The sequence below is a fragment of the Cydia strobilella genome, chromosome Z, assembly GCF_947568885.1.
Source record: "Cydia strobilella chromosome Z, ilCydStro3.1, whole genome shotgun sequence".
NCBI lineage: Eukaryota > Metazoa > Arthropoda > Insecta > Lepidoptera > Tortricidae > Cydia > Cydia strobilella.
Window position 1 is genome coordinate 51738069 of NC_086068.1, and position 144179 is coordinate 51882247.

A 144179-nucleotide genomic window follows, 5' to 3' on the forward strand; every position below is an offset into this window, starting at 1 on the left:
GAGTTGCTTAACTTCAAACTCGGATAAATCCATTCAACCCTCTTAGGAAATATCTACCCTATTACCTTTTCCTAATGCCAAAATCGCAAAATCTGACGGTTGGATTTATCCGCGTGTGAAGTTAAACGACTCGCTTACTTCTGACTGACATTTGCCTCTATAGCGCGACCGTTGCGCGTTCGCATTATGACTAGTCACACGTCAAAGATATTGAGATATTGTACCTATTCAGTTTTCGCCTTTTTTTATGCCGGGGGGACTAACGCGTTAATTATCTCATTAATTGGACGTTTTTCATACGGCCACACTGAAATTATAATCAACAACGTTTCCCGGCATTTTCCGTTAGTGTGGCCCCGGCATTAAGGTACAAAAGTTATCGGTTTGTATATGAGTCGCTTAACTTCAAACTCGGGTAATAACAGTCAGATTTTGCGATTTTAGTATTAAGAAAAGGTAATAGGGTAGATATTTCCTAAGAGGGTCGATTGGATTTACCCGAGTTTGAAGTTAAGCGACACATATAGTACACAGATGTGTAAAAACAGATGATTATAGATTTGCAAAGAGCATAAATCTATAAATATGTAGTTAGACTGATTTAAAAGGTCCGAATGTTAAACACTAACCATAATTCTATTACTATGAATTGAGTACCTATATTAAAATGGATTACTTAAGTTCTTCATCAGAAAATTACTCTACATATTTCGCTCCAAATTGATTATATATGTCAGAATTGTCAGTTTCACGGGAGTTGGGAGTTGTGTCTTTAGCCAGTCGGAAGCTATGTAGCTACTTACTATACAGAGAATTAAGGGTATTATTAGAATTTTAATTAACAATAATGTAAATATTTTCATCTCGATGCGAATTGCCCTCATTTTTTTTTTTCGAATGATGAACGATTTAATCCACATTGAATTATCATAAATTACGAATTAAATTATAACCCGTAATAACAATCAATGATATCCTGAGCCACGCTTAGCACAACTTGGTCTTAGAGGTTACTCGTACATCGGCTCTGAACTGCAGAAACATTACTTAAGGGGCCCACTGACTATCAGTCCGCCGGACGATATCGGCCTGTCAGTTAGAACAAAAATTTGACAGTTCCGAACAACTGACAGGCCGATATCGTCCGGCGGACTGATAGTCAGTGGGCCCCTTTAGAGCCGATGTACGACGAGTAGGTAACCTAAGACTAAGTTTTGCTAAGCGTGGTTCAGCACATCATTGATTGTTATTACGGGTTATAATTTCATTCGTAATTTATGCCCATTCGATGTCGATTAACTCGTTCACCATCCGAAAATGAGGGCAATTTACATTATTGTTAATTAACTTTTTACTCTCTGTATTCCTAAATTGTGATCTAGAAAAGTAAGCTGTAAGTGTCAATTATCGGTCACAGAACGTAGAAACGAGCACAAGTTAAAATACTTACTTAGTAATGTATTTATATGCTGTATGGTACCTATCTACTATTGCAACCTACTATTAGTTACAGTCAGCATACAATTTAGCGGATCAGACAGACTACGCGTCAAAATTATCAACCATTCTCATATTATACAGTAAAGAGTGTAAAATATTTGCCACCCTGAAAAGTTTCAGTGGCAAATACTTTTGGCGCGTTATTTCATTCGCTAATATTAATGACGACTGTACTACCTATACTAGGTACCTAGTTGTTGATGCGTGACGATAGTATTGTTTAAGCCTTGTTAAGGTTTCATAGTGGTTGTCTCCACAGGGTTATTTCTCTTGCGGATCTTAGGAGGAGGGCTATCTTCTAGGAGTGTACAGAAAAATGTCAAATCTGTCAAAAATGTATCAACAATAGGTGTCCAGACACAACGTGTTCACACAGCCGATGATTCGACAGCGACACTAATTATCGTGTCACAATAAATGTCCCAATTAGAGACACTAGTGCGCACACATAGATACTCAGTGTGAGTGTGAGTGTATACACTGAGAGTACGTATAGTGCCGTAGTCTAAACTTACCTTTAAACGCGTCACGTAACTAACTAGCCTAGCCAGAGTACATCTGCCGGTGTTGAATTGAATAATCCTACGAATATTATAAATGTGAAAGTGCGTATGTTTGTTTGTTTGTTTGCTGTTGTTGCTCAATCACATAAGCACCTCATAATGAACTTGATTGGAATTTTACACACAGATAACTAATTAGTGATAAGGGTATGGGGTATACAGTTGTGTGCAATATAATAGCAGTCAATAAGAAAATGAAATTTAGGGGAAAATTATAACTTAAGATATTGGATCTTTTTTTATAATTGATGGTCCGATGGTCCCGGGTTCGAATCCCGGTAAGGGCATTCATTTGTGTGATGACACAGATATTTGTTTCCGAGTCATGGTTGTTTTCTATGTATTTAAGTGTTTGTATATTATATATATACATCGTTGTCTGAGTACCCACAACACAAGCCTTCTTGAGCTTACCGTGGGGCTCAGTCAATTTGTGTAAAAATGTCCTATAATATTTTTTTATTTATTATTATTAATTTTATAATTGTAAATTATTATCTTGCCTATTATTTCGAATTAAAGCTTTACATCTAAACCCATGTCATCCAGAAAAAAACTTTTCTATGAGATGATCTTCGTCTCAGTGTACTATCATTCGGACCAATTCGGACTTTGTTGATTTTTGACTGACTACTTGTTTTGTCATGAACGACACTATCATTTAGAGCCTCAAGCGAACAAACACAACCAAGTGTTTGGTCAAAAACCAACAACAAAGTCCGAATGATGGACTAGTAGTACGTATACTGCTACGAAGATCGTCTTAGGCCAAGCGCGCACTACGATTTTAATTTTTGAGACACGATTTTAGAATCGCGCTGTAATACATTTTTTTGTCGTATATGCGCGCACTGACATATAAACACATACCTTGCATTTTTGCGACAAAATTATCGCACGACAAAAAATCGTAGTGCTTGCCTGGCCTTAGAGAAAAGTTTATTTTTTTCTGTAGGACATGGGCAAAGAGTATATAGGTATAACCACTACGTTTTAAGAGACGAGACCTTCTTACTGGCCAATGCAAGGGCCGGACACTCTTTGATAGAGAAAGATAGTCTTATTGCGATTCCTATAAGAGGAAAGAGAAAATAGTGTCATGCTTTGTCCTTATCACCGACCGGGTGGCATCGTATAGGTAGGAGGCGATGGCGAAATACCGAAATTTATAAGAGTGAAAGAGAAAAAATCGTATGCTGCTCAAATTTTATATAAATATTCTCTCTTACCCCCGGTCGCTCGGTGGCGCGTCTATAACTACTTGTATATACTACGTCTATGGGCAATACGGAACCCTAAAAAAGATGCAATATAATTGATCTAAAGTTATCGTTTTCCCCTAATTTTCATTTTCATTGACTGCTATTATATTGCACACGACTGTATGTATTTCTTATTGGTTAAAACTAAGTATGAAGGTGTGGGAACGGTAGTAGTACAGTCGCCATCAGATATATTGGAGCTGCCGAGGTGTTCAAAATATATGAGCACGCACTCTAACGCTTTGACAATAGAGGCGTGTTCAGATATTTGTGAGCAGTGAGCATCTTGGCCGCCTCGATATATCTGATGGCGACTGTACCTACTATAGTTCAAATCAAATTACGTAACGCGGGCCAGAATAAATATATCTATATCGGCAAAGTATAGTTTGTCAAAGGACTGTCTCATTTCAAAGAGAGAATCATACTATATTTGTCTTACACTAGTACTAGCACCCAAAAGAAAAGGATGAGTGTAGTTTTTTTTTGTTCTTATTTACTGCATGACAATTTGGTTTGACGAACTATATTTCTGACTACGGAAATTACACGACACAACATATACCATGAAGGAATTAGACAAAGACAACTGTTTTGTAAGGAAATCATCGTTTTTAGGGTTCCGTAGTTAACTAGGAACCCTAAAATCGCATTTTCACACTAATTTGACCGATGGCAAACGTAGCGCTATCTGCTGGAAAACGAGTGTACATCTGAGCCTATCTCTTTCTTTATAACTCGCAGCATAAGCGTTAGTTAGTTCAACGTGGCACGAGATGTCTCTTATAGCACGTTTAACACGGGCAATGGGGTTGGCAACTGTCAATGGTTTGCATAGATGGCGCTATCATAGCTTGCCCCTTTTTCTATGAGATTTGGCTTAAAGAGCTCGCATCCAGGGCATACAATTCCAAAAAAAAAATTGTCAATTTTAGAGACCCTACACACGAGGGCATTTTCAACGCGCGTTAAAAAGCGCTTGAATCTGCCCGCACGCTAAATTCGATTTAAAGACCAAGGGTTAAAGTTGAAAATCCAACAACGCTTGATAAAAAGCGCTACCGCCATCGTGTGAATAAATACACATGTTTCCATTTGCCATTTAAACGCTTTTTTAACGCGCGTTGAAGAAGCGCTCGTGAGTATGAGGTCTTAGGCCCCATTCGCACGAGAGCTTGACGCACCCATAAGTAACAGCGAGAATGAGATATCGCTTTCTCGCTCTTACTTATGGTTGAGTACCACACGCAACTTTTTTTAAGCTCTCGTGCGAATGAGGCCTTAGGGATTGACAGGGGCGCTGGCGCCATCTGCTAAATACTTCGACCGGCCAATCCCATTCTAGGCTACAATTCGACGATGACGCCACGACGAGACCAAGCAATGAGGGCTAACGCGTATGAATTCGCCGCTAGGGGCGCTAGTGTAGATGGTGGTCTTTTCCATAGTTCGAAATGTCAAATGTCACTTGTCACTTCAATGACTGACAGCTGTTCTTTAGTCTTTTGGACCACCATCAACAGAGGCGCCAACTGGTGAGCAAAAAAAAACCGATAGCCCTCATTTACTGCGATACTAAGCTGTTTCACCACGGTGACAATGGTCACCTGACAGTGATAGGTTATAGGTTTTCGCGGGCTTGGTTTCTGGCAACTCGACGTCATATATTGCGCCTATTTTGCGTGATGGGTTGCTGGCACTACTCTTGCCAACCCAACCCTTCCAAGAAGCCTAGCAGACCCTTGATGTTGCCGACGACTTCTGGGAGAGACCCCGGCGAACAGAGGTATTGTGCCCGGTATTTTGCCACCCCTGCACATACGAGGATGACGTGGCGGCTGTCTCTTCTGCCTCCATGCATGCCCTGCAAAGGGGGCTATCTGTAACACGCATGGTTAGTAAGTGCTTGTTTAGTGGGGCGTGGCCAGTTATGGCTCCAGTTAGTAGCCGGAGCTGTGGCCTCTTAAGCAGTCGCAGCCTCCGACCTGACAGTGATGTTTCGTAGTACATTGCTGGTCCAACAAGTAAATATTGACACTAGGTACAATCGTCATCCGCAGGGCTCGAACAATTCATGCGGATGGCGTAAAAATTACGTAATTTTGCACCCTGTGTGTGATGTTTGTATACATATATTGTATTGTTCATCTGAATGACAATGTCAGTTAAAGACCATATGTACTCGGCTCATTACAAGTGACGATATCGTTTAATTAAAGAGGTTGATGAATGATAAGTGGTAATCCTCCTCGGTACGGAGTGAAACATGTCGAGCGTTTTTCGACTTAAATACGTGAGTGACCCGTTATTAATATATTTAATACAAGACTCCATTCTTTGAAATTTTAAGTCTTTTCAACTTCCAAAAAGGAAAAAATAAAGCTCGATTTCTTACATTTCTTAAGACAGATTGTTTCTTGCACACAATTTTCTTGTTTTCCACACTTCAAGACGGATTCTCGGTGATCGTGACGTCACGATTACTTGCCGTTTTGTTCGGGAGGTTTCGTGAGTACGATTGTCAGATTGACTATCATTTCAGCCGTTCATGATGATTAGACCAAGACATTATTCTTCTTTATGCAATACATTTGTTTGTCATACTGAGCTGCATGAATTGACAGCCACAAAAGGATCGGGTTAAGGTACAAATTAAATGCATAGTTGTAATGTCCTCATATAACTTTATATTTTTATATATAAAAATCAAATGCGCTCGTTCATTCCTCTTCTCACTATAAATACCTGAAACTATCAGCTCCTTGCATACAGCAAATATTTAGAAAATAGCATTGCCTAATTACGATATTTAGCTAGCATTATCACTATGCAGAATTGAATTATCATTAGCTTTATAATACATCGTGACATATTGAATACACAATACAATAATCGTAAACTGTACGGGTCTATGAGATAAAAGATTCAGTATAGAATATATATTTTACACATAAACATTATTCATTTATCTATTTTTGCTATAATTTCATATACTTAATGGCTGAACCACATAAAAGCAAGAAATAACCACTAGGTATTATAATAAGTACGAAAGAACCTTAATTCATAAAAGCTGGCACAATAAAGAGCTAGATGAGTTACACAATCATTAACATTAACATTACACTATTACTGCCATACGGCACACATGAAAATATGTATGTCATATAAACAACGCTATACATAATAAATAAAACCATGGAATGTTATTATGATTTCCTCTTTTTGTTCATATATGGCATACGCCATAACAACAATCGGAATAGAAAGGACACGATACAAAAATAATGCTAAAATTCTCCATTACGATAAATTATAGCAAAAATACTTGTTTACTATATAGGCCAGAAAACAATGAAAGTGGATACGCTACTGGCAGCGAGCCTTGTGGCGCCACCCGCGACGTCCGCGCTCCTGGACCTTCCGTGTCGCCTTACATTATATCTGGAATCGGAACATACATTCATTTTAGGTACATGTATTGAAAAAAAAGACAACAGTTTCACCAGTCTAGCAATCTATACAGTTATAAATCTTTTTTCATCTTAGACATTGGTCTAATGACTCGAAGCTCTCGCCAGCGTTAGGCAGATGTACCCACTTCCACTTTCCCGCTTTACCCCATTGCTGGTCTCTAAATGTCTGAAACCTTGAACTTGAGGACTGTATAGAGTACTGAGGCTATGGCAAATATAAATACATAATTGGTTTACGGTTAGTCGCAAAATCTGACTGAAGGGGGTTAGTGGGATAGCAAGAGACCCGTATCCGATCGTGTGAGAACCAAAAAAAACGGACCAGTGCGAGTCGGACTCGCCCAGCGAGGGTTCCGTACTTTTTTGTATAAGTTGTTACATCGGCAAAAGGTTACCGGCTATCACGGTTCATGAGATACAACGGAACCCTAAAAATACTGTACTTAAACATTGCACAGGAGAAAATGTAAAGTGTTGAGAGAGACTATGTAGAAAAATAAAAAATAAATCTTGAATGTAGTTTCATTGTAAGAGGGTTAGGGGTGGTGCATACGGATCAACCCTCGTATGTGTTGTGTGTGTAAAAATCAGTCAGTGACAGCAACAAGTTATGCCATTGTTCATAAACGTTTGACAAATTTAATCAGCCGTTAACACTCGTTAGTTTCATCTCAACATTTGTATTTTTTTTAGAAAACGATAATATTCAGTAAACGACAGTTGTTTGCTTGATTTTATGAATAAGAGGGTAAATTTTTGAACATTTTGTGCAGGATAGCACTTGGCACTTGCACCAACCTCATTCGGTGTCCACGGCGGGCTAGTGCGCCGCGTCGGCGTAGAGCGTGGTGGCGATATAGGTGGTGGGCACGAAGCCCTCCTCGCGCGTGAGCTGGCGCCGCACGCGCGTCCAGCCATCGCCCGCGTCCGTCTCTAGCACCAGCAGCCGCTCGCCGCATTCCATGCGCATCGTCGACCCCGTGCCGTTTGCTGCACCAAATTAATATTATTGTTATTTCATTTGAAATTAAATGCCTGTACAGGATGTAGCAAAACTAGTGGGGATCCCTTTAAGGTCATATTTGGTATCGTGTTCTGGTTAGGAAAAAGTAGAAGAATTTTTTTTTTGCTATTAAAAGTTCCAAGTTATAAGCCTAGTCACATTATTGAGATCGTATTCTGGTTAAAGAAATGAGAGTGCTAAGGTCCACACCTGTCTGTTTGTGGGTCTGTCGTAGTTAATAGCTATTAGACGACTTCAGTGACTTCCATCGTCCATAATCAAAGTCAAAAATGTATACGAACTTACCTTCAAACGGATAGAGTGCCTTGCAGTACCCCAGCGGCTGTAGGTCCGGTTCGTAGTAGTAGTCGAAGTCGGACTCGTGGTCGTTGTCATGGTCGCCGTTCGCCTCGGCGTGCGCGGCGGCCAGCTCGCCGCCCAGCCCCGACTCGGGCGAGCCGCCGGCCGCGCGGCCGCCCGCGCCGCACACCGACCCGCCGCCCGCGCCGGCGCCCGTGCCCGTGCCCGTGCCCGTCGACACCGACGATTCGGACGCGGACCGCGACAGGGAACCGCTGTTTGAACCGATACTGGAAATTACATTCCTCCTTTAAATTGATTGCTTTTCTACTCTCAACCACACTATTTAATTCCAAAATATCTAGTTCTAGATTGACATTAGACATTATCACAAAGCTTACAGCGATCCATGTTATAAAGATTTGTTTGGCATTCATATGAGAGTAAGTTCACAAAACAAAGGTCCCAAACTTTGAACTAAAAGTACAAATATTTTGGATTACTCCTCCAAACTAGCATAGATTGTATCAAAGCAATTTCAGTACCATTTAGTACCTTGTCACGGTGACAATCAATCGACAATCGAGGTCCCAAGCAACTTTTATATTGATTGTCACTGTGACATGGTACGAAATGGTACTGAAATTAAATTCTTTAACTATACATACAAATTGATACAACAATATAGAGCTCCAAAATATCTGCCTGGTCGATCAATTATATCTTGTTGTTTTTATTTCCCGTCACCCAGAAAAAAAATAACATAGTAACAACTACAAGTTAATTTAAATACTACAGGACCCGTATTTTAAGGAACCCAGGAGAAAACAATCATGACAACGAGGGTCAAAAAAGTTAATTCACCCAAGCTCAGCCATATATTTTATTAATATATACCTTCGTATGGTAATATTCGATCCTATTGGTTACCTGACTATAATCTACTTCGCTTCAGCATTTAATAATAGTTTATGGTAAATCGCCACTTATAACTCGTACATTCGCGTCAGTACAGTAAAGTAAAGTAAAGCAAAGCAAAATCGCTAAATAAATATAATGCTCGCTTAGCCACATAATTTATATCAATAACAAAATAACACCTCGCCAAGCGCTTCGACCGATTGGTCGCCGGAAGCAAAGTATAAACAGCAAACCATACATAACTTTAGCAGAAGAAACTATCATTTTGCAACCTCGCAGAGCGTAGCTTCATTAATAACACACATATTGCCTAACATCAGATCGACAGAGACATTTTAAATAAATATGCCCGTTTTCTTTAGTAACAAAGAACAAAAAATATTGTCTGGGCAGCCACATCAAAAACAAATAATTCGTAATCGTCATATTGGTTGTTTGCTAAATGTCAAATGACCTAACTAGTTAGACGATAGGTTTTTTGTCCGATAACAAATTTAGACAATATTAAATTGGAAACATGATTTTTTGTTAATTCCAGACATTTTTGATAACGCCAGACGCCAAAAGTACCGGTCAAAAATTTTATTCGTCTAAATTTAAACTACAATAATTTTTGCCTTTCAGGAAATTAATGATTAATAAGTTAATAACCAATTGTGAAATAACATACCTCTTTGTACTTTACATAACCAAGTGGCAAGTCAATGATAAGTCTCGCAATGATAAGATTTCACATTGATTAGTGTTTTTATTGCACGTTATACTTATGTTACCTACTAAACGCAAGTATCAAATGTATGAACTCGCACTAAACACTAATTAATGTGTAAACAAGTCGTAAAGGCACGATGCGCTTTCGTTAGAGCCTGTTTATGCATTGATTAGAAAGGCAGAATGTGCTAAATGTGCTGATAAAATATATGTGAGTAGTATTTATTACCTGGTGGGATGCTGGGGCGCGGGCGCGGGCGCGGCGCCGTTGGTCCGCGCGGCGGGGTTGAGCGGCGCGGCGCACACCTGGCTGTTGGCCTCCGCCAGCAGCTCCTCGAACTTGCGCAGCTGCGCGCGCAGCTTCTTCAGCTTGTCGCAGCACTCGTTCAGTTGCCCTGTCGATTACTCTCGTCACAATGTGTGGGACAGACAATAGCTTAGACACGGTGACGACACGCACTGTGCGCATTCACAACGCATGAGAGGCATGTATGTGACGAACGAGACAGTTGAGTACACTAGGTGCAGATAACTTGATACGTTTGGTTATCTAAAGTAAATCAAAAATCTAATTAAGGTTACGCTAGTCCGTTAAATAAGAACGGTAAAACCCCCTACGCTATATGCCAACAAAATCCAATTTATGCAAAAAAAATGCCTTTATACATCATTTTGGAAATAAGCTGATACACTTCAAACTGCTGGATCGATTTTTATCAATCATAGCTAAGAACTACCGCAAGAAATCTCGCTTTCACGTAAAAACCGCATCGAAATCGGCCCATCCGTTAGAGAGTTATGATGCCACAGACAGACATTGGCGTCAATCATACCTCTTTTTGCGTTGGGGGTACAAAAATGAACAAGCTGCATTACTTCAAGGTCATATATTGATTATATTAAATAATAAATGTAAAAAAAAACAGGCCAAGTGCGAGTCGTGAGAATTTCAACTGTCTAGCTATCACGGATCATGAGATACAGCCTGGTGACAGACGGACAGCGGAGTCTAAGTAATAGGGTCCCGTTTTTACCCATTGGGTACGGAACCCTAAAAATTAAACTTTAGGTATTCACAACACATTTTATTCATTTTTCAACATATTGTTCCTTAAAAGCGTATTTTTCCCTAACCACAGGAAATGAAGCTATGATTAAGGAATAAACAGCAGTAAAACATAAATAGTTTGAAAATCACCAGCAACCAACACATGTCACTAAGGTTGCTAATCCAGCTGTGCAATTTCTTGGTCCAATGTGCATTGCGTCTCACTCTTTCACTAAGCAAAATGTAAGACGTAAATACACATTGGACAAAGACATTGTACAGGCGGAATACCACTCTAGTGGCCGGTTGCATTAAACCGTCTGTCACTGTTAAAGCGTTCGCTAAATTTTATTGTACATGGGAATTTTCATAGTTATCTGCTGAGTGATGTTGATCAGTCTGTCAAGTGTGGTTGGTGCAACTGGCCCCAAGTCTACGTCATTGTGATGATGACCTGATGACGTTACATGATTTGGTGTTACCTGAACCACTAAACTCCTACCCTTCCTTAGTCATCTAATATTATGCAATTAATTATATATCATATCAGGTAAAGGTCAAATAAGTATAACGATAGCAATGACAAATTTATAGCGGAAAAACCATTAAGTAAAAGAAATCATAGTTAGTGATTATTGTGTTAGTTGCACTTCGTACTAACGAATCAATTTTCTCGTGAAGTGTTGGTTTAGCCTCATCTAAACTGCAAACATCTAATAATCTAATGTTTCATATCATTTAAACTTCGGGTACAAGAAAGATACATTAGCGCCTAACCCCCTTATTCATAAAACTTTACGGGCCTGATTTAGTTAAATTATGTTATATCCCTTTTTTACACATACATAAGTCAAAATTACAGATAAAAGACAAACGATTCATAGCTAATTCAGACCAGTAACGCGTTTATGAATAACGCCATAAATCTCTAAGTATATAACTTAGGTATATGGCATAGAGACGTTGCGATTTTGATCTCACCTTCCACGGTCATTGGATCTCCTAGCGTGGGATTCGTTTCGTAAACTCCTTTCATCTTCATCAGTCCCTCCATGGCGGCTTGTTCCTGCCCCACCTGTTATAAACATATACATACTAATATAAGATTTACGCACAAATATATGTATGTTGATTGAAATCAATCTTGATCAGGCTATGAATGTCAAAATCGGTGCTACTGTACTTTTATAGAAAGAAAAAAACAAATTTGATCTAGGTATTATATGTGGTAATGGTAAACGATACCTGCTGTTGTGATTAAGTTTGGTTTTAGGGTAACATAGTGATCGATCAAATGTTCGATCAACGTTTTTAAGGACAGAAAACTACGAAAACTATCAATTATCTGTATGTTCCTAGTCAGGGAATTCATTAATTACGTGAGGTGTCCAGGAACGGAACTATCACCAAATATCACGTTGTTGTCTCGGACAAATATTTCCGGATTTTTTTTCTGGTCATAATATCCTCAAAAACATCTCACGAAATTTATTGACGCCCCCTAAGGAATATCTCAAAACACTTACTAAACAATCGACATAACTTTCTGACTAGGCTGGTAAAAATGATAAACTATCTAATGATAGGCCTTTTAAAACATAGACATTGACCCCCATTTTTGTAGAAAAATCACCACAGCTGCCTTAAAATAAGATTGAGGAGTCATTCATTTTAATCGGCCCGATATAAGTAGGTTACCATATTTACTCGAATAAATAAAACACTTGCCTGTTTGTTGAGTTCGTGAACCTTTGCTTGCAGTTTCTTTTTCTTCTGATTCGGTGGCAAGTCTGAGTAGTCCTCCTTCCCATCCGTAGACATATTGTTCTGCAAAAGTTCCAACACACCGTGAACACATTATAACGAGAAAAACACACCACACGATCTTCGCACACAACACTACCTACTAATGTCCAAATACAATATTCACTTTTAAATATACAATTTACTAACTTTAAAACCATCGTTATTTAAAAAAAATAAACTTGCTCACGTTTCAAATTCATATCACTCCAAAGTCGCTCATAAAATTAATTATATTATTACAATAGATGTACCATAAAATGGCCCTACTTTGCATCTTCCTTCCTCATCGTCTATAATAATGCAGTAAAAACAAACATATTATTTCTACTTTATCTTTATGGTTAATCATTGTATGCATCCATTGCTACCAAAAGTGTATTGCTACCAAAAAAGTGAATGCTTTCTGCGATTCTCGACCGATTTCTTACATTCAGTAATTCAAATTAAATTATACGGAGCGTGAGTGCGGGTAAGTAGTTCTCTTTTACGGTACGTGTAACTGAACTACGATACACAAACAAGAAAAAACGACTTTTTATGTACATAAATTTTATACATATATACTATAAAACTGACAGCCCTGTGCCGAAAATACTGAAAGCCGTGCAAGCATGAAAGTTAGACAAGCGAGACGAAGGCAACCTTAGGGCCCCTTGTTTATGACAAACGTGTACTCGTTCTTTCTGATCGGCATTTACGACTATCATATCCGAATGGCGAATCTCATCTCATGTGAGAATTTGGCTTGGTATAGCTATAACTTTATTGCGTATTACCTATAGTGTAACTATTTACTTCAAGTCTTGACTTTAGTACTTACACACAGTGTTTACATTATAACATATACATATTTCTTTTACAATTGTTACAGTTATGATATGACTCATTACATTATCCTGTGTGTAATGAAATCGTGAATCACTCTAGATATAAATATCGTGCCGTAGTATAGAACAATTTTATATACCCATCTCAATCACTTAATCATGCACTTTACTGTTAATAAAGGTTTATTGACACTTAGATAAGTGACCAGTTGACCAGTAGCAGCAAGCCATACTCGTAACACCGCGACAAGTGGCATGTTGTCATAAACAGTGAGGGGCCGAGTGGAGTGAGTCACGCTGCACTGACCTTGAACGAATTGCACGCTTCGACAATCTTCTGTGGCCAAAGCGTTACGGCGCGGAGTCGCGGGGAAGGCAAACAAACAACATTAAACAAAAACATGAAAGACCAGGACAACACCGCTCGACAGCCACGCGAGTGACACAAGCCACAGGCAACGGATGTCATCCTGTCGCAAAGGGTGTGATCGAAAAAAGCGATATGTCCAACAGTGATTATGATTCAGATAAGTAAATATTCAACGAAAATGAAACTCAAGTTTTATAGCAAAATAGGTTGTGTTAAATAAAATATTAAGTGGTTTTTATCATGCTTCTCTTACGTCCACAACCATCGGTGGCCAACTTACATTTTCCGTTCGTGACAAGCCACCGGCCGCAGACAGCCAATTAATATCAATCGGTTGTTATGTGAACCCATGTTAGGTGGGGATCGAGGGAGTAACAGACAAAAATAATTAGTACCTCCAAATTATAATAAATATATCATAAATAATAAAGGTGTAAGCTGGCATATAGTGATCAAGAGACCGAACAACACAAACACTTTATTCATTATTGCCAGTACAATAACACGGATTACATAACTAGATTAACTACACACCAGCTGTATTACCATAACCAAATAATAAAAATATAACGATATTCGATAATGTACGTCCAATTACGTAAATAGTACACATAACATACTTCATGCCTTTGCTCCTACTTGTATAAAATATATATCACATACAAGATCAAGCTCTATGTAGGATAATAATAAGCATAGGTCCGTTAACCATATATGAAAAGCATACCAAATTTCTATAATAAATCGAAAAAATAATAATCTGACTACAGAAAAATATCTACGGTACCTTAGTCCTAGAGACGCTTATGTCTATAACTTTAGCATTTAATTTCTTCCCAATTCCCAATTATGCTTAAATGATAGACGAAAACCCAAAATACTAAAGTTAGCATCCAGTCAAACTTATGGAGCGACAACATTAGTCGTACATGCTGATAGTTTGACTTTTTATTTCAATGTTTGCTAAATAAGTCGGCCACGGAACGACTTTTACTATGGGCCTAACCCAAAAACTGATTAAAGCGTGTTGGTTAATTCACACCGATACGTTTTCTATGGAACAGAGTTGTTATTGGAAAGGTTTGTATGATCCCTGTATTAACCAGATCGTAGAATCCGACTCCCATTGTACTACTCTTTCGGATCGATATAATTTTACAATAATAGATGTCGTGATGTACATAGTGGCGGGCTGCGCCTCACCTTGTTCGAGCTGAATATGGAGAGCAGGCCCCCACGCTTCTTTATCCGGTTGCCGGAGACGGTGCCCCGCACGGTGAGCTGCGCGTGGTGGTTGTGCGCCGCCGCCGCGTCCGTCGTGTCCGCGCCCGCGCGCTGCTCCTCGAACGGGAAGTCCTCAGGCGGCACGAAGCCCGACTTGTATCTGTCTATTACTAGTTGTGTGTCCTGCGAAACCATTATCAAATACATTACGAAATGAATCTTAACATAACCGCTTAAGTGAAAAATTCAAACACTTGCAAATCTTATCCGTGATCTGATAGTCAAGTTAAGATAAATCCGTTTCCACCTACGCGCTGCCGTTAGTAAATTGCAAAAACAGAGTTCCTTGAAGTTGTTTCTCCAACTGGTTAGAATAATTAGTAGGTCAGGCAACAAATGCTCAGAAAATGCTTGGAACACAATTTTTGACTTCGTTACTTTGGACTAGATAGGAGGTGAACATATCTAGTTTCCGGCCGGTTTGAAGGTCCCATTTTATTCACCTCCTAACAGTCCAAACAAAGTTACGGAATTCAAGCATTTCCCTCTATACCTTATTGTTGCTTGGCCTATAGTATGCTTAGCAAATATATTTTTTTTAGTTTCTGCCTTAAAGGCATGCATCTAATGTTTTTTTGAAAAAGACGGCAAATTTAAAAAATGTAGGCGCGAAGGGATATCGTCCCATAGAAAATTTGAATTTCGCGCCTTTTTATACTGACTAGATTTGCTTGACTAACTATAAATACTACGTTACCTCTTTTTCATTAATACTATTGGCGGCGTGTTCCATCCCATCTAAGCACTGCTTTATGATAGGAAACACTTTTCTTTCGACCTCAACAGAACTCAACATAAAATTCTTTATGTGTTTTATTCGTTTCTCGTCCAGGTCCTGAAAAATTTACAACGTCGTTAATATATAATAGTAGATTGTTAACTAAGGGTGGAAAGTGAACCATATCACCCGAGATGCCAATAGTTCGAGGGTGAGATGGTTACATTTATCAGAGTTAAACACACTACTTTTCAATTCGACTATGAGGAAAGTCAAACACAAGAAATGTAGGTTTATTATAGGCTTTTGACGGTTAAGAGAATTAGGGACTGGAATTGGCGCCATTTATAGTCCAACAAGAAATTGTAGAAAATTATTGAGGGCGCCACTTCCTACGTTACTGTCACATTTTTGACGTAAAATGCTTAAACATGGCAACAATTTAGTATGGAGTTTTTTTTTAGTTCTATTTTATTTAATATCTACTATTTTATATCGCACTATACAACCGACAATCCGATCTTAAATTGGGATGTATCTGAAACGGCCTTAATGTATACGCGCCTTAAAAAAACTGAATGAATGAATGTAATTATAAAATTTTAAACATTCATCGTCATTTATATTGATTTTAACATATTTTTTAATACAGTTACTCAAACTTCTTACTTTACGTAGCTGTTTAGCGTGCGGAAACATGGATTTCGCGAACTAGTGCTTTTTACTTTTCCATTTTTTTTACATTTATACTTGTTCCAATACATGACTACTTATTGTTGAGTGGTAATATTAGTTAGTTTCCTTATACGTCGTAATCAACATAAAAACCTGCTGTTAATGTAGGAATACGAAAATATATACATATTTCATATTTTATTACTTACCTTTTCATTTTTAATAAGTTGTCTGAATGGAACGGAACGCCTGTCAAAGAAGAGGTGTTTTTTCTTACTGCAAGCATGTTTTAAGTTTCCAATGGCAACATTCGATATTGCTTTTATAAATATACGATACACATATAATCGTAAATAACGATACTTAGGTAATAATAGTACAATATTTTATATTTAAAATTGTTTCTGTCTTATAGAACATGCATTTGAAAAAAAAAACTTTCATTGAAGTGGGTTTAATAAAAATAACAAAATCCATTCTAGTCGAATAAAAGCTAACCAAAAACACCTCTTCATAATGTCAATGATGTAACAGAATTGATAATATAAAGGTTTCGAATTCCTTAATTGTTGATTTCTTAATTTTTCGCAACTGTATAAAAAAAACGTCGTTCGATACACGTGCGGAAATATTCTTCACTCGTCCCGAGTCCCGATATAATGACATACTTTCCGCACTAGCATCGAAATATACTATTGTACTTAAGTTGTTTTAAAGTACCTATATATTTCTATAGTAAAGTAGTGGTTTACTGAAATAGAAGGGATTTTTCAGTTGTAAAGTGTTTCGATGTGACCTAGTTGGCATAGTGCCGGAGCGCATAAAGCAGCTCTCGAAAGCGGCATTTCCCGAATTATTTTAAAGTTCACGTGACTCGTGAACACGGTATCAGTGAAAGTTGTTATATATCGATAAGTCAAAAACACACCCATGTTTACTTCCGCACCGAGTACTGGTTTTATAAATCCTCGAGTCACGGTTGGACGATTGAGGCTTGGTAGCGAAACGCAAGCCGACTTGTTTTTCCGTAAGTTCATTACAGTAATACCACTTGGAACATAATCACTTTGAGGAAATCAATCCAATTATCGTATTTCTATAGGCTCTTACGACGGGTACATGGTTTAGTCGTATATGCAAAAAAAAAATCTATTTTATAAAGAAATTATACTATATACAACTTTACTCAGTGATTATTCTACTAACAAGAACATAGCTCTTAGGTAGTGATGATAATTCGAACGACTTATCAAGTTATCACTTGAATATGAAAACGGATTATATCGCGTCCATTGAATTTATAATACATACCGACGTTTCGAACCCTTTACAGCGTTCGTGGTCAACGGGTGACTGAGGAAAAGCTACAAAGTGCAAAATACCCACATACAAAAATAATGAACCATCATAAACTATAAACTTTAAGGCTGGTTGTACAGTCAGCTGCAGAGAAAAGTGACCCCCCTGCATACAAGTTTGTATGCAAAGGTGCTAAGTGAATAGTATTGCTGACTGTACATGCAAGATCGGTTCATAAGGCTAGTTATACAATACAAACATTTTCAAGTAAAGATATAACATATACATTATATATACGCGATAAAGCTACGTCGGCTCCAACCCTACACCTCAGACCCGAGAAGATTTAAATTGTAGGAGGGTATCCCAATATGGGACCGGCAACAAACTCGGCGGGACGCATCTTTTCAAAACATATAGGTATTATACTCAGAATGTCCAACATCATCCTACAAAAACGAACGAATAAATTCAATATACGCGATATAATCCGTTTTCATAGTCTTATTTCATGAGTAACTATCGCGGTAACCGGAGACAATAAGTTATTACTTATCAACTATTTCGGATTAGTTATTTACCACGAAACACATACTTGTTTCGGCCAATCTATGAATTATTATTTAAACATCAAACTTCTATACTTCTATGAAATTATGTTATGACGTTTAAATAACACTTGCACTGTCTGGGCTGTCTAAATCGCTGCCAACTTAGCTTGGTGTCTAACTCTAATAACACTTGCACTGTCTGGGCTGTCTAAATCGCTGCCAACTTAGCTTGGTGTCTAACTCTAATAACACTTGCACTGTCTGGGCTGTCTAAATCGCTGCCAACTTAGCTTGGTGTCTAACTCTAATAACACTTGCACTGTCTGGGCTGTCTAAATCGCTGCCAACTTAGATTGGTGTCAAACTCTAATTTAGTTTGTTTTTGGCTTTAATAAAAGTTCTTCATTTAATGGAGAACATTTGGTTTAACAAATAAGTCGAATGGTACAGTTAAATTTTCTTAGACACAAAACCGTTCAAACGTAAAGTTTAGGAGCCTTCACATTAGGCTGAAAGCGACCAATAATGTTCGAAACAGAGCATTCACTCTACGTACACTCGATAGTACGCCGAAGAGCTTAGTCTAATTTTATAGTAGAGGTATAGGTACGAGTATGTTGCTGACCAAATGCAATGTGCCCTAAAGCCCTAGGAAGACATCACGAGCTGTATTGACTTGTGATCTCACCTGTAACTGTTTGAAGACATGAGGTAGCCGCTGCTCGTAGTGTTGCCGCTGGGCCTCATTAGTCTTGCGGAGCTGGTCGGCATACTCGTGCTTCGCATCTTCGCACGCTTGACTTCTGAGTTTCATGTTTGCTTTTTGTTTCTCGACTTCAGCCCGACTACGGAATTAAAAAGAAACAATTATTGTTTGCAAGGCTGCGAAGATTTCACACTAGCTGCTGAAGTATTTTCTGAAACATGTACTGAAATATTGTTGTTATGTTCCTTCGAAATAGCCCGTTTCGGGCGCAGTAGCTCGAGAGGACTGTAATGGGATTTTCATACAAAATTGAACGAGCACACTTGGAGAATGGCTGGCCTAGAGCCATTCTCAGTGTGCTCCGCAAAGCCCCTGAGGGGGCTCCGGGAGAATACGTGTAATAATAAAATAAAACAGCTCTTCTATAGGTATGTCTGGTCCACAGTGACGAACGGATTTTTTTAAATTGGGGCTTCGTCAAATATTTCGCTTTCCAAAAGGGTTCCCTCACCAAAAGAGCTTGAGAACCGCTGATCTAGGCCTAGTCTGCACGGCAACCGTCTTTTGTTTCAAATCACAAAGTCATTAGTTTAGTTTTTTTTTTCTAATAGCGGGATGGTTAGACTAAAACATCCACGGTAAGGGCCATTATAGACGAGCTGAAATTAGATCTCTCTATTATTAGATTATTACATTGCTAACTAAATAAATTCAGAGTTATGAATATTGTCCTTATACAGGATGGAAAAAAATTATGGGCCCTGGAGGGAAAGTGGCTAAAAACCTTAAGTTAGCTAATTTTACTTAAAGGAAACATTCTTTAATTAAAAAAAAAAACATTTTTTTTTTTTTCAATTTTTCTTGTTAAAAATATTCTTGAGTACTAAATATTCGAGACAAGCTAATTTAAAAAATCTTTGAATGCAGTTTTGTTTCTTTTTGAAATTAAAAGAATGTTTCCTTTAAGTAAAATGAGCTAACGTTTTGAGGCACTTTCCCTCCAGGGCCCATTAATTTTTTCCACACTGTATATAACCAGAGACCATTGACAATATTCATCCTCTGAATTCATTGAGTAACCATAGAAATTTAGCTAAAATTTATTTCCATTTAATCTTATAATTTGCTTGTGTGTGATAGCCCTAAAAGCGTGATATCCACAGCACAGACAAAATACGTCCGTGCAAAAAAAATAAAACATTTTGGTGGGATAATTGATTTTTAATTGTATAATTCGATTTCACTGTTTTGTTGTGGTTTTATTATATTGCATGTTTCAGAAAAGCACTATACATGCTTATTTTCGTGAAAAGGACTTGCCAGCCTATACCTATTCGGCTGGCAAGCCCTTCTTTCGCGCCCTGCGCAGTAATGTATTTAATATTAAATGGTTAGACTGATTTACATAAACCACTCCTTGTCAACTGTCCGCGTTTAGCAGGAGTGCGCCGCGACAGTATCTTGTCCGTGAGGTATACTACCCGTCTCTTTCATATGAATACAGTTAGAAAAAGACGGATAACTTATCTTGCGCGTGAGATACTGTCGCGGCGTACGCAATGGTAACGTAATGTTTCTGTGCAGTTTGCAGACACTGAATTTAGAAATATGCAATTGAGTAAAATTAACTGCAAGGCGAAAATTAAATTAATACATTTTTGGTACACCCTTTTATCGCTAACTCTACTTTTTTTTTTCACAGGCAACTAATACTCATCGAGACAATTCTAAAAATCCCAAACACAATTAGGTTTAGTTGTTTTATCACAGAGTTCCTATGGCCACCTCCAGTCTCTATCATCAGATCAGCTTGATGGTATCATAATATTGCATTGTCATCCGACTTATGTATGTATGCAAATTTTTAGTTCAGCTTCATCGGAAGTCGGGAAGTGGGTCAAATCTTACTTGCAAGATTTGACCCTTACAAACATACATACATACACTGTAAGTTAATAAAAAACTAAATAAGTAAGCAAAAGTTCAAATGTGACAATCAATAAGTCAATTTAATCTCAAATACATTTTTGAAGACTTTAAAATACTTAGTTGTAAACCTTAGGTTAAGCTTAAGGTGCTTAGTATAGTACCTACGTTTTATATCCTAACCGTGACTGGCTAAGTAAAAATACTTAATCCACTGCCAAAACATCCCTAACATTAAAACATTAAACAACTTTCTTTAACTTCAAACCCATATTACTTTAGTGACAATCTAATTGTATTGGTACGAACGATAATGAACAAGGAAAAGGTTTGAAGCATGTGTATAAAAAGTTCCAAAGTCAAACTACTGGGAAATTAGCGATAACAGCTAGGTATACCTTCTATACAAAGGTGTTCCAAAACTACCGATGACCCGTTTAAGGTCATTCATTATTAGTATATATGTATCGTATTCTTAGTGGGAAAAGGTAGGCTAAGCTACAATAACATTCGTGGTCATAATCATATAACTGTACTATGGTCATAATCATATAACTGTACTATTCTTTTAAATCGGTAAAATAACTGATACCTAATGGCAGCGATCACGTCATTCACGTAACTTTAATTTTAGTGTATTGTTTCGTCACCGTCTAGAATATGGGTGTGGACGTAACAATTGAAACAACTATTAATTAAATATAAATATAATGTTTGATTCGAATGGGCAAACAATAAAAAATACTAGCCTATACACCAATCGCCAATATCACTTGACAATTAAAACTATCGCTCAACATTAACCTGTTCCAGTACAAAGAGTTAAGACTGTTTCCTGGTATAAAAACAAGTCGGATTAAGGAAATTATAAAAAACCGAATGCGGTTAAGCTTGTCAAGCAATTTTAAATTCCCTATGTCACTGCCGCAACTGAGACTAATCTAATGACACCTCATAGCTACATTGCAATCCATCAAACGGTGTAGGCTGGAAGTCGTGCCAAAAATTATACTTGAATATTTACATACATACTCCTGCGAAGTTGGCTTGGCACACACAACCAACCTTTGCTGCATTGCTAGAACTGGCGGTGGTTTATTCCCTGATCCCTATAAGACAGGTTTACCTAGTTTAGGGCTCAGGACACTATTCCTAGGCTGTCTAACAATAGAATAGAATACTCCTAAAAATGTAATTCTACTTTGTAATAAGCTGCATTTTTGATACACAAATAAATCATTTTTCATTTTCATTTTCATTTTCAATTAAATCGATGTGTTTACCTCAAATTGAGATCTGCATCTGCCCTTTGGAACGCTTCCAGCGCCCGTTCGGATTCTCTCGCTGCGCGCTCGTACGCTCTCCTCGCTCGGTCTAAAGAACCTATGGCAGAGTTCAGGACGGCCATCTGTTTTGCTCCTTCGTTTAAATGTTGCTGAAATAGAAAATTATACGATTTAACACAAGCTTATGCAAGAATAATAGTCATTATTCATTACGTTCGTGATGGATACAAACGCAGAGTACGTTTGTATCCATCACGTATCCCAATATTCCTAATGCAATAACAATAACAATATTAGCTACATAATGCCAATTAAATGGGCCAATGCCTTTTCTGATCCATATACACTCAATTGTGGCGTAAGGCAAGGTGGGTTAACCTCGCCTAGACTTTTTAATTTATATGTAGACCAGCTGATCGGCAGACTCAGCAGCATGCATGTCGGATGTACAATCGATAACACAAGTGTTAATAATATCAGTTACGCAGGTGACATGGCGTTGCTGAATCCGTCGGTGGCTGGTATACACAAATTATTGGAAGTGTGTCAAGATTATGCGGTACAACATGGTTTAAAGTATAATGAAAATAAAAGCGAGTTTATGGTAATTAAAGGTAGAAATAAGGGTCCGGCAAATGTGCCTCTTATTATGTTCAACGATACTGCTTTAAACCGTGTTACCCAATTCAAGTACCTAGGTCACATAAGGACAGAGGATTTAAAAGATGACATGGACATGGAGAGAGAGAGAGGAGGGCGTTGTCGGTTCGTGGCGGTATGTTGGCGCACAGGTTAGCTAAGTGTAGCACGGAGGTCAAAATTACTTTATTCCGAGCGTATTGCCAATGTTTTTATACTAGCGGCCTGTGGGCTAATTTTAAGCAGAAGTCCTTTGACTCTCTGAGGGTCCAGTATAACAACATTTTCAGGGCCCTGGTGAGGCTCCCGCGATACTGTAGTGCCTCTGGCATGTTTGCGGACGCGCACGTAGATGATTTTTATGCCATTATGCGGAAAAATATAGCATCAGTGGTACACCGTATACGTGGGAGCTCCAACGGGATCCTGAAAATGATAGCCAACAGGTTAGATTCAGTTGTTTTGGGACGATATATCGAATTGCATGTTCACAAACATGCAGTTCGATAGATCGGCCACAATAATTTGTAATTTATTAGTATGTAATTTCATGTGTGTAATTTAGTGTAGGTACTGTTCTGTAACATAACATTGCCTGTAAGTTAATACTAACAACTATGGACTGTAACTGTCTGAAAATAAATTATTTTTATTATTTATTTATTATAATGCTTTAAGATCAATAGGTACACCTTGTCATCAAGTTATATAAAATAAACGGTACAGTCGTTATCTATGGTAGAGAAGAGTATATCGTCACTGCGCGTACAAAAGTTGCTATGTGATTTTTAACGATTTTTAGGTTTTAATGCCATTTTGAACCTTATTTCTATACGCATATGCATATGCTCCAAAAACAGCGTGGCGCTTATTTCAATATTTAAGGATTTATCAAATGTAGGTATGTGACGCCTATACAATGAATGCTCTTCCTATAATCGCTAACTGGAATAAATCACATAACTACATTAGCTTATTTGAACAGCAATTACAGACGTGTGCTCGCTATATATTACATTAAAATACCCTATGGTTCCGATCGAGTACAGTATTTACAATTATTAATTTGTTTGTTCGTCTATACATCCCAGTCATTTGATAGAGGTGCGCGGGAATACAGGTACAACACACGTCTTTTGTATATTTTAGACTTATACGTACGTTATAAAACAAATGAATAATCCCTTATATGTTGTTAAATTAATATTAAATCCAAAATTATTATATCAGTCTTTAGAATGGTCACAACAAGCAATCGTAACTATAAATTCGAAGCTCCGCCGCGATCCGGATCAATGCAGCTTGTTTTGGAATTCATGTTAATTGTCGTATGGCAAAACGGTTCTTAGAACTAACAGTTCCACAACAAAAAAGAGCTTAATACTATACATTGTCCAATAGGAATACTTAGAACGAATGTTGTACGTGACCGAGTTCCCGTTCGATAAGACTTGCTGTACGTGCGTCAAACGATTTTTACATGCCACTTGTAAATGCATTAATAACATTTAACTATAGTCTGACAAACTATTGTTAGTAAAAAAACCTATTTCAAATGTGTTGCCTGTTTTTACAGACAATAGTAAACATTTACAGTTCTGAGCCGCGGTCTCCGTAAGCACAGAAGTGAACTAGGTCATGTCAAGTAGATTGTCCTTGTACAGTTCAACTTAAAAGATAACCTATCACTGTTAAGTTTACTATAGCGCTAGTCATCACAATACTATATCAATAAACAATACACTTTGTTTGTTTCTTGGTACTTTTCAGTGTCAATCATTGGGTAGCTCAGCCTACTATTCGTACCCAAAGGTAAAAACGGGACCCTATTACTAAGACTCCTCTGTCCGTCTGTTCGTCTGTCTCTCCGTCTGTCTGCCACCAGGCAGTATCTCATGAACCGTGACAGTTGAAATTTTCTCAGATGATGTATTTCTGTTGCCGCTATAACAACAAATACTAAAAACAGAATAAAATAAATATTTAAGTGGGGCTCCCATACAACAAACGTGATTTTTTTCCCGTTATTTGCGTAATGGTACGGAACCGTTCGTGCGTGAGTCCCGTCTCGCACTTGGCCGGTTTTTATAGTTAGATATTAGTATGTGTAATAATAATACCATTCAATGAGGGCTACTGTTTTTGTGCTCACCAGTTGGCGCCACTGTAGATGTAGGTCCAGAAAACAGATCTCAAATTTCTTCTTTGCTTATTTAAAAAAAAATCAATACGTTCTAATATACACAAAGGTATTTTAACGTCTAAATGTGCCATTTTTCAACCTGTATATCTATTGTTTACCATGATTAATCAAAGATGGACAAAGATTTACCACAATTATGAATAAGGAGTGAAAATTCCCGCTAAAAAAGCTTGAAACCCCTAAAACTTTTATCCATTTGACATTTTGAAAGACCTCCACGTACACTAGCTCCCCTATCGGCGAAATTAAACGCGGTAGCCCTCATTGTTTTGAGATTAGTTTTTTTCAGGTTGTTCAGTTGTCAAAACAGAGTCACAAACGTACCTTTCGTTCTTCTCTGAGTTCCTTGGCTAGCAAATGCAGTTCCCGGACAACATTGGACTGTAGGTTCTCAGCGACTACCTCGCGCTGACCCGCGAAGTCGCCCAGCTCTTGTAACAATTGTCTAAACGCTTTACATGATGTGTACCTGTAACACAGATTATAATACACAATTATAACTATGGAAATGGAATATCTAGCTGTGTCATTGCGGTATCATTGTTGCTTGTCTCATTCGTTTTTCGTTTATTTCTTATTACGCATTCTGCACTCGTCACTCGTTCTTTACTTGTGTTGTTCGCTGTTTGTCATTATCATTAATCTTATTTGGTCATATTCTGTAACTTGTCTCTCTCTTTATATGCGTTATTCATAAACAAACAAAACCAAGTATTTGGTCAAAAACCAACAAAAAAGTCAGAATGATTGATACTAGTACACTCTGCCACGAAGATCGTCTTATAGAAAGGTTTATTTTTTTCTGGATGACATGGGTTTAGATGAAAAGCTTTAATTGGAAATAATAGGCAAGATACTAAATTACAATTATAGTACACAATTGTATTTTTTCCGTAGGTTGTTACATTTTTATAAGAATTTGTGGGAGGTATTAAAAAAGCCGACGTTCATGATATTTATATTTTTTTTCTTCTAATATTATTTTAGTAAAGGTTACAGTTAATTTTGAAACAATGTCAAGTAATGCAGAAGAATTATAGAAAAAGATCGAATATATAATTGATCTGAAGTTAATAGTTCTCCCCTAATTTTCATTTTCCTATTGACTGCTATTATATTGCACACAACTGTACATACATATAGGTTACATAATGAAATCAATTGAATAATAAAGTAATTAAGTTAATGTTTTTTATTAATCTATCCTTACATTTTTAATAACAATAATAAAACAATACAACGTGTTACATCCTTATAATTATAATGAATAGTTTCCTAGTTTTTATAAACTGCTTCGAAGTGATAAGCCAGAAAATTCGTTCATTCGCTTGCCCTTGATTACAAAAACAGTCATCGAATCATACAGATAAGTTTGTACTTACGGCGGCAAACAGCTGGATACAAGCCAAAAATAAGTTAGCGCAATAAAATACTCACTGGTATTCGTCTTCTTCTTTCCTTTTTGGTTGATAATTTTTGACAAGCCTCCTGTAAAGAGAACATGAAAATTAAAAAAAATCAACTGTCTAGCCATCACGGTTCACGAGATACAGCCCGGTGACAGACAGACGGACAGTGGAGTCTTAGTAATAGGGTCCCATTTTTACCCTTTGGGTACGGAACCCTAAAAAAACCTGGTCAAGTGCTGGAGTTGTAGACTGGAGTTTGACTCGCAAAGGCTCGCATCGGTCATTTCATAGTAAAGGATTATGGACTATATGTAGTATTGTATAATGACAAAAAATAAAAATCACTTTCTTATATTGGGGTTCAATACCTTTACATTTCAATATCTAATTTGTTGTTGCTGACAGACGGACGAACGGAAAACGGTGGCTTTGTAATAACTACGGGTCACGTTGCCACTTTTCAGCAGAATCATACAAAAGATTCGTGTGAGTAATTACTGACAGCATAATAGTACATTTCGATGCTAGTGCGGAAAGTATGTCATTACTTCACGAGTACCGAGATATCTTGCCACGAGCCGTAGGATAAGAATGACATATCCGCACGTGTATCGAACGACGTTTTTTAATACAGTTGCGAAAAAATAAGAAAAGCAACAAGTAAGGAATGGAATTAGAAACTTTTATATTAATAATTCTGTGACACTGACAGCATTGACATTGACATTATGAAGAGGTGTTTTTCTAGCTTTTATTCGACTAGAATAGATTTTGTTATTATTATTGAACCCACTTCAATGAAAGTTTTTTTTTTCAAATGCATGTTCTATAAGACAGAAACAATTGTAAATATTAAAACATTGTACTATTATTACCTAAATATCGTTATTTACGATTATTTGTGTATCGTATATTTATAAAAACAATATCGAATGTTGCCTTTGGAAACTTAAAACATTCTTGCAGTAAGAAAAAACGCCTCTTCTTTGACAGACGTTCCGTTCCATTCAGACAACTTATTAAGAACGGTTTTTCATTAAAAAACATTAAAAAATAAACGTGTTATAATACTTATAATGATGAAGAGGTAAGTAATAAAATATGAAATATGCATATTTTTCGTATTCTTACATTAACAGTAGGTTTTTATGTTGATTACGACGTTTAAAGGAAACTAATATTAACACTCATCAATAAGTAGTCATGAATTGGAACAAGATAAAATTTAAAAAAATTGGAAAAGTAAAAAGCACTAGTTCGCGAAAACCAACTTTCCGCACGCTAAACAGCCACGAAAAGTAGCACTTTTTGAGCAACTGTATTAAAAAATAATTAAGCTGTATCACAAATGAACAAATAGGTACACATCATGTTATACAGTGTTGTTTAGTGAGCGCTCACCTAAGTTTTCCTGCGTATTCTAATTCGATCGCGCATCTCTCCTTTACGAAATTTCCGTATTTGTCTAGAAATTCAATTCCTTTCTGTGTGTGGGCGGACAAGTTATCATATTGATCCTGTGAACAAAGAAAACAAATATGTTAATGACAAAATAAGGATATGATAAGAAATAAGTAGGACATTAGAAAAATATTTATTTGGTCATCGTAAAAATGAAAAGGGAACTGGAAGTGATACGGGGTCGGCAAGCCGGGAAGTGCGCGCTGATAATAGGCACGCATCATCACAATGCATATTTACATTAAAGATTTCTCTTTACTAAGCGAAATGCATCTGTTCATACTATGTATACGTATACATCGCTCATCTAAATAGTAATAGTAGTAGCATGTCATTACTCTTTTTGTATTAAGAACCCAAGAAAAGAAGCAAAAACAAATGATATCCCAGCGTGGTTCCCACCGGTGATCGATCAGCCGGAACGGGGAGATGGGGCCTGCATTGCGTGCGAAGGCACGCGATGCAGCCATCAGCGCGGGCGCAGGTCGTGAAGGCAGACGCATCGCCCTTGACTCCTCTCGAGGTGCGCCGAGTGCAACGACACCAGCTACTGCCAATCGCTCTGATACTAAGGCTGTGAAGCTACGCGTTTTACGCTTCTATAGTTTTTCACTATGTACACGGATTATTCACTTTCGGGGAATGGAGTAAAAACGCGCTAAATTAACACATGAATTTTATTTTAACACGTGAATACGAGCGCTCATTAATAGTCACACCACATGGTAATAAACTGATGCAGTCAACAATTAATAAAATTTACGGAATATGTGCCCTCACACTTGTGCTGATGTGCCAATGAAAGAGCGTTATTTTAGATTGGGATGATTGTGTGTGTGTGGGTGTAAATAGCCTGTGTAGTTTATCAATAAAAAGACTATCATGTTAACGACGCAATAACCAATTTTGAATAGACGATGAATGAATAAAATCAATGCTGAATAGGTCAATAAAGCAATAATGGTAGGGGACACTGTCACAATTCGAATGGATGGACAGGATAAATATACACACATACAGTTGTGTGCAATAAATAGCAGTCAGTAAAAAAAAGCCATCAATATTATTTAAGTAAAGGTTACAGTTAAATTTGAAACAATGTTAAGTAATGTAAAAGAATTATAAAAAAAGATCCAATAATTGATCTAAAGTTATAGTTTTCATCGAATTTTCATTTTCTTATTGACTGCTATTATATTGCACACAACTGTACGTACATATATATGAGTTCCATTGTGCTCAACGTAATATAGCCAGAACACAATCCTCATGTTGGTAGCGAGCAGCTCTCTATTATAGGTTCATCAGCTTATGCTTCAGCTTACCGAATGGGCCCTACGGAAGACCAGCGCTGGCTTTATAGCTAGCATTATGCTGAGTTTTTCGTGATGCACACTTGTTGATTTCTTCTTTTCTTGCTGTTGTTGTCTGTACATGTTCGTACTTGTGTTGTGATCGTCACGAATAAATATCTTTTATCTTTTTTTTTTCTTATTGTACTATACCTATATCAAAAGTAACAGGTTTATCACAATTTGCTCCATGCGTGTTTTTTTTTTAATTTTTGTAATCATAATTTATATCGTTTGAACGCTGGAAAAAATAAAAATACTTTTGTAAACCTTCATATTATTTTATTTAAAAATATTTGAAAAATATTGAGCGGTTGAAACGCTCATAATTTTTGGCGCGAATTCGACAGAGCGTGATGACGTCACACGTTGGACAGTCCAACTGACGTTTGCTACTAATGACACTTAATGTGAACTAATCTGTCGAACGAGTGGCGTCACGTGACGTTTCGCGCGTTTCGCTCACTAGCTTTTCGCGGGCAAACTCTTGTACTTTTTATTTATTATTTTAAGCAATTAAATGATAATTTAATAACGGAAATGCATTTGTAACATGATATAACGGTAACAAACATCCGAATAAAAAATATTTCGTTCAAATATAAACTTCATGCATGAGGCTAATTGTACCGTTCATGTGCTCGATGTCTAAATACTCGCACGTATTGACCCATGCTATTACGATGATATTTATTACAAAGGTCATAATGTCAAGTGTAACTTTCAACCCTGTGGCTGTATAATCAATACACCTTATATGTAAAGTCCCTCGCCGCGTCTGTCTGTGTGTATGTTCGCGTTAAACTCCAAAACTAATGAACGGATTTTTATGCGGTTTCCACCTATCAATAGACTGATTCTTGAGGAAGGTTTGGGTGTATAATTTGTTAAGGTTTGGTGTAACCCGTGCGTAGCCAGGGCGGGTCGCTAGTGTATAGTTGGCTAATGAGGAATATAATTGCTATACTAACAACAGACGGGAATGCACTTAATTTATGCTTGTTCTGTTCGTGTGAGCGGTTGTTAATATGATTTTATGAAACTGCAAGCGATAAGGCCTCGACATGTGGAAAATTGCTGGTTCGTTAACCTGCTGAAGCAGGGCAGGGAGGTGCGATTATGAGAGTGGACGTGGGAGAACTGGAGTGACAACTAAACATGTCGATAAAGCCCCTACCTACCGTACAGCGAGCAGGCCCACAACGTATGCATTAACTTCGCGCATTATTAAAATTGCAGCTATTTCTGGAGCCATTAAGTTCAGCTCGTATGAGGAGAGAGCTCGCCTTACTAGGGGAGACTGGTGTAACCGCAACTTTTAATTGAAACCTAGTTTTTTTATAGACAACAGCATATGTACAATTTATTTTAAAATAATAATTAGATCTTACGGTTTTATTTAATTTATTCATTATTCAATTATTCAGAACATGTTTCAATTGGTAAATATGATCAGGTCTTAAACATATTTGTAATTTCACTCGCAACAGTCGCAATTTCCATTTTATGTATCAGGTGATTTTAAAGATAAACAAAAATTATAAAATCGAGCTACACTAAAAACTTTGTCCAGAACGCCTCGTTGGTTCACGCCAGTATTTCCCAACGGGGTCGCGACCCATTGGTAGGTCGCGAGCGAATATTGACTGGGCCCTGAAACTATTAAGGAATCTGAGCGTTACCAATAATATTTTATGCCCCCTTTTTAAGACGGTCCAAGAGAGGTGGGTCCGGAATTTGGCAGTTTTTGTTAGGTGGGTCGAAGTTCAGGCAAATTTGGGAACCACTGGTTTACGCAATAAAATGCATGCCAATATTATTAACGTAACCTTTCTATTAAACGGTAGGGGATCTGTTACAAATTTAACACATTATTTTGACATTATACTCAGGTTGCGTCCAAGTGATATTTCTCACTTGGCGAAAGATATATTGTTAAAATGTGTGATGTTGTGGGGAACAAAACCAAATACATTGAGAAACGTGGCATAAATTAAATTAAATACGCTCGGTGCTAGTGTTAAGTGTGCGCCGTCACCGGCGGCACAGATTGCAAAATACTCCAGTAGATACGTAACTTTCCATGATCCCCGTATTGTTATTACACTTTATTAATGTGACCGCGTCGTCCATGTTCTAATGCCCGCTTTCCTGCGCGCGTCAGCAATGCCCTTTCGGCATGATGTGTTTTTTTTCCTACCGAGAGACTAACTGGTAGAACAATCATAAATAGTATGTGCAGCCAATGCTATCATTTATGTAAAAAACCGGTCAAGTGCGAGTTCGTTTAACTCACGCACCGAGGGTTCCGTACAAACTTTAAATTTTCTCATGTATCTATGATCTTCGAAAGACTTTTGACCAGAATTATAAGTAATAAGCGTAATTGTTTATAGCCCCATCTATCGCCAAATTGGCTAAGTAATTTGCGCGACCTGTATGTATGTTGGTTTTTCTGGGACAATTATTTATCATGTGAACCAATTTCAACAATTTTTGTTTAATTTGAAACAAGGTGGTTTTAGTGTAATCTTATAGATATTTCAAGTATAATAAACACCCGCAAAGGGGCTTAAATTGCAAATTAAATTACAAAATGTTTTTTTATAATTTAAAAAAGTTATTGTGACGTTATAATGTAAGTTTCATAAAATAAATAAATAATCATTTAAGTAAATAAAAAAAAGTGAACTTATTAAAATTATTTTATTAAATATTTTGATTTGTGTTTCACCACTGGAGGGCTTCGTCACTTTTTTTTTTAATATATGACATCTATAACAGTTAAAAAAAAAGTATTTAAAATAGAGGTGTGATTATATTTTTCCTGTAATATTTATGATAATGTTATTATTGTGTAAAAATTTCATAATTTTTGTTTGGTAAACTTCGTAGATAAGGGGGGGAGGGGGGGGTGGTATTTTTTTAATTTTTCTTCATAAGTCAATATTTTTTCACTATGAAAAAAAATTGTTTTGTAATATTATGTTTGAGCTCTTCCACTCGACCTAGCAACTAGACGTTGAAATTATGCCCCCTCTTGGGCATTTTCCATAAACATGCGTTGACACGCTGGCCCCATCTCACGTCCGGCGCTCTGCCTGGAAGCTAGGGTCGGTAGCAGACGACGCCCAAGTGCCAAGTGCCAATATGCATTTCTAAAAACTAATTATGTATTCGCGGCACTTGCGATTGAAACTTTCGGTCCTTGGTCGTCAGACACCAGAATACTAGTAAACGAAATTTCTACCAAACTAGTCTGGGTGTCTGGCGACCTACGAGCTGGCGCATTTTTTGCGCAGAAGCTCAGCCTCACTGTGCAGAGGGGGAACGCGGCCAGTGTCCTGGAAATATTTTTTTTTACTTTTCCAATTTTTTACAGTTTACTTTTCCATAATTAATAAAAAATATATTAAAAAATTACACTTTCAATGTGTCTGGGTTAGCGTTCTTCATGACTATTCCAAATTTCAAATCGATAGCTTAAGTAGTTCTTGAGATATTTAGCAATGTGACAGACAGACAGACGGACGGACGGACGGACAGAGTCGCACCATAAGGGTTCCTTTTGTACCTTTTTGGTACAGAACCCTAAAAAGACACTAAATAAAGAATATAGAAATAGTAACGAACTTTAAAGGGCCGTCACAATAGATCACTGCTTGGTCGACGTGACACTCACAGGCCCACAATACCCCTACAATAATAATAATAATAATAACTAAAGAATCGCTATCGTCCTGCACTGCGCTTTTTTTTAATACAGGCCTTTTTTCAATGTCAGCAATCACCAAACAGGCTATAAATAACAGTGATAAATAACTTAAAAAAATGTTACAATAACAATATTAAAATGCCATTGTAGTATGTAATCTGCGCCGTCGGTTAGAGGCGGTTGGTGGGCGAGCAGCGCCGCTGGAATGCGCACTCGCTTTGCTGGGCCCATCAGAATGCAGGGCACACTTCGCCTGGTTGCCGACACGTGTACGACTACCAGTTACCTTGGCTAATTATTTCAATTACGTGACGATATGTACTTAGAAATATTCGTGCAAATGTAATCATCGTCTGTTTTGGCAAGACGATATACACGCTCACATGCTTAATGTAATAGAGCAGCCTCGACTGTGTTAAGATCCACCACAACCATATGATATTTACCATCAGGCGGGCCGTATGCTTGATTGCCACCGACGTGGTATAAAAAAATACAAATCTATTTATAACTAGCAAGTTAAGAGTAAAGCTGAAAGTTAAAGGGGCACTTTTCGTTACTAGACTTGTTAGTACAGAGCCTGTAATAAATCAAAATAATCATAAACTAATTGTTGTGTCATCTTGTCTAATTATATTACATTATGAACTCAAATAAGTTAATTCATAGTGTCCGTGAATTAGTATTTTTATATAGGTAATTTATACATATATAGTACAAGGTGCCCACGAGGAACCCGAGAGATTTTAACCACGCATTTCTGAGGCCAAAAGAAGGAAAAAATGTTATATGAGTTTATGTCAACATTGTCAACTTCGCCAAAAAAAATGTTTTTGTTTTGTTTTTGTTCGATTTTTTGCATGTATTTGTACATAAAATGTACGAGGGCTGTTTGATAACTAGCCGTTTTCTAAATGTACTAATATCACTGGCCGAAAATATGTATACCACCGTTTTAAGCCATTCTTCAGAGGCGGGAAAATTAAAAAAAAAACCAGCATTCTTTTGGTTTTTTTTTTCATTTGACAGCGATATAGTGGAAGCGTGAACGTGAAATTGTTAAAATGGAGAAAGAACAGTATCGGTCTGTAATTAGGTTTCTGTTTTTGGAAGGAAAAACCTGTGATGAGATAAAAGTAAGAATGAAGGCGGTTTACCATGAATGTGCTCCTTCTATGACAACCGTTAGATATTGGTACAATGAGTTTAAGCGGGGGAGAACAACCGTCTTTGACGAGGATCGCCCAGGCCGCCCAACTGAGGTGACTACAGACGATATGGTTAAAAAAAATTGAAAATATCGTATTAGCCGACCGCCGAATTAAACTTCGAGAAATCGTTGATGCTGTAAACGTTTCAATCGAGCGAGTACAAAACATATTAGATGAAAAATTGGGCATGAAGAAAGTATCGGCGAGGTGGGTGCCGCGTTTACTCACGGAGGAGCAAAAACGGAACCGAGTGACTACTTCGGAGCAGTGTTTAGCAGTATTCCAACGTAACCCGAAGGAGTTTCTGCGTCGTTTTGTGACCGTAGACGAAACGTGGGTTCACCACTATACCCCGGAAATGAAGGAGCAGTCAAAGCAGTGGATTTTACCGGGTGAACCTGCCCCAAAGAAGGCAAAAACCGTCCCGTCGGCTGGAAAGGTCATGGCCACCGTTTTCTGAGATTCGCAGGGTATTATACATATCGACTACTTAGAAAAGGGGAGAACGATAACAGGGCAGTACTATGCCAATTTATTGGATGAATTAGACGCTGTGTTAAAGGAAAAACGACCCCATTTAAAGAAGAAAAAAGTACTGTTTTATCACGATAACGCCCCAGCTCATTCATCCAGAGTCGTGATGGCCAAAATTACACAATTACGCTACGAACTATTGCCTCACCCCCCGTATTCTCCAGATTTGGCCCCATGCGATTTCTTTTTGTTTCCCAACCTAAAAAAATGGCTCGGTGGTAAGAGATTTCCATCAAATGAAGAAGTCATTGCCGCCACAGAGGCCTATTTTAATGACTTTCCGAAATCATACTTTTTGGATGGTTTATTGAAGCTTGAATATAGGTGGAACAAATGTAAAGACCTAAAAGGTGACTACGTAGAAAAATAAATGCATATTTACAAAAACGACTGACTTTTTTTTTCATAAACGGGTACTTATCAAACAACCCTCGTAAATGCTATTTAAAAAACTGTCACAATAAGTTTATTTTTTATTTTTATAAAAGCGAGTTTTCCAAATGTTACTTTTCACTTTTCGACATCTATTGGACTAGGTCCCATAGTGGCAACATAGCCATCAAAAAGACGTTTTGCACTAAGTAACAATAAAAAGACGTTTTTTTTTAACTGCTTATAACTGAAACTAGGCGAATTCCAAAAAAGTTTATAGGACACTAGCGAGTAGCGACCCGTCCCGGCTTCGCACGGGTAGTTCAACTAATTTACACAAAACCTTTACAAATTATACATATAAACCTTCCTCTTGGATCACTATCTATTTAAAAAAACCGCATCAAAATCCGTTGCCTAGTTTTCAAGCTCTAAGCATACATAGGGACAGACATACATACAGAGCGGTAAGCGACTTTGTTTTATACTATGTAGCGATTTTAGTCTTTAAATATGATCAGGAATATACTGTTAAAATCTCTCGGGTTCCTCGTGGGCACGTTGTATATCTTTTTTATTTATTTTTATATACGGCAGAAAAAGTACATATTTATATTATTTATGTAATAAACTAATATGTATTAAGAATAACATGAGTGTTTTTCTAAATATGCCACACCTGTTATTAAGGTTGTGTCATCGTATACAAATGTAGGTAAAAAGTTAGAGTAGTAGAGCTGAAACTTTAAGGGGCACTCTGTGATCAAAACCTTTGCAGAGCCTGTTTATATTAATGCTGAACTATTTTGTTTAATCACATTACTAATGCAAATAAGTGGAAATGTTGACTGCCTAAACACGCCTTGTTACAGCAACAAGAAGATGTAGCCAATAATTTATCAGAGATATTCGTTATCGTTTACTCACAAATCATGAAGGTTCGTTAGTACTGTATAGATGTAACAAGTTAGTGTGTTTTACCCAAGAATCTCCCTTTACCAGGCTGACATTTCGAAAATGACAATCGATTGTCAGTCTTATACATCAAAAATAGAACACATGTTTGTAGTGCCGTATGTATATCCCTTATAGCCTGGTAAAGTGTTAAACAAAAGTGTCCGCGTCTACGACAGCTCGCAATCCGTTCATGTTTGGCACACACGCGTCACGTGTGTCGTTGAACCTGTCAAAGCATCGTCGACGATGGAAGGCCGTCAGCGGTAATTGCTACATGTCGCGGCACGCGATAACCAAACATTAGCGTTAGTGATATGTGCTGATATGTCCAACGGCAATTTTGAGGACATCTGATAGATCTTTATCGCTTGTTTGACCGGACAACTTGCTATAGATTTTTGTGAGCGTAGGCTAGGCGTCAATTTGGGCTTTCTGCCTGTAGAGCTTTAATAGCGACCGGCCGGCAGCGGTGCGATAGTGTAAGGATATTTAGAGGAAACCTCCGCGACCACGTCTCTGGTTTCTAGAATGGGGTCACACTGATATAATCGTTCCGGGTACAATTCCGTCACACAACCAAAAATGGAACAGGGTCCGTCTAAGTTAGCTTCGCACGGACTGAAGTGACAAAGTGTATGCCAAAATATTTTCAAAGTATTTTGACGTTCATAGTAGCACTTACAGACTGTCACTAAAGTAAAGTCTGTGCTGAGTTAGCTTGGTCCAACTCTAGTGATTATTCTCTAAGTGTAAGTGTGGGTTGGTCAAATTATCATTGGCCTTCGTTTGATCCATACGCGACACCCTAAATATTATACAAGGTGCCCACGAGGAACCCGATAGATTTTAACCACGCATTTCTGAGGCCAAAAGAAGGATTTTTTTATATGAGTGTCAATTTCGCCAAAACCATTTTTTTTTTCGATTTTTTTAATGCATACATGTAAATGCTATCTGTGAAACTGTCACCCAAAAATAATGTTGTATCTTTTTTTTGTAAAATATAGTTTTTGCAGTGTAACTTGTCACTTTTTGACATATATCAATAAGGATATTTGGACTAGGTCCCATAGTGGCAACATCGCCATCAAAAAGGCGGTTTGCACAAAGTAACAATAAAAATAAGTTTTGATACAAAATAATAGAATTTAATAGAATCCATAAAATCCCACATACAGTTAACTGTACCGTAAATACATGTTCATTTTATAAGTACCTATTTATTTATGTAATCTTTATTGCACAAAAGAAAAACCTTACAGTACAAAAGGAGGACTTAATGCCATGAGGCATTATCTACCGGTCAACCTTAAGGCTAAGCAGAGAGATTGTGAGCGGTGCTATAATTACAACAGAAAAACCAATCAAATAAAAATTACATATTATAACATATATACAAATATTAAGGTAGTAGGAAGGAAGGAAGTAGGAAGGTCAGATGGCAGTCGCTTTCGTAAAAACTAGTGCCTACGCCATTTCTTAGGATTAAGTAGTTGCCAAGCGGACTCCAGGCTCCCATGAGCCGTGGCAAAATGCCGGGACAACGCGAGGAAGATGATGATTAAGTACCTATCAGTATTATGATTTTAATGAAATAGAACTGAAGAACGAAATTCATCGGACTTACAGGTTCTTGGAACAATATTTTATAAAAGGATTATTGAGGAGCATCAAAACTTTCTTAGGTTGACGTACGTCATCAAACTAACCTCCTACCAATACAGTTGATGCTAGTATTATAATATAATCAATTCTATATTGTACATGTATCGCCGACGACCTTGTAATCTCGGTATCTAGACGTCTCACTTGAATGCAACTGCCGGGTTGTTAAAGTACGTCAAGACCAAAATCAGAGTAAATTTATATATAAGAGTAACAAACGGGAACCGCGTGAATAAAACAAGTGATAATATGTACCCACGTTACAAGGGCACAGCCAACTTGTATAGGAACTAAAAGAGTAGGTGTCGCATATAAAAATGTGCAAAGTTGTCATTCAACTCTCAACGAGTGCATCGCCTCAGGTGTCCGAGATATTAAGGATTTCAAGTTATATTAGTGAGAAGCTTAAAGGCAAGACACGTAGCGAATTTAGGTGGCAGATGTGTTCCACACGCTGATGTGTTCCACACACTGATGCATCATATCCGTTGTCTCCGGTCCGGTATCAATGCGAGTCATGGCGGAACTCGGTCGCGACTTTGCAATCGATTTGATCGGACAGTGACTCACGGTGCAGGAACGCCCTAGCGGCCGGCCTAAGCTGATTAGTACTCGTTACTCATCGTAAGTTAATCAGACAACAATACCCATCCCGCCACGATAAGATTACGTTGATAGAATCGATAGTCTTGACAGCTGCTATGCTTTAATAGTAACTACAAATTATGTTAGTCCGCTTCACGTCGTATTGTGAAGCACATCTGATACTGACAGTTGTTAGTTTTAAAAAGTTAAATAATGCATAAATTAATGCAGTTAAACTGAATAAAAATGGTTTATACTTTCTTCAAGAGGGGCCTGGAGGTTGTAGGTACCTATCATAATTAAAAAGGTTCTGATATTTCGTCGTCTATACATATAGTACTCACAAGTCCCACAACACAACACAATCCTTATTAAGCATACTGTGAGGCTAAGGGTTCATCCATTAATTACGGCACACGAATTTCGAGGTTCTCCCCCCCCCCTCCCCCTCCTTGTCACACTTGGTCACATTTTCCAAACCCCTCCCCCCTGGTGTGACGTCACATTTTTTAAATTAAATGGCAAATCGAATTAAGTATTATTAATATTTTATCAAAATATTTTTGACAAAAAAAAAATTAGTAATTTTATAACCCAAAACAGATTAGGAAAGAAAATTAAATGATTAAAAACGATTATCGTTCCAAAAACTTGTTATTTAACTGTGTACAGTTCGAATAAAATAATTTAAATAAGTTAGTGACGTCACAAAGTTTGTGACTCCGCCCTCCCCCTAGTCACAACATGTCACATTTTCGTGACCTAAACGTGTGATGTAATTAATGGATGACCCCTAAGTCTATTTGTGTATCATTGTCGAATAATATTTATATTAAGAAGTTTATGAGGCTAAATTTTCTTCCATGATTAATTACTCAATAACAAAAAATATAACAATGAAGTGATTTAAAGGGAGAAGTTCTCATAGTATGGAAGATTAAGAAAGAAATTGTATGAACGAAATATATTGCAATTAACGCATAAGACACGACACAAGAATGATGCTTTCTCAAAACCAGAGGACATGGGTGCGGCCCTTAACTCCGAGGGAACACGCACACAACTGCACATTAAAAACTTCGTACTCGAGAAATTATTTCTAGAAACGACCTCGCAGTTTTAAAAGGCCATTTTAAATTACGTGTTCCTACGTGCTACGCTCATGTCTCCTCATGCGTTGCGTGCGTGCAGTGGCGCATTCAAAAGTACATTTAATAATGAAGTGCGTGGGTGCTTCGCAAACTCTACTTGCACAACCGTTCGCTTTTACGTTTGAGTGTCACTTTGACGTTTGCCAGCCCGACCAGCCAACACCGACAAGGGAGGACGGACAAGTTTTACTCTCACTTTATGTAATTGCTTGCACAACACACCAGGTGACATAGTTTACTTATAGGTAACGACACCCAAAGTACAGTGGCCAATTTACTTTCATATATTAATAAACTAAATAATATAATTTGAGTCAGAATAAAATTTTCTGGTTAGTGTTATATGAGAACGTAATGCATTAGAAAAATATCCAAATTGAACGACGCTAGAACTTGCATCATGACGTTAATGTTCGCTAAATAAAGATAAATAGAACCTTGAAGTGTGTCGTCTATGACTTTATTTGTAGACAATCTGGCTTCGCCTGCTAAGTACTTGTTTCGTTTTTGTGAGGCTGACTAATCCACCAGGCGTATTCTCATTTTAATAACGGATATGAATTTAATGAATTAGATCTGGATTAGATATGGATATGGATCTGATCTGTCAGTGTCAAAATTGAAATTTCTTCAACCAAAAACGTCACTTTTGACACAACTATTTGTGTTAGTTACTATGTATCAAAGATAAGTGTATAGAGGCTTATTGTCATAATAAATTGTGTAGTTACAGTAAATATACTGCCATCTTTCGACACAGGATTCAAACTAAAAATTTAATGAATAAAAAAATATACAGATGTATATGTATATGACGAGTGTAGGCCAAAGGTATGGCGCCATCTATTCGAGTATATTTTTTTCTTGATTTTCCGAGGTACAGTAGCGGCAAATAATCTATCATATTTTTTCAGATACATTTTTATAACATACATCAATTGAAGTGTGTGAAGTCCCCAATCCGCATTGTGAATCAAAATTAGACTAAAATACCGTAACTGTATAAAATTGTGTAACACATAACTGTAATAGATATAAAACTAACTAGATTAGACTAAATATCATTGGAATATAATTGAAACTAAAGTTGAACCTAGAAACAAATTTAATAGCAATAATGTAATAACTAATAACAGAAATTGTATTTATCTTAATCTAGGTATATAAAACTGAATCTCATTTTTGTCCTCAATTGTAAAAATTCTTAATCCAGGTATATAAACCTGAATCTCATTTTTGTCCTCAATTGTAAAAATTCTTAATCCAGGTATATAAACCTGAATCTCATTTTTGTCCTCAATTGTAAAAATATTATTCTAGTTAACTCGCATGACATAAAAATGTACATCTGGTCTAGTGCGGGAACTCCTAGAACCTCCGAATGTCAATTCAGTTATGCACCAATTATTTTCTGTAACTTGTGATATGTACTTACTATGTACTACAATTGTATTCGTTCTGTGCAATAAAAACATTTTTTATCATCTCTTATCTTTTTATATATATAGTCTAATTTCATGAATTTTCAAGTAAATGCCTGCAAAAAATTGCAGTATTTATATAATGCAGAATATCTGAATATAAAAGATACTTCAGTAAAGCCTATTATTATACAAATAATAGGGTATTTGACTGTATTTAAAATAAATTATTACACGCCATGCGTGAAATATTTAAAGCACTAGATAATTATTAGAAAAACATAGCGAGCAGTATTTTTTAAACACGAGATCAATTTAATAAATCGGATTGATATATAAAAAGTAGGTGAGTTGACCGTGACGTCATGCATATTAATTCCAATGTCAATCAATGCCAATGTCAATGTATTCATCTGTAATGTTCCATATAAATTCCATATTATATTAGCAAATCGTTTTGACAGTTCTAAAAAAGAAACTGATTTGACTAGTAGGAGAATACTCTATTGACAACAACATGGACTCGACTATATACCTATATAGCTTTAGGAATTGATTCGTCCCGCGTCCGACAGACGAAAATAAGGTCAAAGCGAATACATATACCCAATATGGCTAGTAGTAAGTGCGTGGCGAAGTATTGATTTAACCCTTAAATGCATAATGATGTATATATGCATCGTATATTTGATGGTCCGTGGCTCAATATGCAGCTATCCAAAATCACATTTATTACTTTTATACAGCATGACACATCTATTTCAATTTATTAAAAAGTTATACAAAAAATCATGCATTTAAGGGTTAAGCTACATGAAGCTTATAAAACTGATAATAATTCATTTAATGTAGCCAATCGCCGGTGTGGTTAAAACGTAACATTATACCAAATACGAATGATATGCAACATGCAACGCGTAACTACAAATTGCACGGAGATAACTAAGAGTACAAAATTACCGCGTAAATACACACTAAATTAAATTTTATCTTACAGGATATTAACCTATTTTCATAGTGTCAGACCTATAAATGGGACAGGATTTAAAAATTGGATTATGTTTACTGATACTGAGATTGATAACTAGTAAATAGATTTAGCTTTTAGAAATTATATACACTTTAGTTCACTTCGTTGGTAGTTTTACTAATTTATCTTTATTTAACTCCTAATACATAATGTTATGCAAGGTAATGTAAATTTCATCTGGCGACTGTTGATATATGCTATCATAAAAATAAATATGACTACATTTAGCCACAGAGTTTTTTGCTATTCGTGATTAGTATTTTATTTGAATAAAACTGTTACAAAATTTATTAATTTATATAAACAATTAATTATACACGATAAAACTCATTCAATATATTTTTGTCATACTTTAAGTAGATTAGAACGTCTCCAGAATATTTCACTGATTTCGAAAAGAATATCTCTTTTTTTGCCCAAACATTTTCGTTGAGAAGTGCATCAGACGCGATTCTAAATCGGTAGGCGTGAGTCAGGGGCAGTGACGTCACGGGGTGCCGGGTGATACGCACCCCTGCGGCACCGTCACCCTGACCGGTGAGTCATCGCCCACCTCCGCCGAGACGCCACATTTCGACTAAAATAAATAGAAATTGATACCAACTCACTAAGCGTTAGTTTGTTGTAGTTCGATAAACACGAAACGATTTATAGAACGAGCGAGCGAAGCGAAGTGAAGTTCTTACATTCAATTTTAAACACAGCTGGCTAGGGCACGTCCCGCATTTCGATGTTTTTAAGCTGAACTATCAGAAGATAGTTTGATGGACATTTACTTAAGTTTTTTTTCTAACTTAAATGAAATTAGGTAAACGTGTAGTTCAGGGTACTATATTTTACTCATTAAATTATGAGCAGGCTCCATTAAGGGATTATGGAGCTATATAAGAGCCTAGAAGGCTAAAAAGCTATTTGCGAGGAGTCTTGCTACTAGTCATTTATTTGCAAAAAAATAAGGTCGCGTTTGGTATTAAATGAAAGTGCTCGGTTTACACATTTATAATACTGTTTTTTAACTTACGATTTTAAAATAATTAGCAAGATAAAACGAAATAAAATAATCATAATATAGGTATTTCACATTTGTCAAGAAAGATAATAGCTTACCACAGATACAGTTTATTTTAATCTCTATGGTGACTTAAATCTATCAGTTAAGGGCTCCACATGCCTTTCAATAATTCGAACGCGGTTTTCTATCCTTTGCCGACTAAGTAGATTCAATTTATCTATTTTTTTGGTGAACCGCGAGTTCTCAGTTCGGGGCGAACTACTAGTTTATAATTGTTGTACAGTGAGCCGCAAAACTGCATGGACACATTTTGAATGAAATATATTCTAATGATTTAGCTGTATTATTATTTCTAGACTATTTACGGAAACTATGCCTCAGTGGGTTATTTTGCATTCTTTATTTAACCAATGAATATACAAAATAAAATATACCAGTATAAATATGCACTTAATGCAACTAGATTACTAGATCTTTAACTTACTTCGTGTGACATTTTTTTTACGTTTGCCTAAATGCTAATTTGAATCGTAAAAGTAATAAAAAGTCATTGTTTTGCAAGAAGGGTGGGGTTTGCAATCGAGCGCAACTTACAAGAAATAAATGCAATTGACTGACCTTCGGTGTAATTTGTTTAGCAAAACTTAAAAAAATATTAAATACAGTTAGTCTGAAAACGTCACATAGTATATCCAACACCAACACATTGTGAATATTTATTTATATTTATGTTGCAGCAAAATTGAACTTAATACTGTGTTGACTATATGTCGATTGTAGAATTTGTAGATAAGACTGATTTTTAATTGTTGTGGTTATGACAATTATAGCGCCTTATTAACAACAAAAATTAGGTGAATAGGGATGGCGGGGGAGTAAATAGGAATAAAACCTGGCATGAGATGTACCTGATAATTTCTTATGAAACATTCCACTCAAATTGTATCATATAAAATCTACTATTATTTTCAATCGCATGTGGTCGCGTACAGTGCTCCCTTCCGACGTTTTCCCGAGGGTCTACAGTATGGGGTTCTTCAAAAAAGGAGTGTACAGGTTTTTAAAAGGTCGAAAACGCGCATGTAACACCTCTGGTGTCCACCATCCAAAGGCTACGGTGACTGTTTACCATCAGGCGGGCCGTATGCCTGTTTGCCACCGATGTAGAATTTAAAAAAAACTGTGTGGGTAGTTTTAAGAAATTATCAGGTAAATCTCATTCCAGGTTTTATCCCTATTCACCCCCGCCATCCCTATTCACCCCGGTAGACGGTACCATTTGCTTGTAAATTGCACAAATATTTTGATAACCAACGCTAATCTGGGGGCACGTTAGTGCGAAGACGAGCATTAATTTTATAGATCATACTTCGATGCCAGGTTCTAGTAAATCTATAATCTTTATGAATTTGATAAAGAGATTCCAGACTACATTTACTACACCACCATTACGTGACATTAAAAAATAATTGAATTAAATATGTATGTATATGAAAAAAGCATTTAGGATACATAATCGTGTTTTTGGCAGTAAAGGAACTTGGTCGAAGAAGTGCTTTGGTGTTACGGCACGCCAATTTAAAATTTTACCACGGTATTTTTTGTCGCGGTTTTTGTATATTTTATACCTGTATTTTAGGCAACTTGGGTGTCTGTTCTTATTTGAAACCGGATAAATATTTAGTCTGATAAAAATATTTAGGAATTCACATGTTAAATACAATTAAACATATCGAAGAAACAAATTTATTCAGATCGCAAACATGTTTATACTTTCCTTTTTATGCAAAGTTTCAACAATCAATGCACCGCGCGTCTTTAACAACACGTAACTGATCAACTTTCTTGTTGTGTTTTTAATGCATAATCAATAGCAGATGCCTATACGTGATTCTGTTTTTAACTCCCAAAACGTTTATGAAATTTAGTGGTGAAGATTTTTAATAGGGACATTTCGACGTTCTTTCACTATAAGCGTATATCTTATTTACTATAATAAAGGATCGCTAAGGTTTCACTTGTTAGCAATCCCACATTTCCGCTAAAGCAAGCGTATGACAACAAGTGTGCATAAAATGGACTAATTTTAACCAGCAATACATTTAGGCCAAGCAATAAGAAGGTATAGAGGGAAATGCTAGGAACACAATTTTTAACTTCGTAGCTTTGTTTGGACTAGTTTGGAGATGAACATATCAAAAGTCCCCGGCCGTAACCCTGATGCTGGGGGGAGAGGGGGGTTTGAAGGTTCCATTTTTCGATTTTTCGTTTATATCTCGGAAACTATGCGTCTGAACGACATGGCCACTTATACAAAATGAAAAGTGATTTAATTTGTTCTAAGGTTTATTAAGTCAAGATTTTCGATATCTTGTATAGTTTTTGAGATATCCGCTCTTGAAGGTATATTTAGGGCTCTCATTTTTATCTTGATTATCTACATCAGAGAAGCTGCTAGGCCGGGTTTGGTAACGTTTTCGTATAAATCGGGGGTGCTGAATTCATTTATGGTATCAACATTGACACCTTTCCGAAGTAAAAATATATAAACTTTAAACAAATAACTTTTTTTTTAACTCCTCCTCACGCTAAACCGCTGAACAGATTTAATTGAAATTTGATAAATAGATGTTTTAAGTCCCGAGACAGGATATAATATAGTTTTTATCTCAAAAATCATACTTTAAAGGGGTGAAATTTAGTGTGAGGGAAATTCAGCTTCTCTGCCGAAGTTGAATTCCTGAGGTTAATACTGTTTAGATTTAGGTTTGAAGTCATGTTAGGTATCATTTTCTAAATCAAACATGTAGACCATCCCAAATATTATTTAAATAGGTTCAGCGGTTATTGATTTCCCATACAAAGCGTAATTTCGTTGCGAGTGGAAACCCACTTCTCACACCCTCAAAAGATGATTTTGGTTATAAAATCTATCCTATGTACTGGACTCGAACCATCTCTACATCAAATTTCAACGAAATCGGTTCAGCGGTTTAAGCGTAGTTAAAAAAAAAAAACATTTTTTAAAATTTTGTTTTTACCTAGGAATGGTCTCAATGTTAATACCATAAATTAATTCAGCACCCCCGATTTATATGAAAACGTTACCAAACCCGGCCTAGCAGCTTCTCTGATGTAGATAATCAAGATAAAAATGAGAGCCCTAAAAATACCTTCAAGAGCGGATATCTCAAAAACTATACAAGATATCGAAAAACTTGACTTAATAAAACTTGTAACACATTAAATCACTTTTCATATTGTATAAGTGGCCATGTCGCTCAGACGCATAGTTTCCGAGATATAATCGAAAAACCGAAAAATGGAACCTTCAAACCCCACTCTCCCCCCCAGCACCAGGGTTACGGCCGGGGACTTTTAATATGTTTACCTCCTAACTAGTCCAAACAAATGTACGAAGTCAAAAATTGTGTTCCAAGCATTTCCCTCTATAGCTTTTTTTGGGCATTCATTTCCTGGCCTAATTGTACAGTAACATTTTTAGGTCCACAGTTTACCCAAGCTGTTTTAAAAATGTTAATTAGGTGTACTAAAATTCAGTTGAAGGTTTAGGCTGCGTGTGACTGATTTGTATTATAATAAATAAATAGATAATAATGTTATTTATTCAGGCTTCAACCCATTACATTAAAATAATAATAATTAGTACATGCTACATTATATATGAGTAAGCAAAAAACTAAATACTTAAACTTGATTATGTCCCAATATAAGCCTCATTTCTACTCGACAACCAGTCCGCAATTGTCGCACCAACCGTTCGAGTTCAACAACTTACTTAACGAAATTTGTATTTAAGTAAATGACAGGCAAATGTCTTAACTTAAAACACTACAAAATTACAATAAATAAATACTTAAAAGTGTTGAACGATGAGCGAGCGTTGCCACTGATGACAGCAAAACGACCCTAAGGGTCTAGCAGGCTAAGCTAACAAGAGTGGCCCCCACGAGGGATTTGGTTATACTTTTAGGGGGAGTAGTGGCAGGACCTAAAGGGGCCCACTGACTATCACTTCGCCGGACGATATCGGCCTGTCAGTTAGAACAAAAATTTGACAGTTCCGAACAACTGACAGGCCGATATCGTCCGGCGGACTGATAGTCAGTGGGCCCCTTAAGAACACTGTATGCCTAATATCAGCCTTCGATCTTCTTTTGTTTCAGATTTATTCACGAAAATGTAAAAAAATCAAGTTAATTTTTCAACTGTAATTATAGCTAAACCAAGCAAGCGAGGGTAACCAAATAAAATCAGAATTGAGGACCTTCATGCCCTTAAACTTAGATGAAAAAACTGGTTTTTCTTTTCGCTTCATTTTTTTGCCACTTCTCGCGGTGACACAACTACCAAAATAATTACAATAATTAAATTTTCAAATATCATGGTGCGCCATGTCAACAAAAAAAATAAATAAATGAATGGCGCCTTACGAGCGAGATGCAGATTAACAACATAAAACTAACATATTAAGTTGGAAGTTCGAATGTGCCTTTTGCTTCGATATGGCACATCCGGCAAGTAATTCAAGTTCGACAGTCACGTACGAACTTTTATAACTTTTGGCACTTTCTATACACTGTGTGACTTTAGTACGCCTCACGTTTAAACAATAAAATTTAAAATGCTGTTATCAAAAGTGGTTTCTTCGTGACATAGCTAAGCCGTGGATTATAGTTATCATGTACAGATCTTACAAAACTAAATAAAATAACTGCTTTCCTACCCCAACATGCTTAGAGTCCGCCTTAGCTAAGGACGGTTTAAGACTAGCGTATACGGTCGTTTCTCACACGCGCGCTACATTTCCCTACGTTTGGTTTTTACGAGCTTACACGCGCTTTTCTTTTGCCCTACATTTAGTTTATACGATTCTCCCGATGCCGTTTAGCAAGGTACGCTCAATGCTGCTGGCACGTACAGGGAAACTACACACAGAACATTGGCTAAACCAGACTGGATGCAGACAGGCCAAACAAGCCATGCCATGCCTGGCATCAACGGAAAGCTCACAAGGGCGCTCCTTCAACTAGGGAAGACCCAACTGAGTATGGTAACCAGTGTCATAACAGGTCATGGACTATTTAACAAACATATTTTTGTAACAGGTGTCACAGACAGTCCCTTATGCAGAGGATGAATGGAGACAGAAGAATCAGCCTCTCACGTGGTGCTGGAATGCAGCGGAGTGGCCCACTACAGGGCAAAACATCACGGATACCCGAAAGATCTCCCCTAGGTCCTACTCAACAGGTTTGACGGGTTTCCTCGAGGAGCTGGGCTGGCAGGACTAGGAAACTTGCTTTCAAGTTAAAAAAATCCGCATCGAAATCGGTCCATTCGTTTGAGAGCTACAATGCCACAGACAGAAGAACATTGACGTCAAACATATGCAGTTTGAAGGTGACCAAAGAAGGTTTGACGAAAAAACGCAATCAAATCTAGTTTGGGGTCATTTAAAAGGTCTCGAGGAGGAATCGACAGACGTGCAAAACTTGCAAAGGACATCAAGTCGTTTAATTAAACGCTAATCTCGCTTTCGTTTTTACTCTTTACTACTCTTAAACGAGGAAAGTCACTTTCAGAATTTAACAAAAGCTGCGTGAGGACACTTTAACGACAACTCTTCAATAACCATGAAAACAGAATTGCATAATACGCATAGCATAACGTATATGTACAGTTAGGAGCAAAAGTGAGTCAATAGTAGTGGGTACCTTAGTAATATACAGATATATTAATAATAGTCAAGCATGACTTAATTTACTTTAAATACAACTTATAGATTATGAAATGCTCTATCAATCAGTTCACAAATGATCTGTCTATCAATTATGGTTTTTTACTTACTCAAAAGGCTAGACCGTAAAATTCATATTTTTTTGTATCCCTGATATATTTTCATAATAACCAAACCTGTGTATGAAAGGCAATACCTGAAATTCTTTATCTATTATTAGTTTATTTGTATTTATTCGAACTAAACGTGTATCAATATATGAAGATCTCAGAAGAATTTTATGTTATGAAAACTATGAATTAGACTACCCGCCAATCATAGAGGGTGGTGCAAAATAGAGTCAATGTTAAAGACGTTTTAAAAATAAAATGCAATATCTTAAAATTTTAAAATGACTTAATGCTACGGTATCCTCAATATGTATGATAACGGAAAAGAATTGATTGCAAACATAATTTCTTACCAATTTCATGTAAATTAGAGATACATCACAAAATAGTTAACATTGGTTCAGTTATGCTACTAACTGTGTGAGTATTAGCGACAAACCAGCGTTTGAATAAAGGTCGGTATTCCAATAACTAAAAATTCTACTGCCCGTGGCTTTTAAATCAGTGTAAGTATGCTGTCGGTTATCATTGCACCGATTGCATATAATTTATTTTGCTCGGCACGATAATAATCTCAGTAAATTGCCCTTGCTTGAATGCCGGACTCGACAATGTAAATACCATTCAAAGTGGACGGACTACGTACATTCCACGTAATCACATGAATACGTACCTACCTGGGCTACCTGCATTTGCTAACAAAGTCAATATCCAAATTCCACGAGTAAGTAAGAAGATGATAAATACCACAGAAATATAAGTATAATGAGAAGTGGTTTGACAGCTAAGAGCGTGTCTTTGATTCCTAATCGATTTTATCAGAAAACATGAATGAAATGTCAGTAACTTGACAACTTTTGTGTCGTTATTACCTGTATAAATCGCACTACAACTACTATATTCAAGTAATTATAGGGTTACCACATTTTAAACTATTAGTGATTTGATTATTATCATACAAACAACAAAAATAATTAAATACGTTCTTCATTGCGTGTTGTCAAAGTGGTTTTGGTTTTGTGTACTTCTTTCTTAGGTGTTTACGAAACTTACGCGCAAGGGACAGTAAGCACGTGAAACACGACAGTAGTCACTACATTGAAATAATATTTGGCATTTGAAACATTTTTGATTCTATCAAATCTAAATATTTAAAAAAAATTGTGTATGGGTCGACGAATCCAAAAGTAGATATTGAAAATACCAAGTGCATTTTGAAACCGTAATGTGACTAACAGTGCTCAAAATCTTATCGTTGTGTTGTCTATATGAAATATCTATATGAAAACAAAACTATTTAACCGAAATGTGCATAATATCAAATAATATGTGCTTTCATTAATTTCAAGAGATTTTCAGAGTAAATTTTTATACTTTCTAGCTTTATATGCAACATTGTATTTAAATATAAAGTAATTGATGATATCGATAAAACATTATTATTACTGCATTTCCCTTCATACTCCATCTCTATTGAATTGACGAATGACTAGTTTGAAGGGTTTTCAAATTGCTGTCTACATTAAACAGTCAAACGTGTCAAGAAATAGTATTAAACGTTTTTACTTTGGAAGTGCGTACAATATTGTGTATCAACTAGAAACGCACACTTTTTAAGTATGGCGACAACGACAACGGTCGGGGTACTAATTGATGATGGCGGCGTATCTCTAGATATGTATGATAAATAATTATTAGATTATTACGCTGTACTGAACTACAGTAATTCTTAATAAACTGTCCGCGGTGAAGTTTAATAATTTACGGAAATTTCAAAATCGTCTAGTTATCGTATTAGTCGTATACCTATCAGTCCTATGACTCTATGAGAACATCTAAAAAACAATTTTAGAGACCTGTGCCATGTGGCATTGTGAGTCAGTTTCTGGAGAGTGGAGACATATTAGCCTATCTACGATTCCTATTAGCCCTAAGGTCTAAATAGACCCTGCCAGACGTATTAGACACGGTGACTAACGTCATTCGATAGACACGAAAAGTGAATAGGTACTCATACATTTCTAAAATGTACTTTACAAAAGGAATATGTAGATTTTTTTGGTGTCCCGTTGATAAATACACAAACAGAGTTATGGAATAGTTTACTTGACAACTGTAACAGGCCGTTGGAGAAGGAGAAAAAGAAGGATCCTGATATACTCGTGAATAACTTACGGATTTGAACTATGTTCACTAATCGGTCTGCAAGTTTCAGTTTCGCGGTCGAGAGTCCGCAGGCAGACAATGGCTCGGCAGGATTTAAAAGCAGACCCAATAGTTACTAACGAGTCGCCAACACTGGCCGCGTATCCCCCCCGAAAACATGCACTTTCCTTGTGAAAATATTTCTCAATTGCGCTAACGGACTCGTACGTTGACCCTGCGATTTTTTTTAAAGTTTCTCCAAGATGTATTAGGGTAGCCGAAGCGTGTCAATGGGACTCTACTGCTACTTAAACTGTCTGTCCGTCCGATCGTTAATCTACGAATACGTCATATAGGCGATTGTGACATAATATATAGGCATCGTTATGGCGGACAATAATCAGGTGTCCATACAAGTAGGTACCTTCTCTTTTTAGGGTTCCGTACCCAAAGGGTAAAAAAGGGACCTATTACTAAGACTCCTCTGTCCGTCTGTCTGTCTGTCTGTTACCAGGCTGTATCTCATGAACCGTGATAGTATGATATGATGTATTTCTGTTGCCGCTATAACAACAAATTTAGGTTTAGGTTTAAGATATTTATTTCTCAAAAGATTACAAGAAAAATCACTTGCTGAGAAATACATGTTTACACTTAACTTAATACAAAGGAGAGTGTAATTATTAATAATTATTAATTATTTATAATTACTAATAAAAACAGAATAAAATAAATATTGAAGTGGGGCTCCCATACAACAAACGTGATTTATTGAAGTTTTTTACGTAATTGTCCGGAACCCTTCGTGCGCGAGTCCGACTCACTTAGTCGAATATGATGAGCAATTTTTACTCTGTTATGTCTATTTTGTGTAAACCTGTTTATGTGCAATAAAGTGATATACATACATACATACATAAGCACTGGCAGACATGTAAGTCTCCTCTTTATTATGTATTACAAAGAAAGAATTAATGACGCCAGTTTCAAATAAGCATCACAAGTTCCATTATTAGGGAACAGGTATACATCCCCTATTAAATATCACACTTCAAAGCGTTCATTAAGTATTTTAATAATTATTAGCACCCGATGAATATCGTATAAGAGTAGAAAAGTCAATACATCCCTCACCCTTCCGAAGGGATCCGTGATTGGATTAGTAGGCCCCGAGACAAACTGCCGAGCAGAGGGTAACGGTGTAGTGAGATGCGAGAGACGCTTGTGCTATGCATTAAAAAAAATGGGCCAGCCGCGTTTAGTTTACGTTAAACGATCCTTGAGATACTAAACCACACTGCTTCATAATTGTTGTAAAAATAAAGATGTCCTCAAATAACAAACAATACTAAGTAGAAACAGAGTAGTAAAGACGACATCCTTTACAAAATATATATGCATTTGTTATTTGAGGACCCAGGAACCTATAGGCGATTCCTAGAATAAAATACAATAGCTGCGCATAATGTGGCTCAGCACATTCAGCACGAGCCTCGAGCCATTGCATTGTTGAAACGCGCGTTTCCGCTTTCTCGGGGAAAAATGCACGCGTGTTGGAAAGTAAATGTGTAAGCAAATTTTATGAACGCAAATATGAACAGTGAACACTCGCTTAAGTAAAAGTAAAAAATGGAACCGGTATTTTAAATGATTCCAGTTAGGTTGTGGCGGAAAAGTTTTATTTTGTCTGAGTTAACAGAACGTTTAAAAATTTACAATAAATAAAGCTAAACGGCTTATACGAGGGTTGCTACTTATGTATCCGGAAAAGCAAAAAAATAACATAAAACTATAGTTATGCTTTTATTGTTTTTACTTTTGTTCTCCAAGATGAACGATGTACTTTTTTATACGTTAAAGCCACTTTACATAGCACTTTTTCCATTCTGATTTTGGTATACATAACGTGCATTATGTACGCAAAAACGGCTTGTTCGCGATGTTTTTTTTTTAACAGCCGAATGTTCCTGTAATATCTTACAAATGCTCGTCATACTATTGCCTAAAGACGCCTCTATCTCGCAATATGTACTATGACGATCTTGCATTATGAGTTCGCGCACAGTATCTATATTTTGTGGGATAAGAGCTGTTTTGGAGAGTTTTTTTTAATCGTCCGTAAGCATACTACGACCACAACTAAACTCACTAAACCATTGACACATTAATCTTCGATGGAAGTTCCTCCCCAAAAGTCGGAAAAAGTCCATCCATGCATTATTTTTGACTTAATCAACGCCGAAAATCGTAAAAAATCATCGCACGAAAATTTTCACAAGTAAAACCACGTTGAATATGAAACAAGCAGTTTTTAGAATGGCGCTACAATGTTAAACCAATTAATAGACATATGAAACAAACTGTATTCTACATCCATAGAGTTCCATTTTTATATGTTGTATATATATTTTTAATATTGTTCCAGTAAGTGGCCCATTCCAGATACATAAGTAGCAGTCCTCGTACATATTGTCCCGGCTTGACGTTATAAACATGTTTTATAACTCGTTTTTTTCCGACTATAGGTTTACTGTAATGAGAGCCACTTTTTGTTACGAGTATGCAGATAGGTATAACAGCATAGAAGTATTTGTCCTAAGCTGATAGGCAGACAGGCGCCAACTGCGGGGTGCTGTAACAAGAGCCCCCTGTTCTGGACGTCTCGTTGTGAACAGCACAATTACTTACGGGGAACCTCCGTACAGGCAGTTTTATGAGCATCATATACCAAACGGTCACTCGGACAGCCAGTACAGCCTTGACCCTAGATACGTAACAAATATCCGCAATCGGAGTCAAATATGATGAAGCGTCTCAAGCGAGAAACTATTTATGTGGTCGGTATCCACTATGCTAAAGATCCTGTTATGCAAGCGGCGTGGGTGTTTTTTTTTACGCAGTAGGTAAAGTACTTAATTGAAGACATACTATATACTGATTTAAACTAACACGATTTTCGCTCATAATTTAAAACTAATACGGGACTTAATCGCGTACAAACTTACGTTTATTTATGGCCTGACGTTTCGAACGTGACGTTACGTTCGTGGTCACAGGCAGACTGGCGAGGAATTGTATCAACATCTTCTTGCCGCGCGGGTTTTGCGAACTACCCGCACTTGATCTTGATTATTAACTTGTACGCTAGGGTTGTCACTTTGCCTACACACAACACTCACGACATCCACCACCACCATTGGATGTCGTGAGTGTTGTGTGTAGGCAAAGTAATGACATACTTTCCGCACTAGCATCGAAATGTACTATTCTCGTGTTGTAATATCTTGTCTTCCTTTTAAGTTTCAGTTCCTCGCTCACAAATTTTCCGATCCCAAAAATGCTAAAATCACTATTCTTAACATTATTAAAATGTAATAAAACTATGAAAACGGATTATATCGCGTATATTGAATTTATAATTCATCCCGACGTTTCGAACTCTTTACAGTGTTCGTGGTCAACGGGTGACTGAAACGTCGGGATGAATTATAAATTCAATATACGCGATATAATCCGTTTTCATAGTTTTATTTCATGAGTAACTATCGCGGTAACCGAAGACAATATTATTATTAAAATGTATTTATACGAAGACTTTCTAGCTTAAGGAAAACTTGAACCCCATACAAACTTATACTCCCTTTTTAACCTCCTTAGGGGTTGAATCTCTTAAAATCGCTTCTTATTTCATGTACACAATATAGATGGAAACTGATGTGTAAATTAAACTTTCTAGCTTTTGTAGTTTCGGCACTGTGTTGATGAGAATGATGAGTCAGTCACTCAGGGCATATGCATTTATATAAGTATTTAGATTTAAACTTATAATAGGTGTCTGCAGCATTTATTTAATCAAACTGCACATATAATTTGTTCACAGTACGAGTCGATTCACGGAAGCTGGCATGAATGCATTGGAATGAAACATAAGTTGGTATGTTTTACAAGAGCACTTTCCCTAGATGGCCACTGTGGAGAAGCATACGCTAACGCTAGAGAATATTACCTAGATCTAGATATATTTATATTTGTGCAAGACGAACAAAGGCGTTTTCCTAGCACATGGTTATTTGTATGTAAATAAAACTTACAATAATTCTAATGAAATAATAAATTAGACCCAAATGCTAAATGCCCACGTTTTGATAAGGTTGGACGTGATGATGATGACAATGAATAACGACAATTTGACCACAATGTCACCTGATTTGAATCATACTTCAATTCAATTAGTTCGTTCCAATATTAAGATACTATATTTTTCTAATAACCGGAAGAGATGTTATAATATTTTTCTTTCACTTCCACACCTGAGACGAATCTAACGCCTGACATACACGTTAAAGTAATGTACGCAACCATATTTACTCAAATGACACTAACTCTCTGTTACAAGATATAATTTATCGGCTTGAGTAATATGCCCAACAGAGCAGCAAGTAGCACGCAACTCAACGGGATTGGAATCGGTTACTTGATGATTTTGCGATGGAATTGCTTCTCCTGGTCGCATGTAACTAGAGCATCTTAGTAGTATGTATTATATTCCTTGATGCCTCCTCTGTGTAGCTATGTAGTCCTGTTTATGACGAGCCAATTAAACGATACGAAAGCACGAAGTGTGGAAATTATAAACTTCCACTGGTATCCCTGTTTACAGCTAGCAACACTGATGCGTGCCTATGTCAAAGTACTGAAATAATTAAAATTAGGCATTAGTTTTGGCGCATCAGAGTAAACTAAAAAAGTAGGGCCTGCACAGATGTGCCGTAAACTTCAAATATAATTTTGATCGAAGGTCGCCTACAGGTAATGAGTCAGATTAAGATATGTGATATCTTGCTACCCCGTGGAGTCTACCTTTACCACTTTTAGCCGTCTATGTTGAGCCGTTGGTTGGTGGGGGGTTCAACAAATCGTTAACTAGATTGTGGATTTGGTCAATAGTCCAAATAAATGCTATAATTGTGCTATTACTAAATCTGACAATTATGTGTACGTATTTCCTTAATCTGACGGTTAAAATGTGAAAATCGGGCGTCGAACTTGTGGTCGTCAGATTAAGAAAATGCGTACATATAAGTGTCATATGAAGTTATAAAAAAATTATAGCATTAACTTGGACCAAAACGACCAAATCCACAATCTACTTAACGATTTTTTAACCCTTCACCAAACCCCGAAATTTAAAAAAATATGAAGACGATTTCCTGCTCGCTGGAAAAGAAAACTTTATAAACCTTTTTTTATTCTTGTCATCTAATCTTTCGATTCCAATAGGTTTTTACGACGCTCGAGTAACTACACATTTAGCATCGCCACCTCCCCAGCTATAAGTTTGTTTAATCGTTTAAAACGATAGGTAATAAAGTACCCACGAATGCTCACTTTCGTGTTCGACCTTTTTGCTTTTGCACCTTTTTATATCTATGGTGTGACGTGTCGGAAGACACTGAACACATCGCGATCACAAAGCATCGTTTGGGTTATTTTGATGGGGGAAATAATAGGAATGATAGAAGGTAAGGTTGTGAACAGTAGAAGTGCATAATTTCACAGTTGAGTGGACGCGGGACCGGTCAGAGGGGTCCGACCGCAGCAGGTGCAGTCGCGGGCATCGCCGCCGGCGCGACGCTCACAAGACCACTTTAACACACTTAGAAGAATACAACGACCTAGTCTGGCTACTAAAATAACTTAGAGCGGATGACACAAAGTACCTTCTCCGAAGTGATTTCGGCAGCTGATGTCCTCTAGGACTGTCACATTCGATACTAACAAATTTTAACAACTATAATGACGATTACGATTAGACGGTTCGGTCCAACGTACCCACCAACTTTCATTGTCTTGTGACCACCTACTCATACACAAGTGGTTTATTTAATGTTTTGCATTAAACTAGCTACCAAAATAAAACATATTATAAATGTTTTCTTTTGTTTTCTTATGAGACATCGTAATAATTTCTGTATCATATAAAATGTCTAACATTCTTATTGAATATAAGTAGTAAATAAATATGAATGGGTAAGTAATGACACAAAATTAAATAGATGACATAAGCTAAAATACTTATTATAATCTAACCGCACAATATAACGATTAGGGAATGCAATCTCGCCCCAAGGTTGGCAATTCGAGATTTCGCACGAAAAATCTGAATCGAGATTGGGTGTTCCGAGATCTCGACCGTCAGACTTTCGAGATCGAAATTAATCTCGACGAAATCGAGATTTGACAAAAAAATTGAAAATGAACGAAATAAATATCATATACAAAGGAAAAACTGACCAAGGCCTCCAATTATTTCGTTTATAGTTATTTAAACTAGTAATTTGTGTTTTTTTTTACAAGTAGTGTGACTACTTTAAAAAAAAAAACAAGAATTAAAATATTTTCATAAGAAAGTAATTAAATTTGATCTTAGAGTAATTAAAAATGAGTTATTTTGATGAAGAATCTCTAAGAATTCCTACTAAATAATAACTACTTAATTGGGGTACGACATGTTATATTTTGCAAATGAAGACAACGAATTAAATCAACATTTAACTATAAAATTATCCATACTAATATTATAAATGCGAAAGTCTGTCTGTCTGTCTGTCTGTGTGTTACCTCTTCACGCTTAAACCGCTGAACCAATTTAGTTGAAATTTGGTATACAGATAGTTTGAGTCCCGGGAAAGGACATAGGATACGTTTTATCCCAGAACTCACCCCTCAAGGGGGTGAAAAGGGGGGTGGAAATTTGTATGGGGAATCAATAACTGCTGAACCGATTTAGATGAAACTTGGTATGGGGATAGTTTGAGCTGTGGGAAAGGATATAGAATAACTTTTATCCCCGAAATCATCCCTTAAGGGTGTAAAAAATGGGGTGGAAATGTATAGTGTGGACCAATTTGGGGGTAAAAAAAGGATAGATTAAAAAGCAGATTTGTTTAAGAATTAAGATACCCAAATTACTAATTCCACGCAGACGACGTCGTGGACAAAAGCTAGTTTTTATATATATAAAAAACAAGAAAATACTTAGCTCTAATTTGCACGTAAGTAAGAAAAAGTGGTAATACTTAATTATTTTTAAGACGAAAGGGGACGACCGCCTCGAAACCGGTTTTCCATACAAACGTTTTCCCTATTTTCCTCTCTGGATATTAACATTATTAAAAATATTTTTACACAATTTGATGATTAAAATACATCAAATTGTGTAAAAATTGTGTAAAACACACAAAAGCATTGCCTGAACAACATGAATCTAAGGTCAAAAAGATTACTCAAAACAAAGTAATTCACTTTCAATCTCGTTCGAAATCTCGAAAATATCAATCGAGATCTCGACCGAGATTGCCAAAATCGAGATTTCCTGTCAACGAGATTGAATCTCGAAAATACTTGCGAGATCTCGCGAGATCTAGATTGCACTCCCTAATAACAATAAAGTAAAAGTACTAAATAACAATAAAGTAAGCTACACCCAATAACTGTGAGTCACAATAATATAAACTTAAATCGCTTGCTGCTTATAAGTCGGTGTAAGTTAAGAAGTCAATTTTGACAGCTATGAATTGACCCTTATATTTACGAAACTAAGAACTACCGTTTAACTGATAGCCTTAGTGTCATATATATAAGGGTCAATTCATCATAATTCATAATTCACAAATTGACTTCTTACCGGCCAGAGACTGTAGTGCGCATTGCATAGGAGTCAAAACAAAACTTAAATGTACTCTATGTGGAATGGTAATGTATATTAGTCCAGCAAATCTTGTCAGTAGAAAAAGGAGCGAAATTGAAATTTTCTATGGGACGATATCCCTTGGCGCCTACATTTTTTAAATTTGACGAATTTTTCTACTGACAAGATTTGCTTCACCAACTGTAAATTCTAAATTATCTGAGATGATCAGTTCAAATTAATTCAATTTAAATGGTACAAGTTTTAGTCTAAGTAGCGGTACATGTACTACAATCAGTATTATAGTTTAGTTACAGTACAACCCAGACTTTAACTGTGTCAATAACCGAATTGTCCGATTTTGTAAATATTATTGAATCATCTCAAATAATTTTAACAGTGATTTCTCTTTGTTCTATAGTGTCTAGGATCTAGGTTTTATATCCTAGATCAAGACGATAGACATCCCAATCAATATTCAGTTAAAGCACAGTCCTTAGTAAGACAGAGTTATAAGTTTTATGTCACACGGTCAAATCATAATACTACTTAAACCAAAATTCGCACTAGTTATATTAAATTTAAAGTCGAGTGTCAATACTATAGTAAAACAAGCACTTGAAATACTTTACCATTCTGAAGCACTATTTTGCAGGTATAATATTGGCAGCGGCTTATTGGAAGAGTATCCCAGTCGACGAATACATGATGTGTAACTTAAATAGCTAATTACAATTAATTACAAATACAATACTTTCGCTGAGTAAAGCATAAACATTCGCAACGCATTAATATTAACAATAACTTGAAAACAATAAACTATCATATGTCCACTATACGTACACATTGTTAATAAACAAATGTAAAATTTGTTTTACAATACATCCTTGAATCAGTCATCCTATTAATGTATTAATAATAAGACCACCGCTTACCTCAAACGGTTCGTGAGAAGTTATTGTGATTGCCTAAGATATTTTTGTATGTTAGGCTTTTTGCGAAGGCTTATATATATTTTACTCATGCGCAATAATTTACACTAGAATAGTTAAACTTAACAAATACAATATTATGATACTTAATATGCATCTATCGCAAAACTAACTAACGAACCGTCTCAAATATGTGGTCGTGTTTAATGAATGACACAAAATAAATACCAATGAGTAACAGAAACCTATTTAGTAAGCTTACTTTAATGTTTTTATGTAATATTAATATGTATATAGGTAAATCCCGAAACCAGGGTAAGCGAAAAAGAAGGGGGAGGATCGTTAGTGCACCAGTACAAATTTTACGGATTGAAGGAGCCGAGCCGCCTCCAACATACGACGAATGTAGTGTTGGTAGGAGGCGACGCGGTTTCACGCCGCTAACGAGGGCAACGTACTAAGCTCCCATACTCGTTTTTTGTGCAGATTAAACTGTCTTGCCTTGGGATTCGCACAGGAACGCCTGCCGGCTCTCCGTTGACACAACGATAAAAAAAAACATCACGGACGAGTACAAACAACAGTACCAATATGATTGATTATTAACACAACAAATGCGGCCAGCATCATCAATTAGACGCTAGTGGTATTCAAATACACTAACATTATCCAAATGGCCCTGGGTTGACGTCAGCATTTGCCGAAATCTCGCTCACAAGCTATTTTGGTTTCCAGCAGCGTCCATAACACGATGAGCGAGCTGGCATGTTTGGAATTTTCAAGTAGTCTGGAATGGGTGACCAGTCATAAGATTACTTTAGAGTAACAACCATCAGAAAATAATTTGACAGAACGTGTTGTTTATTTACTGTTTATTATTATGAGCTTTGCTCGAGTCTGTCAAATCTGGGGCTCAGAGTTCCCACGAGACATCATTCGAGGCTCGCCTGAGTAGATATAACTAAAAGCAAACACATGAACAGTGATTGCTTACAAGTCTTACAACAAGATGCTCTTTGTTCATCCAGAGTATATATAATATAGGCCAAGAAAACGAATATATGAAAAACTACGAATTGCCTGTTATAATATAATAGTTATATGTGAACTTGTGAATACAAAAGACATTCGACACTGTATAACATTAAAGAAAGTGGAATATTAGTCATTTAGGCATAAATTAAAAAAATACGACCGTGCTCCAATACGAATGAAAGCGAAAGAACCGGGAGGAATATGAGAGAATCGTATGAGCACGAGTGCATTAACCCAGTAGCGGACGTTGCTCACAATTAGATTGCCTAAATGTACGCGCAGGTTCCCGAATTGCCTGCCATTGAAATACGTGAGTAAACAAACTAATTAAAACGCGCTAAAAGTATCTAAAATGTTACACTCACATATTCGAAACCTACTAAAAAAACATTATCATGGTATTTGATAGCTAGACGGAAATAAATATCGAATTAAAGTAATGACTGTGAATGGTCTTGAATGATGTCGTATTTCCACCCTCGAAATAACCTGAGGTCGTCGACGACATGACACATGTGGCATGACAGGGGGACAAATACGGTATGTTTTAATATAAGCACGCGACTATGAACGTGCGTGTCAACAAATCTAACATATTTCTGCCGCCGTATTTACATCCGTTTCTAAATCCCATCGATTTTCTTTTGAAGAAATACATGAATTCAATTCTCAATTTGCAAATGCATTAAACGAGGAATTAAGGTCAATCTATATGCCCATAATGAATATAATGGTCATAATGAATTTATAAGAATAACATTTTTTATAATCTGTCCGATCATGCCATAAATGGTGTTTTTAAAGTTAGTAACATCAGAGCAGACGTTAACGAATGAAGGTAATTTTTTACAAAAGGAGCCAATTCAATGCTTCAGCTTCCAATCACTCGTTGAATCACAAAACGAAGCTCATTGCCCCAATGCAACAACAGGTGACGCATTCACTGGCTGCACCCGTGCGCTCACTGATGGCTGTTGTATATGCACAATAGGTCCTCAGTTTTATATTTTAAAAAACGAAATTTATGTTTAATGCATTGTTTGTTTCAAAATTTAGCCTCCTGAGGCCCAGGGTTGATTTTTTTTATTTGAAATATCGTAGATATTCTTCGAACGTCCTAGTCGGCAATAAAAGTGGTATTTTCTATAAAAAGGGACCTTATTGTCGATGGCGCTTACGCCATTATAAACGATGCTCCGATATAAATACAATGCCGCGCGACGCTGTGATTTTAATCAAGCGTTTTACGTTATTGCTTTCTTTTAAGATACTATGTTACTTAGAAGAATTAATATTTTTTGGCCATTCTTTCGATTGACATGATAAAAATACGTTTTTTTTTCACATTTAAGGTGGTTCGATTTTCATACAAAATTCAATCTGCTTTAATTAAGGCACTACACACTATTACTACACAAATATTTGCTCATTTATCTACTTTCGAATATTCGTTTGCGCTAAATTAATAGAAAAACTTTGTTTCATACAGAAATCATACATAAATCAACGTAATTTTTTCATCAATTTTACGTATGTGTGTGTCACAAATGTCGTGTACAAATACGTTGCGTGCGGCGTTGCCACTCTATGACGTTGGCGACGTTGCCTGGCCGACCTAGCAGGATTTGCAGCAGTGCCGTCATGTTTAGTGCATTTTTATTTGACAGTGTTGACACTGACACATAGGGTCATGTTTATTGTGTCAATTTGTTTGTATAAATTGAAAATGATAGCAACGTCTAAATCAAGTTACAAAAATCATAGGTGTTCTGGTCCGCGAAAATCCAGAAAAATTCAGACTCAATTGAAGCGGAATTCATGATGGTGAAGTTTCGTAAGGTAGGTACAGTTTCATTCCTTCATTGTACATTGTAATTTTCTCGTGCCGATCTTTTTAGAAAATAATTCTCACTTCTTCCGTAATGGTAGATATAAGCAGTGAACAATACCTATATAATGTAATTATTACTGTTTTGGTTGCCGAATAGGCAATGTGTCACTAACTCTAGGTTTTTTTTAGGTATTGTGCAAAATGAAGAGGCATTCTTGGAAATAAAATGTTTTCCTTCATTAGCCAGAAAAAATCAGGACATCCTCACTGCAATAAAGTAAAATAAAACATTTCCTGGGGATGAAAATTATGGAATTTTGTCTATGAATGAAAAACACAATTATTACTAGGTAAGTAAATGATAACTTTATTAGAATCCATATTGTTGCATCACCTTTCTTCCTATAACATTAGAGATTTTGTGCTATCATGATATTATTTTTCTTTCAGGTACAGGGACAACTACGGATAACAAATATGAAAAAATGTTATTTCATTTGTTGTGTGAATCCGTCTACACCAACAAGACATCCACTGCTGGACATAGGCCTCCCCAGGGATCTCCACAACGACTGGTCTTGCAAGACCGGCCAAAATATCGAGAAATAAATAATATAAATAAACATGATAAATATCCCGTTTTCTATAATAGTTATAATTAGAAGGCCATGCAATGTTGTTACTCACTGTACCTACTTGAATCCAAAAAAAAAAATATAAAAAAAGTTTTAATTTTATTTTACAATTACTACTTTATTATTAGTACATTACGATACAAGTGCGAAAAGTAAGAAATTGGCAACGAGTGGCGATAAATTGAAACACGACCGAAGGAAGTGTTTTAATCGACACGAGTTGCGAAATTTCTCTTTTCCGCACTTGTATCGTAAATAACTATTTCAAACTGCAAGGGTACGATGATAGATCTCAATTCAATATAATTTTGCAACATTTGGCATTATTAAGTTATAAATTGTATGGAGATGAAATCTATCATCGTACCCTTCCAGTTTGAAAAATACTATAGAGGCTGGGCAGTAAGGGATTGCTTTACTTGTAGAACTATATTTAGCCCTTTAAAAAAAAACTGATACCTAACACTTACAAACCTGGACTTCCTTGGGCTAGTGCTACTAAGAATCGTCAGTATTCTCCATCCTTTCTGAGTTGGAAGAACCCAAAAAGGTGAGATTTGTGAAAGTCAGGTTTTCAATATATGTGGCGTTTTCAACCAAACGGGTACCTACTTATTGTTGTCATATTTCCATAAAGCTTCAAAATGAAATCAACCTAATCGACAACCGACAATGTGGTACCTTTTAGTTCAAAACGTCACATATTTTTATAAAACGTTATAAACTAATTTATTAATAATACTGAATATCTGGGAGAAAAAGAAAACATAAGTAAAAACTCAAAAATGCTCGTTTTCCCAGAGATAGGACCTAGCTAGATCGAACCCCTTACAGCAAATTTCATCGAAATCGTTAGAGCCGTTTCCGATATCACTGAAATATATTTCGGTTATATCGGAATCGGACAAGAATTCGAAGAATAAAAGGTATAAGAAACATAAGATAACACAAAAAGGACAAAAAAAGTACCCCTGTCGTACCAGTCTCGAACCCGAATCCTCTTGCACGTATTTCCACGAACATACCGCAACGCCATTGCAGCATACTTACACTGCATGAAATTGTCTACTACAAGCATCACGGAAACACTGTTTGCATGTGTGAGTAATAGTAGGAAATAGCATGACAGAAACACTCTGTCGACTTTAAAAGTGTTTTTTGCACTAATGAAGTATTCAATGTTTATTATAATAGTTCAATATTTATGTAAAGAGTGCGCTAAACATACTTTTAAGTATACAGATACCAACACTATTCCACAAAAAAATAAAACCTGAAAATTTGCGAAAGTGACGCCATCTAGCGGGGTTTAAGCTTTGGGTAACCTAGTCGAACCACCTTAAGTCGGTTCGATTCCCAAACGAAGCAAGTATATTTTAGATAATCTTTGAATGCAGTATTTTTAACTTTTATAAATAACAAAGTCTTATTTCAGCAAAATATCCTATCTACGATATTTAAGGTACTTTCCCTTCATGTCCCATAGTTTTGGTACGGCCCTGTATATGGATAAATGTTTTTTTATGATTTGAAACCATGTTTTTTCACTGATATGTATTATATTTTTAAATAACAAACAATACCGCCAACGCTATCTAAACAAGAATAGGTTAAAGGTTGGTATTGGTGGTAGCGCCATCTGCGCGGGAATCAAATTTTCTTTATTTCCTAGGCACGTTTTTTCCTTACGTAGCGTCTTACGTAGGCGATCGACGCGCGAACGCGAAGCAAAGCGGCGCGATGCGGCTAAACCAATCCTTTGATGTATAGAAGTGTCCTACGCGAGCGATCTCATTGCGAACACGACGCAGGGCGAAGCGGCGCGATTTGCACGCGAACGTCAGGCGGCGCGATGCGGCGCGGAAGAAACAAACCGTTCTTACCTGTGTAAGTGTCTTAGGTGAGCGATCTTGACGCGATGGCGAAGCGGGCGCGATCAATCAATTTGATTTTTTGACGCGAATACGACGCGGCTAGAGGCGTGGCGCATGTAAAATACCGGATTAGATTTGATTAGTCGACTCACATTTGATTTTTTATAGGTTTTACTGTAATTTATAGGGAAAAGAAATAAAATTATTTCTATCCTCAGTTGATTATAGCGCCACTATGGACCGTCTTGTGAACTACTTACCCTGGTGGGTGCGTAATGTAGTTAAGTTATCTTGGGTTCGATAGAAAATAGAGAGAGTCCCATAGATGGCGCTGTTAACACACATGTAATACAAAAATCGACTTTATTAAATAAGAATAAGGTCTTTCTAGCATCAAACCCGTGCACGTGTAATATAGACGGCCATCGCATCGCGCCGCGCCGCCCACGTTCGCGCGAAGAACGCTCACCTAAGACACTTCCATACGTGTCAACGGTTTGTTTCTTCCTCGCCGCGTGGGCCGCCGCGTCGCGCCGCGCCGCTTCGCTTCGCGTTCGCGAGTCGTTCGCCTACGCCATGTTTTCTTAGATACTTATTTATTTATTTAAGCCTTTATTTTTCCTTAAATAGTTTTACATGATAAAAAAGTTTTCTATTGTTTTCCATTTTTACTATTTTAAGGACCCCTGTAGGGTATAGGCCTCCTCCATATATTTCCACCTTTCTCGGTCTTTTGCCTTGATTAGCCAATTTTCTCCGGCTGTGGCTATAATATCCTTGAACCACCTTGTTTTAGATACTTACTAGGTTATTATTATCAGGTCAATCAAATTAGTTGAAGATATATTACTATATATATTATTAATTACGTCTGATAGACTAATATTCGTTAAAATATGACACAGAACGAAAGATCAGGCAACGCTAGTAGGTACTTGTTTGACTATACTATGGGTAGCTTTATAGATTGTTTGTAACATAGCATATTTAGTCGACAGCGTCGTCGATTGGATTTGCTCTACGTTCCTTTCACGTTAGCAAAGAACCTTGAAGTGTAATCTCGTTAAGCAGCTGCGCAGCTCACATGAATCGGCCATCGAACATCGTCCAAGGCGAATTCTCACGGAATGCGCACAATCAAAATCTTACGGAGGAATTCCCACTCGCTCGTACAACAACATACGCGCATTGTTTACGAAAACGAATGAATCATTACACCAGCAATGCGTACATTCAATTGTAAATGCCTTAATTAAAATTAATAAAACCTAATTAGCAATTAATGCAGGTGTAATTTTTACGCACTACCTTTTAATTTTAAATTATAGAATGACCTATTTGTACCACCAATAAATCTATTATTAGTATTTTTACCTATCCGGTTAGAAAAGACATCCGTAAAATAAACTACCTATATAATAAATTGACAAAATAATTCATTTTACTAATTACTATGACTAGCTGACATTTTATTAAATAATTGATAAGTTTAAACGATTATTATATCACCTCATAGATAGACTTGCCTAAAGTCGAGATGACACGAATATTCGGCAACTATTCGGTATTCGGCCTATTCGGCCACTTTGCCAAATATTCGGTATTCGGCCGAATGTTGCTTACTATTCGGCCGAATATCGAATATCTGTTGTACTTACCTAAAAAGAAAATTTACACAATAAAAACAGGAAAGCAAAAACTAGGTAAATATATTTAATATTTAAAATGTATTCCTGGAAAGTTGTTAAATACGAAGACCTTTGTTGATATAAAAATTATTTTATTTTTAACATGGGTCTGATTTGATTGACTAACTACATTCATTAATTTTGTTCAACAAAAAATATATCTTAGCAACGTTGTGCTTTGTTGGCGATCAGTTTCCATAATAATTGTGTTATAAATGTTCGCATGTCATGCCGAATATTCGGCCAAAACCACTATTCGGGGCATCTCTAATATTTATTTAAACTTTATTGGACGAAGGTTTAGAATTATGTATGTACAAATTGCGGACTTAACTCCAATCCAAACAGTCAACAAAAGGGCCAAACAGAAACACTAAAAGTTGGGGCAAGAAAATACAAACAATCCAATAAAAACAAAGTATAGCAACAGGACAGGCCAATAAGGCATTGCCTGTCCTTGTCAGTTAGACTAACGTTAAACCCTGAGTCTACACAATTCCAAATATTTTTATGTTTAAGACGCGTTATTATTCAAGCATGAGCAAGCAACGGCAAATAGCCACGATTCTCCCGATATGTAATTTGGTATGATGTAGGGAGTTGGTATAAATAAATAAATAAATATTATAGGACATTCTTACACAGATTGACTAAGTCCCACGGTAAGCCCAAGCCAAGGCAAGGTATGGTGCATTTATTTCAAATCTAATACGAGTATTACATTAATAAAAATGGCGGGGTACGCGATCGCTTCGTCATCGAAGTGATGCGCTTTATTAATATAACCGTCTTTACAAGTCGTGAAAACATTTTTAGCCGGAACCTTCCACTCCGCCATCATGTATGACGTAATGAGCAAAGTACAAATTTTGATATATTATTAAAACTAACAAAGCGTAGTAAATTAGCCCCATTGACTGATTGGAAGAAAGCGTTAGTATAGGTATCGTTAGTGAGGTAAGAACCGACTGAAGCGGATCATTCACATGGGGATCGAATCAAGGAGCAGCGCGGCGCAAGCGGCGACGCGCGACGTCTCACTTGCTGCCGCGCCCGCGCAACACCACGGCATGCTCCAACACTTTCGCTGTTCGTCACCGGCCACTGGCCAAACGGGAACAATGCGGTAAACCGTTCGACAGGAAACATACGTAGGAATGTCGCGAATAACTATGACGCCAAGACACCGGAACGCTCGTAGCAGAAATACCAGCGTTGTGCTATTTTAATCATTTAACAGTACACAGGCGTTGCTTGAAAATATTGAAATTAAGTAAAGATTATTATAGTACCTAAGCAGTTTTTTCTTTTACCATTTTTGAACTTTATTTTAACGAAACGATACCTACTGTCTTATGATCTCTAATGAATTGATTGTTTTTATGTGTTGCTTTTATTTAATAGTCTACAATATGAGTAAGTACATATTATTATTTGAGTTATGTATTCGCTTAACTAAGATGTCTTAAATGGAGCATGATCCAAAGATAGAATAAAATAGTTAAGTGTGTCAACCGACAATAGAAATCATGCGTGTAACGAGCGCCGTCACCGTATCGCAGAGAGCCAGTAGTATAGTGTAGACAGACCCCTACGCAATAAGACTCTCGGATAAGATCAATGCACTCGCAGGCATTTGTTGTATCTTCATACCCATTGCGAATTAACTGTAATATTTAAAATATGTTGATGACACTGTTATACCCATGTTTGTGATTGTATAGGTATAGTCTGTCAAACAACTTTGTCAGTAGAAAAGGCGCGAAATTCAATTTTGTGTGGGACGAGAACCCTTCGCGCCTAACATTTATTAAATTTGCCTTTTTTTAATCTACTGACGGAAATGGCTTGACAGACTATAGATTAGAATATAGCAGCCATTCTCAAAGTGTGCTCCGCGGACCCCTAGGGTCCGCAAAGCCTCTGTGAGGGCTCCGCGAGAAAAAGCGAAAACAAATCCATAACCAGCTCTCCTATATCTCTGGTCCACAGTTAATTTAACGAACGAAATTTTTTAATTGTGATTGTGAGTGAATATAGTGTATACTAAACAGAGGCATAATAGTTTTTCACTCATAATTTTAAACTAACACGGGACTAAGCCCGCGCAGCAAGAAGATGTTGATACAATTCCTCGCCAGTCTGCCTGTGACCACGAACGTAACGTCACGTTCGAAACGTCAGGCCATAAATAAACGTAAGTTTTAACGCAATTAAGGCCCGTGTTAGTTTAAAATTAAGAGGCATAATAGAAACAAATAATATATCCAGGTAAGCTAGGTAAGCTACAAAGTCCGATCGATATCCTAGCGCATCGCGTTGCCTAACGAAGAGGCCGAAGAGTATAACCCCGGGCCCGGCCCGGCAGGTAGTCTTAATGTAATAGGTTGCGACATAACATGTGAAGAAACCGCAATATATAATGCCATGAGAACTGTACGCGTGCAACCGGCCCAATCGCGACGTCACCGAGACCACTAAACAATTGAATACACATTAGTGGCCTGGCCTTTTCTGGAAGTCTTCTAGATATCGATTTTCGCTCATGTCATCTCAGATATGGGTGAATATGGTATCAATGCATTCAGTTGGATGTCCTGACCACAAATATATGAGATGACAAGCGCTAAAGTGGTGGGGGTAGTTGCTGTGACGTCATAAAGTCGGCAGTACAAAGTTTTTTACTTTTTTCTTTTAAAGATACCATGTGGGGTACCAAATGAAAAGGCTATGTGAGTAGATCACAAATATATAACATAGTGTAACATTTTCACTACTTGGTCTACCAAATTATTAGAAAACGTTCAAAAATTTCACAATCCAATTACTTGGATTGTACAGTCAGCCAGCCGAAATATTTCATTATTACAACGAGACGTGCGACATCCACAGTTTATTTTATCTAATACCTATTGTATCATAACAGATTACTTATAACTGATAGATGATGTTCAATAAAAAAACGGATGCGATAAAGAAATTAATATATTTAGAACAACTTTTATACGTCCACAATTAGAGCAACCAGGCAATGAATGCATTCAATATATTCCCGATTTATCCCTGTGTAAACATTTAAAATAACGAGCAGTGTCGGTGCATCTTGAACTCTGCGGTTAACGACTATGTCGATGATGCGTCTGTTAGTTCAGGATAGATAAGTTCCCGACTCTACTATCTCGATTACTGTCACACGACTGTACGTTCCATTTTACCGCATTATCGTCTGGTATGAGCAGGTCCTTAATAGGCCATCTCAAGGAAGAAAATAAACTATCCGATCCGTGTGACGCGAAGGAAATTATGGTGCAAGAAACCGTGTAACTTTAAAATTAACAGCGGAGGGGTCACTAGGAAATCGTGCAGGAAAAGAAACCTACAAACCTCATTAGGTGATAAAGCATGCAAATGAAAAATGATGTAATAAGTGGAACATTACCCTGCGGCTATTCCGTCACCGGACGGTCACTACATGTAACCACGTTACTCACCTGAAACAAAAACAAACATCTATATTAGCGTATTATTTTGAGAGTCTAACTGGCATTTTTTCTACGGACGAATGAAGGGTATACCTACATGCACATTAATCATCGCCATGTGTAGAGTAGATTTCACGTAGGAGGTTTGTAAATGTATATTTAATGTAAAGTGTATCGCAAGTGAATGACCTCGAACTTGAGCAGTGCAGATAGCTAGCGTGTGTATGTGTAAATTGTGTAAACAGAAGCGCTCTGGTAAGAAATTCCTATAGAGGAAAGGCGCGCTTCCGCGTGGAGCACACGTGCCAGCCGGAGAAATCTGTCCGCACCGTGCGGCCATATCTCCACACCGACACAAAGCACTCACACTCCACTACTCCGCTATGTAACTAAATTATTTTAATCAGATAATTAGCCAATTCGCAGGACTGTGACGGCGCTTGCCGGCGGCTATGGACCACATTAGTTGTTTGACAGTTACTTAATATAAAAGAAAATGATAATAATAGAAATATTTCTTAATTTGAGCCCCCGAACACAATCATGACGTGAGATGTTACCATTATCATTTAATCACTTTTGGTAATCATAGACTGCACAGGGTAAAAAGGTTAGCGTGTAATCTCTAATTTTATTTTAGAATATCAAACCGTGCCAGTGTTTTTTTTTGTACCGGTAATGTTTATCCTTACAAACACACTTAGTTAACACTTAGATAGTTGTTTATGTTGATACTCACTAGGTCACGCAGAAAATGTAATACAATCCGTAATAATCTTACACGTCAAACCATAAAAATTATCTATTGTTATTGTTTCTCTACAAATAAATTCGATTCATAATTGGAATAGTTGGAATCAATCGAAAGCGTTCTCAAATGCGCATAGCTGATGCTGATGCTATAGTTAAAAAATATTTACTACGTGTATCAAAGCATTAGCGTATGAGCAATGCCAAGTGTTACTAGGACAAGCACTACTCGACGTGAAATGATCGGTATCGCGCAGTGATACCATCTGACAAACAAGTCTTGAGCAACTGTGTGTGTCTGGCAATCAAGATGAGCGCTGTGCGATGCAAGCGAACCCGCACAGCTTCGTCAGGCCCCGGTATTATGGTTTGTGTCTATCGAATATCTCAAGGGAACCAATGTAAGTGTAACCGCAAGAACCACAACACAATTATTTCACAAAAAAAATATATTTATATTGGTGCGCTTGTGACGAACGATCGCCAGCGCACGCCACGCAATGGCAACACCAGCCCAGTTCACGTGTCATACTTGCAGCTTCCCGTGTCAAACGACTGAAGACTTACGATAGTAACGGTCGGCAAGTAAACGGCTTTACTGTACGTTGGCCGAGTTACCACATATTTAATGTGAGCCGTTAAGGTCCGTAGTTCGATTAGGTCAGGTAGCCTTATGTATTATGACTCATGAGATCCTCCAGTACCGTCTGACTGAATCCGTCCGTTCTTTGAAAGTAGTTTTGTTCAAAAACTAATGTATGCGGAGTGAAATCTGGACAAAATTCAATGTCGTATTAAATAAAAACATGGTTATTTTTCATAAATTTTCATGTATTTAACAACGTTAAATGCAAGATAAAGTTTACTCAAATGCGAGACTTTGAACGGAAGTTGTGGTACTTTAAAGCCATCAGTGTCGAAAACACAAATGTTGGCATTTTTTTTAGTTAAACTTTTATCTTCCTTAGGAATTTTTTTTTAAGAAATTTCGTATGCTCGAGATATTTCACATTCTCGTCCGTTAGACCATTGGAGTTCTCAAAATAATAGTTACCTTGCCATAAATTTCTATTTAAAGTGACATATGATTAGTCCCCCATAAATCCCATTACGCGAAAACAGCTGTTTTTGTACATTTTGGTCGGTATGACGTACCCACCTTTTCAAAGTTTTTTATTTTTATTTTCGGATACGGTGACCGAATGCTTTTCTTGAATGTTTGCCGTTGCCCATATCTTCAAGATATTTTTAAACAGTTTTACTGTCACATTTGAATAATCTCATGACCTCAGATTTAGTGTCTCAGCGGGCCGTCATTTTCTTCAATCGATCTCTCCCAGGAAACTGGCTAATGCTGGAATGTTTACCTGAACCAAACTTTCTAGCAGTAGTTTAAAAAAAAAAAAAAAGGATGTACAAATATTATAAACAAACCTTCACCTCTAACCCGCTTCCACAAAATGTTCCACTATCTTCGCTTTCGGAAATAGGGAAATAGTACTGGAGAAATTACATAATTATAGTTTCACGATGATGTTCTTCTAGATTGACCACGATTTCAAGAGAAAGAATCCAATGGCCATGAAACTTACGGGATTAATTGACAGATATATAGACTTTAAATTGGCAGTTGGATATAATTTCAGTTAAATTTTTTGTTTACTTTTTACATGTTTAAAACTTTGTCCAGATTTCACTCCGCATACGTTAGTAACTTGCTAGCCTTTTCGAGTCACGTTTAACTAAAGCCTGTCCACGAAAAAAAGTGGCCATGCATAATAGTGTAAATCTTTTATATGAATGTGAATTTTCAATCATCACGTTTTGTACGTAATTTGTGGATATCAAACTACATACTAAAAATACAAACATGATATACCGTTAGATTTTCTATGAATTTTAGAAATATATATCCCATGGTACCAATGTTTTCTTGTACAGCGTCTTCTGGCAGTCTTTACCAAGTTTTCCTGCAAAATATATTATAGTTTTTTTTATTAGATAATCCAAATTATACCATATGACGTCCTCTTTTCACAAAAGAAACAATTTTTCTAATTGTATTCAGGTTGAGATAGTTCTGAGGTTCTTTAACTTTGGTGAATTTGACTTATTGACGAAAAAATGCCTCCCATATAAAAACTACTTTCAGTGCTTGGATTAGAAAGTCTTCCTGACTTCCACAAATAGAAATGAGTTTCAAGAAGTATTTTTTTTAGTAAGATGACATTCTAATCTGCCTAAAACAGCTTGTAAAAATACAAATACAATTGTGACATTGTAGCGGGAAGCGAATGAAGATTGTCAAAAAACGCTGTACAAGCAATGAAAGGTATGATGGAATTTATTTGGCGAAAACTCACACAAACCCATAAATTAAAATACGATTTTATTTTTGTTATATAGTATTATATATACAATAAATTATTAAAATAAAAAACTTCTTGAAAATGTACATTCGGTAAAAAGATATACCAGATCATCCACGACCACTTTTTTCCGTGGACATACTTTATTTTCATAATAATTGCAAGGCATGGATAACCCGCGAATAATAATCTTACTGGTATCTTCATTTGTATTACTTTATCCCCATAAACATCTTTAACGTTTTCGCCGCCATTGACTTGATATAAAGTCAGTACATTTCGTGCCCCACACGCCACGACTTGATATGTTATACGGGTTGTTAACGTGCAATTTTTGAGATGGCGTTGAAATACTTAAGTAAAAATACTTAATCGCACAACGACGAAACTTGTAACATACACGAATAAAGCCACAGACCGATTTGTATAACTATGAAATATATTATGTGTATCAATGTTATCGCAAAATATAAGTTTGTTATTAGTTATTATTTTATTTGATCACGCGTTCAAAAATAAATGGTAAGCTTTATTGCATAATGTACTCGTAATATGAATATGACAAAATTTCTTTAAATATTCGTATCCGCTTTCGAAAGGTTAATTTACATTTTATTGGTCGATGACGACGATGACATAATTAACATAAGCGAGAGTGCACGAAATCTAGTTCCGAAAATACTAAGCAGTAGGTAGTTTCACTTTTAATTCGTTTTAATAAATTCCGTTGACTGGTTTGATGGAGTAACAGACAGACATTGACCTTCGATTTGTTATTAACAATTCGCGTGAGAAAGTGTTATTCTTCATAATATTACTTCATTTTCTGTTACCTTGCAGTATTTTTTTAGTAATATCACGATAAGCTTTGCGCGTAATGTAACTAATTTTCACACGATTTGATTTTATGAAATTCTACTAGATTAGAGATACTAAGTACAAAGTAGGTCTTATGTATATTTCGGCACATATGTATAGAAGTTTTGCATCTAGTTACAGAGGTATTTTTACTCTCTTTTAATTATCTATTAGATAATATCATAGAGTAACTTATACTAGAGCGGTACTGTCATAGTAAATTTTGTAACCCCAGTAAATTCACTGCCATCTGTCGACACACTTTAAAACTAAAAATGAAGATTTATAAAAATACGATAAAATGTATTTAAATATGGATAAATGATTTTTTTATTTGCATTAATTATTTTCATGATTTTGACCCATGTTCTTTCACTGATATGCGTTAAAATTGTTAAATAACAAACGAAACCGTCAACGCCATCTATACGACAGCAGGCCAAAGCTAGTGGCGCCCTCTGATCGAGAATCAAATTTTCTTGATTTTCGAGGCACGTTTTTTCCTTAGACTGTATCCATCTATTACGGAGTTATATCTATCTTTGATAATATGTAAAGGCACGCCAAGGTCAAGGTCATAAATACATATATATACATTCTAAAAGTTTCAAAAATATGTGTACGCTCTTACACCTTAGACAATAAAGTCGCGTTCACATATTTTTGAGCCATTTGTCTGGATCGATATTTTTGCCTTCGACGAACTAATATAACCATAATATAACCATGCAACGGTGAAAACGTGGAACTTTCACATGACACTTAAAAGTCGCGTTCACATTCTTTGATTATGTAATAATACGAAATCCTTCTCCGAATAATAACGAAGATGTCTAGGTACAATTGTAAATTGTGTTTGTCAAATTCAACTACACGTAAAAAAACAGCAGTTATCCTATTTTTAATTTGAACCTTGTTCTATGAGTAAATTGGGATAAATTAAGTGTGTTTTAAAAAACAATCAAACAAAAGATATGCTTTATTTGGTTCATGAAAGGTTAAAATTAGATTGCAACGAATATATATGCACATTGACCCTTAAGGGAGTATTAATAAGAGTTTGCTCATTAATTCCTTCCTCCAGAAGCCAAATCAAAAGAGCCTGGGTCTAATCTATCCGAAGACAAGCCGGATTGAATTAGGTTGACCTTTTCTTCATGATCGTAAGATATACAATAAAATTAATAAAGTACCACTATTGTCTCCAATGATTCATGCCAGTGGGTAAAAACAGGCTCTATCAAATCAGAAGATACCTGGGGTTAAGACAAGTAGTATTCGTTGTATTTGAACATTGAAGCTTTGAGCGATTCAAACTCAATCGCAAATAGAAACGATCCACGAAACAAATGTTTTCTTTTCTAGCACAATATTCAGTTTAACCCTGTGCGTGGCTGGTAGGCCGTCAGCTCCTAAGGCTCCCGACCTATTACGTCATTTGATTTTTATTATTGATTTATTGAAATTAAATTAAACTTCAATAACTGAAAAACGACGTATGCCACTTGAAAAGTTAACTAAAAACTCCAGCTCAAAAATATGGCACAACGTTCTTAAGCCATCGTCGTCGTAAGAAAGCCGTCACTACATGTAATGAGAAAGTTTCACGTTCTTGACTTTGTTACTCTAAAGAGCAAATACACTGTAATAAGAGAATTTATCGTTCCTTCTTTGTACCCTTATTAAAAAAGTAAATCCTAGTAGTTCAATGACCTTTAGTTTTCCGGAGTGCCTGACAAACTAGTCGGTACCCAACGACAAGACGTACACAGGCTACATCAAGGAACGTTACATATCTCTTATACTATAAAGGGTAACCCTTTATAGCAATGGTTTTTTTAACAACCAGTTATGTTGTTTTATCGCAACGTTGCGTTGCGTGTAATTGTTGGAGAGTTTCGGAACAGAATGTAGCAAGCGCACACCGCACACCGGATCAGCTAATTGCACCATTGCCTTCTAATTGCCTGCGCGCCTCAGCTCCATCGAGCTCATGCGCATTTTTTCTCAGGGTCTCGCCAACCAGGTAATAGGCTCGAGAACTATACTGAAGTGTTATTGTCTACAGCGTAAAGTGTATCACTGCCTTCTGCTTACAGTGTAAGCCTTGCACGTAGGGTCTCGTTTATGAGAATGGCTAGAATTGGCCCGCCAGCACAGAATAAGTAATAGTACATATCTGCTAGATAGGCAGTGTGACGATGAAAATTATTTTGCGTTATTTTGTGTAAATATTGTATTAGCTAAATATCTCTGCGACCCGAGAAGAAACTTTCACGGCCAAGTTCGTTGGATTGGATGTTAAACTATAATTTAACTATAGTAACATAAATCTTCTTACTGATAGCAAGACACCAATTAGCTACAAGCTACAACAGCCACTCAATATTGATGTAATTTTTACAACTTTCAATCCGGAGGTCGCGGGTTTAAATCCTAGCTGGTACCTACCGATGAGGAAGCAGTGGTGGCCGAGTGGATATGACGTCCGACTTTCAATCCGGAGGTCGCGGGTTCAAATCCTAGCTAGTACCGATGAGTATTTCGGAACTTATGTATGGAATATCATTTGTTATTCACCAGTAGCTTTTCGGTGAAGGAAAACATCTTGAGGAAACCTGCGTACATTAGCGAATAAATTCAAAGGTGTATGTGAGGTCTCCAACCCGCATTGGGCTAGCGTGGGGACTACAGCCAAAGCGCTATCGCGCATGAGGAGACCTGCGCCCAGCAGTGGGACGTAAGTATATGGGCTGGATTATTATTATTACCAGCGACCCGCCCCGACATAGTACGTACGGATTACACAAAACCTTAACAAATTATACAACTAAACTTTTCTCAAAAATCACTCTATTGATAATAGGTGAAAACCGCATGAAAATCCGTTCAGTAGTTTTTGAGTTTATCGCGAATATACATACACACAAACAGACAGACGCGGCGGGGGACTTTGTTTTATAAGGTGTACTGAATTACAAATTTAAAAATTCTTAAGAGATTTTCAATACGGTTGGAATGATTCATTTAATTATTTTTAACAGTATCCGTTGTCATTAAGTCAGGATCTGATGCTGGAATCCTGAAGAAAGCAATTGAATTATAATAACATAACATCCCTAATGATGGGGTCTTTTTAGGATTCCGTACCCAAAGGGTAAAAATGGGACCCTATTACTAAGACTTCGCTGTCCGTCTGTCACCAGGCTGTATCTCATGAACCGTGATAGCTAGACAGTTGAATTTTCACAAATGATGTATTTCTGTTGCCGCTATAATAACAAATACTAAAAACAGAATAAAATAAACATTAAAGTGGGGCTCCCATACAACAAACGTGATTTTTTGCTGTTATTTGCGTAATGGTACAGAACCCTTCGTGCGCGAGTCCGACTCGCACCTGGCCGGTTTTTTTTTTCTAGCAACTCGGGCATTTGCTTTTCTGATGGCGACATGTAGTGAAGTGGAACTGTTTGTTGATGATAACCATAAAATGTTGGCATTTTTTGTGAAGTTATTTTTTAGTTACAAAGACCGATTAAACCAACCTCGAATCTCAAAGATTTTATTTTTATTAAACTAACTTGCGAGTGCTTCATAGAACTGATATTTCCAGAGGCAGTTTGTGTGTCAAAGAGTCGATGTTCATAATAAATGTTAAAAGTTAACACACTTCAATTAATTTTATGAACCGCTTCAGATTCGAAACGACACCCTATTGATCAATATTATTAACACAAAGCTGTTTAGCCATAAAAATAAAATGGCCCGTTCGAGACATTGCATTTGTAACAAAAAGAGCGAGAGTATCCACTGACATTGATTAAAATCCTGCATGTTCAAAGCCAGTCTCGGGCTAGTTAAGGTGATGGCGTAGGATGGTGGCAGAACTCGGGCTGAAAATACAGTGATTAGCATGCAAAAATATCGCCCAACTGGACGATAAACCAACCTTGGAGCTAGCCAAACCTTTAACATAAAGCCTAGTTCATATAGAATTGGCACATAATTAGTTGTTTTTTTTTTTCATGGCAGGAAAGAAATTGACAATTACAGTTTAATCACCAACCTTCAAAGTATTCATGGTGAAAATATTATTTTGCTGGCTTTATGCATTTTAAAGTTTTTGACCATGGAAATTGAGAAAAAGAGATTGATCGTGCACAAATACCTCACAGATTCTTATCGGTCCGGGACGAAGACAGCAAAGTCGCTTAAGATGCTAAAAACAAACAAACACTTGTAGGGTCATAAAACGTTGCAACCAGGAAGATACAAACTAATCGGAGGTCTGGCACAAGTAATAAGATTTCGGAAAAAAAGTCCTACGGTCAGTCAAACAAAATCCAGGATTACCTGATTACGACTTATCACGAAAATTCATAGAATGTCGTAGTACTGTAAAGATGATTCGCCTCAGAGGTGGCTATTAAGAGCTATCGAGCAATTAAACATTCAAATTGGACCGTTAAATAGAACCAACAAGCTAAAACACGAGCTCGACTATTGTGCAACCGAGTTTTGACAAAATTCGAAGGTTGCTTGTTGTTGGACGACGAGATGTATGTAAAACTCGATTTTCATCAACTACTCGGTTCGAAGTTTTATATAGCCGATAGTAGAGGAAATCTACCCGAAAAATATAAGTTCGGAAAAATTGACAAGTTCGCAAAAAAAAATGATATGGCTAGGAATTTGAAGTTGCGGCCTTAAGACAAAAAGTTTAATTCCATCGTCAACAATGAAGTCGGACTTTTATATTAAAGAGTGCTTAGAGAAATGAGTTTTGCCATTTATTAGAAACCGATAACAGTCCCGTGAAATTTTGGCCTGATTTTGCCAGCTGCCACTACTCAAAAAAAGTTTTGGCATGGTATACTTATAATCAGGTTGATTACATACCCCGCGAGATGAATCCTCCGAATTGTCCCCAATTTCGATCTATCGAAAACTACTGGGCAATCATAAAAAAAAATTAAACATGACTAGTCAAATTGTCCAAGATATCAATTCGTTGCGAATTGCGATCTACATGGGATCAACACGCCAAGAATGTCGACAAAAGTGTTGTGCAGAATATGATGGGGTCCATTACGAAAAAACCGGCCAAGTGCGAGTCGGACTCGCGTTCCACGGGTTCCGTATATTACACAATTTAAACAATGTATTTTTTATGTGAAACGTGAGTGAAATGTCTTTATAAAACCTGTAGGGGTCGGATCAAAAACTAAGTAATTAAGTCCGACTCACGCTTGACTGCAATTTCTAATAGGTTTTCCTGTAATCTATAGGTAAAGATCTATTTTGTTTATTTATTTTTTTAATTTTAGACCCAGTAGTTTCGGAGTTAAAGTGGGGGGATTGCTCATTTTTTGCCTATTTTCTTGAATAACTTCTAAATTGTTTATCCTAAAATTATAAAAAAATATATTTAAGATTCTCACAATGAGCTCTTTCATTTGATATATAACACGATATAGTTTGAAAAACTTTATTTTTTAATTTTCTCTTTTACCCCCCAAAAGTGGCCCTTATTATTATTTACAACGACGGGACTTAATCGCGTAAAATAAGTATTAAACCCACCTCCGACGTTTCGAGGACGGCGTTGTCCCCGTGGTTATTTTACGCGAATTCATTTGATTGCGTTACATGTCCGTCTTTGGGTCACAAACATACATATGTATACCAAATTTCAACTTAATTGGTCCAGTAGTTTCGGAGAAAATAGGCTGTGACAGACGGACAGACAGACAGACAGACAGACAGGCAGACAGACAGACAGACGCATGAGTGATCCTATAAGGGTTCCGTTTTTTTTCCTTTTGAGGTACGGAACCCTAAAAAAGTTCGTAATTATTTACATAACAGATTTTTTTATTTATTTATACATATTTAAAAGCTAAATAATTACCATTTAAAATTCACCATTCACATTCACACGTTGTTATATCGTTTGCTTAAAAAAATATCAATTTTCTAGTGCGTACCAATTCTATATGAACTATGTTTTATGCGCTATTAGAACTGAATATTGCTCGATTGGCTTATATCGCAGCTTTAGTGCGACGTTGTTCTACCAAGTGCGCGATATCTTGAGACCAGCCTTGCGTATTCTCGTCGAACCGGTTTCGTGCCTGAGTCCGACTGGACCTGCCGCTACCACTCGCCAAATGAGGCGCGCGTCTGCATTGCAACTAACAACAGTTGATGCTGGACGTACGCCAGCCTACCTAAATCTTTAGTAATTATTATTTAAACCATCTAAAAAATGCATTCATAAATTCCGAGGCAGCTAACCAGAACGCATACCACGATTGCATGATACTGATAGTGACAAGATATAGCAATCTCCTCTTTCTACCTAAAGAGGCTTATTTTTTGACACACGATAAATTAAACCAACATAAATTTCTAACTATGTATTATTGCTTATGTTATTAGTAAAGTAAGGAAGATAGCCCTGCGCAGTCACTATATAGGCGGGTATAAATTACGAAGCGGGCAGGTGTGGCAGCAATCTAGATATTTTTCAGGGTAGCGCAAAGGTTGGAAAGGGAAGTTGAAAATATGAAGACCGAGATGAAGGCCTACCGGCGAGACTATGCGGAAATGAGAGCTTCTTTCTCGGCAGACAGCAAGAATCATCATTCTCAAAATAAAGCTCTCTCAATGGACAGCGATGTAATAGAGGAACTCAAGAGCTCGATTATATCCTCTGTAGGAAATATAATAGACGCGCGGTTAGCAGGAATAGAGGACCGTCTCCTCCCACCTAAGCCATGCCGGCCCCCGTTGGCTGCAGACAAGAAACGAAGTTTACAAACTCCGAGCCTACAGACGAACCCAAACACCACTGCCGCTTCAGTGGTGGTAAGGGAAGCGCCTACTCCGCGGCAACCGACTGCTACTGCCAGGTCACTATCCGCAGGGACTAGCGAAACTAGTCCTCGTCCTCACCAAGCGCAGAGCAATCAAAATAGCACGGCAGATAAGGATGGGTTTATTCTAGTCCGCAATAAAAAGAAAAAGAAGCCAAAAAAGGCACCTGCAGCTAGTGGCGTGCACGAGACGAAGAAAAAGGCTAAGTCCAAACCCAAGCTGAAGGCTCCTACAACTGCGGCGGTTGTCATTTCACTGCAACCGGAAGCGGCTGAAAGAGGAGTGAGTTACTTTGATGTAATGAGTAAGGCAGTGGCAGGAGTCAACCTCGGGGACATGGGCATCCCTTCCCTTAAGTTCCGACAAACTGCCTCAGGAGCGAGGATGGTTGAACTTCCAAAGGAGCTTGAAGCCGCCAAGGCCGACGAATTAGCTGAAAAGCTCCGTCCAGTGCTGGAGGGGGTTGCAGCTGTCACCCGGCCCACCAAGTGCGCGACCGTGCGTATAATGGATCTGGACGATTCTGCTACAACCGAAAGTGTCACAGCGGTTGTAGCCAGGATTGGGGGCTGCGCTCTCAACCTGGTCAAGGCGGGTGGGGTCCAACGCGGTCCTGGGGGAATGGGTGCCATAGTGGTAAGGTGTCCCGTAGCTGCGGCTAAAATATTGGTAGAAAAGGGACGCGTTTTAGTGGGCTGGAGTTCTGCGCGCGTAGTCGCATTGGAGCAGCTTCCAATGAGATGTTATCGCTGCATGGGTGTAGGACATACGAAGCCATTGTGTCCGTCTGAGGTGAGTAGGGAGCATCTTTGCTACCGGTGTGGTGAAGAAGGGCACCGAGCAGCAGCTTGCTCAGTACCGGTGCCTAAGTGTGTTGTGTGTGCAGACACAAACAGGCCCCACACTCATGTGATGGGTAGCCCAAGATGTAAACCTACACCTGTAACAGGGAAGGTGGCTTCACGGACCGGGACTGCCTCCAATGCTGGCCCTCCTGAGGAACAAGAGAATGCCGAAATTAACAATATGCAAGAGTAATGGATCAAGGTTCCCGTACTGAATTCCTTCAGACTAACCTTAACCACTGCATCGCGGCCCAGGACCTTTTCCTACAGTCCATGATGCAGTGGCAGGTCGATATAGGAGTGGCCTGCGAGCCATATTTTATTCCGTCTCAACCACATTGGGTGGGTGATCTGGATGGCCTGGTGGCGGTGACTGTGCGCCCGGGCGGGCAGTTTCCACTAACACTTCTTGAGAGAGGCACAGGATTTGTTGCAGCGAGCTGGAGGGAGTATGTTATTTTGGGCATTTACTTCTCTCCCAATCGCACCTTGACAGAATTTGAGCTCTTCCTGGACTCTATCAGGACAGTTGCCGGCAGATGGTCTTCGAAGCCTATGTTAGTTCTTGGCGATTTCAATGCGAGGTCCCGCGTGTGGGGTGATACCGTCACGAACTCACGCGGTAGGGCCCTTGAAACTTGGGCTCTTCACGCAAATATGGCCTTGTTAAATCAAGGGACATCTCAGACCTGCGTACGGTATCAGGGAGGATCCGTGGTGGATGTCTCGTTTGCTACACCTGCCGTAGCGCGAAGAGTACAGGGATGGAAAGTAGAAGAAGAAGTGGAAACCCTATCGGACCATCTTTATATTCGATTTGCTGTCTCTCCTCCCTCTGTAACGACGACACCGACACCGAACAGAGGGCACAGCCAATTTGTACGCTGGGCATGCACGAAAATGGATCGGGAATTTGCGCGGGAAGCAGCACTCGTGCAGCGCTGGGCGACCCCTACTGCAATGATAGAGCGGTCCTCGGTAGATGAATTGGCCGATCACTTACGCGACTCTCTGGTTAAGATCTGTGATGCCGCCATGCCTCGGATTCGGCGACAACCACCCAGGCAACACGTTTATTGGTGGTCACCAGAGATCGGAAATTTACGAACGGAGTGCAATATGGCTCGCAGAGCATACGTGCGTTATCGGAGGCGATATGGTTTAGACCCTGTAATGGAAGAACACCTGCGAAGCCTTTACAGGGAAAAACGGAAAAAACTGCAGACGGCAATCAGTCAATCAAAAGCTAGGGCGAGAGAAGAAATTCTGGCCAGCCTAAGTCGAGACCCCTGGGGGCGCCCCTACAAAACTGCACGCAAGAAACTTATAGCGCAAGGTCCCCCTACAACCGAGACTTTATCACGGGAGGCTGTAGAAAGGGTCATGGAAGCTCTATTCCCGGTCTCGCTGGGACATCATCCTCCTATAATGGCGCCCCCCTCCCTCGATTCAACATATAACGAGACAGATGTTCCGCCAATAAGAGACGAAGAATTGACGAAAGCTTTATATCGGCTTCATAAGAGACGTACAGCCCCAGGACCAGATGGGGTGCCCGGCCGACTACTATTTATTGCCGCAGAGTCATGGGTGGACTGGATCCAGGACTTTTTCAACAAATGTCTTCGTACTGGACAATTCCCGAAGCGATGGAAGACAGGCAGGGTCTGCTTGATCCCCAAGCAGGGTCGCCCTAGTGGTCAACCGTCTGGGTACAGACCCATAGTGCTGCTGGACGAGGTGGGTAAACTGCTTGAGAAAATCTTAGCTGATCGCCTCGTCCGACACCTGGAAGAAGTGGGCCCAAACCTCTCGGACAAACAATTTGGCTTCCGTGCGGGACGATCGTCAATTGACGCAATAGACCACCTGAAAACGCTCTCAAGAGAGGCTACAGATGGCGGAAATGTAATGCTGGCAGTCTCCTTGGATGTCAAGAACGCTTTTAACAGCCTCCCATTAGAAACGCTTAAGGAGGCACTTCGTTTGTTTAAAGTACCCACCTATTTGCAGCGACTGTTGAACAACTATCTGGAAGATCGTTACGTAACGTGGGAAGACGGAAATTGTCAGCTTCATCGGCGACCGGTTGAACTGGGGGTCCCTCAGGGTTCTGTCCTAGGGCCCACGTTATGGAATGTAGGGTTCGACTGGCTATTACGGGGCCCAGTCCTGCCTGGAATGAATGTGCTGGCCTATGCAGATGACACTCTTATCACGTGTCGGGGTTCCTCCTATGAAGATGCAGCGAGGAAGGTGACCATTGGGACCTCACTTGTGGTTGAACGAATCCACCAGCTGGGTCTCAAGGTGTCCCTTCCAAAGACGGAAGTTCTGCTCTTCCACGGTCCGAGGAGAGGACCCCCTCGTAATGCGAGCATTAGAGTGAATGGGGAGGTTGTGGCAGTTAAGGCCCAAATGAAATACCTTGGCCTCCTTTTAGATGGCCGTTGGCAATTTAAGGCGCACTTTGCCAGTCTTGCCCCTAGGCTGATATCTACAGCTGCAGCCCTCGGCCGGCTGCTTCCCAACGTGGGCGAGCCAAATTCTACATGTAGACTCCTATACTCTCGTGTTCTGCGGAGTATGGCCCTATATGGCGCTCCCATATGGGTTGATGCCCTCTCTGCCGAAAATAGGGCTCTGCTCCGCGGACCACAGAGGACAATATCTTTGAGAGCAGTGCGTGGGTATCGTACGATATCGTTCACAGCGGCAACGGTCCTGGCGGCAGACCCTCCCTGGGACCTTCAGGCTCACATTCTTGCGGAGGTTCACCGCTACAGAGCTGGAAGAAGAGCGGCGGCAGAGTTCCCAGATGGAGAAGAAGCCCGAAATATCCGGGCATCAGCGCAAGTGGAAACACTTCGCCGATGGAGGGCAGAGCTCGACGATGCAAAATATGGGCTGATAACGGTAGACGCAGTACTGCCGCATCTGGAACGTTGGGTGGAAAGGAGGCATGGTACGCTAACTTTCCATATGGTGCAGATACTTACTGACCATGGATGCTTTGGTAAGTACCTGCGCCGCATAGAGAGGGAGGAATCCCCCATGTGCCATGAGTGTGGCGCACCGGTAGACACGGCGCGTCATACTCTCGAAGAATGCCCTGCATGGGGGCCCCAGCGGGCCATCCTTCAAACTAAAGTAGGAGCAGACCTTTCGTTGGAGAGCATTGTTAAGGCCATGCTCGACAGCGAGGAGGCATGGAAGGCGATGGCCTCCTTCACTGACGAAATTATGTCGCAGAAGGAGGCAGCGGAGCGTGCGCGTGAGAACGACCCTAACGCGCATCCACTCCGCCGACGACGGGCTGGGGGCAGAGCCAGGCGCTATGCGCGCCTGCTTCCTCCACCGTAGCGGGCTGCGCAGGGCTCCGGGGGAGTCCCTGCGGTTTTTCTAGCTCACAGGACTGGTCACTCACCAAGTGGCACCCAAAAATGCTCACGGCCTGCGGGCCGCCCGCCGGGGCGCATGCGGTCGAATGCTGATAGCGACCCTGCGGCACCCCATCTAAGGCGGATTTGGCACTCGTTGGTGGTTTTAGACGGTAGTCCTCTGGTTAGTCCGTCATCCCTCCTGGTTCCCCCGGACCAGGTGGCATGCGTAAACGCATTTCCCCAACGTTAAAAAAAAAAAAAAAAAAAAAAAAAAAAAAAAAAAAAAAAAAAAAAAAAAAAAAAAAAAAAAGGGTAGCGCAAAGGTCACGTCTGTGTTTGTAATCCGATACTAGTCCAATTAAGTAGGGAACACTCAAGGGCCCCGCCCGTTTACTGTAAATAGCTCTTTGTTTGGCGGAATTAACCGTCGGCCTACTTACAGACACAAAAAACACTAACATCATAGGTACAGTCGAAGGCAAAAATATCGTTTCAGACAAATGGCTCATAAATATGTGAACACGACTTTATTGTCTAAGGTGTAAGACCGTACACATATTTTTGAAACTGGGAATGTATATATATATATATATATTTATGCCCTTGACTGAACATATTAACATTTTACAAGCATTGAAACTTAAAAAACCGGCGTTTTGCATATTTTTGGCGAATATGACAATTGGTATAAAATACAATAAGAGCGCGTTTTGATGATGAGATCATCCGCTCGCCAAGTACCCATAATAGGCCGAGACCTTTTTCTGGCGGCCCACAAGCGGGTCACATTGCTGTCTTCCGTACACAGAATGGCTTAACTGACAGCATTTTTCTACTAAATAATGTCCATTTGTTCAAGCAAAGCGAGACGCGGGGGCTTTGCGTAGAATAGTTTGCCAGAATCGATTTTATAAACAATATGAGTGAGTGTAGGTGTACCAAACACACGATTATTTCGGTAGTCTATTATATTTGATATACTCGTACATACCTAACTTCATACAGGTCGATATTATAATGGTTTTTTCTTAAATTATTTAGATAATATCCGTCCAAGCGTTAATAAACAATTTTAATTTAATACATCATTGTTAAGCTGCATTTGCCAACAAGTAACGGCGAAAGTGGCCAAGTATACCTATCCTTATTCCTTATTTATGTTGTAACAAATGTGTGTTACGATATATTTGGCTACTATCTATTTGATATTGACTGTACACACAGTAGCACAGTACACAACTTGCTAATATATCACCAGTGCCATCACCAAGACCCTTCCACTTCATAACGGGTTAAAAAATAATAACACACCGCGTCACCGCGAACGAAATGAACATACTCGTCGCGCACGTGGTGGTTTATTCTTTCTCTTAGCCAGTGCCTACGGAATCGATTCAAAATCTGTTATGGCTTCTGTCATGTTTATACAGTATGATTTTAAAGAACAATTTCAGAACACAAGTTTTAATGTAGACGTAAGCACCAGATATTTTAAAGCAGTCTTGTCGCTAATTAAGAATGATATCTTCCAGAAAACCACTATATTCATATTTTTTATTTGTATTAATCATACATTGTCATAGATGCGTAATTTACCTTATACAATAGATATGTCAGAAATATATACAATTATAAAATTGGGTTTCAATGTAAACATTGGAATAATAATAATAACAAAAAATAATAATAATTAAATTGTCAATAAAATGATCATACCCCGTTCCAATACGTATACCACTACACTCATAGATTTTGCCACGATAGGAATCATCATAGCCAGTCGTACGAACATCACGATGTTATGAAAACAATAACTTTACTATCGACAACTGCAGCGTTATGTTTATGATAGCATCTCAACACAAAACATAGAAGCAGTGTCATATAATCTATTAGAATAGAGAATTGCAAAAGCTCCCTTTACTTAAGTAACGAATTTAATACCAGTGGCTCTGTGAGCTGTAGACCTCGCGATAAGCTTAGAAAATGTAAAAGTGAAAAATACTTAGTTCGTTGAGTCATTATCACAGTGAACTCACAATGGTCGGAGCGTTCGGCGGGGCGTGCAGCGTGGCGTCGGGCTCACAAGTGATGTGAGTAGCGTGCACTAAGGCCGCTCCTATACGTTTGCATTTGTTTAACATGCACGCCGCACGTCCCGCCCCGCTGCACGCTCAACTCGAGCGTCAACTCAGGACTTACACTTAAGCGCCATAGACGCTATTAGTCCTTTATGCCAATTTCCGCATTTTGAAAAATTTCCAAAAACTGGATGGACCAAAAAAAATCTATTTGATCATAGGATCTGGTCACAAAATTTCACGAGAATCTGTATAGAATTGCGACCTGTAGAGGATAACACCGAAAGCGTAATTGTCCAAGTTAAAACGGACCCTCGCTAACGCTTCGATCAATGGAGTAATTGATTAATGTTTACGTTAGGGTCGTTAGACAGAGATATGAGTATTAATACAAAAACCGGCCTAGTGCGAGTCGGACTTGCGCACCGAGGGTTCCGTACTTTTTAGTATTTGTTGTGATAGCGGCAACAGAAATACATCATCTGTGAAAATTTCAACTGTCTAGCTATCACGGATCATGAGATACAGCCTGGTGACAGACAGACAGACGGACAGCAGAGTCTTAGTAATAGGGTCCCGTTTTTACCCTTTGGGTACGGAAGCCTAAAAACTGAACATTTTATATAAGTACATACATAATAATAACTCTTAAGACAATTGTAATTTCCAGTGTCACTTTTCCTAGTTGCTTAATATTAGACAGTCAATTGTAAAAATATGGGTGTAAAGAACTAACTCAAAAATATGTCCCATAGCTCTCACCTTAATTCGCTGACATTAAGAGCTATGGGACATACTTTTGAGTATAATTTGTGCACCCATATTTTTACACTTGACTGCAAATCCTATGTATTGAACACAGACATCTTGACGAGTGAGACCGCAAAAAATAACAGCCAATAAATACTTTTTGTTGAAATACCTAACTGTACTCTAAGCAGATATGTGAATTCGCCTAATCATTGGTAATAAAAGGCGGTGCCACAGCCGAGATTGAAAATGTAATCAACGTGCCTAACTGTACAACATTTTTAAAATAAAGTTAATTGTAGATAAGGGCATGTTTCGTGATGTTTTAGGTTAGGATTCCGTTATAATAACATGTGAGGTAAAAATTAAAATGTTAGGAGGGAAACGCGAGAGGTATGTATAATTGGGCGTTGCTGGTACGGTAAATCAATTTACTTACACACCTCTAGTTTGTAGTGTAAAAGATATAGCGATGGAGTACAGACAGTTTTATCACTGTTTAATTCGATATATCATATCATTATTTAAAGCGTTTCATTTCATTTTGTGTTAAAGAGCTCTTTCTAAACAAGGTAATTGAAATAGTGTTTAATAAACATACCACTTTAATAAATGATATACCTGTGTATGTATGAAGAAATAACTGCTTTGTGGGAATAGCTTTAGCTTTATTAGAGCGTATAGAGCGAAGCGTGTCAAAATGACGATAACGAATAAAAGAGGGAACCCTAAAATCACTAGAAGCACGAACTCCGAAACACTTCAATAAAATTAGCTGTTGAAACCTACACCACAGGCAGGATTAGTATTTTTATTATTAATGGTATTTTTTTTTCATAAATTCTCAATTTTTTTTTACTGTCAAAAATATAAACAAAGGTTTTAGAATGTGCAACACCAGCTCTTTCATATAGTAACAAATTTGAAAGACTTTGAAATTTTTCTTGCTGTTCTAAGTTCCAAATCGATAGCGTAAGTAATTCCAGATGTTTAGCGATGTGACAGACAAACGGACAGAGACGCGCCATAAGGGTTCCTTTTTCCTTTTTTGGTACGGAACCCTGAAAAGACCGTATTTAAACTATTTCGGAAAGATTTACAACAGGATTGGTGTAATAAATATCGATATCAACACGGCAGAGCATCTACTTTGAGAAAGCTGATCATATACAACGCCTATCAGACTGTAGCCACTGCAGCCAGTATCCAGGTCACGTTACGAAACATAAGCGAACTGGTTCAGGGACATCGCACCCAATTCGATTGTGTAACACCTGCTCTTTATTCTTAATTTATAAAAACATAGGTAGCGAAAATATTGTAGACAATCGGCAAGTGACGAGTGTTTACAAACAAAACCCATATTGTCTGATAGTGATAATACCTAATACGCAATGTCAAGCACATTTTATCTTTGAAGTTATCTTATTTTAGATGTTACTATCAAATACGACGTTATTAAAGGGTTAATCATAGTAATTCGCCGCAAAAAGATAAGACTAATTAGTCATTTTTAAGCACACCAAAAACTGTTAAAAACATTGCTAATTTAAACGGGAACTCCTGAATTATATATTAGTACACAGAGAAGGTGGTAAGTTACAAATGTTCTCATTTCACAACAATTCAACTGGTCAGTACTCTAGACTGAGTGGAATGCGGGTCGCCAACCAGCAGCGGCTTGTAGCGGCCAGGCTCGCCGGCGTTGACCACTCTCGCATACATTACAAAACGGATACTGCAATATCAATACCGGCCGGTTATATGCGTAGAACGCTATCTATCTATCTAGAAAGATCAACGACCTTTCTATAACCTACTCAATCCCTAAGACGTACAAGTATTATGAATGACCTCCACGTAAAGTTATTCTCCTTTTACATCGAAACGCGATCGGTTTCATTTTTCATAGAGCAAATGTAATAACTTAATGAAGGTGTAAAATTATTCAGATTTAGAAACAATAATGGTCTTTTATTTCATTGAAACTATATTCGCGCACGAGCAGTCGCGTCCAAGGCCTTTTAAGGTGAAACTTTCTAGCCATTTCCACGCATAAGCGTAATTCGAAACAGCATTACCAGTGAGGTTTGGACATGTAAGAGCGAGAGTGTTCTCTCAGTGAGTGTTATATCAAAATTATAAAAATCTTATAAGAAAATATTTATGTATGCCTTGATGAGGAAACGAGGCACTATATTTTAATTATTTTTACATAATTCACTATTCGAATATCAAAGCATTAATCCGTACAATTTATGTATACGCACAGGGAGTTTATACATATAAGAGTTGGGAATAACTACAGTTTTAAGAACATGAATCAGTGGTTTTAGTCGTGTATTCTTCGGTTCCAATTTCGAGGTTTTTTAATTGTGCCTTAAAAGACTTGATTCCTATAATAAGACTGCTTCCGTCATTGATTTATAAGATTAACAAACAGTAGAGAACATCGATGCTTTGATAGTTCTTGTGTAGGCACTTATCTAAAGCACGGTGACATCTATGGAAAAAAAACACGCTCTGAATTGTGTTACCCCTGACAAAATTTGTAGTTAAAAAATTAAGTACCTACTCTTTAGAAAGAACGAACGTATCTACAGAAGACTGATATTTAAGAAGTTAACAAAGCTCAAGCAGCATCTTAAAAATTGAAATGGTGGGGATTCCAAACCCCAACATTAGTTTGTAATGCAGGATTATTTGACAAAAGGTCTCTGTCGAGATCCTCACGATCTTAAAACAGCATTGTGTATGCAAAACGCATCGCTTAAGGTTCCGGTCATGCACGTATCTGCCGACCGCATCTCTGGCACCAGTATGAGAGTACCTACATCTCTACACAATTGACGTAGAGGATCCTACGGTCGTCACTTTTACGTTCCGCTCCTGCGCCAAGGACGTCCCGTCTATTTTGCAACACATATGTGTATGGTTAACATTATTGTTTAATGCTTTGTCTTATTAAACGTATATTTTTAGTTAACTTGAACGTGTCTCAATGATATTTATCAGTACGGTTTTTACTCACTATTATGTTTAGTCGCTGGTTGTGCACGACGTACAACCGCCGCGGACACTCGTGCCTGAGGATGGATTCCCAAAGAATCCGAAACATGTCGCCAAAAGCGACTAAACATAATAGTGAGTAAAAACCGTACTGATAAATATTTTGAAATATGTCTCACGATAGTTTAAGTGGAGTCTCAATGATGTTGACAAGTTTGAATGATTCAAACAACTGAGTCAAAAGGTAGGTTGTTAGTAGACTTATATTGACCGGGATAAGGACCGTGATTACCTTTTGTATTGTTCGAAAGGAGTATTGCGTTTCTTGATGTGCGACTGAATGTTAAAGGTTGTGGCATGTTGGGACACTCAGTCTATAGGAAACCGACTCACACGGGCCGCTATTTACACGCGAGCTCGCACCTACATCCCAGACAGTTAAACTTGGTTGTGGCATCACTGACCAATCGAGCACACGCTCTGTGTGACTCGCTACATCTAAACCAGGAGTTGAACCATGTTCAGAGAGTCCTGATGATGAATGGCCACCGAGTTAACATTGACAAGCGGAACACAAAAAAACTTTAATCGGCTTTAATGTTGCCTTACATCATATTGTTTCGAACTTAGATTACGAGTAAAATGCAAATTTCTCCAAACTTGTACACATTTTCTAAAATGTGTGGCGGTTCCTCGAAGTCCCCAAATGTCAAATAGTGTGGACATAAAAAAGAGACCTTTAAATTAACATACATACCAAATTTCAGGAATATACTAGGTGGTTAGTCCTAATCCGATTGTGCTTTTGAAGATATTAATTATAAAACAATTCAAGTCTCGGAGACCCTTTACATCTCTGGATAATTTGATGATCTTTTTTATTATTATATACATTTTATCTCTGAAACCTAGAGACTTTTACATTTCTAAACAATTTTAGTACTTCTGTTATTTGTATAGTTTTTATTAGTTTTTTTTTCTTGTGTAATTTGACATTTATATTTATGTAATTGTTTTTTGTAATTTTGGGTTAATTTTATTGTTTGTAAAAATTTACATGTAAAAGTGCCCCTGTGGCCTATTTGCTGAATAAATGTTTGATGTTTGATTACGCGATATATAAAGTGCTAACAAATTAGTTACCAATATGTTTACAGTACTCGGTTCGTCTCCTAGAGCATATTTTAGTAAGAAACATTACAGGTGTTATGATGATTTTTGGAGAAAATTAGAACACAAATTTGCTACGTAAAAACACCCTGTTATTGAGATAATTAAATGAGAGGTCTCATTGAACAGATCCTAGAACCTCTTTCACCTAACACTTAACTGGCCACTTCACGTTGATAAATCAAATGACACGTTGATTATGACATTTAAGACAAAAAAAATACCATTAAACATCTTTATTGGAACAAATAAATATAAATAGTGTATCAAAACTTATAAACTAAACGTAACTAAATTATGGTATCCTAAACCTAAACTAAAATAAAAATTCACCCCTCGGCAAGGTGCCGTAGATGCTGGCAGCATTACCAGCTGAATTGCAAATTGCAATACTAATGCGCTGTGCGAGAAAGCTGCCAGCCCTACAGTCCCCAGTCACATCCACCAGCCTCTTTTATAAGGCTCCGAAAATTTTTAGGGCACCGGGACCCCACGGGCCGAGTGTTTCCACACCAAAAGGGGTAAAAACAATTGTTGACATGACAGGAAGTGTTAAAACATCGTGTCAGTTAAATGCACATGATGATTAATGATTATTTTTACATAAATTAATAATTTAGAGAAGTTGTCGTGCCGTATCAAGTGTCCAATCATTTTTCCCCGTCTGTTGTTGATGGTGTTCAGGTATCATCCTCTTCTCTCTACGTAATACCTCTTCATTTTATCTTCTCCGTCTAATTTATACCTTCCATACGCCTTCGGCAAGATAAAAAGAAGAGAGGCAGGGCAGACCAAGACGTAGCTACGTGGACCAAATAAAAGAAAAAGCAGGTGTCGTTTTGTATCAAGAGGTCAAGGATATGGCATACGAGGGGGAGAAATGGAAAATACTCCACCGACAAGAGAATACCTCTTAAATTTAAGAAGATTAATAATTTAGTTTTTTTATTGGGTAAATGAAAACAAAAAAACCGGCCAAGTGCGAGTCGGACTCGCGTTCCAAGGGTTCCGTACATTACACAATTTAAACAATGTATTTTTTATGTGAAACGTGAGTGAAATTTCTAAAAAAACCGTAGGGGTCGGATCAAAAACTAAGTAATTAAGTCCGACTCACACTTGACTGCACATTTCTAATAGGTTTTCCTTGGGGTACATGAAAGGAGCCTCCCCGCAAGACGCACTCGAAGCCTTTACGATTGTAACACAGCGTCTGGCGTACCCCGAGCAACGTTCCGTATTCATTTATCGAGCGGCTAATCCTTTCACCACGATAGTTCCACCAAGTTATACATGCGATCAACGAGATATATACGATAGACGGCACTTTTCAGAGCCAGTCCTGACAGTCATCTCTATTAATATAGAGGGCTTATCTCAAGACAAGGCGCTACTCCTCTCGGAATTGTGCCGCCAGACGCAATGCCAGGATCTGAGGGACGCGACAGCCAGGGCTGTCAACACCGCTGCCTACTGGGCATCCATCGTATAAAAATAAAAATGGAACCACGACACGAAAAGAAGAAGAAGATAGGTTTTCCTGTAATCTATAGGTAAAGAACTATTTTGTGTATTTTTTTCAAAATTTTAGACCCAGTAGTTTCGGAGATTAAGGGGGGAATTGTCATTTTTTGCCTATTTTCTTGAATAACTTCTAAACTGTTTATCCTAAAATTATAAAAAAATATATATTTGAGATCCTCACAATGAGCTCTTTTATTTGATATGTAACACGATATAGTTTGAAACACTTTATTTTTTTAATTTTCTCAAAAAGTGGCCCCCATGTTTAAAATTCATTTGTTTACGTTACATGTCCGTCTTTGGGTCACAAACTTACATATGTATACCAAATTTCAACTTAATTGGTCCAGTAGTTTCGGAGAAAATAGGCTGTGACAGACGGACAGACAGACGCACGAGTGATAAGAGTTCCGTTTTTTCCTTTTGAGGTACGGAACCCTAAAAATCATATGAAAAGTTTTCTTCTTTATTTCAAGTTAATTGTTTTAATGTAAAGTACCATCTCTTAAAATATCGGTAACAATTTTTTTAGCACATATACCTATATATACCTACTAAAATTTTTAAGCTACTTGAAAATTTAAAATTCTCTCTAAGATTTGTGTATCGTACCATAGAAAGATACAGTGAGGTCTCTAGTTTAAATGACAAGAAAAGAAGCGGTCGTCCGCGTACAGCTAGGACTCCAGCGGTTGTACAAGCAATTAGGGCACGCATTGCCAGAAATCCCGCTAGGAAACAAAAAGTTATGGCCCTCCAGATGGGTTTGAGCAAAAACACGGTGAAAAGAGTGCTTAATCAAGACCTGAGACTTCGTGCTTATAAACGAAAAACTGGCCATCTTCTCAATGGTCGGCTTAAAGTTTTAAGGCTTAAAAGATCTAAAGCTTTATTGAAGAAGTACGCTAAAAATAAGCACCGTTGTATACTGTTTTCGGACGAGAAAATTTTTGACATAGAAGAAAACTGTAATAAACAAAATGATAGAGTGTACGCTCGCAATAGTAAAGAAGCGTCTAATAGCATTCCCCGTATTCAAAGAGGTCATCACCCTTCATCTGTGATGGTTTGGCTGGGAGTTTCTTATGCGGGCGTCACTAGTATGCATTTTTGTGAGAAAGGAGTAAAAACTAGTGCCAAAGTGTACCAAGACACGGTGTTGACTAATATTGTGAAACCACTATCCCATACGATGTTTCTAAACCAGCATTGGGTTTTCCAGCAGGACTCTGCTCCAGCCCATAAGGCAAAGTCTACACAAGCCTGGCTCGCCTCCAATAAAATCGAACTTATACGGCATGAAGATTGGCCCTCCTCTAGCCCAGATCTTAATCCTTTAGACTATAAAATATGGCAGTATTTAGAGGAAAAGGTGTGCTCAAAACCTCATGCAAATCTAGACTCGCTGAAAAAATCTCTTGCTACGGCAGTGGCCAATATCGACATGAAAGTGGTGCGTGAATCCATTGACGACTGGCCACGAAGACTTCAAGCCTGTGTAGATAATTATGGCGGTCATTTTGAATAAATGTTATACATTTAGATTCTCTAGTTTATAAGCTTTCAAACGCTGTAAAAATTATACGGAATAAACTTAAACTTTTGATTTTATTTGATACTATGTATATGACAGAACTTATGAGCCGACTAGGTATATAGTAGGTGGTAGTAAATCACTTTATTGTACAAAAATAATGGTTAACATGAAATTCATATATACATACATACATACATTTACAGCTAGATACACAAAAGCTAGCGCCGCGCGCTCTTATGAATCTACCTATATGAAGCTTATACTTCATAGGTTTAGGTTTACAATGTTGTTTGATTATAGCGTTAATAAGTACCAAAAAAAATTTTTGAATACAATGTCATTGCTACAAATATGTATATACTAAGCTATTTTGCTCCTCTTCCTCTAATTTACAGATACTAGGTAAGTATTCGTTACAATACCTAATTGAAAGCAGTCGGTACGTGTATTAGCACACAATATACACAGATATTATTCAAACCAAGAACCATTGTTAACTCTGTTCGGAACCGTCATGAATCAGAGTTGATATAATTAATTCATTATACATACGTTGTCTATAATTGCATACGTGTACCCAGCCACTTCATTTCAATTCGAATAGGAAAAACTTACAGTAAAAACAGAAACGATATATTTCTAATAGAGAGAGAAAGTCTAAACCAAAAGACTGAAAAGAGAAGTAGACGTATTACGGCCCGGCCACGACATCGCGCGGCGGCCATAGGTTGAAGCAAGACACAGCGATCGGACCTTTCGTTCCCACCTATGGCCGCCGCTCGCCGCTGCCGCCGCCGCGCGATATCGTGGCCGGGCCGTAAGACGACCAGACTTGTCTGGTGTGTATAAATCAAAAGTAGTGCCAACAAAAATGTGCACTATTACATTATGAACAAGAATTTTTCTTGCAAATAAAAGCTCTTCATTGAAAGTCTTACTGCCTGGCCACGACATTGCGCGACTTGCGACAGCGACGAGCAAACAAAACAAAAGCAATGCGAATTAAGAAGCGCGCCACGAACCTTCGCTCCCGGCGAATGTTCGCGCGAATTTACTCGAGATGACTCGAGCAACCGGCGACGGCGATGAGCGACGCGGCGGGCGACGCCGACGGGAACAAAAACACGGGTGCGGGGAGCGGTACCACGACTCAGAGCGACGCGAACTGGCTTACCGGCGGCAGGTAGTAGGCGGTGAGTCAAAGAACAAAAAATTTTAGACGTTTCGCGCGCGATAACGTATTACAAAAGTAGATTAATAACAGACATACATATAATATATGTAGTTTTGTTTTTACTTACCTTAATTAAAGAAACATTTTTGTGGATAGCTCAAAACTCTTTTTGATCCGAGTACAGGTTTGTGTAAATACTCGTTGGAGTATATAATAATAATATTAATGTTTCTACACTCATTCTCGTGTACTTATAACTCATTATAGTGTGGATTGAGTAGGAAAACGCCGGGAAAACGCTAGGTTGAAGAAGATAGTGTGTGGAGGGAGTGGTACACATAAAAATTTTCGGGATGTTTTTTTTTTCCTAAATATGAGCTGCTTTAGGCACTGAAGAGCCACTCGATAAAGACAATTTTTTTAACACTTGAATACTAGGGCGTGCAAAATCAGTCTCGGGAAAGGTTTTAAATTTCCCGGGACTGGGTTAAGATCAGTCTCGGGAATTCCCGGGAAATCGGGAAATTTTGAGACTGAGATAAACGGGCTAATTAAAAAAAATAAGTAAAATATTACCGTACAATCTCTATGTTCGGTCATTCCCTCATGACTTAGGATCTTGGTCATTACTGGGTGAAGTACATTTAGCATGTATGATATCATAGAGTAACTTATACTAGAGCGGTACTGTCATAGTAAATTTTGTAACCCCAGTAAATTCACTGCCATCTGTCGACACACTTTAAAACTAAAAATGAACATTTATAAAAATACGATAAAATGTATTTAAATATGGATAAATGCTTCTTTTTATTTGCATTAATTATTTTCATGATTTTGACCCATGTTCTTTTACTGATATGCGTTAAAATTGTTAAATAACAAACGAAACCGTCAACGCCATCTATACGACAGTAGGCCAAAGCTAGTAGCGCCCTCTGAACGAGAATCAAATTTTCTTGATTTTCGAGGCACGTTTTTTCCTTAGACTGTATCCATCTATTACGTTGTTATATCTATCTTTGGTGATATTGATACCTTCTACTTTTGTCCATGGCGTTTCTCCCAACACAGCAGAATTTTGTGCATGATGAGTGTTTAATTATTGATCTGTTCATCTGGAGACTCGCCTAGACGGTTGCCTTCACTGTTCTCCCAACAGTGATATCTTTTATGGGCCCTCATATTCCCTTTCGCCCTATGTGGGTTAAATATAATACATATTTTAATTTTTAAGTTTGTATTTTAATTTTTAATAGATCTTTATGTTTCAAAGCTTTTATGAGCCATGTTGCTTGAATTAAATGAATACAATACAAAAAATATATATACAAGCATTCACTGTTGGCATATCGTGGAGAGACGGGTCTTGACTTGAAGTTGCAAATGAATTGACTGGTTGGTGCGTCTTGGGTTCAGGGTATCCGCAATATGCGCCTCCACTCCAGTACCACATTTCCAATGCGTCAATCCTTTGCCCCTCGCGAGCCATAATGGTCCATGTCTCTGCATCATAAAGGAGGATGTGGAATACCAGGACCCACATCAACTGAATTTTGGTGTCAATCAAAGATAGATATAACTCCGTAATAGATGGATACAGTCTAAGGAAAAAACGTGCCTCGAAAATCACGAAAATTTGATTCTCGATCAGATGGCGTCACTAGTTTTGGCCTACTCTCGTATAGAAGGCGTTGACGGTTTCGTTTGTTATTTATAATTTTAACGCATATCCGTTAAAGAACATTTGCCCAAAGCCATAAGATGTGAAAATAAGAAGTCTAAATTTAAATCTATGTTAAAAACACACTACACTATTTTGTAGTAATTGCACTACTATAAAATTAAGTTAAGTACATATATAACTAGAGACTGATGACCCCACAGTCAAACTCTTTTTTGAGTTTTGCGGGGCTATGATTATTGTAAGAATACTCTGTATTTTATTAAATAAAATTAAATAAATAAATAATTAATAAAATCATATGATAATAATTAATGCAAATAAAAAAATCATTTATCCATATTTAAATACATTTTAACGTATTTTTATAAATCTTCATTTTTAGTTTTAGAGTGTATCGATAGATGGCAGTGAATTTTCTGTGGTTACAAAATTTACTTTGACAGTACCGCTCTATCTTATTATATCCCTCTTTGGTGTCAATAGATATCTTCCATATTTTATTTAGGCGAGTCATAGCATCCTTGGCCATTCCAATGCATCTCTTTATCCCTGGTGCGCAACTGCTTTCCAGGTTCACTTGTGCATCCAGATATAGATGTAGTGATGCAGTTTCCACGCCCGGAATAATGTTCCCCTTTAATGTTGAGGCATGTGTTCAGCACGATCCACCACCATGATCTTTGTTTTATTCCTGTTTAATGCGAGACCCTTACCGTTGACAAATTCGGACTGTTCCTCTGGGATTTGAGGATAGAGATTGTGGCAGAGCAGTTCATTGATGATTGAGACCAGTAGGACGATGGTTCTGTAATATCCGCAATCGTGGAGCTGTTTTTATGGAATGAAATGAATACTGAGTATATATCCAAGAGTACCGATGTTCCTTTGTGCCCCTGATTCTTCAACAGTTCTCCTGGAATTCCATCTTTTCCCGGTAATTTCCCACATTTGAGAGATGTGATAGCACGTTCTACCTTTGAGAGCAAAATATGCGGTTCCTTAGTTGTCCATAGCAATCCTTAGGTGGTTGATTCAATGGTATCATATAAAAATTGGCACTACTGGCAGTAAAGCTTCCATCGCTCTAGATTGTACAGCAGACATCTGCTGTCACATGTAGATAGATTTGTTGAATCCCACAATGTAAGCTAGTCGTAGAATCGGTTTTAACTTTTGCATTGACTACAATTATTATATTCTATTTGGGTTAACTTAAGCACCAACTTATCGCCGCTTAATAAACCAATCCATTATAGGAGTTTGGTGTGTGATACACAAAACTATTTTTATTTTATTTATTTTTTGACGACCGGTATGGCCTAGTGCGTAGTGACCCTGCCTGTGAAGCCGATGGTCCTGGGTTCAAATCCAGGTAAGGGCATTTATTTGTGTGATGAGCACAGATATTTGTTCCTGAGTCATGGGTGTTTTCTATGTATTTAAGTATTTATATATTATATATATCGTTGTCTGAGTACCCATAACACAAGCCTCCTTGGGCTTACCGTCGGACTTTAGTCAATCTGTGTAAGAATGTCCTATAATATTTATTATTTGATTTTTATAAAAAGGTCTAACCAATACTCGCGCAGCAAGAACATGTACGCATTTATGTTTTTAATTGATTTAAACCTAGAAAATCAGTCTCGAGAGCCTAGCTACAGCGATGTACGTGGTATGCTCATCATGGCTTTGCTCTACTTTGTTGCGTTGCCCGTCGAACTGCCCGTCGCTAAGACCAATGTCGTGGCCGGGACGTTAGTAATCAAAAATGACATTTTTGCTTAGCCGTAGTAGGATAAAAAGACAAATAAGCAGTTCAAAACGCGACGCGTTGGGCTGATGCCATCTCTCTGACGTCAAAACACAAGTATGTACCTAACTCATACCCGGACTAGAAAATTACTCTGAACTTTGTAAGGAAAAACCATTAATTCTGAATAGTTAACCTGGTATGCGAGACCTCGTTTTGTTGATGATACATAACATAGTAATGTTGAAACAACGAATTAACCTGTAAGATGATGATACTAATGACTAAACAAACTTATGGTGTCAGAAATTACCTAATTACAAAGGTTTTTATAAAACATATCAACAGTCAAACTTATAATATAAGCGGTCCACTTGAAGAAATAAACCTACATTTGTTGCACAAATTTGGACTTATTGCAATCCTTTATGTCTAATCAATATCAATATATCTATCTACATAAAAATTATATTTCGCAAGAAGCATATTAAAAATGAAATATATTGTTTGCTAATCCGTCAAGTGGACGAAAACTAGAGCATGGACGGAAACTAGCGCAAACTAATGCCCATTCAAGCACCAGATTTTCACATAGCTAATACTCAATTACACAGTTACAATATAGGTATAGAAACATATATGACATCCATATCACAGCTAAATAAAGGTTAGCTGGAAGAGATCCCTTAAGGGGATAAGTTCGCCTTTGTACACATTTACTGTATCATCTCTGTGTTATGTACTTGTTTTGTGCAATAAGGTGTTTACTACTAAATACAAGCAATAAAACACCATTGTAACATGAGGTGCTATACATTAACATTGCAAACACATGCACACAGCGACTGTCCCTCTTCCACAAGTTATTGTAGAAAGTGAGGAAGAGAGATCTTTAGTGCTTGCAATTAAGAACCATACTCTTATATTTAATATATATTTATTAAAGGTGGTGTTTCTTATGCACAAAAGTTTTTGAAGGTAGCCTACCTATGTATTTGGTTATCAAGTCTTGCTACATCTTGAAATAATCTAAAAAACCGGCCAAGTGCGAGTCGGACTCGCGCACGAAGGGTTCCATACCATAACGCAAAAAAGTTTGTTGTATGGGAGCCCCACTTAAATATTTATTTTATTCGGTTTTTAGTATTTGTTGTTATAGCGGCAACAGAAATACATCATCTGTGAAAATTTCAACTGTCTAGCTATCACAGTTCATGAGATACAGCCTGGTGACAGACAGCCAGAGGAGTCTTAGAAATAGGTTCCCGTTTTTACCCTTTGGGTACGGAACCCTAAAAATTAAAAGCCAGAAGGCCTACCGCGAAATTTTGTAATCTACCTTTATCACTCTTGCATACTCTAGAAATTGGTGGCTTTCCATTAGAGAAGGGTACGCATGCTTTATGTGCAATAAGGAGCATTCTATCAGAATTTCTGTTGGGATTTTAGATAAAAAGGTCCTTATTGAAACACAATGTGTGTTTTTGTTAGCAGAGATTAATGGTACACTACAAAGACCATAATAATTAGCTAAATAACTTAAGCAATTAAGCGCATTGTGACAATCCATTAACATGAACCTAATTCTACGATCATTTATTTCCATGACATGAGCTTGTATGCACAGTAATATAGGTAATTATTATTTTGTCTAACTACATAAAGAAACCACATAAATTAAGAGCAAGTAAATTAATGTACGAACAGGATTGCCGTTATAGTACCACCTTCAACTTCCCACGAAAATACCATGTTAGGGCAAATGTAGTGAGTCTCCTAAATATTACTTTCTACTATGCAGCCGCATTCTGTATTCTCACGATAAAGACATAACAGAGCTGCATCTTTTATTAAATAATTTGTTTAATTTATGAGTTATAACACAAATGGAAACTCATATGTAGACGGCAGTAAACATTAGTAAAGTTAAAACAATGTAAATTCAAATGCAGTAGCCAACTGAACTTGCGAACATTTAACTTACCCAAAGCTCCGTGCCCCAATTCATTTTCACAGCAGTGATGTCAACTCACTCAAACAAATAACACATTGAAACTACACTCACAGTTTCCAGTATTTCAAGTAAGTTCACGGTATTAATTAAATTTTATCACTACCACCATTTCAACACATTCCAAAGAAAAACATGGCTGACGAATGTGACACAGAAACTTGCTGCACCGCTGACTATCGTGAAGTGAAAAGCAAATCAAAATCAAACAAAAAATAAAAGAGTACCCACTTGTCTATGGATAGTGTTGCCAGTTAAAAAGTATTATCGATACTACAGGGTAATAAATAAGATTCATTTTTATTTGTTTATTTGTTTAATATAAAAACAATAGAAAAACTTAAAGACTAGTAATGTTCAGAGCTAACAAGCTCATTAGAAACAAATATTTTTATGTGTCGTGGGCCACTTTCACTGCGTGATTGCAACAATGATCCATCTGAACCTCGACGAACTAATGCACTACGTCGTATTTCCTAAAAAAGATAAAATTATTAATGTCTTCATCAACTATGATTATAAAATTGTTATGTATGTATGTATGTTATATATTGTTATGTATTGGTGTAATGCTGTGTAACTAATTTAAACAATAAAAATAAATAAATGAATATATTATATCAAAACAAAACTTTTACTGGTTCTATAATCATATGATGGCTGGATCGTCTTGACGTCGGAGGGCCAGTAATTGACGAAGTTCGGGACGATGGTAAAGGACTCTGCAATAAATAAGTAATTAATTACATGTTTCCAAAAACAAATGATACTTTGAGAGAGGGTTTTGATAATTTACAGATTGGACTTTAATCTCAGCCGATAACATTCAATTTGACTTTATTTACCTTCATCATAGGAACAAAGCTAAAATCTGCTGGTAGTGGTTGCGTTTGCATACAGTAAATACCATCCTCTGACGTAACTGATACTATAGAAGGACGAGCTGAGATTTGTTGTGCTAACAATATTGGATCCGCATCTGTAATTTAATGATTTATAATAAAATTATATTATTTTCTTACAATTCTTTCGTAAATGGAATATATGAAAGAAAGTAATTCGATAAAATACCTATATTCATTCCTTTAGCTACTCTTCGAGCTTGCAAAACTCTCCCAGCACTTCGTCTAAATCGAATACCCTTTTCTGCTTCTCTTCTTAACCTTTGTGCTGCAGCAGCCGATTCACCTATAGCCATTGCCATTGACGACATACCAGATCTTTTGAGGTTGACATCTATCAAGTAACTTAGGCAAATGGCATTCGACAAACTGTTATCACTTGGCTGAAAATATAAAACACAAATTGAGTTACAAAATTATGAAAGTACAATGATAGTTGAAATGTATGAATTTGTAACTGAGTCTTACAGAGCCAATATCGTTCACACTTATATCCAAAGCTCGTAAAGGTGTTTTAGCTAAGCCAATAGCTCTAGCTAAAAGCTCGCCGCAAGTCGGAGGACTATCAGCACTTGTTGTTGACCATACACCTGCTGGTGCTCTGGTTAGGGGCATTGCGTTAATGCCACATCCCGATATATTCAAGCTTGAAAAAATATTATTCACATTGAGATCATTTTAAGTGCTTATCTTTAAGATATTTTATATGTGTATGTATAACATAGTAAAAAATTAATTACGATGTCAAATTACACCCTCTGGCTATTGTTACTGCGATGTGAGCTATGCCCTCCGATCCAAGCCTGCAGTTTAATCTCAAATCCAAATTGCGAATGTTACAGTTAACATGGTTCAACGCATGTGCTATACTTTCTATCCCTGTAGGACCTAAATTAAAACAAGTTTAAGAAATTAACAAACTTGTCACAACCACAACGTAGATACGCTTAAGTCTTAAGTTCACCAATTGTAAAAATATTTCAAGCTGAGAGGAGATGCTTTACAGCTCTAAGACTCATTCAGTGAATTGAAACGTAACGTAGGTAACCCGGAATAGCAAATGAAACATCACACAAGTAATTGTTTTAATCTTGGGGTCGTATAACAGGCATTACTCGTATGGGCCACTAGCACCATCCCACTAACCCGGGGTTAATTGATTAAGCCTGAAGTTACCATAGTTACCAGTACAATTTGGCACTGGGTTAATAACGGTTTAACCAGTTAACCCCGGTTAGTGAAATGGTGTAAGTGGCGCTAAGAGAAACATTTGTTTGGTAAGCTTGGCAGTAAGTATACGTAATACACGAATGAAACTCAAACTTAATTTACAGGTTCACTACTTACCTACTTGTAACTTACCAAATATATTATCCGCTAAAATAAGGCTTCGTAAATTTTCATGGCGTAACATAAACTTTGCTATTGAAGCAGCCCCTTCGTCTGCTATTTTACAATGGCTAAAGTCCAAAGTTTCCAAACTTTGACTATCAGAAAGTCCTCGTAAGATATATTTAACCCTTTGACAATTCATATCACTTCTAGTAATCCTGCAACATTATTATGCATTTAGATAAATACAAAAGTTATCAGTTAATAATAATAATAAGTTTCCGAAATTGGTTTCAATGGTTTCATTTATACAAAATACCAAATAAAACAAATAAAAATAATAACTTAAGCTTTACCTCACTATTTTAAGTTGAGAACACTTCTCTAAGCCTCGAGCCAAATTCTTTGCATCATTATTTGTAAATTGGAATTGATCTTTGCGATATTCTGTGGCTATATATCGAAGTTGATATGTAACATGCAACTCGACCAAATTTGATAAACTGCCTAAAGCAGCGTGTAGAGATATATGATCTAAAAGTTGATAAGTAAACACATGTACAATGAAAGCTGGTTACTGCTTTATTTAATTAGTTAATAAATTAACGACGACAAACCTGCAAAGTTTAACGCAGATGGCGATGATATCGTTAAAAAAAACAATATGCCATACACTACTGACCTTCATTTCGTTTCAAGTCAGTTGGAACCATTACACATAGTATGGGCGTTTACCTCATTAATAAACTAATGATGAATGAATGATGGGAGACCGAGCTTTGCTCAGAAAATATATAAAAACTCAAAAATGCGCATTTCCCCAGAGATAAGACCTAACTAGATCGATTTTTCGCCCCCGAAAAGCACCATACAGCAAATTTCATCGAAATCGTTAGAGCCGTTTCCGAGATCCCCGAAACATACCAATATATAGGTATACAAGAATTAAAGGTAGGGTCGTTGCTCGTTGCGCTAGTTTTCGTCCACTTGACGAAGTTTTAATATAAACCTACACTGCTGCACAAATTTGGACTTATTGCAATCCTTAACGTGTAAACAATATATCTATATACATAAAAATGATATTTCGCAAGTAGAAAATTAAAAATGAAATATATTATTTGCTAATCAGACAAGTGGACGAACTAGAAGAAACTAGAGCATGGACGGAAACTAGCGCAACGACCCCATAAGATTTATTCTATGAATAGTAAACTAGTGGTACGCGAGTAATACAGCTCTTAAACTCCAGCAAGTAGAAAATTTTCCAAAATTTGAATCGACAAACAATCTATAATATCTAGGAGAACATCCGGACATTTTTGCCCGATTTTTTTTTGTTCCCAAGAGGAATGCAACTTTGACCTTTACTCCGGTAGGGAAAATATTACCTCTGGTAAGAATTTCGTTCTTTTTCGGGGGCTTGGTGTCAGACTGCTGTTGGCTGGTAATTAGATCGGCCATTTCAGGTGAAACCGTTCTTTGTATTGGAATATCCGTCGGAACCAAACTTCGAATGCTTAATGACTGAATATACGGTCCACATAGCTTTACTAGAAGAGTAACCTGTAATAATTAAATCTGTAAAGTGTAATGTAAGAAGTAAATTTAGTAATAATGGAAACAATTGTACCTTTTCGGGATCGTATTGACGAGGGTTCATATTTTCTAAAATATCTGCATAATGTTTTTCCATAAAAACGTTTATCCATCTTTTTTCATTTGTAATTAGAGGTGAATCAGTCCATCGAGTTTTATAACATCTTTTCCAAAATATATCGTTTTTAATGTTATCCACCAGGATTTGCAGAGGTACCTGCGTATCCAATATTTGTAAGAATAAGTCCTTATCTTTCGCAGTAAAATGCTCTAACTTCGGATATCCTGAAAATTAAACACAAAGTTGCATTATTAATGTTACGCAGTCTGTTGTAAAAAAAATCTTAGTTACGTACCCATCCAGTTTTCACTTAATTTTTCAATACAGAGTACTGCAAGTGTCTTCGGGTGATTAGCGTCCCAGACAAAAGATTCCGATATTAATTTTCTATCTGATTCAATATTTTTTGGCGGTTTGTAAGCCAAATAAGTATTAAAATTAATACTTTCTTGCAACTTCATATTGAAAAAACATAAATAAATCCCAACAGATATGTTGGTTATCGATGTAATGATCAAACAACAACGCGAGTGAAGTTACACGTATTGTATCTTTGGTTTGGTCACTAAGGGTTACTTACTATCGTTACTATAGTGTTTATTATGTTTATATTAAGCTGTGTATATGTTGTTAAGTAGTGTATATTTTGTTATTTGTCTAATCATATACCAGGATTTAAATTCAGTTACAACATTGGTCTATCGTCTATTTATATTGTGAAACTGTACATTTCATCTACTTCTACGAGTTGGGGTAAAACAATTGCGCGCTGGTATCACATCCAGAAGTATTTTTCTAAGAGAATATGAGTACTAAGTAAAAAGAGTTAAAAAATTTCAAATAATTTGTGTTCGTACCTAATTATTAACGTTTTAGTTATAAATATAATTATTGCTTATTCTACTTATTATATATATGTCTACATGACTCGAATAAATAAATAGTGCTTTTAAAATAACTTCTGTCATCGACTCATCGCATATTACCCCTATGGGTTAAACTGTCTATGCCAAGTCTATGCGCACAAATCGAATTGGTATTTTTTAATTATAGGCTGTATGACGTTTAAATAAAATGTATATTTCAATGTGCCTAAATATATTTTGTCATCAATATGGGCGCGTTTTGCTTACATAAAGTGATTTTCACTTGTAGTCTTGTTAATGTTGTAATTAGGATATTCGCTTTACTCCTACATACTTGTCCACTTATCGTGTCCAATTAGCAATGGATAAACATAATAGTACAGAACTAATCAATTCGGACTTTTCGTTGTCCAAAAACGCTAGTTCTGATTCCTTGGATTCGGATTCAAAATCAAGTTCATTGAATTCTAAACACGGACAGGACTCCGTAAGTTTCCTAAAAGGATTAATTTATTCTTATTGAATGTATATTATAACAGTTCGCTTCCTCTGGCTTTAGCCCGGTTTACCAGTGATTAGTTTACTGTCAGCTGTTGTGGGTGCTTTACATTGTGTTGGAAATATAAAATATCACCATGAGCAAAGCAAAAACGATGCATGTTTGTTTGTTTGTAAATCGAATTCACAGTCAGAAACAGCACAGCAAATTGTTCCAGGCGTGTATAAAAGACTAATATTATACTATATAATATTCAATACTAAATTCTTTGCAACCACCCAATTAAAGTGTCAACTTTGCTAACAGCATTTGTTTTTACAGCCTCATGTACTGGGTGATATTCAGTTACTGGAAGGAGAGAAGGTGATGGGAGTGGCTCGGGATGTGGCGTACTTGTGTCCATACAACGGGCCTTCTAGAGGAGTCCTAAAAGTGACAAACTATCAACTGCACTTCAGACCTATGGATGCTGCAGCTATTCACAGTACATTGAATGTGCCACTGGGTGTTGTAAGTAACATTTTTAATACATTGGCTTATTATTTTGTATACAAAAAATGTAAAAATTATTAAAAGATGCTTTTACATACAAGAATTAAATGTATGATGAAAATTAAAAAAAATAACAAAACATATTGTTGATAGTAGCATCAGCAAAGTAATACTTATTTTCTCTTTCAATGACTTCATTCACAGTCAAAGTAATATTTTATTGCATTTCATGTAAACTAAGGCCTTGTCTTGTAAAACTTGAAGCTCACTGCCTGCAAACCCGTATGTCAAACATATGAGGGAAACCTTGTGCTCCATTTTTACAGTACAGTACAGTACAGGAGATCTTAGAACTAAATACAGTGGCAACATGAATCAGCAATGCGATTTCTTTATGAAGTATTGTTAAATTATATTATATTATATTATTATATTGCTTAATACACTAGCAGCTGAAAACTGATGCGTTTATTTCACTGCACTTGTTTTTTTTTTACTATTAGGTCTATTAGTGTTCATTTTGTTAGTTGTTTTAAGTGTTTGTCAAGTCTGTTTTTGAAGGTGTTCACTGAAGGAGCACATATCACTGCATTTGAAATTGTTAAAAGATAAGGCAATGCTATTTGATTTTTAATTGTTCCGTTTCCTGCAGTTTGTTTGAGTAAAAATTTGCAAGCATTACTGCATTAGAAATAGTTTCCTAATTAAGTTGAAATATTCCTCGCACAACGTATCAGCATTGCAATATGAGGAAATGCCGCCAGCATCCTTGGTACAATGCCTCAAGGGCATGTTTTAAATTTAAGCTAGTTATTCATTAAACAGTTACTGTAGTACCTCTATATATATATCTTTTATTTATTTAAACTTTATTGCACAAAAGATATACAACAATGTACAAATGGCGGACTTAATGCCAAATGGCATTCTCTACAGTCAACCATAGGGCCAAACAGAGACACTTACAATTGGTGCAGGGAGAGAAAAAAAATCAATGAATTAAAAGAAAAGCAAATTAATATGTGACGTTTTCAATCAAAAAGTACCACATTGTCGGTTGTCGATAAGGTTGATTTCTAATTGAAGCTATATGGAAATAGTGCCTTACTGACAAGCGACAATAAGTACCCTTTTGGTTGAAAATGGCACATATACTTATAAACTACATATATTACGTAAACACTATAATTATAATAGACACATACATACATACATATTAAATAAATGATTGATGATGTAAATAAATGATTTCATCTAGTTGAAATTTAACATCTGTGCAATAAAGTAAAAAAAAAAAAAACTCAAAAACGGCCTCTGCAATTTACTGCATTATTGAAGATATTGTGTTTTTAACTATTTTTTTAATCTACGGCATTTGTTGTTTTCAACAACAAGTCAGTTGCATTTCATAACTAATTAAAAATTTCGCAACACACATCAGATATAAAGTTAAAAATACAAATCCTGATAGACCTGATTAAGTTATGTTTAAATATATTTCATAACTACTTAGTATGGAAATAATTACACATAGACGATATCAGCCTGTCAGTTAGAATACATGATCAAACGCCGATATCAGTGGGCCGCTTAGAGGTGACATGGGGTTTAGCTGAAGTTACATTAGTAAAAACTGTTTACGCAAGTGTACATTGAGGTATACATTTATTTTAATACCAGATAAGTGTAGCAGGCTGGGCGAATGTAAATATTGCTTTTGACGACTTTTAGGGTTCCGTACCCGAAGGGTAAAAACGGGACCCTATTACTAAGACTCCGCTGTCCGTCTGTCTGTCACCAGGCTGTATCTCATAAACCGTGATAGCTAGACATTTTCACAGATGATGTATTTCTGTTGCCACTATAACAACAAATACTAAAAAGTAAGGAACCCTCGGTGCGCGAGTCCGACTCGCACTTGGCCGGTTTTTTTATGTTTACCTATATTGTTTGTATTGTACCTTACATTATATTACAAATTTCAAATATGGGAAATCTATCTGAACACTTCACTAAGAGGAGCTTTATTTAACTTTTCTACTTATAAAACTACTGCAGGTAGAAGTATACAGGAGCAAATACCTAGGGAATCCGTGTACACTGAAGGAGGCAGTTAGCAACCTGAAGACCTTGCTAGGTTTCGTGGAGTAGCTGGGGTGGTTAGAGTAGGGCTACCTAGTTTCACGCAAACTAGGTAGGGACATTGGATTAGATGTCAATTTGCGGAAAATGCCCAGCATAACTAACTACTGCCTGCGACTTTGTTTGCGTAGAATAATAATTTTAGTACTTACCAAATTTCGTTCAATCGGGTCAGCGGTTTAGGTGTAAATATGTGACAGGCAGACAGTTACTTTCGCATTTATAATATTAGTAGAGATGACTGAAGGATGTTTGTTGTGTGCAACACATTAAAATAATTTAACTTTATAGGTATCCCGAATTGAAAAAGTGGGTGGAGCTTCTTCTAAAGGCGAAAATTCTTATGGAATTGAAGTATTTTGCAAGGTAAAGTAATTTCAAGATTCCATTTTTATTGGATACTACAATGTACCTAGGGTATGGATAAGGTACTTATCTTTATCAACATGCATAATTACTTTTTTATTGCTCATCTCAAGTAAACAATATCACTTAGATAATAAGTTATCTAAGTATTCAATCTAAGGATTGAGACAATTAAAGTATGGACTATGAACAAAACAATGCACTAGAAATTGCTCTTTTTGTTAAAAAAATATAGGATTACTTATATACGAATTCCTAGACAACAATTGTAGATAGATGATGGTTCATATTGTGAAATAAAAATTAAATTAATATGAAAAACTGGAATTGTTTACCTTTCCTTGGGTAATACTAAGGAAATACGCAGGACAAATGCATAAGGAAAAAAAACTTCATAATTGTTGTGTTCAGGCATGATAAAACAATAACCATAACTGAACTTTTAAAAAATATGGGAAATATCTGCACTAAAGGCATTGGCACATCAGCAAGCGTAGCCAACATGCCAATCAATCGTTTACACTCCGCAGCGAACGAAACGGTCACGGTCGCACAAATATTTAAGAGTCATAAAGATAGACTACCGTATCGTTCGCCACGGAGCGAACGATTGTCATCTTGGGTACGCACCCTGAGCTCACGGCCACAAGTAAGGTGGCTATCGCCGGCCCAAGCGTCGATACATTAAAAAAACTTGACACAATCTCTCAGGACATGCGGAACCTCCGTTTCGCGCATAAGCAAGAGAATCACTCGCGGCGCGGCATCTTCGAGAAGTTGCAGCAGCTGGCGTTCCCACTGTCGCACCGGCAGCCGCTGTTTGCGTTCAGCTACACGGAGTGCTTTCCCGAGGACGGCTGGCACGTGTACGAGCCCATCGCCGAGTTGAGGAGGATGGTGCGTATAGGCCACTCTAGAGCTGTAACTCGCGTTCCCACTGTCGCACCGGCAGCCGCTGTTCGCGTTCAGCTACACGGAGTGCTTCCCCGAGGACGGTTGGCACGTGTACGAGCCCATCGCCGAGTTGAGGAGGATGGTGCGTATGGGCCACTCTAGAGCTGTAACTCGCGTTCCCACTGTCGCAGCGGCAGCCGCTGTTCGCGTTCAGCTACACGGAGTGCTTTCCCGAGGACGGCTGGCACGTGTACGAGCCCATCGCCGAGTTGAGGAGGATGGTGCGTATAGGCCACTCTAGAGCTGTAACTCGCGTTCCCACTGTCGCAGCGACAGCCGCTGTTCGCGTTCAGCTACACGGAGTGCTTCCCCGAGGACGGCTGGCACGTGTACGAGCCCATCGCCGAGCTGAAGAGGATGGTGCGTATACTTTTTTTTAAATACGGAAAGGGATTATTAACAATTTCACTCGAGATTCGAATTCGGGGATCTAAGACAACGGCCACTTCTATATCAAGTGACCTACTGAAGTTTACCCGAAAAAGCGGATTCTGTAAAACCGTTTTCGAGTCCCAATCAACATTATTTTTATCACAAATTCTGAACGTATTTAATTTTCCAGGGCGTCAACAACGACATGTGGCGAATAACGCGCATAAATGACAAGTACGAAGTGTGCGACAGCTATCCCGCGATATGGGCGGTACCCGCGGCGGCCAACGACGAGCAGCTCCGCTCCGTGGCGGCGTTCCGGTCTCGCGGCCGGATACCGGTGCTCGCCTGGATACACCCGAGCTCTCAGGCCACCATCACGAGGTGCAGCCAGCCGCTTGTTGGGGTGAGTGTTGTAGACATACCTACCACTGTTCGAACCTTGGTCGGTAGCGAACTTTGTAAACAATAGTAGATTGTTAACCAAGGGATGAAAGGCACTCATTTCTGCCGAGGTGTCTTGGCGCTCGAACGCAGTGAGAGCGCCAATAGTCCGAGGCAGAAATGATGCCTTTCACCCGAGTTGAACACTCTACTTTTCATTTCGAATACGAGGAAAGTAAAATGCATGTGTTTTTTCAAAAACATGACGAATAATACATTTTTATAGTATTTATTGAGGGAACTTTCAATTAAAAATTCAGGCAAAAGTATCGTTATTTATGGAATGGAGAGTCAAGTATCACAATGGAAATTGTATAACAAATCCATTTAAACTCAAATTTCAATTGCTTATCGTAAAAAAATTTAAAATATCGTACTTCGAACGTAAAATGCTCTAGTGCAGACACGTATCATTTTCTGCGCACCTTTTAGAACAACAATGACCCTCTTTCAGAGCATGAGAAATGAAAAGTGTTTTAAAATTCACAAAAATCAGCAATAACAAATTAAGCAATATACATTTTGTATAGAAATCCAACCGCGAGATTCCACCTCAATGTACGATTCCTGCCAAACCGACCGGCTGGAGCCCGTCCGGAGCCGACCGGCTTGCGGCCGTATAAGTGTGAAATGCGCTCCGACTCCGCCTGTTCGGAGGGAATCGTACTTAAATACGTCAATTAAAGAAAAAAAAATTCTTAGGGGCGGGCCATATCTTTGTCAAATGCTGATCCTGAACACATCATCTCTGTGCATCATGCTGCAGATTGGTCGACTTTTGACAATCTTTTTATGTGACAAATCCATAAACACAACAGTCGTAAATTCTCACATCACCCAAAGTGTGAGGGTGATCGCTTTCGTAAAGTGCTTAATCTTTATATTATAACCTTTTTACAGGTCAGCGGTAAACGCAGCCGCGACGACGAGCGTTACATCCAGACGATCATGGACGCGAACGCCCAAGCACACAAGCTGTTCATCATGGATGCTCGGCCGAGCGCCAACGCCATCGCCAACAAGGCCAAGGGAGGCGGGTAAGTGTCATTACAAAGGTAGGTTTTGGGAGGGATCATCCAATCAGTTCGGTCGGTGAACGCAGCCGCGGTGACGAGCGTTACATCCAGATGATTATTGACGCGAACGCTCAAGCACACAAGCTGTTCATCATGGACACCCGGCAGAGCGCCAACGTCATCGCTAAGGTGTCATCCCATCAGACATGCGCAGCGGTTAACGCAGCCTTATAATATCTAAACCGTATTACCAGAGCTGTTGGCATGGCAGAAGCAATTTTGAAAAATTTGCCAAAAAATTACATAATATAATTAGAATAGTTTAAGACTTGTATGTTAAACTTTAAACCAGTTCACTGTATCTTTTCATACACATTAAGCTGTAAACTGAATGTTACAATATTCATAGTATTTGTTTGTTATTGTGTTAAAATATTGAAATATATATTTTGTATACAGCTACGAGTCCGAGGATGCGTATCAGAACGCGGAGCTGGTGTTTCTGGACATACACAACATTCACGTGATGAGGGAAAGCCTAAGGAAACTAAAGGAATTATGCTTCCCACAGATCGACCAGACGAGGTAAGTGCGGAACCATTGTCACCCTATTGCTCAATCTCAATAGTAATTTTCTGTTTGCATTCTAAATGAGACACGGGGTTCGCATGGCAAACTCATCATAAGAATTAGGTTAAAAGCGTAAAGCTTGCAGCTTAACTGCAATAGAGTAGAAGAGCCAACTGACATGTCACACACACACACACACACATACAATTTAAGGAAAATTGTTATAAAGATAGTACTTATAGTACTAAATAAATTGTAGATGTAGAAGAGTGGTGCCTCCTGGCGCAGGTTAATTTGTAAGTAACTTACAAGGAGACACCAGCAATTGTAAGATTTGTACTGGTTTTGAAAGAAATAAAGAATTTTTGATTAGATTTCTTTTTGATGTGATGTCAGTTTCATGAATTTAGAATTTAGGTATCGAATTTAAAGAATAGATTTAGTCCTTATTGGGATCAATTTTGTCAAGTTAGTGAGAAAAATGACTTATTAATTCTCAAGCAGCCCGAGAAGGCCTAACGACTTCGCTTTTAAACCAAAAGTTTAACCCCTGGTGCATTCTTCAGTTCAGTTGCGAGTAAACTGTTATTCTCATTTCAGATGGTTCAGCGGTATAGAGGCTAGTTGTTGGCTAAAACACATCAAATGCATATTGGCTGGTGCTGTGCGGATTGTTGACAAGGTATACTTGATTTTTAATACTACTTACTAGTAATTATAAATAAAAACAATTAAATATGATTGTAAGTGATAGTTTAGGTTGCCGTAGTTTTTAGGGTTCCGTACCTCAGAGGGAAAAAAACGGAACCCTTATAGGATCACTTTGTTGTCCGTCCGTCCGACCGACCATTCGTCCGTCCGTCCGTCCGTCCGTTTGACGGCCGTTTGTGGAGCAAAACACGTATATTTCGACACTTTCAGGGGAATCAAAATTTATAGGATACTTCCAGTGACCTAGAACTATGAAATTTGGCAAACAATATCGTCTTACACTACAAGTACAGGGAAAAATCTGAAACCTAGTTTGTAAGCAATAAAAAATAAGTTAAATTTGTACGGAACCCTCGGTGGGCGAGTCCGACTCGTACTTCCGGTTTTTCTGTTTTAAATCAGCATATATTATATCGCTTTTGTTTCGTTTTGTTGAATAATTCCAACGTCAACATTGCAACATCTGTTTATAGGTGGAGAACCACAAGACGTCAGTGTTGGTCCACTGCTCGGACGGCTGGGACCGCACGGCGCAGCTCACGGCTCTGGCGATGCTCATGCTGGACCCGTACTACCGCACACTTAGGGGCTTCGAGGTCCTCATTGAGAAGGAGTGGCTCTCGTTTGGACACAAGTTTCAGTTGGTAATCATATTCTTTTACTCACAACTGAAATGTAACATTTAAGTAATAAAAACACAGAAAAGTGACTTTAATTAACTGTCATAGCGTCCATCATTCGACGCGAGAGGTATATAAAATTGGTATAGGGCACGTGAATGAACTGTTAGGGGGCAGCACAGGAGCCCCCTTGTTTATTGGCGCGAAGTGTAAATGCCAAGTCTAAGTTTCTAATGTAGCCCACGAGATGGCAGAACATACAATGCACAAGAAAACGTACGTGAACTGTAGAGGGCAGCACTTGTTTTAGCGTGAAGTGTCAATGTACAGTTTATGTTTCCGATTCAGACCACAAGATGACAGACCTTCCAACGCGCACGGCTCCTATAATGATGTCCATTGTTTTTCTATGTACCTCAATATGTTAACCATACTCACACTACAAAAAATGTGTCTATAAAATAAAAGTCACGAAACTTAGAAGTTAATTATGAACCTTACCCACAGCGTATAGGACACGGCGACGAACGACACTCTGACGCCGACCGCTCTCCAGTATTCGTGCAGTGGGTCGACTGCGTGTGGCAGCTACAGCAACAGTTCCCTACAGCGTTCGAGTTCAGCGAGCGACTGCTCATCACCATACTGGACCACCTCTACTCGTGCAGATTCGGCACGTTCTTGTTCAACACCGAGAGGGAACGGGTCAAAGAAGGTTAGTTCTCTCTTTCATCGTTTGTTAGGCTTCTAACAAACACTGTGCTCTTCAGTAATCGTGCAGTGGGTAGAGTGCGTGCGTCAGCTCTGCTACAGTAGTTCTCTACAGCGTTCGAGTTCAGCGAGCGACTGCTCATTACCATACTGGACCACTTCTACTCGTGCAGATTCGGCACGAATGTGTCAAAGAAGGTTTGTCGTCTCTTTCATAGCTTGTTAAGCTTCTGACTAACACTGCGCTCTCCAGTATTCGTGCAGTGGTTAGAGTGCATGCGGCAGCTACAGTAGTTCCTTAAAACGTTCGTGTTCAGCGAGCGACTGCTCATCACCATACTGGACCACCTCTACTCGTGCAGATTCGGCACGTTCCTGTTTAACACCGAGAGGGAACGTGTCAAAGAAGGTTAGTCGTCTCTTTCATAGCTTGTAAAGCTTCTGACATACACTGCGCTCTTCAGTATTCGTGCAGTGGGTAGAGTGCGTGCGGCAGCTACAGTAGTTCTCTACAGCGTTCGAGTTCAGCGAGCGACTGCTCATCACCATACTGGACCACCTCTACTCGTGCAGATTCGGCACGTTCCTGTTTAATACCGAGAGAGCATGAGTCAAAAAAAAAATATTGACATCTTTTTAGCCAAAAAATATCAACAATACTTATAAATGTATTCGTTTGTTACAGAGGTGAAAACCAAGACGGTGTCCCTGTGGTCGTACATCAACAGCCGGCAGGACTTGTACCTGAACCCGCTGTACTGGGGCCCGGCGTCGTCGGCGCCCGCGTCCCCGCCCGGGCCCTACTCGCGGCCGCAGGTATCTGCTCTTTTGGTATTGATTATCCTAAAAACCTGGTAGTTCCGCATTTGCATCCTATCCAACTTAAATCACCTTAGAGCAGGCACTGGTTTCCACAAACTTCTAACTGCTATAAACTGAAATCTAGAGTGGAAAGTAGAATTTATTGTGAGCTACTCCTCACCGGATTTTTCACGATGTTTACCTTTTGCAAAAAGGAATAAATGGAACATTAGATTTCGTACATTAGATATCATACAAATTTTTTAATTATTAGTATTACGCACGCCTTGAGGTTAGGTCACTGGTGCTAGTAGTGCTCAAACGTGTCTGAATGCCATTATGCTTGACATATTTAGTTAGTTTTAAGCTCCGTAATTTATTCATAAACTGCAAGCTGTATTTGCGTTACATACATTTGTCCCGAAGTGACGCAAGGAGCGTCTGGGCTTGCGTACAAATATTGGCCCCTTACCGTGTGTAATTTTTTTACAGTATTATCCTTTGAAGTGTAAGATTTGATTTGATATACATGTATTGCATTTTATTCAGGTGGTGCTTGTGCCGGTGGCGTCACTCAGGGTCATCAAGCCGTGGAAGGCGCTGTACTGCCGGTGGAATCCTACGATGAGACAGCAGGTTTGGGTGATATTAATTAATTATTACAAAAATATATGATGTTTATGACTGTAGCCAAAGATAATGTATGTTTACATAGTTATCATAGTGCTATTATAAGCATATCGAGTTTGACTTATAACCGATTTATTCCAGATACGAATAAGAATATGAATTTTATTGTTTCATATATATTTCTCCTTCAACCGTCTTATGTGTACCTATGTAATAGTTGCAGCCGAAAAACTTTAATGCAATAGTATTGTTGGAGTCTTTGCAGCAGTGGCGTTAGCTCTTCTGGTAGCTCTGCATTAATAGTATTTGTTCCCCTAAAAACAGCGTACATTGAATGGAAATGATAACTTCAATAAATCAAAAATGTGAAGTATCGAATTTGAAGCGTACAATTTCATAAAATTATATGACTTTATAACATTTAAAACCTTCGCGCTTTGAACACAAATTAAATCACATTAATTTTTTTAACTTATCGGCACCTTGGGGACAGGAATCTATTTTCGGATGTGTGCGTAGATGTTGTGAGTGTTGCGTGTCGGAGTATTGACAATAATTAACATTTATGTGTAGTGGGTGGTTTGAAAATGTGTTGTCTACCCCAAACTTTTTCATACACTTCATATATTTTCGTCGGGTAGTCACACAAATCTCTGTTTTGACATTTTGCTGGGACGTCAGTTACCCGCGACCACGACCAGTGAAACCTGTGTCGAAACGTCGGCAAAAATAGGTAACAAAATAAATTCGCGATAGACCCGATTATAAATGTGATTTTTCTACTCGTCGACTATAATCTGTGTATTACATTATACACATTATTCATATGCAACACTACAACCTTACTCTTTTCAACATTGGATAGTCTATGGCACTTCTGACTCAAGCATAAGAATTTTATCGATACTGTTTAGTCAATTATATTTTTTTTTAAATAGAACTTCATACATTTCGATAAAATATTTCTTGTTTAAGGAGACTCGATTCAATGCAAATTAGCCTACTTAAACACGCTGTTGCGTCGCATCTGCTTTGTGATTGGTTGACCAATAAAAACATTTTATTTTATGTTGTAGTTCTTTGCTTCATAAGTCAGAAACGCGCATGTGACACCCTTCATATAGCAACATCCATACCCTGCGAAAACCGCTCAGCGTTGCTTGTTAGTCTCCATAGGCTACGGTGGCCCAAATCGAGAAAAAAACTGTCTTAAAATTGAATTTAGCGCGGAGCAGGTACCAGGGCCTCATGAGTTACGAGGTGTCGTTGACCAACCCGCCGGGGGCGCCGGGCCCGGCGACCGGGGCACGTACGAGTATGAAGTTATCGCGGGCTGCGGCAGCTCGCGTATCTTAGCTGTATACTTTTGGTTTGTTTACCTATATGATTCTACTAGTTGAAAGTATTATTTTTTTGTCTCGCAGAAAAAGTATTGTATACAATAGTGATATAATCAAGCTTTTCAATCTCGTACCTTACTTAAGCAACTCGGCAAGCTTCGTTGCTTAAACACTCGACTGAAAAGCTCTATTATATCACGATTGTATAAAATACTATTAATATATGACTAGACATTGTATATATTGTTGTCTAAGTACCCATAACCCAAGCCTCCTTGGGCTTACCGTGGGACTTAGTCAATCTGTGTAAGAATGTTCTATAATATTTATTTATTTATTGTATTTGGCAACAGGACCCAGTGTTCCAACGGAGCCGCGAGCTGGTCGCGCTCCGAGCGCAGCTCGAGGCAGCGGTGGCGGCGGCCGCGGGCGACCACGCGGCCCGTCAGCACCGGCTCGCGCTCACGCCACCGCGCGTCGCCAGCCCGCACCACGTCTAACACGTCAGGTCGTATGTTACATTTGAGAACGGATACTTCAGATTACCGCGGCATTCTCCTAAGCCTTATCATCTTAAGGGTCAGTGTGTTACAGTACCATAGGCTAGGTATTATCCGACTATAGAGCCGTTAATCATTAACAAGCTGCGGAGCCTGTACTCGTAGGTATGTATACTATCTTATACAAATATGATTTACCTAAACTTAAAATGCATGGTACCTAACCGTTATGATACAGGGTGGCTAAAAAATAAGTGCATTCCCGTTGCCAGGGAGGTTTTGGAATTATATTGAGCATTTGAGCAACTTTTACTATGGGACCAACCCCGATATCACGAAAAAAAAATTGGGTGTTTCATACATTTTGGCTATTCCATTTTCTATGGGATGGTAATTTTTTTTTCGCGATTTCGTGGTTGGTCCCATAGTAAAAGTTGCTCAGTATAATCCCAAAACCTCCCTGGCAACGGGAATGCACTCATTTTTTAGCCAACCTGTATATACCACGTTGTTGGTGGTGAAATGGACCGGCTTTTAGTACATAATGGTACCATCCATATCCATAAGACAAAACTTCGCTAACACAAACGTTTTGGCGTTATCCTCGAGATCTTAAATGATATCGAGGTTAGTTACCTACTTCAGTGATCGAAGTTCTATTTATAATTGACTCGTATATTATGCAATAATCCTGTTATAAATGTTTCATTGGAAACGAGTTTTTCTTATACTTATAAGTTAATTTTATGAAACCTTTTGAGCGGCAAAGTTTTAACCGAATTTTGCTTATTATTTATGTTTATAGTCGAGACAAGTTGCTTGACAACAACGTAATATACATGTACGTACTACACATGTATGTACGTATACATGTATGTACGCAGTGAACGTAAATATACATGGAAACTCTGCCCGCTCAATTATAGCCGTCGTAAGCTACCCTAAGGTGGGTGGCACTTACAAACTACCCAATTGACAACCTTAGTTCGACCGAGATGACAGTCAGTAACGGATGGCTAAATCAGTTTATAAAAACAACGTTTTTTTATAATTAAAAATGCCTTCATGTGTCGTGAAGTGGTGCAGAAGTTATTTTGTTCATACCAAGGACAGTGGAATCACTTTTCACGTGTAAGTAAACAGATAACTTCAGTAAAATTTGGAATAAATATGCCGACATGTTTTCAATACTACCGTGCTAAGCTAAAACGTCGTAACTGCATATGACTTTCATAACAACATACGACTTTTTAGATTACGAGAATAATAGGGATGATATTATGCCAAATGAAGCAGATTATTTTTATTAACTTATATTTGATTTAGATATTTTATATATTGTAATAAATTCCTTCTTACAGATTTGTATTTTTCTTTTCTCTTTCATGGGATGGAGCTATAAAAAACCGGCCAAGTGCGAGTCGGACTCGCGTTCCAAGGGTTCCGTACATTACACAATTTTTAACAGTGTATATTTATATGTGAAACGTGAGTTTTTAAAAACCCGTAGGGTCGGATCAAAAACTAAGTAATTAAGTCCGACTCACGCTTGACTGCACATTTCTAATGGGTTTAGGGGAGATCGGGTATGGTTGTTCCACGGGTTGGTTGTCACAGCAGCATCTGAACCAATCACTGAGTTCAACGACCGGCACATAAAGGTCGCAAGCGTAGAATAAGCGCTACCAATGTGAGTAATGGCACGAATATGACATTTTTATGGGAAATCTGGTGCCTTGTGGACCAAACTACAAAGTAGTATAGCTTACTTACTTTTTGTAGTGAGTTTTTCGATTTTTGGAATGGATTATCTTGGTTTTGCTTGTTATGGAATGGATAAAATATTGATTACATGGTCAATGATAAACAGTTTTTGGTCTATAATGGTTATAAATATGTAAATTATTTGAAATATAAAATAGCCATAAAAAATACTTATTATAGCGGAAAGTGTTTACACAACAATGAATATTTGCTTATGTTGGGATAGTTTATCATTCCATAACAAAATGTTAACTAGTTATCTTTTAATCTGCACAATTATATTATTATACGTGAATTATTTGACTAGTTCTGTATGGCATAAACCTATCCCTGTCCAAGTCATATTTTAATCAAAATAAATACTTATGAACCGCGAAGTCTTAGCTGCCAGTACGTACACGTACAGCAAGAAGGTTATTAGCAGATTAATGTCGCTGATTGGTGACATTATATGCATTTCATCTACACTTACCTAGCTGTGTACATTAGTGTAATAGAGATGACTATTATTTCGTTTACCTGCTTTTTGATTACAGGCTCTGTAAACGTAACGTCTTGTTTAAATGTAGGCGTAATTGTGTATGTGTGCTATTTGTCCCGAGAATTTGAATGGTAATGTTCTTAAAGGCGGTTTCCATGTATATTTACGTTCACTGCTTGACAATGACAAATCAAATGTTATTTTACGCTAGTATGTAGTAATATTACCTATGTAATTAAATATTTGTACTATAACATTATGTTTAGACTCGACCAAAAATAATTAATAAATGTGTATTTGTATCTTATATTAATGCATTTACCTGTTATATTCTCTATTACTTACGTACAAGGCTTACTTAATGTATACGAGTTAAACGTTAGTTATACCGAAATTTCACGAACACGAGCGTAACATAACATTACGCGCAGCGAACAAGCGAGCGAGCGTAGCGGAACATAAGTAACATTAAGTATTACTATTTAAGTATTCTCCATTTTTTATTTTAAAAAAACCTTATGTATGTCGTGCATTGTAGTTGGACTGTTGAAATAAAGTTGCTTGAGTTTACGGCACTTGATAAATGTGACATTTTCAGGCTAAAGAAACCACATACATATTTGAATAAGGTTTTTTTTTCTAAACGCAGCTGTGTAGCAGTAGCATCTTATTTGAAACCGTCATTCGTTACCTTAATTAGGTATCGCCAATAAGATACCTAAGGTAACTTTTTCTTGAAAACGGCACTTTGCGAAACGGACTCAAGTTCTTGAGTAGTTAATAATGTAAGTATATACATATTCACGTTTTTCTTAGCTCTAGTTTTAATTTGCCTTCCTATTTCTATCTGCACCTTCTATTGGTTGGTCTTTCAGAGTCCATCTCAGAGTGCATCTGTATGTTTTAGTAGATCCGAACTTCAATGTTTTCAAATTTGAACATTGGGATTTAGATAGGAAAAATTAGCAAACTACACAATTAGCCCTTTATAGTAATATTATTGATTTTATTTTGGTAGAATAGTTACAATCACTGTTGAGAGGGACAATCATTAAAAAGAACAGACAAAAATAATTATTATATAGCAACCTTACGATTAGGTAATTTTTTTACATGTACGTCCGTGATGCGAAGTGGGTTCAAAGATTCGCACGCCCTTTTTCGAAAATTGATCCGCCTTTTCATCCAAACCATTGAACCGCAAGTCTTCACGAAGCTTTTTAACTGCAAAATCAGTCATTTTCAGCACCGTGCATCAATATGCTAACTAATGTTTCTTATGGTGCCGGTCACTGCATTTCTTCTAGGGAGATTTTATTAAAAATTATAAGATGTAATTATTAGTTGTTGATTTTTACATACTCTTGCATACATTAATTTTCGAATACAAAGGAGATGGTCATTGTGTGATTTTGATGGTCATTCGTCCGGGCAAACTTGTGTAACCTGCAAAACATTGTTTATCATATCATGTTGAAATTGAAAGTTTATTCTGTTTGGCTACAGAAACGTTATCAGGGAAAAATGGAACATACTTTGTCAGAATGATAATCACTAACACTTTATAAAACAAAGTCTTCCGCCACGTTTGTCTGTGCGTATGTTCGCGATAAAGTCAAAAACTCCTGAAAAGAATTTCATGCGGTTTTCACCTATCAATAGAGTGATTCTTGAGGAAGGTTTAGGTGTATAATTACTACTCGTACCGAGCCCAGGCGGGTAGCTAGTAATGTATACAGCAAGCCATGTTAATTTAATTTTCTTGACTCTTCTTGATACAATACTGTTTTTTTTTTTATATTTATATCACTGTGTTGGTATTATATGTATTATGAGGTACCTACCTGTAAACTGCATGGCTGCTTTAATTGATTGTGACTAGAAATGTTTCTCATGTTGTTCTCATTGATTGGTCATGCACGTGGAATTTTTATGAAAACATGATGTTTCTAATGACTTCCACACTGTTCTGTCAAAGTCGGTGGATAGTTAGCTTAGACGGACTCTAAGGCCTACTTGCACTATTCCACTCACCCGGTGTAACCGGTTAAACCAGGAGTTACCATGGTTACCAGTACAATTTGACACTGGGTTAACGCTTTAACCGGTTAACCCCGGGTTAGTGGGATGGTGCAAGTAGCGCTAAGAATTGTAGATATTTAAAATCGTTGACAACAGTGTTGCAAATACATGGTCTGTGGGCGTGTTGACACATGTACGTTTAATATGGCGTATAATTTATGATAGCAACGTGTATGGATTTCCAAACATTGTAGGGAGGAAATCACAGTACCTGGTAGGTATAACATTTAGTTAATATTATACGACTGTTATAATTATTTAAGTATTACGTTGACTATAAGTACAATATCTTTGTTTTGTTCATTTATGTATATTCAGATATCAGGCCGCATAGCCAACATGCCAATCGCTTACGCTCTGTAGCGATCGAAACGCAACTATCACTCGCACAAATATGGAAGAGTGATAGAGAGACACAAAGTGTTTCGTTGTCGTAGCGATGGCGATTGTCACCTTCCGGCTGTCCGTTTACCTTGATTGAGGCAATAATCGTAATTAACTGTGGCGTTATGTCTCTTCATTAAGAATTGTCGCTAACAGATAATTCTTAACTGTAAATGTTATCTGTTAATTGTCGCAAAAAAGCTATTGTAAATAAATTTCGTTTAAGTAAATAAATATTAAACTTGTACCCAAGTTGTTGTATAAATTGTGGTTTTATTCTCCGACTATTTATGTTCTTATTTATTTTTACACGGTTTTAAATATTGAATTGTTTTTATTGAACATAAGTCTTATTTTTAGTTTTACCCTTTGAGGCACTATTAAAGTCAAACAACTCTTTGTAAAAACCTTACCGAGATATCTCCTCAACATTATTTTCGTAACCAACCACTTACGGAACATGTACTTTTCGCAAAACGTCTCGTCTGCGAATATTTTCATAGAAAATAAGGATTTAATAAAAAAAGTCCTACTTATAATCTGTTTCTTTAATGATTACATACACGTAGATAGTAGTAGAATATAAAGGAACGTTTTGCTAAAGGATTATTTGGAGAAGGAACAAGAATTACTAGATATTATTGAGAAAAAAACATGCAAACGTATTTATAGAGATAGGTAAACTCAGACAGCAAAAAGGATTACATTGCATAACCGTATATATACATTAAAAATTAAAAAAATTAAATTAAAATTAAAATTATTTATTTGGTAGCCTACAATGTTTCGGTAATTGGGCTAGTATCTCTTTTTAAGTATTGTAAATACTTGTATTAAGAGAATACCGCTCTTCCACTATAGGTAAGTTACAGATTTTTACATTAGTTGTAACTACAACTCGTAACTACGCTAAAAATTTACAATTACAATTTAACATTAAAATTAAAATAACAATATCATGCTAAAATATGAATATTCGAGTAAATTTACACATTAAAGTAATAGCAGTTTATTTTCTGAACAGTAGTCAGCGGCTAGCGTACGAAATAGGTAACAATAAAGATAAAAATACTTTAAATAATTAGTATGTGTGTAGGTAAATAAGTGTGTGGTGTGTGCGCATGCACGCAGGCGTGTGTGTGTGTGTGTGTGTGTGTGTGTGTGTGTGTGTGTGTGTGTGTGTGTGTGTGTGTTTGTTTGCTTGTCTGTTTAAGTGAATTGATATGATTAGCTTTTAGATATTAATTTTTCTATGTCACTATATGTTTTAGATTTTAAACATTTTATTACATTATTTTTGCACTCAAAATTGGTGGAGGGATAAATACCAATATGTTTATTTACGAAGTTATATAGGTAGGCAGATTGTGTAGCTTGTTGACTCCTAGCAAATGCAGTTTTTACTGTCGGAATGATTAGGACAAACATTACAAAGTTTGATTAACTTGTACCTCAATTTTAACATAATTATTTGCAGGCCGATATGCCAATTTATTCGGGATTGATAGGTACTCGTGACAGCATAAATAAAACAAACATCTGTTATATTTGATAAAAATTGAACTTTGACTGATAGGCGAGAAGATTGCTAAACTGAAAACGTCTGGCATTATCACCGTTTTCTTGGCCGTTACTTAAAAACATGTCGATAGGCCGGCTTATTTACTCCCGCGTTCAGCTTTGTAGGAAACTGACGCTACCCCCGTATTAGTTAAGTATTCAATATGTATAAACTGTTTAAAAAGGGAGGTGTATCGCGTCACACTGCTCATTATTTGAAACGTTTAAGCAATGAGAGGTACTTGGCGACGAATCCGAGCCAAGATGTTGTTTCTTCGGCGGATGTTGTGATTATTGGTAAGTTTGTGTACTAGTTACTTCATTAAAAAGTTTAATTAATACCGACCACAATTAGAGTCGTTTCCAAATTATGCTCGTACTAATTAGGAGTAAGTGCAATCTGCGAATTTGAGAAGTTAAATATGGAATACCCACTTAATTTTACAAGGGGTATCTACCCGAAGTAGTAAATAATTTCTCTGAATTTATGTACTTACACCTACGGCTCCCTCGAGTACGAATATTGAGCCTAATCCGAATTTATAACAATATAAGATAAATATACTCATAGACAAATTTAGATCAACACAAAAAAAGGTTTAATTACTGGATTACAGCACCTAAAGTAATTTCAAAATTAGTAATTAAACTTTTTTTTTGCGTTCCTCTAAATTTGTCCATGAGTGTCCTATCAAGTACTCGCGTAGTTTGTAAATATCTAAGTATGTCAATTTTGTAGCCGTTCACCCCGCGAACCCACAAGCCTAATAACATTTGTAGAGTATGTTACTGTACACATTATAACTTATGATAATAATATTATCAAATGTTTTCATGGATTTATATTTGAATATAATTCAACTGTGTAGGTATGTACAATCTTACATTTTTATTTGTAGCATTGTTGTCAAGTCAAAAGGAACCTAGTGCTTGTTATATACCTACTTTACTATTGTCTCTGAAATGTGACTTTCGGTAATTACCTAATTGAAAACGAAGTAGGTACTGAAACCACTGACATGACTACAAAAATGGACGGCGGCTGAACAGGAAAGGATTTTTTTTTATATTTAACTAAGTTTGTGGTATTTAGGTGGAGGTATCGCGGGATGCAATACGCTATACCAACTTACTAAGCGAGGCGTTAATGCTGTCCTTCTCGAGCGAGCCAAAATAACCTGCGGAACGACCTGGCACACAGCAGGTAATTATTAAGGCGGGATTCCACCAGTGTGCGGCACTAGTAGATTGTGTTACAAGGGAGCAAAATAACATATTTACGGCGAGGGTGTGTATTGAATCCTAAACGAAGCGAAGGATTCTATAATTGAATCCCGAGAGTAACGAGGGATTCTAAAGTAGAATCCTGAGCGTAGTGAGGGATTCAAGTGTGTTACGCCCAAGATGGAAATAATTTTGCTACCATGTGACACATACTGCTTTTCACATCACCTATGAGGTAATTATGATGTTTGAAAATATTATTTCAGCTAAAAAAAAAAGAGCAATTTTTTTTTAAATAGTGTCCTAGAACAGAAAAGTGTTACTTTGATCCCTCCTAGCAGGGAAGAAAAGTGCCACTTTGATCCCTCCTAGCAGGGAAGAAAAACCCCTTTTTCGAATTGGTGATGTGAAAAAGAATATTCAGTACACAAGTGCTTGTGCCGCACCGCCGGTGGAATCCCTTTATGTTTCTTTTCCTTAAATCTTTTCATTCAAGGGTCACGGGCGTCACGGCCAGGGCTTCGGCTCTCGCGCTTTATTTTCGTGGATCTAAAGTAAAAGCTTGCAGACGCTTTTGGATAGTTAATTTGGACACTTGGATTTTAATTCGACTTTCTGTGGCTACTACAAAATCGGTATCCGACTCGGTTAATAATAAGCGCATACCGTGGCCTAAGAACATCGGAGTATCCCAGGTGGTTCTTTGAATTACTTATCGCGAAGATGAAATTCAAACATTTGATTTGTTTCTTAATTTGTCCAAAATTCGTTATGTACTTCGTAAGATTTAAGAATATTCAATCAATGATTTATCTATTAACAAGCTAAGGCCTTGGCTAGAACGCAAATATATATCCAACCATTAAATTAAACCTAGCAATGTTTTGCATGAATGTTTATTTAATATACAAATTTATTAGTCGTATAGGACCCAAACTTCATGTTCCGCAAAAGGACTTGTGTACTCATACGACGAGAAAATGATGTCATGTCATCCGTTCACAGGCCTAGTGTGGTCGTTGCGCCCTTGCGACCTCGAAGTAAAGTTGCTGCAGGACTCTCGCCGAGTATATGAGAGTCTGGAGAAGGAAAGCGGCGACTACGCCGGTTGGATTAACAATGGCGGCATGTTCATCTCTCGCAGCAAGGTAAGTACATTTCAAAGAAAACATCAGTGAAATAAGTGACGAAGAAGGATTTAATTTCTTAAAGGCTGTATTTTTTTTCATCATAAGCCCCATTTAGACGGTTCAAGAACTTTCATGCTATTTTTATTACATTCCGTTTATTTGGTCAATCAACTGAATTCATTGTCCTCTGTAGTAAGCAATTTACCTATCGAATATTGCATGCAAGTTCTTGAACCGACTAATTGGGGCTAAAGTGTTGTTTATGCTAAGGTGAAACGTTGTATGAGCAGCAGGAGGTCATGCTTTGGATTTGGATATATATAATCTTTTGATTGCTTGGGAGTTGGGACCCAAAATGAGCACTCAAGGAAATATCAAATGTTGCCCTCTCGATGCACAAATATAACTATTCATCGTAGCAGTAGATCTGTGGGCCTACCGCGAACAATTTATATCGTGCATTCGTCTTATGCCTCTCTATCGCTCGAATTTGCACGAGTGATAGGGAGGCAGATATAGTACATTTCGATTCTAGCGCGGAAAGTATGTCAGTGCACCACGAGTACCGAGATATCTTGCCACGAGCCGTAGGCGAGTGGCAAGACTCGGGACGAGTTAAGAATGACATATCCGCACGTGTATCGAACGACGTTTTTTAATACAGTTGCGAAAAAATAAGAAAAGCAACAAGTATTAAGGAATGGAATTCGAAACTTTTTATATTATTAATTCTGTGACATCATTGACATTGACATTATGAAGAGGTGTTTTTCTAGCTTTTATTCGACTAGAATAAATTTTGTTATTATTATTGAACCCACTTCAATGAGTTTTTTTTTCAAATGCATGTTCTATAAGACAGAAACAATTGTAAATATTAAAACATTGTACTATTATTACCTATATATCGTTATTTACGATTATTTGTGTATCGTATATTTATAAAAAACAATATCGAATGTTGCCTTTGGAAACTTAAAACATTCTTGCAGTAAGAAAATACGCCTCTTCTTTGACAGGCGTTCCGTTCCATTCAGACAACTTATTAAGAACGGTTTTTTAACATTCAAAAATAAACGTGTTATAATACTTATAATGATGAAGAGGTAAGTAATAAAATATGAAATATGCATATTTTTCGTATTCTTACATTTACAGTAGGTTTTTATGTTAATTACGACGTTTAAAGGAAACTAATATTAACACTCATCAATAAGTAGTCATGAATTGGATCAAGTATAAATTTAAAAAAATTGGAAAAGTAAAAAGCACTAGTTCGCGAAAACCAACTTTTCGCACGCTAAACAGCCACGAAAAGTAGAACTTTTTGAGCAACTGTATTAAAAAATTTTTTTTGATTAACGATTTTCGCGGTAGGCTCTGTGATGTGACCTCGTGTGAAGTCTCACGCCGGGTGTAAGTCTGTAGCGAGACACTGGCGATACTGATGGCGACTGATAGCTGTATTAAATTAAAAGTAAAGTTAATATTCATTAGAAAATATAGATTGACTTCCCAATAGCACAAGTTCCTTCGAAAAATTCTCTTCCGAGAGAGAGCAACGGGCACGGAACGCACGCTCATTTCGTGGCCGAGGCGTCTGAGGCTAGCCGAGGGAATCTTGCGCCGCAATGGGTATTATGATATATATTTTCTGGAGACTCATTATAGTACTCATACAAAATACAATACTTAGTCAAAATAAAATCCGTAGGTATGCGAATAGTTGACGTCCTTAATGGTCACCATGTCACATTGACCTTTCACTCTGTTCACTAATGTAGATGCGAACTCAAGAATATATGAGACTGCAGACGCTCGGCAAGGCACTGGGCATCCCTAGCGACGTGTTGGACCCACATGAAGCTCAGAAGCTGTTCCCCCTCTTGGATCCAAAGGTCTTCGAGATGGCGCTTTACTCCCCGCTGGACGGGACCATCGACCCTGACATGGCGTGCCGAGCGCTGATCAAAGTAGCCACTCAGAATGGAGGAAAGGTAACGTATCGTGGGATGGTGCAAGTCGCGCTAAGTGAATAAGCACCACTTGCACCATCCTACTAACCCGAGGTTAACCGGTTAACGGGGATTTTAGTGGGTATTCTCCTCCTCTCTCTCTGACTAACAGAGGGAGCCTTGGGAGGAGCGTGTCCCACATACCACCCCCCCCAATGGGCTTCCCCATTGCCCGGGGGCGAGATGCGTAAATGCATTTACCCCTGCGTCAAAAAAAAGGTTTAACCGGTTAACCCCGGGTTAGTGAATGGTGCAAGTGGCCCTAAAGCTGTCAGTGAAGAAAGTGGTGTATAAAGATCAGTATTTATAGGGACCGTGCACGTTGGAGTCTGCCACCTTGTGACCTAAATTGGTATGGTAAACTTGATATTGACACTTCGCGCCAAAGCAGGTGCTGCCCTCTACTGAACACGCGCTCCATTGCGGCCTAAATCTCTGCCATCTTGTGGCCTAAATCGGAAACTTAAACATGACATTTACACTTTGCGCCAAAAATGAAGGGGCTCCTGTGCTGCCCCCAACAGTCCAGTGCACATTCCCTATAGTAGCTTTAATTTTCAGGTGTATGAAAACTGCCCGGTGCTCGACATACACTACTCTCACAACATACTCGGCAACAAGGAAGTGACTGGGGTGCACACGGATCAAGGCTTCATCAGGACTAAGTGCGTCGTCAATTGCGGAGGTATACATTTATTATATCTGCCACTATCTATTACTAGTGACTGTGAGCTGTACGCCTTGCGAATTCCCATGGCTCCCCAATAAATAAATAAAAAAACAAAATTTAATTAACAAAAAATGCCATATAATTATTATACCTGCCAAAGATAGATGCCTGCTTACAAATTTAGAATTGCGACAGGTAGAGAACAGCCGGACATACGAAATATTTTTACTCACTCGGACAATCAACCGAACCGGACCGTGAGACTAAGAGCGTTTTCAAATTGTCCGATCCGATACTGGATGTCGGAAGGAAGTAAAATGTAAGATACCTATATATGTGTTTCTCTGTATTTATTTATGCTTTATTACTAAACACGATAAATAATGCAAAAATGGCGGACTTAATCCCAATGGCACTCTCCTGCAGCTGTTTTTGTCATAGGTGCCTTCCGACATCCGATATCGAAAGGGCGCTTCCGATAAATTCAGCCATGTTGGAGCTCTCCGTCATCTGGCGGACCGATAATATTTGTTTGTGTACGTATGTGTAGATAGGCATAATGCTTGCTCGGCCCCGCGACCGGGCTACGTGGATGTAGGATCCTACATCCGATATCGGATCAGACAATGTGAAAACTCTCTAACAGTAATGGCGGCTTATACGACTGTGAACAATTTTTATCTGTCTCGAGTTGGGTTAGGTTAGCAATGAGATTGATTATATCGGAAGTTGGCAGCCGCGTTTCCGAAACCCCGTCCGTGTGAGTCGGACATACCTACTCGGCTTCTCCCGGGCCGGGTGGGATCCATAACGGATTTCCCCGTGCAATGAGATTCGTAACAACAATTCGCAATCAGAACTAAAGGTGCAATACACTGGGTCGTTCATTTAATGCGGTCGCATAATCTTAGGTATGATATGAGGTTATGCCAGGCAACCGGATAGCATTATGCGGCAATCGACTTGGAATCGTTAATAAACGTTATATTTAAAACGGGCTTGCGTGTTGTTGCATCCTACATAGTGTGTATAGATCACATACGCGGTTACCATATAAGTATTGGGGCTTCCATTGTTATTTAGTATGAGAGCGCTACCGCTCATTTATATCCCCTCCACATTGACAACTGTCATTATGTAAATTACATATAGCAATAGAAAAAGAGCTGTAAGGGCTACTGTTAGCTGGCGCGGGTGCTCGGAGCGGGCGCACGCACGCGGGTGTCATTATAGGTAAAATCCGTCGCACGCGTCCGCTCCAGTTAGCGTTCGCCCTAAGTGTAAACAGGGGATGCTGTGGTATAACATGTTGTAGGATGACTTGTTGGTGCGCCTCGTTTACAAGTAATAACGCCCGTGTGTGCTGAGTTGCTGACCGTGATATTCGTAAATTTTCAACCTCTATGCTCAGGTGCCTGGGGTCCGCGAGTGGCCCGTTTCGCCGGCGTGCCCGCGCTGCCGCTCATCCCCTTCAAGCACGCTTACGTAGTGAGCGAAGCCCTACCGGAAGTGCGCAACTGCCCCAACATCAGGGACCATGACGTCAATCTGTACTTCAAGATACAGGGCGAGACTTGTAATATCGGTGGATATGAGAATAACCCGATTGTGCTTGATGAGGTTTGTGTTTATTTATTTATAATTATTTATAGACTTTTGTACCCAAGGCCACAAATTCGTGTGACGTAATATTTGTGGATTAGCCTCCACAGAGAACTGCGCATTGGAATTCTTATGTTGTGTACTTTTAATATTAAAAAAATATTTTTTATCTACTAGCTTTCGGACCATCAACAATTCCATTTATACGACTTGGACTGGGACGTGTTTGGCGTGCACATGGAGAGCGCGGCGTCGCTGTGCCCCAGGCTGGCCGGCGTCGGCGTGAAGAGCACGGTGTGCGGCCCGGAATCCTTCACGCCCGACCACAAGCCGCTGCTCGGCGAGGAGCCTAACGTGTTCGGTGAGTGTTATAGTTGTGTGTCTACCAACAAGTCCTTCTATACGAGGGACTGGGATGTGTTCGGTGTGTGTATGGAGAGAGCGGCGTCGCTGAGAGGGAGACAAATAGGTACTACGTTATTTATGAGCAGCGCCATAGAAAGAGACAAATACAATCAGATGGTAGATCAAGAACTAATTTGTATGATATTTCAGGTCTGTATCACAACTGCGGTTATAACTCCGCTGGTATGATGTTCTCGGCTGGCTGCAGCATTCAGATGGCGGAGTGGATTCTCACTGGCAGGTATAATGCCTCGCCTTAGTTTTAATTTTATACGTCTTCCACTTAATTCCGGTGGTTGGTAAAGTTGTTGCGCGGATATTCTAGTAGAAAGTAGTTTAGTTTTGGGACTTAATATAGTTGGAGTATTATGTTATTATTCACTTAGACTAATACAAATCAATAGTACGCAGTCAATCTATGAACGCCCGTCCGATATGTTATGAATGAATTCGCTTAATGGTGTCGCATGCATATAACTACCAACAACTGGGTGAATTCACTGAAAGCGTCTATTTGTCATTAGCCCTCGGTGTAGGCTGCCTACGTTATTATGAGATTTTACACTTAGTAGGTACTGAACTTGATTTGACTGCGGTAAACTTGTTCTAAAACTACTCAAACAGATATTTTTTATTATAAATGGATGTGCTCCCACGAACCTCTGCTACCCAGGCCTGCCTCACAAAACAACATTTAAATCTATTACAATAAGCATTTTTCTTATCGTTTTGTTTACTCTGTCAACTATAATAGATCATTGACGTATGTCAACTTTTAACGGGTATAACGACCACTTGACCTTGGTCAATAACAATCACGTAATAATCATTATATTTACTATTTAGTGTTTTTTAACTTTTAATTAGGTTAATATCTTCTAAGGTAAATTGGATCATTGTCTGGCATAAAAGGAGTATTAAAAGAGTATCGTTTCTAGCAGCTCTCTGATTTCATTTTATATACAGATTTAATTCCAACTTCGTACGAAGTACTGGGCATATTCCCCCAATGAGTTTTAAATTATTAAACTTCTCATCCCACTTCCAGGCCCCAATACAATATGTTCACATTCGACATCCGCCGCTTCTCGCCCGCTCAGACGTCGCGCCCGCACTGGGTCCGCGAGAGCAGTCACGAAGCCTACGCCAAGAACTACAGCGTGGTGTTCCCTAACGACGAGAAGCTAGCAGGCAGGGACACCAGCCACGACGCGCTGCACCAAGAGCTGGTGGAGGATGGCGCCATCATGCAGAGCAGGGGCGGCTGGGAGCGCCCCGGGCTCTTCCTGCCCGGACAGATAGTAACTACCGTTCATAAGTAGCTAGCAGGCAGGGACACCACGACGCGCTGCACCAAGAGCTGGTGGAGGATGGCGCCATCATGCAGAGCAGGGGCGGCTGGGAGCGCCCCGGGCTCTTCCTGCCCGGACAGATAGTAACTACCGTTCATAAGTAGCTAGCAGGCAGGGACACCACGACGCGCTGCACCAAGAGCTGGTGGAGGATGGCGCCATCATGCAGAGCAGGGGCGGCTGGGAGCGCCCCGGGCTCTTCCTGCCCGGACAGATCGTAACTACCGTTTATAAGTAGCTAGCAGGCAGGGACACCACGACGCGCTGCACCAAGAGCTGGTGGAGGATGGCGCCATCATGCAGAGCAGGGGCGGCTGGGAGCGCCCCGGGCTCTTCCTGCCCGGACAGATCGTAACTACCGTTCATAAGTAGCTAGCAGGCAGGGACACCACGACGCGCTGCACCAAGAGCTGGTGGAGGATGGCGCTATCATGCAGAGCAGGGGCGGCTGGGAGCGCCCCGGGCTCTTCCTGCCCGGACAGATCGTAACTACCGTTCATAAGTAGCTAGCAGGCAGGGACACCACGACGCGCTGCACCAAGAGCTGGTGGAGGATGGCGCCATCATGCAGAGCAGGGGCGGCTGGGAGCGCCCCGGGCTCTTCCTGCCCGGACAGATCGTAACTACCGTTCATAAGTAGCTAGCAGGCAGGGACACCACGACGCGCTGCACCAAGAGCTGGTGGAGGATGGCGCCATCATGCAGAGCAGGGGCGGCTGGGAGCGCCCCGGGCTCTTCCTGCCCGGACAGATCGTAACTACCGTTCATAAGTAGCTAGCAGGCAGGGACACCACGACGCGCTGCACCAAGAGCTGGTGGAGGATGGCGCTATCATGCAGAGCAGGGGCGGCTGGGAGCGCCCCGGGCTCTTCCTGCCCGGACAGATCGTAACTACCGTTCATAAGTAGCTAGCAGGCAGGGACACCACGACGCGCTGCACCAAGAGCTGGTGGAGGATGGCGCCATCATGCAGAGCAGGGGCGGCTGGGAGCGCCCCGGGCTCTTCCTGCCCGGACAGATCGTAACTACCGTTCATAAGTAGCTAGCAGGCAGGGACACCACGACGCGCTGCACCAAGAGCTGGTGGAGGATGGCGCTATCATGCAGAGCAGGGGCGGCTGGGAGCGCCCCGGGCTCTTCCTGCCCGGACAGATCGTAACTACCGTTCATAAGTAGCTAGCAGGCAGGGACACCACGACGCGCTGCACCAAGAGCTGGTGGAGGATGGCGCCATCATGCAGAGCAGGGGCGGCTGGGAGCGCCCCGGGCTCGTCCTGTCCAGACAGATTGTAACTACCGTTTTTTATGAGCCGTTCGCACGCTGGCTCGCTTTGAGCTTTATACTATTGGTAATACAGAATTTCGCTTATAGTATGTTTTCTATCTCTTCGATTTTAGTTTTTCTCCTACTTACGAGTAAGTATGTATTTACCGTAGTACAAGTTTTGCTTAGTTTGAGCCTAGGTTGATTCGTGTAAGATGGTTTAGATGGTCCTTAAGACATTTATGTACCTAGTTTATTTATTTAAAGTCATACAAAATGTTTAAAAATATTTATATTTACAGGTTCGCGTGCAACAGTACGATTGGTATGGAAGCCACAACTACCCGAAGAAAACAGATACGCGCTACGAAGAGATAGTTAAAGGGGATTATTCTTTTGACTTCTCAAAACACTTCCCTATAGTAAGTAATTTCGAAATGTATTATGTTTTGATAGTAGGGTTCATAGGCTTTCCTCAAGTCTAACTTCATAAACTGCGTCGCAAAATATGACAACTGATGAAAAAACACCACAAGTATCTCTCTCTCTCTCTCTCTCAAATCTTAGCGTCGTCTCATGCTTCGGTTCGGAGCTCTAGGTCCGCTCGAAGCATAAGAATTTGCTTTATTGTCACACGGTGTTATTTAATCTGACTCTTGAATTGACTTCTCTTGTGCAAAATACAACAGACACCGTTTTGACAGGAAAGTGTATGGCGCTGAATGGCGTACGTTAAGTTATTCAGTAAGTTACAATGTTTTGTTTATCCCCATGCGTCTATTTTGTTTATAAATAATACAGACTACATAAAGCAAGTTATACAGAAATATTAGGTACAACGAAATACAAGCGGATAGAATCATAATAAACAAGTTGGTTTACAGATCCAGGAAGAAGCCCTGACGTGCAGAAACGGCGCCGCTCTGTTTAACATGTCGTACTACGGCAAGTTCTACATCACCGGGCCCGACGCGCAGAAGACTGCCGAGCTCGCGTTCACGGCTGATCTGTCTAAGAAAGACGATAAGTAAGACATGTAACCTGTCTCTTTCACACACATACACTAACGTGCAGACACGGCGCCGCTCTGTTTAACATGTCGTACTACGGCAAGTTCTACATCACCGGGCCCGACGCGCAGAAGACTGCCGAGCTCGCGTTCACGGCTGATCTGTCTAAGAAAGACGATAAGTAAGACATGTAACCTGTCTCTTTCACACACATACACTAACGTGCAGACACGGCGCCGCTCTGTTTAACATGTCGTACTACGGCAAGTTCTACATCACCGGGCCCGACGCGCAGAAGACTGCCGAGCTCGCGTTCACGGCTGATCTGTCTAAGAAAGACGATAAGTAAGACATGTAACCTGTCTCTTTCACACACATACACTAACGTGCAGACACGGCGCCGCTCTGTTTAACATGTCGTACTACGGCAAGTTCTACATCACCGGGCCCGACGCGCAGAAGACTGCCGAGCTCGCGTTCACGGCTGATCTGTCTAAGAAAGACGATAAGTAAGACATGTAACCTGTCTCTTTCACACACATACACTAACGTGCAGACACGGCGCCGCTCTGTTTAACATGTCGTACTACGGCAAGTTCTACATCACCGGGCCCGACGCGCAGAAGACTGCCGAGCTCGCGTTCACGGCTGATCTGTCTAAGAAAGACGATAAGTAAGACATGTAACCTGTCTCTTTCACACACATACACTAACGTGCAGACACGGCGCCGCTCTGTTTAACATGTCGTACTACGGCAAGTTCTACATCACCGGGCCCGACGCGCAGAAGACTGCCGAGCTCGCGTTCACGGCTGATCTGTCTAAGAAAGACGATAAGTAAGACATGTAACCTGTCTCTTTCACACACATACACTAACGTGCAGACACGGCGCCGCTCTGTTTAGCATGTCGTACTACGGCAAGTTCTACATCACCGGGCCCGACGCGCAGAAGACTGCCGAGCTCGCGTTCACGGCTGATCTGTCTAAAAAAGACTTAAGTCTCTTTCACACACATACACCGAACATTTTTAAGTCAAAGCCCTAATGTGCAGACACGGCGCCGCCCTGTTCAACATGTCGTACAAACAGCAACACTCTAAACTGTCCATCGGTGGACCTTATGCCTTTTGTAATAAGGTTTGCGAACTGTCAGTTAACAGTGTGAGCGATGGTACTACGGTGGGCCGCCGATCCTTTTTACAAACACAGGCAGAATCGTATAGTAGAAGCGTATAAGCATGACGGTGTTGGGATTAGCTGGTGGCGAACGCTAATAAGCAGATGTATCATATAGGTCTTGTTAGTCTTGTACCTTGTACTATAATCGCATTATGTTATTAATGAATGTAATGCTTATCACACACAGTTTCATTTCAATATACGAAGTATTGTTGCGTGCGTGGCTTGTACTTAAGGTACTCCTAACCTAACTCTTACATATTGACAGGGTCGTATACACGCTGATGTTGAACGGCAAGGGCGGCGTGGAAGCTGATGTGACTGTCAGCATCCTGGACGGCGGCAGCGGGCAGCTGCACGAACCGGTGTTCAAGGTATTAGCATACCTTTTTCGTCCCAAGTATCATTACTGGAATCATGCGTCCATAACTTATCACCTAGTGTTTAAGACAGTCAGTCATTTTTCGATTTTGAAATGAAGCCATTTTCATCGTTAGTGTCGCTTGTGCGTGCCGACTCATTCATGCAAACGCATCAATTATTAACCTTGTGTGTAGAAAACGGCAGTTAAATGAGAAAACTCTGTTGTATGTTCGTTCATTAGGCGAGCGCGCTCCTCTGCGCAGACTTGTCAGTACTTACAATAAAAAAAAAAATCACATAGATATTTTTGGTTGTAGTTTAAGTGTTTATAAAAAACGTATTATTGATGTTTTAACACTACCTACCAACTAAGTACTTCTTTTAGTTTCTTACACTGTATTCCAAGTACCTACCCAACATATTTATGCATAATCAACCATTCTATGTTGTTGTTGACACCGGTAGTCCTTAAGACTGACGGTGATTGGTTTGACTCTGAATGAACGTTATTCATGTTAATTAGTGGTAAGCGGTGTGGGCCACACATATTGTAGACATTGTAGTAATTAGTATAATATGCATTACTTGTAGTGGCTGTTTGTTTACCTAAATAAATTGAAAAAAATTAAAAAAAAAATTGAACTGACGTGAAATTTGTACTGCCTAAGCGAGCTAGTATTCTAAAACGATAACATATGAATGAGACGACGCTCTTATTCTCTTAACAATTTTAACACCTTAGAGCCGATTAGCTAATCCTTCTGCTGACTGTACCTAATAACTGACTGTACAATGTAGTTGCATATATGGTAAAATGGCAGTCAGAAATCCTACCTGAAATATCCTTTTTACTGAGCCTTTACCCTATTTTTCGGGGTGCACGGTGTGTACAGTGCACACTTTTTCTATTCCTCAGCTACAAATTTTTTAGAGTAGGTTTTATAATATATGTGTATATGTGTGAAGTCTACCTAAAGAATATTGATAACATAAGTATAATATGACCTAGGGTCGCGGCTACTACGTGGTGACGAGCGGCTTCAGCGCGTCCCACAGCCTCGCGCATTTACGATGGATCATCAACACACACAAGCTGCGAGCCACCATCACTGACGTCACCAAGCAGCTGTGCATCCTCAGTGTGCAAGGCCCGCACAGGTACCGTACTTGTCCCAATGCCACAAGGTCGCGGTTACTATGGTAACGAATGGGTTCAGCTCGTTGTATTTACGATGAATCGTCAACACACACAAGCTGCGAGCCACCATCACTGACGTCACCAAGCAGCTGTGCATCCTCAGTGTGCAAGGCCCGCACAAGTACCGCACTTGTCCCAATGCCACAAGGTCGCGGTTACTATGGTAACGAATGGGTTCAGCTCGTTGTATTTACGATGAATCGTCAACACACACAAGCTGCGAGCCACCATCACTGACGTCACCAAGCAGCTGTGCATCCTCAGTGTGCAAGGCCCGCACAAGTACCGTACTTGTCCCAATGCCACAAGGTCGCGGTTACTATGGTAACGAATGGGTTCAGCTCGTTGTATTTACGATGAATCGTCAACACACACAAGCTGCGAGCCACCATCACTGACGTCACCAAGCAGCTGTGCATCCTCAGTGTGCAAGGCCCGCACAGGTACCGTACTTGTCCCAATGCCACAAGGTCGCGTTTACTATGGTAACGAATGGGTTCAGCTCGTTGTATTTACGATGAATCGTCAACACACACAAGCTGCGAGCCACCATCACTGACGTCACCAAGCAGCTGTGCATCCTCAGTGTGCAAGGCCCGCACAGGTACCGTACTTGTCCCAATGCCACAAGGTCGCGGTTACTATGGTAACGAATGGGTTCAGCTCGTTGTATTTACGATGAATCGTCAACACACACAAGCTGCGAGCCACCATCACTGACGTCACCAAGCAGCTGTGCATCCTCAGTGTGCAAGGCCCGCACAGGTACCGTACTTGTCCCAATGCCACAAGGTCGCGGTTACTATAGTAACGAATGGGCTTCAGCTCGTTGTATTTACGATGAATCGTCAACACACACAAGCTGCGAGCCACCATCACTGACGTCACCAAGCAGCTGTGCCTCCTCAGCGTGTAAGGCCCACACAGATACCACCATCTTAATGCCATATCGCGTCGCACTTAGGGCGTCTGCTGCTAGCTGGCGTGGGTGCGCGGAGCGGGTTAGCGGGTTCACGAAAAATAGTATGAGCAAAGCTATAACTGACACGGACGCGTACGGCGCATTATACGCCCTCCTTCTCCTTACTATGCTAACGAGTCTAACGACTAGGTTCAGTGCGTCACATTTACGAGGGATCAGAAGCATCAAATGTGCATCCTCAGCATACAAGGCCCGGCACATGTACTATCCTTATCAGGGCTTAACTTAAGTGAAGCAAATATCAAAGCCCTGAATTCTTGTGCACTGTAGTTGGAACAAAAAGACCGATACTGTTTCTGAATGACAGAAAACAAACCCATTTAAGGCGGCATTTAAGTGCGATGTGCACATGAGCAGAATTTATCTATGTGTGGTGCGCTTATGTGATTTTACCGTCTTCTCTAACTCATATAACAGTTTATTCGAAGATAACACTCTTACACTATTTTCACCGCGAGCATTATTAAATTATGGACAGTAAGCCTCTCGGCCACGAAACTCACGCTGCGGGCGTGCACGCTAGACGCTGATGCGGACCGTCGTACTTTGGTTGAAACATGTAAGACGTGGGGCGTGAGCGTGAACACTCGGAGCGTGGGTTCCTAGGCCCTCTGGTAAATAGTTCTTGCTAAAGCGACTGCAAGTGATTCTCCTACAATGTTATCTTATTATCTAAACATCTTTAATTTTCAGCCAGAGAATCCTTCAACGCTTCACCGACGCAGGTCTTTCGAACGACGCGTTCCCCGTGAGCACCCACCGCAGCATCCACTTCTCGAAAGCGTCCCACTCCCCAGACAACAAGACTTACACGTGCCGAGCGCTGCGCATCGGGTGGTCGGGCGAGCTCGGTTGGGAGCTGCACATACCTTCAGCGAATGCTGTCTCCGTTTATAAGGCGTTGAGTCGCGCGCATGGGTTGAAGAATGCTGGATGGAGGGCTTTGACTTCGCTCAGTGCAGAGAAAGGTTTGTTAAATTTAATCTTTCGCATACAAGTGATAACTAATAAACGTAAAATTGCTTTATGTATAGTCCCCTAAACGAAAACCGTTAGATACGCAGCCCTTTAACATGGACATTTTTTTCAACGCGTAATAATGGGATTGGCCGGTCAAATTATTAGTAAAATATGGCAACATAGCATAGGTCCTGCGAATATAGTGTCTTGTATTTTTTTTGGATGCTCGCCCTTTAAGCCCAAACTCATAAAACAAAACTAGAGATAGATAAAACGTTTGCTGGCGCCATGTATACAAACCTTTGAGTGTTGCCAACCCCATTGAACGGCCTTGCAGCATTACGGCATTGTTCCTGCAGGTTACCACCTATGGAACGCTGACGTGAGGTCGGACGATAATCCGATAGAAGCCAACCTCGGGTTCGCGTGCCGCAAGGGCGGCAACTACGTCGGTAACGAGCACGTCACCCGCGCGAGGAAGCAAGGAGTCTCTAAGAAATACGCTTTCTTCACCCTGGACGACAAGGTAAATAACATAATAATAGTACATTATTGTCGAGGCGGGTAATGTAGCAATTTCAAACAGACGACGACCCTAAGAAGATAGGGTTAAGGCTAGTAAGATAAGAACCCTACTAGAGTCAGACCAAGCTAACTCTGCATGGCATTTGCAATGACAGTGTTGATGTGATCATTTATGTTAAATTTCTATTAAAATATGATGTATATAATAAGAATAACACTCCTTCACTCTATAAATTAATAAAACCATTCGTAATATTGTTATGGTTCTAATAGGGAATATTACGCGAAACTGCGTATCAAAATTTCGTTATCTAACATCTCTGTCACTCTTTGCATATTCGAATTTCGGATTTGCGTTTCCCGGTGATGCATCAATGTCATATTTTATTATCTCTGAAAACTTGTCAAAAAACTGTGAAAGGCACAGTATGTATAAGTTACTCTATGGTTTACTAAAGGGGCTAGTGCTGCACTGGTGACGGAACATTGCAGTAATACCCCATATTACACACGCAATTATTTTAAAAATCTTCTCGACAGGTTGCGTTATTCGGCCAAGAAGCCATATTCAGAAACGGTGAACCGGTAGGCTACCTCCGGCGCGGTGACTATGGTTACTATCTCGACAAACCCATCGGCATCGGCTTCGTCAACAACAAGGGATCCGTAGTCACAAAAGACTACCTGGAAAGCGGCGACTACGAAATCGAAGTAATGGGCAATAAATACAAAGCCACGTTGCACACCAGGTCTCCGTTCGACCCCTCTGGCCAAAGAATCCTTGGCAACTATGGATGCGTGGAAGAGAATTCGCATGATCCTCATGCGGGACAGAATGAAAAGGCTGGCGGTGTAGAATAATTTGTAAATCTGATCTCAATAAACGTTCTAGCATAGTTTAGTGTGGTAGTTTTTTTTACTATCATTAGTAAATTGCAATACCTATTGTGTGTTTTTATAGTTTGTCAAAGGACTGTCTCATCACAGAATAAATAAAAGTACAGTCGTCATCAGATCTATCGGAGCGCCCGAGGTGCTCAAAAATATCTGAACACGCACTCTAGCGCCTTGACAATAGAAGCGTGGTCAGATATTTGTGAGCGCGTTAGCTGTTCCCATATATCTGATGGCGACTGTACTACCGTACATAAAGCCCCCCATTCACACTCCTACATGGTAGTTCGCCTCGCCGTCCGCCTCATTATGTAGGATTGTGAATGTGGTCGCGGACTACTGTCCGCGCGCCAATCCCGTGCATTCGGAGGTCGAAGAAGTGGGGGGTGTGCGCCGCGCCCGTACGTACAAAATGACACCAGTCACCATCGCTCTGTCATGACGCCCAACATTCCTAACATTCCTCAGCCGTGTACGGAATTCGCGCGGACAGTACATGGAGTCCTACAAAACCCAGGTAGGATGCCTCTTGGGTCCTACAAGTCCTACAAGCCCCTCCCACCGCTTGCAGTCCGCCGCGCAGGATTGTCTGTGGCTGTGGTATGGGTGGTCCGTGTCAACCCTAATAATTGCTCGGAGCAATGCCGAGCCGAACGGAGGAGTTTCGCACCCCTGGTCTCATTTTAAACATATACAGAGAGAATCATACTATCTTTGTCTTACACTAGTACTAGCACCCAAAAGAAAAGGATGAGTATAATTTTTTTGTCCTTATTTACTCACAATTTGGTTTGACCAACTGTATCTAAGATGAATAAAATTGTAATTCGTAAAAAATGCAATTTTGGGAATAAAGGGGCCCTTAGGGATGGAATTTCTTAAAATTGCTAACCATGGTGTGCAAATTTCAACTTTCTATCTTTTGTAGTTTCGGCTCTGCGTTGATGAGTCAGTCAGTCAGGACACAGGACACACCACGGACACACGCATTTATATTTATAGATTAAAACGTAATTTTAAAAACATTTAATATCCATACTAATATTATAAATCCGAAAGTGTGTGTCTGTCTGTGTCTGCTACCTCTTCACGCTTAAACCGCTGAACCAATTTAGTTGAAATTTGGTATAGAGATAGTTTGAGTCCCGGGGAAAAACGGTAGTTTTTATCCCAGAAATCATACTTTAAGGGGGTGGAAGTCACGTGGAAGTTTGTATGGGTAATCGATAAAAAGCAGATTGGATAAAAAATAAGCTCTAAGAACAAATTAAATTACTTTCTTATGAAAATATTTTAATTTGTGTTTTTACAAGTAGTCACACTAGTATTTAATCTATAAACGAAATAAATATCATAAACAAAGGGAAAAATAACCAAGGCCTCCAGTGCCCGGGGCTTGGTCATTTTTTCCTTTGTATATGATATTTATTTCGTTTAAAAAATAAGCTTACCAAATTATTGACTCCACGCAGACGAAGTCGCGGGCAAAAGCTAGATTACTATACAAACAAAAGATTTTTTACTTTAAACCAATGACCTTCACTAATGTATTCATGTTTGAGCTGATGGCCGTGTTGCCCATGCTCCAAAATACTCCAAATAAATGAAAAAAAAAAAGTTTCTGTCAAGTCACTGAAGTCACGTGACAAGTTGACATTGACATTATTGAAAAGTAACCTTTAATCTAACACATGTTTTCATAGTTTGTGTTCAAACAAAATTTGTTTGAATGAAATACAATAGTTACATTTAACCAATTTCAAAAACTTTTGTTCATATTAATTAGTAAGCATGTCTGTTACGTTGCATACAGATGTCGGTGATATAAAAATCGAATTATTCTGCGAGCAGTGTCCAAGAACATGTGAAAATTTTCTGGCCCTTTGTGCAAGCGGTTATTACAACGGTTGTTTATTTCATCGAAATATAAAGGTAAGTTACAGATATATGTCTAAACAATAACATGTAAATGAGGTTTTTTTTAACATTTTGTGTGACTATTAAAATCGTACAAGGCGCCGCGATGCGACGCTAACTCGTATCACTCGTAAAACGGGCGATACGCCTGCAAAGCCGCTTTTTGTGTAGAAATATTTTTCAAGCCTTTCAGAGCAAAAGTAAAGCTACTAAAAGTTGGTTGCATAGAGATCCACATTGATGCCAAAAAATTTAGTTTTGCTTACAGCCAGAACAGACAAGTTATTTGATTTTATGTCTAATGCGTAGATTTAGTTTTTTGTATGTTTGCAGTTAAATTGAGCATACTTAGCCAATTTACCACAATAGACAA

At 38.4% G+C, this 144179-nt stretch overlaps 5 protein-coding genes across 7 annotated transcripts in view; 3 read left to right on the forward strand and 2 right to left on the reverse strand.

Annotated features, from left to right (window-relative positions):
- Window positions 1–5989: 5989 nt before the first annotated feature.
- LOC134753949 (formin-binding protein 1-like) lies at window positions 5990–102110 on the reverse strand. 3 transcript variants are annotated; one of them, XM_063689976.1, is made up of 15 exons: window positions 101889–102110; window positions 27885–28000; window positions 26512–26562; window positions 25399–25543; window positions 22230–22381; window positions 19003–19159; window positions 15769–15906; window positions 14991–15194; window positions 13725–13754; window positions 12513–12611; window positions 11766–11859; window positions 9966–10131; window positions 8111–8394; window positions 7600–7791; window positions 5990–6769 (listed from the first exon to the last, which is right to left on the reverse strand). In XM_063689976.1, the coding sequence occupies exons 1-14, from the start codon at window positions 101910–101912 to the stop codon at window positions 7622–7624; spliced, it is 1830 nt and encodes a 609-aa protein (XP_063546046.1). In that variant the 5' UTR covers window positions 101913–102110; the 3' UTR covers window positions 5990–6769; window positions 7600–7621. The 3 variants fall into 3 exon arrangements, with proteins under 3 accessions (XP_063546046.1, XP_063546048.1, XP_063546047.1); XM_063689978.1 differs by lacking the exon at window positions 13725–13754 and having other exon boundaries at window positions 12513–12587; XM_063689977.1 differs by lacking the exon at window positions 13725–13754.
- A 152-nt stretch (window positions 102111–102262) lies between these two features.
- On the reverse strand, window positions 102263–106270 carry LOC134755005 (dynein regulatory complex subunit 5-like). The gene is made up of 11 exons (XM_063691485.1): window positions 106105–106270; window positions 105783–106033; window positions 105541–105715; window positions 104506–104683; window positions 104180–104367; window positions 103558–103705; window positions 103286–103463; window positions 102987–103200; window positions 102761–102894; window positions 102548–102637; window positions 102263–102391 (listed from the first exon to the last, which is right to left on the reverse strand). Exons 1-11 carry the CDS (start codon window positions 106268–106270, stop codon window positions 102263–102265), a joined length of 1851 nt encoding a protein of 616 aa, XP_063547555.1.
- A 630-nt stretch (window positions 106271–106900) lies between these two features.
- LOC134753984 (myotubularin-related protein 2) lies at window positions 106901–119170 on the forward strand. Its single transcript, XM_063690028.1, has 13 exons — window positions 106901–107162; window positions 107496–107684; window positions 110100–110174; window positions 110886–111071; window positions 111691–111906; window positions 112845–112981; window positions 113420–113545; window positions 114131–114212; window positions 114715–114885; window positions 115369–115576; window positions 116258–116388; window positions 116923–117009; window positions 118697–119170. The coding sequence occupies exons 1-13, from the start codon at window positions 107037–107039 to the stop codon at window positions 118841–118843; spliced, it is 1881 nt and encodes a 626-aa protein (XP_063546098.1). The 5' UTR covers window positions 106901–107036; the 3' UTR covers window positions 118844–119170.
- A 5806-nt stretch (window positions 119171–124976) lies between these two features.
- LOC134754995 (sarcosine dehydrogenase, mitochondrial) lies at window positions 124977–141897 on the forward strand. Its single transcript, XM_063691475.1, has 16 exons — window positions 124977–125411; window positions 126208–126318; window positions 127344–127486; window positions 129253–129465; window positions 130045–130168; window positions 131565–131773; window positions 131933–132116; window positions 132311–132401; window positions 133209–133461; window positions 135079–135198; window positions 135661–135803; window positions 137236–137341; window positions 138340–138488; window positions 140204–140478; window positions 140830–140996; window positions 141536–141897. Exons 1-16 carry the CDS (start codon window positions 125279–125281, stop codon window positions 141854–141856), a joined length of 2742 nt encoding a protein of 913 aa, XP_063547545.1. The 5' UTR covers window positions 124977–125278; the 3' UTR covers window positions 141857–141897.
- Window positions 141898–143578: 1681 nt separating this feature from the next.
- LOC134754993 (peptidyl-prolyl cis-trans isomerase-like 3) overlaps window positions 143579–144179 on the forward strand; it is an 8325-nt gene continuing 7724 nt past the window's right edge. The window contains exon 1 of the mRNA XM_063691474.1: window positions 143579–143821. Coding sequence (XP_063547544.1) covers window positions 143681–143821 — 141 coding nt within the window. The 5' untranslated portion in view covers window positions 143579–143680. The remainder of the gene's footprint in view (window positions 143822–144179) is intronic.

Excerpts from the sequence above, each read along its gene's own strand:
- LOC134753949 (XM_063689976.1), bottom strand. The coding sequence starts at position 101,912 with ATGAATTGGGGCACGGAGCTTTGG. Across the intron at positions 15,907-19,002 it reads ATGTCTTCAAACAGTTACAG|GACCTGGACGAGAAACGAAT; the intron begins GTGAGATCACAA and ends TAAATTTTTCAG. Across the intron at positions 10,132-11,765 it reads AGATCCAATGACCGTGGAAG|GGCAACTGAACGAGTGCTGC; the intron begins GTGAGATCAAAA and ends AGTAATCGACAG.
- LOC134755005 (XM_063691485.1), bottom strand. The coding sequence starts at position 106,270 with ATGAAGTTGCAAGAAAGTATTAATTTTAATACTTATTTGGCTTACAAA. Across the intron at positions 105,716-105,782 it reads GTCAATACGATCCCGAAAAG|GTTACTCTTCTAGTAAAGCT; the intron begins GTACAATTGTTT and ends TAATTATTACAG. Across the intron at positions 103,464-103,557 it reads AGAGGGTGTAATTTGACATC|CTTGAATATATCGGGATGTG; the intron begins GTAATTAATTTT and ends TATTTTTTCAAG.
- LOC134753984 (XM_063690028.1), top strand. The coding sequence starts at position 107,037 with ATGGATAAACATAATAGTACAGAACTAATCAATTCGGACTTTTCGTTG. Across the intron at positions 112,982-113,419 it reads AACAAGGCCAAGGGAGGCGG|CTACGAGTCCGAGGATGCGT; the intron begins GTAAGTGTCATT and ends TTTTGTATACAG. Across the intron at positions 117,010-118,696 it reads ATCCTACGATGAGACAGCAG|GACCCAGTGTTCCAACGGAG; the intron begins GTTTGGGTGATA and ends ATTTGGCAACAG.
- LOC134754995 (XM_063691475.1), top strand. The coding sequence starts at position 125,279 with ATGTATAAACTGTTTAAAAAGGGAGGTGTATCGCGTCACACTGCTCAT. Across the intron at positions 130,169-131,564 it reads GTGCGTCGTCAATTGCGGAG|GTGCCTGGGGTCCGCGAGTG; the intron begins GTATACATTTAT and ends CTCTATGCTCAG. Across the intron at positions 135,199-135,660 it reads TCTCAAAACACTTCCCTATA|ATCCAGGAAGAAGCCCTGAC; the intron begins GTAAGTAATTTC and ends GTTGGTTTACAG.